The following is a 144179-nucleotide window of genomic DNA, read 5'->3' as shown; positions in this document are numbered from 1 at the left end:
AAAATGGAACAATGAAAAATGGGAGCTAATCATGAGCCGCTGGTGAGAGAGAATGCAGGGCAACTCAAGGAGGAAAGCCAATTAATACACATGAGCAGGGAGTCCAGGGAGGTGACAAACATCTAAACACAAGAATAAATCATGAATCTAAACTACATTGAATTAACTAAAGTAGCAGCAACTGTTAACAGGGAAGCAGAGAGAAAACAAAGAACTCAAAACCTACTACATAAAAATAAGCAAACAGATTATGACATGGCAGCCCCACTGGGCTTTCGGTTGCTACCGCTGTCCATTTTCTGCCAACACTATCAAGATACAGTTTTTTTTTTTAGAAACCTACTATTATTCTGACTGTACAATTATGACAATTCAGGGCAAAGCCTTGTGTGAAATATTTTTAAGTAGTCGTGAAAAAAATCTCTGCCAGAGGGCTTTAGGGCATTTGCCCCGATCACCCATATGTTAGATACAGTCCAGGTGAGCAGTTTGGTGTACTGTCGCCTATTGGACCGGTATCTCCTCTACCTGACATGGAGAGACTAACTGCTCCCTCCAGGAGAAGGAGGGAAGCAAACAAACATCAAGGGAACATGGCAAGGACAAAACGCTACTGTTCCAAAATGTCAATTACACTTTAGCAGGACGGATTGGTAGTCTAGAAACACTCCAGAGTGTCCACATCCTGGAGTTTCGCATCTGTGCATGGCTTGGACTGAATTGGTTAGTAGGAACTGTTACTCGTTCTTGCCAATTTAGAGCAGGATCTGCGGCAGCAGCACCTTGTTGAGCAAAAATCTCTGCCATGGCTGTGAGTGGCTGTGTTTGCCTCTGAGGACATCCTTGGACAAATAATTGATATGGTGTGCGGTGCCCAACAGTGGGCAAGCCATGGTTGTTCCATTGTTCCCTGAACATTTCCAGGGTTAGGGTTAATTCAGAGTAAAATGGGGGGATGGTGACGTCATCGGCCGAAATTAAACCTTATAATATCTCAGAAACCAAAACAGCACAAACGAAAATTTTAACGGCACAGACTTGCACAAACGAAGCACTAAAAAATGAGCCCACTCCGGTTCAATTTGGAGTAAAATGGGGGGATGGTGACGTCATCGGCCGAAATTAAACCTTATAATATCTCAGAAACCAAAACAGCACAATCGAAATTTTTAACGGCACAAACCTGCACAAACAAAGCACTAAAAAATGAGCCCACTCCGGTTCAATTCGGAGTAAAATAGGGGGATGGTGACCTCAGGATGACCTAAAAAATTATCTTTAATATCTCAGAAACCAAAACAGCACAAACGAAAATTTCAATGGCACAAACCTGCACAAATGAAGCACTAACCATTCTGTCTATTTGCCGGAATTTTTCAAGTGGGTGGGGTGTCAGCTTCACGCAGCTGGAAAAGCAGTGGTCCTGTACTGTAGGTAAGCCATGCATCTGTATATACTTGTTTGGTAAGATTAAGCATACGTATGATTTAATTGTGACACTTCTTGATTAGTAGCAAGATCAAAATGACTTCCCACTAACTTCGATAACCACACAGCAGAGATCAGGTGGTGGAGACGGAGATGTACACTAACGTGGTCTGTTTAAAATCCAAGGTGCAGAAACCTTCAGGCCCAGCAGAAACTGGAGGAGGAGGTGAGGAGCACCTGAGATCTTGTGAGAGTTGTGTGTAAGCAATATGGCAGTATACTGGTAAACTAACACGACAGAGCTCAGGTAAAACAAGCCAATAAATTCAAGCGGAACATAGAAACGTGCAAAATAATAACCACTCTCTCATATTTTCCCAATAAAACAAACAGGACGAGGAAACCTTGGACAACCCAGAGAGCTACGTGGACGAATGTTTTCACAACTTTGTAAGGGACAAGCCACCAAAATCTCCACCCATGGCCACACCAACATCAAAACGCACCCGTTCAAAGTGCTTGGCCAGCACCTCCACTATCTCTCCAGAGAAAAGCTATGTTGATGTCCTGGACTCTATCGACAAGAAGCTAACCAGCCTGGATGCTCTTCTCGTCCTGGTGGAAGTTCTCCACAGGGAATTTCGAGATCTGAGGGGGTCTCTGGAGTTTAGCCAGGAACAACTAGCTTCTCTCACACCTGAGAACCAAACGCAGAGGGATAGCGTGAAAACCCTAACCGATGGAACGACGCAGCTGTATGGAGAAAATAAAAAATGAAGGAGACCATCCTGTATATACAGGTCCTTCTCAAAAAATTAGCATATTGTGATAAAGTTCATTATTTTCTATAATGTAATGATGAAAATGTAATATTCATATATTTTAGATTCATTGAACACTAACTGAAATATTTCAGGTATTTTATTGTCTTAATACGGATGATTTTGGCATACAGCTCATGAAAACCCAAAATTCCTATCTCACAAAATTAGCATATTTCATCCGACCAATAAAAGAAAAGTGTTTTTAATACAAAAAACGTCAACCTTCAAATAATCATGTACAGCTATGCACTCAATACTTGGTCGGGAATCCTTTTGCAGAAATGACTGCTTCAATGCGGCGTGGCATGGAGGCAATCAGCCTGTGGCACTGCTGAGGTCTTATGGAGGCCCAGGATGCTTCGATAGCGGCCTTTAGCTCATCCAGAGTGTTGGGTCTTGAGTCTCTCAACGTTCTCTTCACAATATCCCACAGATTCTCTATGGGGTTCAGGTCAGGAGAGTTGGCAGGCCAATTGAGCACAGTGATACCATGGTCAGTAAACCATTTACCAGTGGTTTTGGCACTGTAAGCAGGTGCCAGGTCGTGCTGAAAAATGAAATATTCATCTCCATAAAGCTTTTCAGCAGATGGAAGCATGAAGTGCTCCAAAATCTCATGATAGCTAGCTGCATTGACCCTGCCCTTGATAAAACACTGTGGACCAACACCAGCAGCTGACACGGCACCCCAGACCATCACTGACTGTGGGTACTTGACACTGGACTTCTGGCATTTTGGCATTTCCTTCTCCCCAGTCTTCCTCCAGACTCTGGCACCTTGATTTCCGAATGACATGCAGAATTTGCTTTCATCCAAAAAAAGTACTTTGGACCACTGAGCAACAGTCCAGTGCTGCTTCTCTGTAGCCCAGGTCTGGGGAATGCGGCACCTGTAGCCCATTTCCTGCACACACCTGTGCACGGTGGCTCTGGATGTTTCTACTCCAGACTCAGTCCACTGCTTCTGCAGGTCCCCCAAGGTCTGGAATCGGCCCTTCTCCACAATCTTCCTCAGGGTCCGGTCACCTCTTCTCGTTGTGCAGCGTTTTCTGACACACTTTTTCCTTCCCACAGACTTCCCACTGAGGTGCCTTGATACAGCACTCTGGGAACAGCCTATTCGTTCAGAAATTTCTTTCTGTGTCTTACCCTCTTGCTTGAGGGTGTCAATAGTGGCCTTCTGGACAGCAGTCAGGTCGGGAGTCTTACCCATGATTGGGGTTTTGAGTGATGAACCAGGCTGGGAGTTTTAAAGGCCTCAGGAATCTTTTGCAGGTGTTTAGAGTTAACTCGTTGATTCAGATGATTAGGTTCATAGCTCATTTAGAGACCCTTTTAATGATATGCTAATTTTGTGAGATAGGAATTTTGGGTTTTCATGAGCTGTATGCCAAAATCATCCGTATTAAGACAATAAAAGACCTGAAATATTTCAGTTAGTGTGCAATGAATCTAAAATATATGAATGTTAAATTTTCATCATGACATTATGGAAAATAATGAACTTTATCACAATATGCTAATTTTTTGAGAAGGACCTGTACAGGCTCGGGGCATCCAAGATAACCTTGTCTTCTCAGCATGATGTTTACATTGTTTGATATGGGCAGGGCCAAGGCTGGGCTTTTGGGTGTGTGCTCCTTTTTGTCTCCTCTCATCTACCTGTCATTTACTCTCCTTATTGCACCTCTGTCACTTTTTTTTTTCGTTTTGTCACACACAAACATGCACACTCACACACACAAAATATTTCTTGAAATAACCTTAAATCTCTCACCCCCTCTTACCCCCAGCACCTTCTTCATTGTCTGTCTTTTTCGCAGCTATATCTCTGCTTCTGGACTTTTTATGAGGCAACCCCAAGCACTAACTATGATTTCACTTGGGTCTATCTCTTTCTGTGGTGACATGCACTGTCCAACTTTAGCGACATACACACAACTATGGGCACACTAAGGTTTGTCACATAGAATGTGCATGGAGCCAGCACCAGAGAGAAAAAGTAAAAAGAAAATTAATCAGATTAACCATTACACTGTTACATGATTCCCAGGAAGAGGAAATGCTAGGCAAACTATGTAAAGCCAAACTAGAATGAAATGAAATTATTGACAAAACCCCCCAATTCTTAGTACAAAGATTTCGAATAGAAAACTTTGAACATGACAATAAATCAGGTAGCTTTTCAGCTAACCAGCTAAAAATAAATTAAAAAAACACAACGATATTTGCTGTTAAAGACTCGACAGGAAATACAGTTTATGATCCTGAAAGAATAAACAACACTTTCAGAGATTTCTACAAAGCCCTATACTCACCACAGATAGACTCTTCAGATAACGACATTGATCAATTTCTGGATAAAGTAACACTTCCTAAATTATCAGATAATCAGGCGATGGCCCTGGATGTACCACTGACTTCAGCCGAAATCCAAGAAGCTCTCGCAAGGATGGCCAATAAAAAGGTTCCAGAACCAGATGGATTCCCAACAGAGTTCTACAAAGAATTCTGGAATATTTTGGCTCCCATATTCCACAGAATGATGCAGGAAACCAAAGAAAATGGCATACCTCCGCCAAATATAAACTCTGGTAACATTACTCCCCAGCGGCATGTATCAGGACAAATAACAAAACATCTTCCAGCTTTTATCTTCAGAGGGCCACCAGGCAGGGATGCCCACTTTCCCCTCATTATTTGATATTGTTATTGTGCCACTAGTGGCAGCAACCAGGCAAACTAAAGATATTAAAGGCAAAAAATGCATGAATATTGAACATAAAATCAGTCTTTATGCAGATGATGTATTACTCTTTCTCCAGCATTCGCAAATCCCTGACTCTCAGGTAATTAGATTGCTAAATTCTTTCTCAAGAATTTCAGATTATTCTATAAATTGGTTAAAATTGACAGTTCTTCCAATTAATTGGTCTTTCCACAATTCCCCTAATACATAACTACAGTCAGAGAATATTATGTATTTGGGTATTAATCAGACTCTAACCTTGAAAACTGGCTCAGAGTTTATCTGTTCTTTCTTTCTAGGTGAAACAACTAAAGGAGCTACATCCATTGGCATTTACTTTTCCTTTCCATAGAAAGGACTCCTGGATCAGTGCTTCTTCGTGTCTCTGCTCTGTTCTCTGTTCTCTGTTCTCTCAGTGACTGTCCACTGTCTCTACATGCTCATCCAGGAGGAGGGATTGCTGCAAGTCACTGATTTTTTCAATCTGCTGGGTTTCCTTAGACAGAAAAACTTTTTATCCAATTTGAATAAATAACTAAATCTGACTGCACTGTTCAATGATTAGGATTAATTGGAATGTATGTACCTGACTTTTGTGAAGTGCTTTGAGATGACAGGTGTTGTGAATTGGCGTTATATAAATAAACTGAATTGAATTGAATTGATGGGCAGGGTTGCTTCAATGAAAATGATGGTCTTTCCAAAAATCAATTACTTATTCTCAATGATCCCAAATGAATCATGATCTGACTAGATCTAGATCTCTGGACTCCTCCATCACTAAATGTCTTTGTAAAGATATACCCCCGTGTATTAGCTTAAAAACACTACAAAATAACAAAGATAAAGAGGACTAGATCTGCCTAACTTTCATAATTACTTCTTAGCCAACAGGCTACAATACATCTCAAAATGCTTTAAACACAGTCCTCTAGATGAACTCTGGCTGCAATAATATTAAGATTTCAGATCTACCATTTATTAGCTCAAATCTAAAACGGCATGTATGCTTTAAAAGCCTAAATATCAGCACTGGTGGGAATATTAAAAATGACAGGGTCTTCACTAATCCCATGGAGACGTACACCCATCTGGAACAACCCTGACATCCTACAAAAAAAATAATATGATAAACTTTCCAGATTAGAGGAGTAAAGGAATTGAATACCTGGAACATATATTTGAAGGAATTTCAATTCATCCCATTTAACAGATAATTATACAATACCGGATAGACATGAATACATAACAAAAAGTTAATTTAAACTTAGACACATTTGATTACAAATGTCATTTGTTGGACCACTTGTTGCTGAATATTGGACTACTTGCACAGACACCAGGCCTCCTGATGCTTTCGGCCATTTTGTATCCAGGACAGTCCGCTCCTCCATATCCCGTCAAGCATCACAACTGATATGACGGGGCGTCCCAAGTCTGACGTCACAAGACGCTATATAGGAAGGCGGACATTTTCGAAAACTCGCTTTCAGCTGGAAATCTTGACACGGTTACCACGCAACTGGAGCATCCTCTGGAGAAGAAGAGATCCCACATGGAGTCTTCATTTATTTCTCTCTCTCTCGTTGGCCAACGAACAATTCATAACTGAGGTTTCTGGAATGAGAAGGCCAGGAATTTCACTTTGCCGATCGAAGACGTGAGCTTAACACGTAACTAAGAACACGGAGTTTCGAGGAGTCGTACCGCCACCGTGTTTCATCTCAAGTCGACTTTTGATGGTCAGATCATATTCTTCCTTTCCGCCACAGAAGCCGGAGGACAACGTCTGACTGTTTTCCCTGAAGTTAACTGTGGACGCGCAGTTAACCAACTCCCCCTTGTTCGCTCGACCCCGCTCAGAGGTCAACGAGTAAAAACTATCCTTATTTTTATTTCTTTATTAGAAAGCCTGGGCAGGGTCAGAGGTTGTAGAGCGATCAGAATCGCTAGTTAGGATCTCATGTGCTCTGAATGATATGTGCATGTAACTTTGTTATTGAAACTTTGATGTGTTGATGTCTGGAGCCGCTGTGTTCCTAGCTTTGTGCGTGTTTCAGCATCTGAGAGTCAACCTCATGGTGAATTTTACCATTTTCCTTTGTCTTCAACCTCACTGTGCTAGCTTGCTGCCAAAAGTTAGAATCCTTTGTGCTCAGGAGTTGGGGGGAAGTTTTATGATCGGACATCACTGAGTACAGTCGGAGCTGCGCTAATGGAGGCTGTGCAGCGGTGCTTCGCTCGACGTCAGGCTTCCACCACGGATCCCAGAGTCACTGTTAAAGCAAAGAGAAATGAGGTTATTGAATTAATCCGGCTACGAAGGACCAATAAATGTTAGGTATTATTTAGTCAACTCAGAGGTAAGAACGATACAGTCAGAGTTACTTGCAGCAAGGGTAGCCCACTTTGCAGTGAAACTACAAAGTTTTTGACACCCTATCTCTTTATTTATATGCACAGTTCAACAGACAGTTCAGACAGGGTGTGTGTGTGTGAGAAAGAAAGGAGGCTGGTTCTCACGAAGATAACAATGATCTCACACACACAGGGAGGAATGCATAGTGCAGGTGCCTTGCAACACAAAGTTTTTACATGAGTGATTACAAGTTTTTGCACCCATCCAACAGTCCCTCCTTTTATCACAAGTAAAAACATTTAATATAAAAACGAGCAAGAAAAATACTCTGTATGAGCAAAAACCCACGGATGGTAAACAGATTATATTTTGTGGGAAATACTCATACGGCCCCGCCGCCCTCGGCGACCATTAAAAGTTAAATGTTGATTAATACTTGAAATCATAAAAATAAAAGAATAATACTTGAAATCATAAAAATAAAAGAATTAAAAAATCTGCCCTGTTTATGTCATCATTGTACTTTTTCTCATTTCACTTAAGCAACAACTTCTTTCGATTTTCTGCTGTAAGGTCATTTTATGAAATACAATGTATGAGTACACTCAGGCTTTTGATGTGATTTATTTACAACATGTCATCATAATCGTTCCCTTTATTTTCGTGCATTTCTACCTAGTTCAGTGTTGCATATGCCACCGTGAACGATACCAGAAATTCTGTAGGAATGGATGTGCGTCATGTTCTTCCGTCAATGGTCTGAGATGGGTCCCATTAGATGTCCATCTCTTCTGGTGCGGTATCACCTCCTGTGGATCCTGCTTTAGATAGAGAAAGAGTCCTGCTACCAGAATTAAGCTCAGGCTTATCAGTCCTGTCCACATGTTACAGAGAGCCATTTTATAATTGGGCGCAGATCAGCTGTTTTCTTCACCGGTTTGAGACGCTGGGCCATATGGGTCCTCCAACTCCTTTGAACCCGGACTTCCTCTGCTACCCCGTCGGTTGGTTTGGCTCCTGTAACGGCAAAACTGGCTTACAGTGGCTTTTATGGATCCAGGTAGGCCTCTCTGCTATTTTCAGAGCTGTGGGCGTTGTCAGGAGCACTTGAAACGGCCCTTTCCACCAAGGAGTGCTCCAATCCTTCCGGTGGAGTGTCTTAATCAGGGCCAGGTCTCCAGGCCTCAGGTCATTATGTGGGATAGGAGCAGCGATTATTGGCAGACCACTGGACATTTGTTTTTCTTTTGTCTGCAACATTTTATTCATCCACTCAGCTAATTAAGTTTCCTGTTGTGCTATCTCTATTTCATTCATGTCAGAGGGCAGAGAAAACGGTCCGCCATGTACTATTTCTTTGAGAATACAAATTCACATCAGCAACTTGGTGCCACGTGATCTCAGGCTCAGAACACAGTGGGTGGAGCCATACAATGATGTACAGTAGGTGGCAAATGGAGTAAGACCAGTTTGATTTGGAGTTATTCTCATCCATAATTTAACCAGGGATAGGCATTCGGGCCATGGCCTCCCTGTTTCTTCCATTGTTTTCCTTAATCTTTAACTGAAACCCTAATGCATTAGAACTTAGTTCTATTAATTTATTTACAAAATGAGTTCCATTATCTGACCTTATAATCTGTGGGATACCATATGTTGGGGAAAAAATGTGTCACTAGGTTCATCTATTACAACTAGGCAATATTTCTTCCCCCGTGTTTGCAACAAATTATGCATGATCTGCAAAAATTATTTGCATAGTCAGAAAAATTTATAGTGTAGCATTAATGCTTTACCAGATGTGACATATTCCCTCCTTGACACGTGGGTCTTCCCAATGTGTCACTGTAGCCGCTGTGTTGTATACATTTTTGGGAGGATTGGTTTATCTTCTATCTGATAGATGTCATCGTTTCTCTGTGCTCCTCTCTTTAGCCAGGCCTTTATTTCTGTCTTGGGTGCTGACTGTTGGGCGTCTTTCAGCACGTCTGTGTCTATAAATAGCAGATCTGACATTTTCTCTTTAATAGGTTGAAATGAGTTAGTTCTGTCCCTGATGATGTTTTAAAACCTCTATTTTGCCAAATCTTAGCATGGTGATGTACTGATCCGAAAACGTATTGGCTGTCTGTGTATATAGTAAGTATTTGTCCCTCATGTAATTCACATGCTCTTACTACAGCATATAATTCTGCTGTTTGGGCTGAGCATGTATTGGGTAGAGATTTAGCTTCTATTATCCTATCGATGGTTGTTACTGCATAACCAACTCTATTCTTTCCATATTCATCTTTAGATGCTGAGCCATCTACAAACACAACACATGAATCTGGTATAAGGGTTTGAGAAATGTCTTGTCTGGGTTTTGTGTCTTCTTCAACTTTTGCTTTATAAGAATGTGGTTTTCCATCTTCTGCAGTAGGTATTAGAGTACTTGGATTTAAAGGGCACATCTTTTTAGAGTTATGTTTGGCTGTGATAATAATAGCGATGTCAGTGTGATATGCCTTGCATGTAGCGTCAGGTGCTTCTCTTAATATTCCTGATTTCAACATATCTTGTATTACTGACTTAGTACCTTCTTCAGCTTCTGGCTTGAAGGGGTATTGGCGGACTGATAGCCTTTTTTCAGATATTAGTTTTAACCTTGTATGGTGGGAACCCCTTTATAAGCCCTACATCAGTTGATGATTGGGACCACAGTTCAGGTGGGACAGCAGCTAAGGCAGGATGCATGTTGCTCTCTTTGCTCTCAGCTAAGCCCTGTATTTGTCCCTCTGCCTCATCTGAATGTGTCCTTGGATGGACTTTGAATGTCCACCCTAGAGTGAGCTTCCAGATTCCTGTATTAGGATCCACTTTCGACAGTGTCTGCTGTTCCTGCAGAGGTTTAAAACCTCTGTTTTTCCAAATTCGTATTATTCTTTTTTATCATATTTTATAAAGTAAGTCCTTATTACATTTAAAAATGAGATCAATATTTTTGGTAGTTGCTATTATTATAAATAATGCTTGGTTTAGTTCTTATTAAAAATAAAAACTCACTCACTGATGAACACAAAAAATGAAGGGCATATTATATCTTATAATCTTAGTTTGTCTTACCCAGTTTTATAGGTACAACATACAGTTTCAGTCAGCTTTGTATTTAGTTCAAGTAACTAAAGTTTGTTTCAATTAACTCAAGTTTTCTCTATTTCAGTACAGTCCAGTAATTCTGTTAAGTTTCATTTAATCTTATGTTAAGTTTGAGTCTAATTCAATAATTTTGAACCTGACTGGAAAAAGTCTAAACATCTGTTAAAATCGTTTTGTTTTACCATAGAGAACTGACCTAATATTATTATGGTACTGTTGAGGACTCTATTTTTTTACATAACATGAAACAGACATTTATTTCACAAAAACAGAAAGTCAAACACAGACATTTGGCCACATGAAAGTTTAAATAACCTGTTTGTAAAAGAATTGTGAAAAATTGAAGACGGATCTATGAACTTTCTTATGGTTATCAGTATTTTCAATACAGGTAGAACCTTTGCCATCTTTATATGATTTTTTGTAAAAGATTCTGGAAACCTTATTAAGATATAAATTTGGCAAAGATCATCAGAACATCAGACCTTTATTAGCGCTTTTAAGGTCCCTCAAAGATGCATTACAATGAAATCAGTCATTCCCATTCACACACATTCACACACTACTTACTTATTTCTCTGTCAGAGTCATTTTATTTGCAAAAATTTGAACATAATTTGACTTCTATTATTCTTAAAATGCACATTGTTTCCTCATAACCCCTTTTGTTTCCACTAGGTCTGTTTTGAACGCTTCAATTCTTTTTTTTTATTCACCAAGAATCAATAAGGTGGTCTTAGTGGGTCCACCTTAAAGGTGTTGTCTGTTGGGTGTCATGTTATCATTGTCAGGTCAGTGAGGTTCATAAGTCAGTCTGAACCTTGGTCATTTGGTCTGTGCACATAATGTTTCATAGATCCAGCCTATGATTAGTCAGCAAAACTTCCACCTATAGGAGACAAATTGATTGTTAATGAATGAGCTGCATTTCCTAGGAACACTGTCTTCCTTCTGGATGAGCATCACCTGTTGAAAAACTTTCATCATTGTTTGTTTCACATATTCAATCAGATCTTTATATTATACCAGTAGGTGAAGTTGTTAGTATCTCATGTAGACTGACATATACTGTTGCATTTGGAGAGGATCTCAGATTAAATAAACATAGTTAGAGTTTCAATCCAGGTTCATTTTGTGTCTGCAGACTTTAGCCAATTTTTCTTTTCTTTTCTTTTTTTTTTTTTTACATAAAGAGCAAGATTCAAAACATTTTCAAAAGGCAGATTGTGGCAGAATGTAGACAAAACTGCGTATTGATTGACAAAATAACATTCAAGCACACAGTCACCATATTAAAAGGCTCTACTTCTAGAGAATTACTAAACTTCTGGGGTCCGGTTTTGGCCCGCGGACCTTGAGTTTGACACATGCAGGGTAGAGTTACAATTTTTTTTTCAGACCTTTCAGCAGAGACATGCTTCTGCTGTTTGCAGAAGTTTTATCTTTGTTTTGAAGCAGCTGCATCTCTTTGTCAAGGTCGTTTCACAGAGCTGAAATTTAACTTCTCTCAAAGAGAAAAAATCAAGAATGCACACAATCTGAGCCAAATATGGAATTATTTCCCTGTAAAATGAATCTTTTGCATTTTATCATGATATTGTTGGTAGTATAACACCATAGAATGATTTTTAAAGCCCCTGTTTCTCACTAATGCTTGCCTACAAAATCCTTTACTCTGTTTTCAGTTAAGCTGAAAGTTTTTTCCTGTGCTTTTCTTAAGGCATCAGTATTATGGCTATGTCAGTTAAAGGCTGCTCTTATTGGTTTTTTTTTTTAATTCATCTTTTTGTTTTAATCTGTTTATCAACTATGCACTCAGGGACTGAAAAGTCCCCTTTGAAATTATAATCTGGCAAGGTTTTTTATTGTCTCTTGAATCTTTTGAATGCATAATCTCCAGTTTAAGATCCGCGTGTAGTTTTAGGATTTCAGTGATAATTAAGTTACCTGACAATCCGTATTTTTATGCCATCGTGTACATATTTCTGTTAAATCAGAGCTTTTTCTCTGTCCCTTCCCCATTGTTCTTTGTTATTTTTCTCTTTTTAGTTTTCATTATTTCTAATTTTAGATCCCCTTGTAATTTTAAGACATCCTTTGTATCTAATTTGCCCAAAAACCCATGTTTTTTATTTTGTATCTATGACAGATCATACCTGCTCCTTTTACATAGTTCTCCATAAACTTTACCTCCCCTTCTAAGTCAATTAGTTTACTTTGTTTCTTCCCCATTATGTTTTATGTTAGTTTAATTGTAGTATGAATGTCCCAGATAAAAGGTCACTGGCATGAGACTTTAAGGAGAGGACATTAACACGGCCTTCTACTGCGACTAATTCGCAGCGGTGTTAATTTTCTGGAATGAAATCCGACCTGAATCTCCAAAGTCACCAGTACGTAGTTTTAATCTGGGCAAAAGAAAACACAGGACTTGCAGAATCCTGCTATGATTCTATTAAAATGCTTAGTCCTCCATACACACACAACACAGTCACACAGTTAGTTTCAGGTACCTTGTAATTTTTCTAAGTTAACTTGGTGTTATTTTATGAGCTCAATTTACTCCGTTCTTTTTACTTTTATAGCGCTTATTCTATTCCCTCGCAGGGGAATAACCCTTAGTCGTTTTATTTGGCCCCCTTCTTGGCGGGGCCCTACCTTAATTTGTCACTATTCCTTTCACGGTGGAATAAAACCATACCAATGCAGCATCCTTATCGGCGACGCACTACCAACGACTTTTAAGTACTTTTCTTCTTTTATTTATATAGCGCTTACTCTATTCCCTCGCAGGGGAATAATCCTCAGTCGTTTTCTTTAATCCCCTTCACGGCGGGATTGTACCAAATTTGTCACTATTCCTTTCACGGTGGAATAAAACCATCCGAATGCAGCGTCCTTACCAGCGACGCACTACCAACGACTGTTAAGTACTTTTCCTATGAACTGTATTTTAAAACTGTCTCACCTCGGAGTTGACTTCTTGGTGACTCTCTGGACCCTGTGAGAGTCACCCCGCGCCGAGGAAGGCGATAACCCACTGGCCAGGTGTGAATTCACACACACCGGGACTTTCAGCCACTCCGGCTAATGGAGGCTGTGCAGCGGTGCTTCGCTCGACGTCAGGCTTCCCCCACGGATCCCAGAGTCACTGTTAAAGCAAAGAGAAATAAGGTTATTGAATTAATCCGGCTACGAAGGACCAATAAATGTTAGGTATTATTTAGTCAACTCAGAGGTAAGAACGATACAGTCAGAGTTACTTGCAGCAAGGGTAGCCCACTTTGCAGTGAAACTACAAAGTTTTTGACACCCTATCTCTTTATTTATATGCACAGTTCAACAGACAGTTCAGACAGGGTGTATGTGTGTGAGAAAGAAAGGAGGCTGGTTCTCACGAAGATAACAATGATCTCACACACACAGGGAGGAAGGCATAGTGCAGGTGCCTTGCAACACAAAGTTTTTACATGAGTGATAACAAGTTTTTGCACCCATCCAACAGGTCTGTTCCTAGATAAGCTTGTCACTGTTGAACTCAAGAAGGGTTGGGGTCATAGAACATGGACTCTTTGAAGTTGAGATAACACTGTCTTGTTCTGGTATAAATACTGTGTGTAAATGTTGATCGGGGCTCTGTTCAACTGACTTGCTTGGTGACAGAGTCATTCAAATGCTGAATGCCTTTGAATAAAACTTATAAAGACAAAGTCCGGATTTTCTCTTGTTATGAGTCAACTTCTACCCACTTTGATAAGAAAATTCCACAACAATTTTAGCGTCACGAGCAGGATCTAACGTGCCAGAGGAGACCGCAGGAGGGGGACACGGACGCCTGGCCAGCCTGAGAGTTGTTCTCAGTCCACTTCCATTTTATGGAGGGGAGTTCTGGTGCCCGCCTGCGGCTTCTGGACGATTGGATCCGAACAATTTGTCGTCAAATATATCTGGGTGAGAAGTTGCTCTGTATGATATAATGTATATTATTATTTTTTTTTACACATTAACCATCATCTCCTAACTAATTAATTAGGTTCCAGAGTTGCGAGAGGGAGGACATCAGCTGAGGGCCCGGTTACCCTGCAAAAGGAATGGCAGGGAGGTTCTCATTGGTAACAATGGGATAAAGCAAAACACAGGGTTTTGCGGGTGGTTTTTAGCAATTTTCTACACCTCATAAAGGAGAAAAGCCAGTGGGCAGACGTGCCGCTGAACAGGTAAAAAAATGGTTCCGGAACCTTGAGGCATCAGGGGTGTCTCCTTCTTCATACTCTGATTTATAAAATAATGAAAAGAAAAAGTGGGGATGATTGTGTTAAATGTGCTTTAATTTGGAAGATAAGTTTGGTTTTTCACAGCGTGGACGTTTGAGTGTAAATAAGTTAAATAGTTTAAAAAGTTTCAAGTAAAACAGTTGATGGAAAAATAAAAAAACATAAGAAAAAGATTAAAATGCACAGAGTGCATCAATTAAGGGGTTAAAGAGTTAAAACTTTCCTGAAGGAAGTTTTGTTTGTCTTAAATATTGCGATCAGTCGGAAAAGAAGGTAAAAGTGAAAAGGGACATTAGAGATGCGAAAAGAAAGTTGTTTTAGAAAGGAGTATAGTGCATGTTGTGGAAGGAAGTGACAGGCAGGGGGACAACTGACTGACTGACTGATAATATTTATTTGTGCAAAATCTGAACCTATACTAAACTTTTCTTTTGCCTCTCTCACACACAAATACACACATATATGGGATTTGAGTTCAACATCTGCATTTTTGAGTCTGGATTTTAGAAACCTGCCCTTCTCCATGGCTACTACACCAGAGACGCTTCTCCAGCACGGCCTGAAAGAGAGAGATCTGCCTTCCTGCATGTTGAAAATCGCAGTGTGACTTTCTACAAGAAAAAAAAAAACATAGCTCAGAAGAAGTCTGGACCCACTGAGATGGACAACGATCCATGCTGTTTGCAAGAGCCAGAAGAGTGATACACTGGATTTATATTGAAAGCATCTTATGCGGGCAGAAGAGAAACCGGAGCAAAGTTTCTTCTTTCTCCCTCCTGGAGAAGTTAAAGTGGACAAAGAATGATTGAATGTCCCACCAACAGACCGGGGAAGGGCCTAGTTGTTTTTTTGGACTGATAGAGAACTGTGTGACAGTCTGACTCTGGAGCGATTTAGAAACTGATGGGGTAATGTACAAACACACACACATTTGCATAAATCTTTTCCTATTTTCTGCAATGAAGAACGCTTATTAACCGCTGCTCATGTGACATGCTTGCTTGACGTTGACAGATATAGCGGCTTAAAATATTATTTTAGGGTTAGAAAAGTATCTTTAAAAGGGTGATAACTTAGCTCATTTGATACTTTCCAGTTAATTCTTTTAGAGAAACAAGTTCTCTTTCATCGTGGAATATTCAGGGTCAATTATTCTAGTTATTAAAAGTTATTAAAAGCAGAGGAAGTTACAACATCTCCAAAACTCAGCAGTAATCATGTGTTTCTATGTTATTATCAGGACAGATCTCATGAAGGAGTATTTTTAAAACCCAGCGCATGCGTAAAACCTGATGGGTTTCTCCTTCAGGTATAATTTTCTGTTGTCAGATTTTGTATTCCATAAATCTAATGGGTAGAGACCTCATTAAAACAGGCTTAGTTCTACTGCAGATGGTCTTCATACAGTCTCTGACACAGTACTTAAAGTTTGGTGCAGTTTTTGTCCGCAAGTGCTAACTGACACTTATGGAAAGTACAAATTCATTGTTTTTCACAGCAGCTGCTGGGAAGAGGTTATATTAGGTTTTTTCTTCCCTCTTCTGATTCATGCAGCGTGTTGATTTACACTGTACCTTATATCAGATCCTGACAAAAACTATGAAAGGTTTGGTTCTGCAGTTTCCTTTTTTCTTCCTTTGGAGAAGGAAAGGACACCTAATCAGTTCTGTGCTGCACAGAAATATTAAAACACTTGTTGTTTTCTAAGATATCACCAGCTAAAAACTTTTAAAACTTTTGAGAGTAATTGGTTTTGTTAAACACATTTTCCGTGGTAAAACAAACCTTTAAAATGAGTATGAAAAATGGGGTTATTTAGAAAGAATCTGATTGGACAGTGGTACCACACAAAAATTAAACTAATCTCATGTTTCCTAAAAGACTCTGCATGAAAAGGCCTTCAGAACCGTGGAGTTATTTTCCACCACAGTACCAAGTTTTTTAAGCATGCTTTGTCTTTATTTTAAAACAAATCTGGTTTTTGTTTATTATGTTTTTGGTTTTTTAGCATAATGATGTCTGAAGCTTCTTATGAACTGGGATAGAAGCAAATATGATCTGAGGTAAATTAGGAGCTGTGAACTAATAATTTTAAATCTGATTATTGTCCAAGCAGAAATAATATATTTAGCCAATCCTTCAATCTCTGCAGAAAGTTAACACCATTGTTCAATGCAGTAGTACTCAACTTGTGGTTCCTGGACTCCTGAAGCCCGTAAGCCATAGATTTTGGGTCCATAAAATTATAATATTTAATTAAAGGTAGACCGATTACTTATTAAAACAGATCTAAGCCAATGATGAGTTCCAGTCATTTGGTGGCTTTGAAATGCAAGAATACTCAAAATTTCTACTTTGGGGAACATAGATTGGGGTTGAAGAGTTTAGTTTTGGAACCAAGGTTAGGATTTTTATAACAGAATCAAGACAAGCAAAATCCTTTATTTTAGGAAAAGAAAAGAAATAAAGGCCCTCTTAACAGTAAGAGGATGGTCGGCTCAAACTCAAGTCTCCTTGTTTGATTTCTTAGGGTTTAAAGATTAAAAGAATACATATGAGTACAAAGGTACACAAGGTGATTTCAGATTACTAAGAGATAAAATATTGGAACATTTATCAGCATTTGGATTGTAAAAGAGAGGTTCTAGTAATAAGTTCTCCCCAACTCTCAAAATTTAAATAGCCAAATTAAAGAAAATTATGTTTGTTCTTTTTTAAACACTATGTGGGAAAAAGTCCAGTTTGGAATCAAGCTTCTTATCTTAATTTCTGATTAAGTCAAACACTGCAGTTTTTGTTTTGTTTGGGTATAACATGAAAATGTCAACGCCAACTTTTCTAATTTCCCCTCGGGGATCAATAAAGTATCTTTGAATTTGAATTGAATTGAATTAAAATACTTCTTTGCATTTAACCTGAAATTCTGCAATACAGCTGTGATCAAATTGAGTCAAACAAAAAGAGAATTATAACAATAACTCTCGGGATTGTAGTTATTATTACAGAGTTACAGTACAAAGAATTAGCAAAAGGTTTCAGCATCAGTAAATTTGGATTAATTTAAGAGAAAACTGTTGCTGTGCTTCTAAATACTTTGAGATTTTTTGGACTATGTGCACTCATTTTAAAAAAAAAAAGGATCCTGATGATTGTCATAACAAAATTGATCAATTATAGCATTAAAAGATATGGTTGAGAAAACATATTCTGAAAAGAGATTGTTAAAAATTTCTTTGAATTCTTGAAGCTTCAAATTTGGCCATTTGTCTGTCTTTGATGTTTTGTCTTTGTTTTGTTGGACTGAATGTTTGATTATATGTTGCATGAAACAATAATCCATGTTTAGAATAATGTTTCTAAATTCCAGATTGATTAAAACTTTGAGTTTTCAGGAGAGTTAAGAAGCAGCTTGTTTCTGAGGCTGCCAATCAGAGGTTAGTTCTGCCTGACTCCGCCCACCTACCAGGTTGGTTCGTGCCTTTGTTGTCATGGTAACGCTCAGCACTTCCCTTTCTGAGTTTTAACACTGTTTAAGAGACAATAGAATCAAAATGCTTGTAGTGATTGTTGCCTTAAAAACATGTTTTTTTTTTGTATAATGATTAAGGATGTAGCATGACTTTTAGATTTATGTGTTTTATTATTAAAAGGTTAATGAAATAGTTTAAACTAGTTTTAAGAATTAGTTTTGCATGCAGAATCATTGGTGATTTATTAGATTGAAAGTTTCCCTGGTGCCATTAAGCTAGCTGACAGTTCAAGATATGCAAAAGTAAGGAATATATTTTTGATAAAGAATCAGAGTCATGACTTTATACTTGGTGGGAATTATTTATTAAATTCAAATTTGTAGGGTTTATGCATCTAAATTACATTAGATGTCCATTAATCTAATACTCATCTTTGTACAAGACAAATCAGGATGATATGTGACTAATTTCTAAGTGAGACATTGATGAACTGAATAACTAAAGTTTGTGTTTTGTTGTTAATGGAACTGAATTGCAGTTAAAAACATCTGGATTTTCTTTATGTTGCTTTCGTTAAATTCATAGTGACACATAGTTATGTCAGAATTCATTTCTTTGGTTCTAGGTAATGTGATCTTGGTCACTAGAACATTTTTGTACAAACTTTTTGCTGGATTGTTGCATGGGTTGGACCCTGCGCCAGAAGAGGGGAATGTCAGAATAAAGTAACTTGGGGTTCCAAAAGTTTTAGCACCCATGGGAAAAAGGGTAGCTCAGACCTCCAGTGAGGACTTAGTGACAATGCGAGAGAGACGTTGTACTTTGTTTATATAAATGGTGCATAGCTCCCTGAGACCACATTCTGAAAACCTCTCTGAAATTATGGTGTTGATTATTTTGTGAAATTTTACATCTCCACAGATTAGACCATTTTTGAAATTCTTTTTGGGTATTCTGAAACTATGAAATATTGACCTGTAATCAGACCTTCCTCAAACATCATGTCACCCTTTTGATATTCAGAATATTTAGCTGATGGTCACTGCTAGTATATAAGGTGAAGTCAGAAGTTCAATTATTTTGGTTTTGTTGGATGTTTTGATGAAGTTCATGTAGTTAAGCACTTAGGTTTGAGAATGGGACTTTGAATTGAAAATTAGCCAAGTGTTGTGAAGGCCCTGTTCTCACTTCTATAAGATTGAGACAAAGGATACAGGCAAATCTCAGTCCTTTTGAAGTGCTGTGTGGCAGGTCTCCTAATTTGGACATGGGGATATTGCCAAGATAATTTTCTTCCACATCTTTGTGTGAAGATAGGATGTTGTTTTACTGTCAAAACCTGTCCACTGTGTTTTCTCAAGTTTCACAGATGGTGAAGGCTGCATTACCAGAAACAGCCACTTCCACCCTCCAGTCCTTTATTCCTGGCGACTGGATTCTGCTCAGAGAATTTGTGGATAAGTAATTTTTAATGGTGTTTAATTAGCTATCACAATTAGTAAAATAAATAAAGGAAATATTATTTTCTAGATTTGAAAGTAGTAACCTTTCTGCCTTAACTTTAAAACACAACACAGAACAAATAATTAGCCTCAATGCTGAGAGGCTTGTTCACATTACCTGAGCAGACAGTCTGCTAGCACTTAGGTGAGTTTCCTCAACACAAATAAAAAGAAAACGTCATGAAATAAATAGTATTTAGATTATTTCTTCCTAAACAAATTTTCTCTGCCCAAACTCCACCTCCTACGTGAATTATGCTGTAGAAAAGAGGTGTGAAAAAAAAGAAGAGACGGGACGTCCAATGGGTGCTGTTCTTGGTAGCAAAGATGGCCCTGTCCAGCCACGAGTGGGCACGAAAAAATACAAATGCTGCTAGCCTCTCCTGTTAATACGTGGCATGTTCAGCAATGTTGGGCAATAATATATTTAAGTTTGGTTATTTAATATCAAGACAACTTGATCATACAATCGAGGCACGTGACAACGCCCGATATGGCGGAGCCGGGGTCCCACCCCGCAGCCGGGTCTGGGGTCGGGACTCGTCAAAGCCTGGTAGCTGGGTTGCTCCTTGCGGGACCAAGCTGGGCCAAGCCTGAATGCAAGATGTGAGGCCATCCCACAGTGGGCCCACCACCTACAGGGGGAACCATGAGGGACCAGTGCAAAGAGGATTTGGCAGCGGACAAAAGTGGAGACTTTGGCAGCCCAATCTCTGGAGGCTTAGGCTGGCTCTAGGGATGTGGAATGTCATCTCGCTGGGGAGGAAGGAGCCTGAGCTTGTGCAGGAGGTCGAGGGTGAGGGTGAGGAGTTCAGCCATCCAGGAGGAGCTCGGAGTAGAGCTGCTGCTCCTCCACATCGAGAGGAGCCAGTTGAGGTGGCTCGTGCATCTATACCGGATGCATCCTGGATGCCTTCCTCGGGAGGTGTTCCAGGCACGTTCCACCAGGAGGAGGCCCAGGACACAGCCCAGGACACGCTAGAGGGACTATGTCTCGGCTGGCCTGGGATCACCTTGGACTACCCCCGTAGGAGCTGGAGGAGGTGACTGGGGAGAAGTACGTCTGGGTGTCTCTACTGAGTCTGCTACCCCCGCAACCCGGTCCCGGATGAAGGGGAAGATGATGAGTACAAGTACGAGTATTTGATATTTAACCAAACAACTTTCAGTCCGTCAAGTACTGTCCTGGGAATACCATCCCAATATGGTGGTAGTATTAAAACAATTGATGCAATAGTGTTTGGAGCACTGGCATTCTCAAAACAGAAAATTCTGCACACATATGGAATACATTCATATCTTTCTTCAAAATATAAAAACTTATTAACAAAAACAATTCAACTCCAAGTTAAAATATTTCAGTCAATACTCTTTAACCAGAATAGTAAATTTTACATAAAACTACCAAGCAAGCCTGAAAGAATAAAGGAACTAATGAAGTATGTATAAATAAAGGAAAAAGGTGGATATGTTTAGGAACCAACGTTTATTTGAGGAATATGGAAATGTGGTCACATTAGCTTTAAAACATATCAAGGACAACTATTGGTTTGTGTTCAAACACGTCACAATGCAAAATCAGAATGGTGAGAAAAGCATTATTTTAATAAAATAATATTCAATGAATATTGTGAGTAGTGTATATCAAAAATAGCTGAACATGTCCAACTTCTTCTGGAGTATCTTAATCATGGTGCAGTTGGGATTATGAATCTGAGAATATTATTTAATATTGATATTTTAATATTTTATCAAATAATATTTCGGTCTGTTAAGGGTGGTCCTGTGAATACCAGCCCAGTAAGGCGATGGTATTAAGACAAAATACAAAGGTGTGAGACATATTTCAATCAACAAACTCTTTACTATGCTAAAACAATCCAACTAAACTACCAAGCAGAATTAAAGAATAACGAAGACTAAAGGGCTATGTACAATATAAACAAGTTGATTAAAGATGGTTGAAACCATGACCAAAAGGGTGATGCAACATTACCATGCAATGTTTATGTTTGAGAACCAAGGATTATCTTGAAGAATCTGGAAATGAAGTGAAGTTAGTCTTGGAACCAACTTAGGCAATAATCAGCAACCATTTAGACAACCATTCACAATGCAAGATCAGATAAAATATTATTTTAATAAAATAATGTTTTAAATAATGATCTGCTGAATAAAACCAACCTTCTGGATGACCATTTCTCAACTGTGTCTAATTAGCTGCCTTTATTTATTAAAATAATATTTAAAGAAATATTATTGAGGAAATGGTAAAACATTTAAGGACGTATTTTGGAAAAGAGCCAAATCTTTCTGGAGAAATGGGCTTAATGGCGTTTACTTAGTTATCAAATTTAGTAAAATGATGTTAGGGACACATTATTTACTGGATTGAAAACTAAACCTTTCTGGTTAACCTCATGAACTGTGGTGAGGAACGTTGTCCAAGGCGGAGAAGTTTGAAGAAACGTCCACAGTCTTTAAACAGTTAGCTACAGCTAACCTCCTTAGCTGTGGGGAGTGGTGGCTGTTCTGTCGGCTGGTCTGTGAAAAAAACTGTTAGCTTCTAGCTAACCTCCGTGGCTGTGGATGAAAGATGAAAGTTCTGTCCACCAACCACACTGCACGTTACCGTAACCACGGTGATGGGGTCTCTGCTGTCTTCCTTCCAGACTGGGAGGCCACTCCACTTGGCTTCATAGACACCGGGTCTCTGTAGGGAACTTCTTTGGGACAGTTTGCTTCTGCAGACCTCAGAGAGAAAATAAGCAATTCTTACACCTTAATTTTCCCATTCATGAATGAAAATACTGGATACACAGACAGTATTTCATTCGTACTTAACTTTGCATATGATCGATGATCATATGACATCCTTGGATCCAGTTGAAGAGTTTATGTCTGTTTGCCAGCAAAGCGACATCAGCGCACTTGTCGCCCCTATCCGGTCCCTCTCGAAGGCCGTGTGGAAGAGGGCAGATGTAGCAACAGCTGTGCTTTTATTTGGGCAGTGGCATCACAAGAAGTCCACAGTTATCCCGTTTCCTGGCTGTGCCGGAAGAAGGTCAATGCACTTTATTTTGAAAGGTTCCAGAAGAGTTTGTACCGAAGTTTTAATGTTGAAATCCATGGCTGGGTCCCAGCAGTGCTGATCTTCATTCCTTTCCAGCTTGGTTTTCGCCCTAATCATTCAACAGTCAGCTCTGTGTTTTATTATCAGAAAATTCAAAGCAATGCTGGATACGAAAAGTTATGTTGGGGCTATACTATGAGAATTAAAGAAAGCCTTCAACTCTGTAAATCATCAGGTTCTTTCGTCTAAGTTTATTCACTTTAATTTTTCTAGAAATTCTCTTTTTGACTTGTATCCATCATAAGAGGTAACAGTATGTAATAATAGATAGAGTGAAGTTTTCCTGCCTTCAATGTTCAGTAGCTCTCGCTCAAGGATCGGTCCTTGGACCAGGTTTATACTACCAAATTCTTGTGAGACTTTTTATATTCACTCATACTCATGTGTGGGGATGATGCTGCTATTTTTACATCAGTTGTGGAAGCATCATATATCATGTATCCTTACTTTAACTTTAGCAGAGGTTTAGTCCATGTCCGTCTGCATGATGTTTATGAAAATTGGTCAACACATAAGATGTTCCTAAATTTTTCTTACTGGAAAAGAGCTATCATTAGTCTCCAAATTTAAGAATCTTTGGCTAGTTATTGAAACACAAAAGTCATGTGAAAAAAAAGCAGCTAATGCAGTTAAATTTAACCTTCAGAATTTTTGTTATATCAAAAACAATTTGTCAGAAAAAGCTCAATAATTGTTGTCCCATATAGATTATTGTTGGTTAATTAAATGTGCATGTACAGTCCAACCCATGAAATTACAATATAAGAGAGCACTGAAGATCTTTGATAAAAAACCTCAATTGTGTCACCTTTGCAATACTCTTGATAAGCTTAACTTCTTAATTTTTAAAAATCTTATAGCCTTTTAAAAGTGTAAACACATTAAAAGGTTTTTGTGTCTTTCTTTAACCAGAATCACATATAGTATAGATATAGATAGTTTAATCAAAACAGAAAGGGTTCACCAGACCAACAACGTCTCCAGACATTTTTCATAGTGGTGGCCATTTGGGGGCGCTGAAAGTATTTGGGCCAAGACCAAATTTTTTGTGTAACAAATGGAAACAAACCTTCTTGTCAGGGTTTGTGAGTTCGCTGTGTATTTGTGTTTGCCTGCTATTTAGTCTGCTTGATCACTAGATGGTGTTGGAGTTCACAGGTGCAGAGGGGACAGGTGCTTCGCATTGACTAATTACCTGGAGGTGTATTAAGGCTGGAAGTTGCCAGCATTTCGATGCCCGAGTATTAGCTACCAGTGGTAACAAACTCTCTCCAAACTCTTGGTCTAGTTTTTTCTTTACTGCTTCTTCCAGTGCTCCGAGTAATTCAAGTGTGTTCTCCTCCTCAGGTTTTTTCCAGATCTGGCTGAGTTCAAGCTGGTTTTCAGACTCTTCTTAAAGAGCGTTCTCTGACTTCTGGATAAAGGATTCAAGTCTCCAGTTATCTCCTCCAGATCAAGTTCAAGCTGGCAGTTTCCTGGCTCTTCGACCATCCGGATCAAGTCATAAGCAACCCCTGTCCACCCTCCAACCAGCTTTCACGCAAGTACCTCCAACCTGTGTTCCACACCATCCAACCCACAGTCCTGGATCAAAGCTCCTAAGGATCTACTTTTGTGTGACTAACCCCTGGAAAGATCTACATCCACAGAACTGCTCCTGCGCTGCGCTCTCAGACCCCGCATCTCTCATCCCTCTGGCGGTTCACCTTCCTCCCCCAGTAAGTATAGTGACAAATTGGCTTTACAATAACCGTTTATTTCCTCTGGTCTTACCCTCTCTCCCATCATCTGTACTGTTGGTGATTTACCGGTCCAGGATCTCAGACCTACAGTACAGACCAAAAGTTTGGACAAACCTTCTCCTTCAAACAGTTTTCTTTATTTTCATGACTATGAATATTGTAGTTTCACACTGAATGCATCAAAACTATGAATTAACACATATGGAATTACAGGGGTTGGACAATGAAACTGAAACACCTGTCATTTTAGTGTGGGAGGTTTCATGGCTAAATTGGACCAGCCTGGTAGCCAGTCTTCATTGATTGCACATTGCACCAGTAAGAGTAGAGTGTGAAGGTTCAATTAGCAGAGTAAGAGCACAATTTTGCTCAAAATATTGAAATGCACACAACATTATGGGTGACATACCAGAGTTCAAAAGAGGACAAATTGTTTGTGCACGTCTTGCTGGCGCATCTGTGATGGTTTGGGCTGCCATATCATGGCATTCCCTTGGCCCAATACTTGTGCTAAATGGGCGCGTCACTGCCAAGGACTACCGAACCATTCTTGAGGACCATGTGCATCCAATGGTTCAAACATTGTATCCTGAAGGCGGTGCCGTGTATCCGGATGACAATGCACCAATACACACAGCAAGACTGGTGAAAGATTGGTTTGATGAACATGAAAGTGTTGTTGAACATCTCCCATGGCCTGCACAGTCACCAGATCTAAATATTATTGAGCCACTTTGGGGTGTTTTGGAGGAGCGAGTCAGGAAATGTTTTCCTCCACCAGTATCACGTAGTGACCTGGCCACTATCCTGCAAGAAGAATGGCTTAAAATCCCTCTGACCACTGTGCAGGACTTGTATATGTCATTCCCAAGACGAATTGATGCTGTATTGGCCACAAAAGGAGGCCCTACACCATACTAATAAATTATTGTGGTCTAAAACCAGGTGTTTCAGTTTCATTGTCCAACCCCTGTATATACTGAACAAAAAAGTGTGAAACAGCTGAAAATATGTCTTAAACTCTAGGTTCTTCAAAGTAGCCACCTTTTGCTTTGATTACTGCTCCGCACACTCTTGGCATTCTGTTGATGACTCTATTATATTTCTCGACCTGATAGTATGACTATGGAGAAGTACATTAATGAGTCCTTGGCATGAGGTATAATTCGCCACTCCATGTCCCTCTTTGTGGGTAAAAAAAAAAAAAATGGGTCGAGAAATGTGAGTTTCATCAATAATCTGTTACATTCCTGGGTTTCATTTCAGAGGGTGGACAGGTCTGCTCGGACCCTGAAAAGATTAAGGCTGTGCTCGACTGGCCAGTTCCAGATTCCCGTAAACAGTTACAGCGTTTATTGGGATTTGCCCATTTTTATCGGGGGTTTATCAGAGACTAGTCAGACAGCTGCCTTGACCTCCACCAACTCTTTTTTCCTGGACACCGTAAGTGAACAATGCATTTCAGACTTTGAAAAATACATTTTCTAGAACCCCCATCCTTACTCATCCAGATCCCTCCAAACAATTTGTATTGGAGGTCAATGTTTCTGACAACGGAGTGGGGGCAGTGTTGTCACAACAATCACAAACTGATTAGAAACTGCACCCCTGTGCTTTTTTTTCTCGCTGACTCAGTGATGCTGAAACTAACTATGTATGATATAGGTGACAAGGAACTCTTAGCCATCAAATTGGCTCTGGAGGAGTTGTCACTGGCTAGAGGGGGCTGAACACCCAGTCTTAATGTGGACGGACCACAAGAATTTAGCTACCTACAGTTAGCCAAACGGTTAAATCCTCGCCAGTCACGTTTTTCCTTGTTTTTCTCCCGTTTTAACCTGTCTATCTCTTACAGACCAGGCTCCTACAATGCTAAACCTGACGCCCTATCCAGAAAATTCTCCTCTGATGATTCTGAGAAAAAACCTGTACCCATTTTGCCTCCTAATTGGACTATTGGTTCACTTACAAGGGAAAAAGAGGATCTTGTCACCCAAGCTCAACGCGACGAGCCCAAACCTGGAACTCGGCCCCAGAACTGAACTTTGGTGCCTTCGACTGTCCGTTCATGCCTGATCCACTGGTTTCAGACAGCCAAGTTTTCGGCCCATTCCCGTTAGGAGAACTTTAACTTTGATCTCCAGACGATTTTGTTGGCCGTCTCTCCACCATGATGTAAGGAAGTATGTTCAAGCCTGCACTGTCTGCACTAAAAACAAGACCACTAATTAACCACCCCTAGATTGCTTCAATCCCTCAGCATCCCTAAATGGCCCTGGTCCCACATTGCTTTGGACTTTGTAACTGGGCTCCCAGCTTCGAAGGGCATGATCACCATCTTAACCATAGTTGACCGTTTTTCTAAAGCCTGCCATCTTGTTCCTCTGAAAAATCTACCATCCTCCCTCCAAACAGCACAACTACTCATTAAACACATTTTCAGACTACATGGTATTCCCCAGGATATACGCTCTGAACGCGGACCTCAGTTTATTTCTCAGGCGTGGAAACAGTTCTGTTTTGCTTTGGGGGCTAAGGTGTCACTAACTTCTGGTTACCAACCCTACAGACTGGTGTACGTATCTTTCCTGGATTGAATATTCTCACAATTCTCATGTCTCCTCAGCTACTGGTCTTTCTCCATTCGAAACCTCGATCGGCTACCAGTCACCTCTGTTCTCAGCTGACGAGAAAGACATTGCAGTAACCTCTGTCCATCATCACATCCATCACTGCAAGGGCATTTGGGAATCCACCATTCACGCCCTCCAACGCACAGCATCACAGAATAAGAGATTCGCAGATAAACGACACAGACCCGCACCTGAGTATCATCCCGGTCAGAGAGTTTGGCTTTCATCGAGACATTGCCCTCAAATCCATGTCCAAGAAGCTTTCTCCTCGCTTCATCAGGCCCTACGGAATTGAGTCTGTGATCAGCCCCATTGCTGTACGTCTGCGTCTGCCCTCAAGTCTCCGAGTTCATCCCACGTTTCACGTCTCAGATTAAGTCAGTCATCACCAGTTATTCTTCTCAATTCAAATTCAAAAATACTTTATTAATCTCAGCATTCTACGGACGTAAGGAAGGATGTGTGGTGTTGCTGTTGCTTGCCTTGGCTCTATCGTTTGTTGCTTGATTGGCCTGGATGGTGGTTGTTCCGTGTCTTGGAGGAGGTGAGGCCTCTTTGTGGTGTGGGCTGTGGCCTTTTTATGGCACCTTTTATGGCACTGTGGTAGGCAGGGTGGCACCAAAGGGTTGCCGGGTCTGTTTGGCTGCCTGGTGGCGGTTTCGGTGCGTTTGTCTATGGAGGGATGCAGGTGCCTCTATTACACTGGCTAAGGATTTGCATTCAGGTGGGGCTGCCTATTTGAGTCAGGTGTGGTTGTTGGCCACCTCGGTGTTGATGTGGGGCTTGTTTTGTTGTACTGCTGGCCTGGTTCTGGCTGGGATCTGGTGTTGGGCTGGGGGACACCGGGGATTGATCACTCAGTTGGTTCTGTGCCGTGGCTCCAGGGGTGTTTGGGCTTGTTGGTTGTGTGCCCTCTTTTTCCTGCTGTATTCTTGTTGTGCTGGGCCAGCGGGTTGACTCTTTTTGTTGGAGTGGGGCCACGCCCTTGGTCGCAGCTACTTCCTTTCAGCTGGTTCCTCTTCATTGGGGATCAGTAGCTTCTTTGGTCGGCGGACTGGGTGTCTGATCTTTGGCTTGTTGGATGTGCTGGTGCCTCGGCAAATTTTGGGGTGCCTATTTTAATCCCCGGGAGAGCATTTTGCACCCTAGTCCTTCCCTGTCCATCCCCGACACCTCCTTCCACACTCCACCACACTACCACCCATGTAAGGCCTTGGGTGCGGGTGCATCATTGGAATGCGGGGAAGGTTCTCTGCAGTCCCATGGCTGCTTGCCCCTGTTTCTGTGGATGATTGAAATATGTCTCACACCTTTGTATTTTGTCTTAATACCATCGCCTTACTGGGCTGGTATTCACAGGACAACCCTTAACAGACCAAAATATTATTTGATAAAATATTAAAATATTAATATTAAATAATATTCTCAGATTCATAATCCCAACAGCACCATGATTAAGATACTCGACTGCAGAATCATCCAAGTATGTCTGCAGATGACAAATAAGATAACACTTTTTAAGCATATATTAAAATTAAACATACTTTTCATTAAGGACACGTTTCTGTATAAAAATGATTTGCAAATCAAATTGCCTGTGTAAACTCAGCGAAACAGCGGGCACAAACTTTTTGTGTGTTTGCCTTCATAAATACACCATGAAAATGGATTGCAGGTGCTGTTTCTTGCATCTATATTTAGCACATTTGAAAGGCAGGTGCAAGCTGGCACACAAAAATGTTGTGCCATATGTTTTAACAAACAAAACCTCCAGGGACTAGAAAACCATCACGGAGCCAAATGGACATTGAAGAAAAAACAGATAAGAAAACTGTCCTGTGCGCTTCTTAGGCGCAAGATAGATCATTTAATTTCCTTTTCTCCCTCAAAGTTCCGTTACAGCTCTGTAAGAAACACATTAATGTTGAATTTTATTATTGGTCTACCGTGGTTTGCAGTCTTTGGATCAAACATATCATATCCCTCAATTCAAATAACTTGTTACAGAAGAAGTTTTTGCAGCTGTTATCCACTCCACAAGAAATGCTTTTAGATCGCGCGCAACATGCCCACTTATTGCACGTGCATTTTGTTTTTTTTGCACAAGCATTTAATGCTCCTTATTTGGAATCTATGAGGCCCTAAATATGTTTAAAGTTGTTTACACATCCAAGAATCCCAAGTAATGTCTCAGGATGCATTGTGGGTAGTGAGTGACATCAGTATGTACAATAAATAAATAACATTTTGTCAACATTTTGTTCCTTTTTAGAATTGTCAAGAGAGGATGTTCCACTCTCTTACACTTGCCCAGTTCATCTTATAGAAGTTCTAAATCTGATCTCTAACCAGTTAACTTTAGTGCAATAAATGAGAGAGTACAATGAAAACTAAATGTTGTCTCTGTTTTTCAGAATACTAATATTAACTTACATTGATGACATCTCAAATTGAATTTAGGAGTTTAACTTTCAAGAAACAATTTGAGGATATCAGCACCCGGGACAGAAGCAGCTTGAACCTTTGATGTAGTAAGTGATGTGGATCCACCAGGATCACTCTGGCTTTTTTTGATTGATCTCACCTAGTACAGTTTAGCCAAGTTACAGGGGTTGGACAATGAAACTGAAACACCTGTCATTTTAGTGTGGGAGGTTTCATGGCTAAATTGGACCAGCCTGGTAGCCAGTCTTCATTGATTGCACATTGCACCAGTAACAGCAGAGTGTGAAGGTTCAATTAGCAGGGTAAGAGCACAGTTTTGCTCAAAATATTGAAATGCACACAACATTATGGGTGACATACCAGAGTTCAAAAGAGGACAAATTGTTGGTGCACGTCTTGCTGGCGCATCTGTGACCAAGACAGCAAGTCTTTGTGATGTATCAAGAGCCACAGTATCCAGGGTAATGTCAGCATACCACCAAGAAGGACGAACCACATCCAACAGGATTAACTGTGGACGCAAGAGGAAGCTGTCTGCAAGGGATGTTCGGGTGCTAACCCGGATTGTATCCAAAAAACATAAAACCACGGCTGCCCAAATCACGGCAGAATTAAATGTGCACCTCAACTCTCCTGTTTCCACCAGAACTGTCCGTCGGGAGCTCCACAGTGTCAATACAGGTCCTTCTCAAACAATTAGCATATTGTGATAAAGTTCATTATTTTCCATAATGTCATGATGAAAATTTAACATTCATATATTTTAGATTCATTGCACACTAACTGAAATATTTCAGGTCTTTTATTGTCTTAATATTGATGATTTTGGCATACAGCTCATGAAAACCCAAAATTCCTATCTCACAAAATTAGCATATCATTAAAAGGGTCTCTAAACGAGCTATGAACCTAATCATCTGAATCAACGAGTTAACTCTAAACACCTGCAAAAGATTCCTGAGGCCTTTAAAACTCCCAGCCTGGTTCATCACTCAAAACCCCAATCATGGGTAAGACTGCCGACCTGACTGCTGTCCAGAAGGCCACTATTGACACCCTCAAGCAAGAGGGTAAGACACAGAAAGAAATTTCTGAACGAATAGGCTGTTCCCAGAGTGCTGTATCGAGGCACCTCAGTGGGAAGTCTGTGGGAAGGAAAAAGTGTGTCAGAAAACGCTGCACAACGAGAAGAGGTGACCGGACCCTGAGGAAGATTGTGGAGAAGGGCCGATTCCAGACCTTGGGGGACCTGCAGAAGCAGTGGACTGAGTCTGGAGTAGAAACATCCAGAGCCACCGTGCACAGGCGTGTGCAGGAAATGGGCTACAGGTGCCGCAATCCCCAGACCTGGGCTACAGAGAAGCAGCACTGGACTGTTGCTCAGTGGTCCAAAGTACTTTTTTCGGATGAAAGCAAATTCTGCATGTCATTCGAAAATCAAGGTGCCAGAGTCTGGAGGAAGACTGGGGAGAAGGAAATGCCAAAATGCCAGAAGTCCAGTGTCACGTACCCACAGTCAGTGATGGTCTGGGGTGCCGTGTCAGCTGCTGGTGTTGGTCCACTGTGTTTTATCAAGGGCAGGGTCAATGCAGCTAGCTATCAGGAGATTTTGGAGCACTTCATGCTTCCATCTGCTGAAAAGCTTTATGGAGATGAAGATTTCATTTTTCAGCATGACCTGGCACCTGCTCACAGTGCCAAAACCACTGGTAAATGGTTTACTGACCATGGTATCACTGTGCTCAATTGGCCTGCCAACTCTCCTGACCTGAACCCCATAGAGAATCTGTGGGATATTGTGAAGAGAACGTTGAGAGACTCAAGACCCAACACTCTGGATGAGCTAAAGGCCGCTATCGAAGCATCCTGGGCCTCCATAAGACCTCAGCAATGCCACAGGCTGATTGCCTCCATGCCACGCCGCATTGAAGCAGTCATTTCTGCCAAAGGATTCCCGACCAAGTATTGAGTGCATAACTGTACATGATTATTTGAAGGTTGACGTTTTTTGTATTAAAAACACTTTTCTTTTATTGGTCGGATGAAATATGCTAATTTTGTGAGATAGGAATTTTGGGTTTTCATGAGCTGTATGCCAAAATCATCCGTATTAAGACAATAAAAGACCTGAAATATTTCAGTTAGTGTGCAATGAATCTAAAATATATGAATATTAAATTTTCATCATTACATTATAGAAAATAATGAACTTTATCACAATATGCTAATTTTTTGAGAAGGACCTGTATACACGGCCGGGCTGCTATAGCCAAACCGTTGGTCACTCATGCCAATGCCAAACGTCGGTTTCAATGGTGCAAGGAGCGCAAATCTTGGGCTGTGGACAATGTGAAACATGTATTGTTCTCTGATGAGTCCACCTTTACTGTTTTCCCCACATCCGGGAGAGTTACGGTGTGGAGAAGCCCCAAAGAAGCGTACCACCCAGACTGTTGCATGCCCAGAGTGAAGCATGGGGGTGGATCAGTGATGGTTTGGGCTGCCATATCATGGCATTCCCTTGGCCCAATACTTGTGCTAGATGGGCGCGTCACTGCCAAGGACTACCGAACCCTTCTTGAGGACCATGTGCATCCAATGGTTCAAACATTGTATCCTGAAGGCGGTGCCGTGTATCAGGATGACAATGCACCAATACACACAGCAAGACTGGTGAAAGATTGGTTTGATGAACATGAAAGTGAAGTTGAACATCTCCCATGGCCTGCACAGTCACCAGATCTAAATATTATTGAGCCACTTTGGGGTGTTTTGGAGGAGCAAGTCAGGAAACGTTTTCCTCCACCAGTATCACGTAGTGACCTGGCCACTATCCTGCAAGAAGAATGGCTTAAAATCCCTCTGACCACTGTGCAGGACTTGTATATGTCATTCCCAAGACGAATTGACGCTGTATTGGCCACAAAAGGAGGCCCTACACCATACTAATAAATTATTGTGGTCTAAAACCAGGTGTTTCAGTTTCATTGTCCAACCCCTGTATTTTTAAATGCATAAAACATTTGGCCCACACTTTAGCTATTCCTATTTGTTTTGTTCTTGCAGGCTAAACAGCCAAACCAGCAGATGAAGTCAAAAGTTAATACAAGCTCAATAAACCAAGAATAAAACATTTTCATGAAAACAGAATTCACATTAAAACTACAAAGCTTCTGATTCAGCCAGTGTGGAAAAGTTAAATTATTTAGAAATGATTACGATTGTTATTCAGTAATTGCTGAATGAGACTGTGGTTACATGTGATAATACATAATATTAATTTGATCATTTTGGAGTGCACAACACTCTATTTTAAATATGTTCTCCAGACTTTGATACAAACAGTCAAACATGCATGTGGTCATGAGATGATGTGGGATTGCTTTGCTGCTTTAGGATCTAGACAACTTGCCATAATTTAGTGGAGCCATGAATTCTGTTCCTTGGCAGAAAATCCTGAAGGAGATTGTCTGTTCTTCAGTTTGTGATTGTAAGCTTGAGCCAACTTGGATTATGAACTGAACTCCCAGTTCCAGAGTCAGATGGCTATTTATTATTAACCAGGAATGAAAAGAAATGTCTATACTTGATTTTGAAAGTACTGACCTGACTAAAGTTCTGTATATGAACTGGATTTTTCTTTCTTTTTTTTTTTTCGTAAATTGCTTAATTGTGAATTGGCACTATATGAATTAACTGAACTGATTTAAATTAAATAATATTTAATGAAATTCATTTGATTGTATTTATTTTGGTTATCTTTAAGTGAGTTGGTCTCTCCGTGGTGTAGCGGAGTAAGTCCACATCTGTGAAACAAGGGACCTCTGTTTGATTCCTGATTGCATCATGAAAGGCATCCAGCTTAAACAACTCTGCCAAGTCTGAGCTCAAATTATAAGAATAAGAGAGTAGACGAAAAGACTTCATCTCCTCTATCTTTATCTGATTTGTTTGATTGTCTGAAACATTTCAGTGTAACCAAAATTAAAAACCCAAACAAATCTGTGTACTACAAAGCCTGTATACCACAACACTAAACATGTGTTTGTGTGTTTTATCATTAGGGTGAAAACGTTTATGTCATAAAGTGTTGTTACCTTAGAAATGTCCCCGAATACTGTTTGAAATATATCCTGAAAATATGTAATGTCTGTGTCTTTTCTCCATCGTTTGATTAATGCTTCAACATAAGCCTGGTAAGGGAAGCCACAGATATCCAAAGGCTGAGGGACATGTTGCTGGGGTTGGGTATTCTGCATCTCTCCTGGTGCCTCTCTAGCCTGGGGGCTGCAGCTCCTGTGCTTCACTGCTCTCTGGGGGTGCCTAGTGTCTGTCTGACTGGGGCTGCTGCTGCCTGTGGGAGCCAGGACAACTAAAGGCAGACCTTTGCTGCTTTTAGTTGCAGACTACTGTGAAAATACTATTTTTCTCATCAAGGTGACATGGCAATGTCTTATGAGCAACCTGTCGATAATGCCAGATGCAACCCTGATGTAAAAAAGCCATTCAAGCAATTAGGATACTATCTCCAGATATCCTTTTGTAGAACAACCAGAGGCACCCAGCATCTCTATATGTTTTGGATAAAGTGCGAAGACAGGAGACGTAAAAAACATTATATGAGTAATGCTATTATTGGTCTCCTTCCTGTTAAGACACACCTGCTTGTAAGAGAGCTCAAAGTCCACAAAGACAATGGCGTCATCTTTGCTTCCATGCAAATATCCAGCAGGCAATTGTTTGCCAACCTCAAGTAAACCATGGAAATATAAACCTAGAAGCCGATAAATAATTTGTTTCCAGATGGCTCAGGAGGGTGAGCAATTTTCAAAACTGAATGCTATCTCCACTGCCAACTAGACTTCATTGTGTGCATGTGATGTAAAGTTGCAATGTCCAGAACCATCGTTCTACAGTACCACTGGCATGCCGTGCCTTAAGTTGGAACATTGAAATGAGGAGGTAAATCATGAGAAAATGCAAATACGTGATTTGCACAAGATTCTCTGTTTGTGTTTGTTCTTGTAAGGTTTTTCTCCAAGACAAATGGGATCACCAGGGATTCATTTAAACACTGTCCATGGCATACTGTTACCGTGTTTCTCTGATTTTACACTTACATTAATCAGTTTTTGAGATTTGTGTGAAATATTATTATTATTATATAAAACTATTAGAAAAAAAAGATGTAGCCTTATTAGTGAGGAGAGAAATAAACATTCACTGTTCAGTTCATCTCCAAAAATGTTTTGTTTTCTTTTTTTACACATATTTTTGTTGTCCTTGCATGTTACATATGTTTATTTAGAAACATTTTCTTCAAACAGGCATTTACTGTGAGATTTACATATTTCTATTAAAGAAAATAAAATTTACTAACAAGTAACAGAGATAAACACAGAGACAAGAAAAGGTACATGGAACCATCCAATCCCAACCTCAAATAAACACGACTACCCCTCCCTCCCCAGACTGCATTGCTGATCATTTTAGTTGTTTTATTTATCACGGTAAGAAACTAAAGGCTGCCAGATATTCTCAAAGTAACCCAACCAATGTTTGAGAGAAGGCACCTTGTTTTCCAGTAGGGAAGGACATGTTTTTTTCACAGTTATAACACCATATGCTAGAAGGCACCATTGTGCTAAATTGAGTTTAAAAGCTCTTCAGATACTTCCAGAATGATCAGAACTGGGTCCGTTACCACCTGAACTTTCAGTATCACGAAAAGGAAACAGAATATGTCACACCAGTACACTTGTCGTTCAAGACAACAGGTCTAACTGCGTGAAAGGGTAGCTTCAGTGAATTCACATTTATCACACAGGGGTGAGGTATGTGCAACCTAATCTTGCAGTAATGTAACCTTTGTAACCTTTGATTTTAAAATGCATAATGCGATGCCGTATTAATATAGCACTCATGAGTATATTCTCAGCACTTTTTCCACACAGTCAGAGGTACCAAGGTCCCAAGTTGTCTTTACCATTTTTGTTTATACTACCCACTTTGAGAAGCCACATAAATTGTAGTGTCTCGTAGAGCTGGGAGATTATGAAACGTGAATTATCAAAAGTTTTAATACGGCTCTCTAGCATCTCCAGGTCAGCCCTCTCAAAGTTAAGAAAGTTTTTTGACATAGTCCATAACCTGCTGTTATGCAATCAGAATTCTTATATTATTTAATATTTAATTTAAAAATCATTCGGTCTGTCAAGTATTGTCCTGGGAATACCAGCCAAATATGGCGGTGGCATTAGGACAATAGATGAAAGAGTGATTGGACAACTGGCATCACTTAAAAGCAAACTCTGCACACACAAAGAATAAATTCACAAATAAGTTTAAAATATAAGAATTTATTAAGAAAAACAATTCAACTCTAAGTTAAACATATTTTAGTCAACTCTTTACTAGACTTGAACAATTTCAGTAAAACTACCAAGCAAAATGTAGGAATAAAGAACTATTTAAGAACAATAATTGGCATGCCTTCAAACAACCAATCACAATGCAAAACCAGAACAGTAGATAAAACATTATTTAATCAAATAATATTTTAAAGAAAGTTTGGCTGAATAAAGAAAACAACCTTCCGGAATTAATTCTCAGTGTTGTTTAATCAGCTGTCCTTTTTTAGTAAAATAATATTTAGGGAAATATTATTTGGATTGGGAATCAAAACCTTTCTGGATGAGTGATTCTTAATGGTGCTTAATTTGCCATCAGATGAGGTAATTGACTCTCATAAGATGGCTACGAGTTGGATATAAATAATTGACCTGCCTGATGCTAGCATTAGCCATTAGCGATTGTAGCTAACAAAGAAAAGCTTTCAACTTGTTCACCACTTCTTTAATGTCAAACAGGTACAGTGAAATTGAGTTTTGACGAAAATTCAGAATGAAAGACTCACCTTCACCGCCTCCACCTTCCAATGACTCTCTGTGCATCTCCCGGCCTTCCAATCAGCATCCTGTCCATCTGATTCAACCATCCAATCACCTTCCAACGCCTTGCTTTTAAAGGAGCTTCTACCGTGTTCATCTTCGCTTGTCAGCTGAGCTCATCCCTCCTCCACCCCACCTCCATCATCTTCCTTCACATCTACTCCTGGCTTCCTCGCTCCCTGGCCGCCAATCCACCACCAGTGTCGGATCAGGGGGCAGACATATTTAAATCTAAGCCTTACAAATGATCATCTTAGCTCATGTCATTCTCAGCATTCATGTCTTCCTCCCAGGTCCGAGCGCCAAAGAAATAACCATGTAATTTCTCATCATTAAAACTTTTCTAATTGCCATCCCTCTCTTTGTGAGTCTTTTCAGATTGAAATACCATTAATACAAAGATTAAGATGCACATGAGTGCTAGCGGCAAGTTATGGATGATCTGTGTTTAAAACCACCCATCGAATAAAGTTTGTATCAACTTCAAAACACAACACAGAACAAATATCTAGCCTCATTAGCTGAGCAAAAGCCTGCTATCACTTAGCAAGCTATTGCTTAGCTTTCGTACCAAAAACAAAACAAAAAAATCATGAAAGAAACAATATTTTGTCCACCTCTTACATGAACCATTCTGAAGAAGGCAGAAGGAAGGTCCAATGGGCGTTGGTTTTGTGGTGGACTTTCCCCAATTCAGCCACATGGTGATAGTGGCATCCATTAGGGTCTGCAAAGACGTGCCATCATGACTAGATGTATAATTTACATAGGCAGAAAGCCAGCAGCTGACCAAACCTTTTATATATCTCACTGCTAAATCCATCAGGGCTTGGGTTTCTACCATTATGTAGTGACTTAAAAGTTATGAATTTGTCACATGTAATGTTAGCATGTAAGGCCTTGCCTTCCTCTTCACTTAATGAGGGGAGTTCACATCCATCTAGAAATTGACAGAAATACTTTAATAACCTCAAAGAGACATTAAATATTGTCGTAACTCAAACTATCCAGAGAGTTGTAGTTCTGGGAGCAGGTTTTTAGGGGTATGCATTACAGCAGATCTGTCTGGTCTTTATGTTTTAATAATAAATTTGGTTTTGAATTTTGATTAATTTGGGTTGATGTTATTTTTGGTTTTGTGTCTTACTGTGTACTGTATATAGTTTACTCTTTTGCTTTGTGATTGTTATTAGTTTAGGTTCTTATTTCAGTGTTGGTCTTTAGCTTTTTGGTGTAGTAACATCACTTTTTGTCCTGTTTAGAACTCTGCATGTGCATTCCTGTGTTTAGTCATTTTCCCGCAGTTCAGCTCCTCACTCAGCTGTTGTTTCTGTTAATTGTACTCACCTGGTTCCCATGTCACTGACCTCCCCAGTGGTGAATAGGCAGTCAGTTTCCTTCATTCCTCGTCAGATTCTTGTCATATGCCATGCCTTTTTTTTCTTGTACTCGTGTTGCCTTGACTGTTTACGGTCAATCTTAGTTCCCCTTGTGTGTCATCTGTATTTATTTGTTCTTTTCCAATAAATGAAATCATGAACTTCATTAGATTTTAATCAGTTGTTGCATCACATTCTTATAAAGAGGGTGTCCAAGGTTCTCTATTATGTTCTTAATTTTATAACGTATCCTTCTTTGCTCAGTCATGAGTCTAGAGGCCCCAGAGCAGTCCCCATACGAGAGCCAGCAGTGCTTACCTAACTCTTTTAAATCATTGGGTCTGATGCTTAATGAGACAGCCCTCTCCAAAACAAACATATAGAAAATATGCTGCTTCTTGCTGCAGACACAATGAATGCTGTAAACAGATATCTGAGATCATAACATGCTGAACACTTATGTTTTGTGTCTCTTTTTTAAAAATGTTTTCACAATTTCAGTACATGGGTTATTTTTCTGTAAATAATACATGTACTGAGTTACTGTGCTAGTGTAATGAAAATATTATATATCAAATACTGAAACAGAGGACACCTACAATGATAAATAGAATCTTCTTTTTTCAGTATGCTATCAAATCCAGTCCAGATATATTCTTTATGCTGAAAAAAAAAAAAAAACTTACAAATAGAGCTGTGTAGAGTATTCAAGAATTGTTCTCAATTACCAGTAGAATTACTTCTTAATATTTTTACACCAGTAGAAGTAAAAATGTCTGTAATAGGCGCAAAGACAAAAATGTAGAAATGTTACCATGTCAGTTTGCATAGTGGCGCAGTTCGTAGCACCGTTGTCTTGCAGGAAGAAGGTTTTGGATTCGACTCCCAGCAAGGGGTTTTTCTGCATTAGGTTTGCATGTTCTCATGCGTGGGTTCTCACCAGGTACTCTGGCTTCCTTCCACAATTGGTTTCTCTAAATTGCCCTTCGGCGCAAATTAATGTGTGTGTGGTTGTTTGTCCTGTGTTGCCCTGCGATGGACTGGCAACCTGTGCAGGGTGTACCCCGTCTCCTGCCCACAGACTGCTGGAGATACGCCCCATTTTTCTTGTGACCTATTATGGAAGAAGTGGTATGACAGACTGTAACCATGTCTGATTTATGATTTTTTAAATGATGTAATCACACAGAAACATATAATATCTGGTATTTTCAAACTATTAAAAAAAAATGATGGAAACTCAATAACATCTCTACAAAATAACAAGTTAAAGCATAATAAACACTAATTTCCAAATCTCACTGCATCACAACATAGAGATTTTGAAATCAATACCTGCAGCAGGTAACGTATGTTAGAAGTGTACAAACTACATCCAGTTCCCACTTGTCTTCTAACTGAGAAAGCAGATTAACAGCAATAATAGGACAAGGGAGTTTGTGTACATGCAAGAGGTCTCACTTTACCATAAATTATGTGGCTGGGTGTCTATGTACGGTGGCCGGGGGGTGCAAAACACTTTTACAAGTACCGAAACAAATTTACATTTCAGAAAACACTTTTACATTTCAGAAAACACTTTTACATTTCAGAAAATCAACCGGAAAGGGAATGTACCAACGCCGAGGCTGACCCGGAAGTCAGCCTCAGGGGCTGCATCTTTCGAAGGCCGTATTTGTAGGCCGATTACGTTACAGCGCGGCAACGAAGGCTGTCCCAATTCATGAATCATTCCGAGCAAATGCTGCCGACAAATGTGTCCTTATTTTGCCCGATTTGAAGGATGGGTCGTGAGTATCCTTCGCGGCCCATCATTTCCCATCATTCATTGCGGGTCGAAGCGGATTGGTCAAGCAGGGGAAGCCATGGCGGACCATAGCAACAAAGCTGTGAGTAAATTGTGGAAAATTACACTTTCTGTGACACAAATTAACTTCTACAATGTTTTTAGTGCGGGAATATAACTATGTAGACGTGAAATATCTGCTTGATTTATCTAGACATCGCTTAATTTCAAATGTGCTCCGACGTGTTCGGAGTTTTCCGTTCCCACCGTAGTAACCGGCTCGCCTCGCCAGCCCTACCGGCGGTGAGGTGAGCTAGCCCGGTAGAGATCTGACCGGACTATCGGCACTAAGCTCCCGCTGGCAGTCATCACAGTGAACGTTTAACACAAGTGATTTCTAACAGTTTATGTTATTATTTTAATTGTTACTGAAAATCAATTTAACATTTCAGGTGATATTAAGGTTAACCAGAATAAATGGACAGTTTTATGTAATCCAACTGTATCGCTGGAGAGTGTGATTGAGAATAAATAAGCTTTTCAATATTAATTTTTAATGAAGAAATGTGCTATATGTTTTAAAAGTTTATTTATAATTCAGTTAGCATTATAATTTCTGATTCCAGGTAAACCCGACGAGGAATACACCTCCAAATGTAAGTGAATCTCAGTAAAGAAGTGAAAAGTTTGAAAGAGCTTGTTTTAGACATTTGCATAGAAATATTTTTAATATTTTCTTCAAATTAAGACAAATGTAAAATTAAAAAAGGCTTTATTTTTGCTCTGATATTAAGCAAGATGTTTTTTTTTTGGTATTTTCATATTTTTTTTAGGTACAAAGAAGCAGACGGGCCAGTTTATGAAGCTCAGGGGTGAGAACCACCACCTTTTTACTGGAGCTAAAAACTCAGCCACCGTGGCTTGGAGGTACAATAACAACATTATTTGCAGTCAGTTTCTGTCCAGTTTCAATAACTCCTATCTTTCTAACTTTCATAAATATCCATCCAGGGATTAACATACTTCTTTCAGTTTAGGACAATTCTGGAGAAGATAGACCAACAGGGGAAGGTCACCCCCTTTGCAGGACAAAACAAAGTGGGACAATTAAAAAAAAAAAAGAATATAAAGTATGTTCAGAAGTTCTCATGTCACACACAAATAAAAAAAATATTTCTAAAAGTCTTGTTGGTTTCTCTGTTTAGTCAACTCTTTTTTTTATTCCATCCAACTTTAGGATTGTAAGTATCCAGGGTCAGGAGGGGGAGTCAGTGAAAAGCCCACTGCTGCTACTTGGCCCTGGTTTGTCCTTATGGATGAGGTGTTGGGACAGAGGTCTTCCACAACACCTCCTGTCCTAATTGCCTCCATCCCTGAGGACACTCCGGGCCAAGCGGAGCGGTGGGCAACCAGATGGAGAAGGAAGACAGTGAGCCAGCAGGAAGGGGTCAGAAAAGAAAGAGGGACAGAGATGATGGAGTCGATCAGGGAGGACATGAGGCTACAGAGAATGGACAGACTGTTTTCCAAAGAATGGCACCAAAATAAGGTGCTATAAAAGAAATAAATAAATGTGTTTTGTTCAGATTGTTTCTTAAAGTTTTACGGTGTTCTAATAAATTTCAAAATTGTTTTTGTCACTAGTTATTTCCATTTGATCTAACAATACATCAACTTCATTTAGAGTTATAAACAGAATTTATTATGAAAAATACAAACAGCATTTTAAACAGAATGGGGGAAGAAAACATTCAAACAGATCAAGATTACAAGACAAAAGGCATAAAATAAAACTATGTACAAGTATTTACAATGGAGACAGCAGGATCAACCTCGGTGACCGGTTCCTGGAAAAACCTCTTCAACAGAACAAAGAGGCAGATGTCTTTCTGAACAGAAAGTCTCTGGCGGTGTGGCTAAATCTTTCACAAGGTCAGAGACTTGGATGGGATGCTGCAACTGAGACCTGTGGTTTGTCTTTCTGGATGGTGAGCGAAGCATCACACAGGCAGTCTGCAGATGTTTGTGATACCTCTTTCCGCTGTCCACGTCATCGTCCATCAAGTGGGTTTAAAGGGCTGGCTGAATTGACGGCTGCCACATCACTAAGAGGTAATCGGAAAAATGCAGAATTAGAAGACAGTGCTCACAAAATATTACATTTAGTTATACCCCTCAAACATTAATCACATCTATAATATTATACTTGGCTGACACAGTAGTCATGTTCTGGTGGTACCTCCTCCAGGGCAGACACCTCAGCTGAAAGCTGGTCCTGCCAGAGAGCAACGCTGACTGTCTCAGTCCAAACCTCACCCTCATCCTCTTCTACAGCCTCCTCTGGGTCATCCTCTGGGGCCATGACATCCCCAGCACCAAGGCTGATGTTGTGGAGGATGGCGCATGCTGTTATGACCTGAAAACAATTTAAAAGAGGGTGCATATATGTGTATATGTATATATTATGTATAATGTATATATAAAATGGATCTAGGTCAAAACTTACGTAAGGTACAAAGGTGTCATGCACCTCCAGCGCTTGCAGGAAGATGGCCCTGAATCTGGTTTTCATCATTCCAAAAACAGGCTCTATTATAGAGCCTGTTTTTGGAATGATGGCTGTTAAAGCGCTGGGCTCCCACACCTTGTCTTGTCCTCTTGTAGGGAGTGATGAGGGGGAGTGGATATTGGAGGCATGGGTACCCTCCATCAGCAAGGATAAAATGCCCTGGAGGAGGATAAACTGTACAGTGGGCTGTGGCGGAGCACCCTAGAGTCATGCACTGACCCAGGCTAGCCCACATACGTGTCAATAAAATGGCTCTCAGAAACTGCTTGCAGGATTATGGAAGGGAAGAGTTTCCTGTTCCTGTAGCACTGACCATCAGGGCTGCTTGGACACCTGAAGTGGATATGGCAGCCGTCAATTGCACCCACAGCTTTAAGAAAAACTCTGGCGTGCTAGCCCTGCAAACTCACGGGACACTGCCTTAAGTCCTCAGGGGTCTTTAGAAGGTAGATGACCTGGTGACGAATAGCCACGATCTCCTCTGTAACTCTGTGGACGATGCGATGGACAGTAGAGCGAGGCATCCCAAACACTCTGCAGACCACTCTGTAGGATGTGCCACTTGCCACCAAGAAAAGAAAAACCAAGGTCTCAATAGTAGCACCCATCCATGTCGTCTATCCTGGTGCAAAAGATTAAGTAGCACTGCCAGAGACTCCCTGCTCAGCTGAAAATCAGGCCTGGTGTCCTCCTGGTTGAAGAAGCGTTTCAGGACTGGGACACTCAGGTTGATCCTGCAGTAAAGAGGTCTGGTCTAGAAAAGGGAAGAATGGAGATGGAAAAACACATTATTTTTAAGGCATGCTTCTGGATATTTTAAGTGATCAAAGCAAGTAGATACTAATACACCAAAAACACTGCATTATTATATAATTATCTAAGAACAGCCAGAGGGGATCAAATACTTTATAATTCCCATCTATCTTAAAATTTAAAGTTGTTGTTTATAATATATATATATATATATATATATATATAAAATATGTCGACATACATTAGCCATAAAGTTTCTATCTCTTTGTTTATTGGCTAATTAAATCAAACATCTTTTTTACCTGAACATGATTGTCTCTGGATTGTACCTGGAATCAGAAATTATAATGCTAACAGAATTATAAATAAACTTTTAAAACATATAGCACATTTCTTCATTAAAAATTAATATTGAAAAGCTTATTCATTCTCAATCACACTGTCCAGCGATACAGTTGGATTACATAAAACTGTCCATTTATTCTGGTTAACCTTAATATCACCTGAAATGTTAAATCGATTTTCAGTAACAATTAAAATAATAACATAAACTGTTAGAAATCACTTGTGTTAAACGTTCACTGTGATGACTGCCAGCGGGAGCTTAGTGCCGATAGTCCGGTCAGATCTCTACCGGGCTAGCTCGCCTCACCGTCGGTAGGGCTGGCGAGGCGAGCCGGTTACTATGGTGGGAACGGAAAACTCCGAACACGTCGGAGCACATTTGAAATTAAGCGATGCCTAGATAAATCAAGCAGATATTTCACGTCTACATAGTTATATTCCCGCACTAAAAACATTGTAGAAGTTAATTTGTGTCACAGAAAGTGTAATTTTCCACAATTTACTCACAGCTTTGTTGCTATGGTCCGCCATGGCTTCCCCTGCTTGACCAATCCGCTTCGACCCGCAATGAATGATGGGAAATGATGGGCCGCGAAGGATACTCACAACGCATCCTTCAAATCGGGCAAAATAAGGACATATTTGTCGGCAGCATTTGCTCGGAATGATTCATGAATTGGGACAGCCTTTGTCGCCGCGCTGTAACGTAATCGGCCTACAAATACGGCCTTCGAAGCAGCGCCGTAGAAAGAGAGAGTTACGACACTCCCATTGACTTCTATAGAAAGAATGGAATGCGGAAGTCACGTGGTTCATGGAGCTGCTAATAGTTCCAAACACCAGCAGCTCCAGCATTGAACGTAGTTCATTCTCGGTGCTTCGTAAGGATTTTTTACGGTAAGTTGATGAAAATACAACATTATATTGATATTGTGAGGCTTTAGTTGACTGTTCTGTATCGCAGTTTAGCAATAATATTTTATATCGCCAGGTTTAGTTAATTAAGCATGTTAACTCGCTTGCTGTATTTTAACTGCAGCTAGCTCATTGTAAGCATGGCGGGTTTTAGACGGGTTTATCTCATTGTGTCTGATTCAGCATTTTAAAATGTCCATTACAGCTTACATTCTTAACGTTGATAATTTTCTAATTTTTATTGTAATTCCAACTACTGAACTAGCACATCTTGAAAAATACTGTGATATTGACATGGTTAATTTAGTTAAAGTTATAGATTGTTTGTCAACGACGGCCACATAAATAGGGACATTATCATTAAACGTGATTGTGAAGATGAGTCATTTTTTATTATTCTTTTCCAGGTAAACCACACGAAAATGGCTTAAGTGAACTGCTGAACCTTTTTGCATACAAAGCACCACAAAGGTAACAAAATTTCTGTCCTTAAAAATAATAAGAGCTGAATCAAGATGTCTGAACAAAATGATTTTAACATTTTAAGACCTTCACAAAGTTGGTATTTACAGTCATGGATGAAGTTGAAGTAGATATTAGAATCTATCTCAAGACAGAAAAATAAATTAAGAATTATTACTGGAACATATCAGCATCAATACACAGTAGAACGGTAACAAAAAATACCTTTAACAATCAAAGGTCCGTGGTAACAGTCAACGTGTTTGCTTAGGGCTTGTTTGTTGGGGTGCAAGATGAGGTTTGACATTTTTTTTTCTTTGTGTTTTTCGCCTGGCTTTTACTTCCAAGATGTCCAGCATTGGCCAGAATTTTTTTTCTTTCATTAAAGATATGTCTTGCTGCTATTCTTAGTCTCAGCCTGATGAATCTGGTGGTTATTTTTCTTTGCACTTCGTGACATGAAGGAAGCATGCTTTCTAATAGATTTGCTTCTCTCTCTAGAGTATCCATGGCATTTGGGAGCTCCATGACAGATTTATTGGACCTTGTTCTGAAAAGCTTTTCAACTTTCTGGACCAGACTGAAGGCTTCATGTGATGGCCGACACAGCACCCCTGGTTTGAATTCCTTCAGTATCCATAGGGTACTGTGCTCTCCTTCCAAAGTGTCATCATTTTGCTTAATTGAACTTGAGCATCCATCACAGATGTTGGAATGTTTGATGACTTTATTCACAATGTATCCTGTAAGATGGTACAGAATACATGTTTCGCTGTTGGTGAGGTCAGGAGTATCTGTGTCTCCAATCAGCTGCTCCACACGAAGGCCAGGACTGGGAAATGTCTCCTTAATGTCCAGGAACTCTGCCAGAAGACTGCCGCCATCCTCCTGATAGCTTTCTGATTTTACAGTTGTAAGAAACTGCCCAACTGAGATTGATCTCAGTGCCTGGTGAAACTTGACTGGTGTTGGGACTGGATTCCTTTACCTTATGCAGCTGAACGAGCTTTCAAGGCAGTCCTGAGTAAACCTGCTTGTCAACACAAACGTGTCCATGGTCAAGCATGTCTTTCTGAATACCTAAAATTGTAGATGTTGCCATCACAATTCCTTTTTGCACTGGTTTCCAGCTTCCTGTAGGACCTATTCTAAGTCCACTGAAGAGTGCTAACATGTCTTGGAGGAATTTAATAGCTTTGTTGTACTCTTCCATCTTGTGCCTGCTGAGTCCCATCACAGGGTGACGAGAGGACATTAGACCAGGCTCTTGTCAGATTATAGGTGGGTCGCTGCTCCTGCTCCACCATGTATTTCAGACCTGCACTTGCTGACTTCCTAAACACATTCAATGCAGGCCCCAACTTCATTTTGTCAAAATGACTGGGCTGAACGGTTTTTTGTGAAAGATTTGGAGCATTTGTTCCTGAAAATCTACCAAATCTTTCAAAGGACCCAGTGAAACCTCATTGTGTGGCAGACTCTCTTTTTGTACAATTTCTGGTGGAATTGTGAAGGTCTGACCACTAACCAGGGCACTCTTCAAATTCTTCACCAGATGAGGGACATCTGGCATGAAGTACAGCCTTTTGTCTGGTCTTACTGGGTGTTGGACAAATGTTTTCTTGTGGCCCACTCCAAAAGCCCGCCACATCGCTCGGTTAGCACTGCCCATGTCAGTGGTGATATTTACCACAACAAGACCTATGGAAGCTGCTCTCTCAATGATGTCTAGGATGACTGGCTTGTAATTAGCTCCATTAGTGGAATTGCCACTAAAATGGTACCCCACAACTTGCTTCCATCTTGTTGTACTTCCGCCAACATAAAAACACATGCATGTGTTGCAGCTCCTGTGTGACCAGGCAGCGTCAGATCCCCAAACAGCTTCCCTGTTCCTAGGTGCAGCTCCACACTAGGGGTGATTGCCATTTCATCTAGAGTAAGTATACATTCTCTTTCCATCTCTGTTAAACTGTCAACCTTTAGTTGGAGCATGTTGAAAACGTCTCCTAGCACACCTGGTTCCAGCTTAATGTGTTGCAATCTTCTTTGCTGGGTTCTGATGTCAGGGAGAGGGAGACTCATGTCCTGAAGAAGCCTGTAGCATGTTGAGCCCACAGAAAAGCGAAGTTGTATGGCTTTTTTTAATGTGTTTTTGCTCCATCTAATGCCTCTCTTACTCTTCATACCAATAGCTTTCATTTGATCTTTTGTGAAAATGCTGCCAAAGTTCTTTTCCATTGTTAATTTTTTCTTTCGTAAGACTGCATAAATTTTCTTCTGTCTGTGAAGTTCTCTTTCTATTGTTCTTATGTGAATTTTTTGGTTTTCTAATTCCTCCCTCAGCTTTTTCACCTCGGTTTCCTGATTGTATTCCCTGTTGATGCATACGTCTTGCCCTGTTGACCCTGGCGCATCAGTTCCTGGCATGTCCCTGTTCTCTGAGGCTACAATTTCATCTTCTTTTTCCTCTTCACTTTCCCTCATCTCACTTGCCTCATTTCTGTTTCTTCCTTCCTTCATCTCTGAAATTATAATGGCACTGTTAGCATAAAGATTAGGTAAAAAATTTGAATCGTATTTAACACGGTTCGTACCAAAGTTTACTTTAGAACTATATGTGTGATCACTAGTCAGTGGATCAACATGCAGTGGAAGTTCTGCTGGACTTCTCATTGCAGGATCCTTCCTCCTCTTTGGTTCTGGGCGATGAAGAAAAAGGGTTTGAACGGCATCAGCCCTCAGTCTCACTTGGCCTGACTGTGCCCTCAAAAACTGTCCTTTTTCAAAGTGTGCCTGTAAAGTGATTTATTTATTTATTTTCTTGCACATTTCATTAGGCCCTTGTGCATTTTCCAGTGCAGTGTGCAGATCGAACTTACAGCACATAGTTTCCTGTTGTTGTGACCTCTGGTGATGGTGAGGTTGCTTCTACTGACTTGAACCAACCATTTTTTCCTTCTTTCGGGATCTTTTGGGAAGCCATACATATGGATTCCTTTCTCTGACCGATTGGTGCATCCAAATGCAGCACACCCAACCATGGTAGCCTGCTGAACCTACAGAGGAACACATTTACTTTTTTTTGCCTTCTAGCTATGATATTGATTGTTTCTGTATTGTTTTCAGGGAGGTCAGCAGATGTGGTGACTGACTTCAAAAGGAGCTGGTGCCAATGATGCCATGGAGGATGAACCCTCATTCGGACTTGGGCACATTTCTGCCTTGTCCAGATTTGATCAGATACAGTTTATTGGTGCAGATGTAATTAATAAACTGTTTAAATGGTAGTGCAAGTACTTATTTATTAAAGCTAGTTTTGCATTTTACATATCTTACAATAAATTGTTTGGTCATTTATTTTTGCACAATTCAGTTGTTTTGTCATCTAATACAATTTTAACTACATTTTGAATTAAATGAACATTTTAGTCAATGAATTACAATTTTACAACAGTTGTCAGACTACAGTCACAATCAACTCTGTTATAGATACAAGTACTCAGTTCACATGACAGCAAAAAAATAGTATAATTATGTCTTCTACAAAAATTAAGAATTCATCCCAGGTCTTCAGTCATATTTTCATACAGTTACATATTTTCCTCATTCATTTAAAAAATTTTAAATAAAATTTTAATTCTGCTCATTTTCCACTGGTAATATTTTAAAAATTTTTTTTAATACATAGGCAATAGATCTTTCCACATAGTATAGGATGTAGATCCGAAGGTAAGTTTGATCAGAGCTCTTAACTGCTGGCACAGAATACAGTTATAGCATCCTTGCTAGCATGTGCTAGCATGCGGAGGAGATCAGAAAGAGCATTTATATTAGGTATTGTTACTTCGGTTTGGATTTTCAAATTATGATTTAGTAGCCAGTAATCAGTTCATTATTATTTAATTACCGAAAGTGAAAAAATTCGCTTTTTGCGTTATGTCGCGCCTGAAGCCGTTCAACCTGACTGACACCGCTGAGATGTTTGGAACTATTGAGTGCTACATGAACCACGTGACCGCCTATCGGCGAGTTCAGAGTGTCGTAACTCTTTTTCTATGACGCTGCTTCGAAGGATGCTGCCCCTGAGGCTGACTTCCGGGTCAGCCTCGGCGTTGGTACATTCCCTTTCCAGTTGATTTTCTGAAACGTAAAAGTGTTTTCTGAAATGTAAATTTGTTTTCTGAAATGTAAAAGTGTTTTCTGAAATGTACATTTGTTTTCTGAAATGTACATTTGTTTTGCATCTTGTTAAATTGTTTTCTGAAATGTAAATTTGTTTCGGTACTTGTAAAAGTGTTTTGCACCCCCGGCCACCGTATCTATGCATTAAAATCTTTGTTCTTTACTTAATGAAGTAACAAGACATAGGTAGAGTAGCTTCATAGTGTATTCAAGTGAGAGTAGCATCACTTCAAAAAAATATTTCTGAAGTAAAATGGTAAATGGCCCGTACTTGTATAGCGCTTTATCTAGTCAGAGGGCTCCTAAGCACTTTACACTACAATCATACATCCACCCAGTCATCCACACATTCACGCACTGACAGTGGTGAGCTACATTGTAGCCACAGCTGCCCTGCGGCAGATTGAAAGAAATGAGGCTGTTATACACCCACCTTGCCTCCATCAGTAGGCAAGGTGGGTGAAGTGTCCTGCCCAAGAACACGACTGAGATGATGGAGTGAGGGATTGGACCAAGGAGCACAGGTCAGGTAGAACGTTAAGTTAAGTAAAACAGGGTTAGGTTATAAAACAATATCCCAAGCTTTGAACATCTTTTAGAGACATGGCCAGCCATCTAAACTGACAGGCCTTGCAAAGAGAGAATTAAACAAAAAACAATCAAGAGGCCCATGGTAACTGGAAGAGCTACAGAGATCCACAGGGCAGATCGAAAAATCTGCTCTTCACTGAGAGCTAAGTGTACTGTCAAATTCCTTGTTTGTGTGCACAAACTTGGCAATATAGCTGATTCTGTTTCTGATTCAGATTCCTAACTTTTAGTTAAGCATGTCACAGATCTGCCCTTCAACAAGTGGCAGGAAAAAAGCCATTGTTCAAAGAAAACCATAAGAAGTCCTGTTCCAGTTCGCCACAAGCCATGTACAGGACACAAAAAACCTGGGAAGAAGGTGTTCTGGTTAAAAAAAAGGGCACATTTTTATTTTATGGCCTTGTGCAAATCAAAATGTGTGGAGAAAAGCTAGCATTGCTTATAACAGTGAAAACTCCATTCCCATGGTGAAACGTGGTGGAGGCAATACCATGATGTGGGGATAGTTTTCCTTGAGGAGATGGATGGAGTTAAATGCAGTACTGGAAGAAAACCTGCTAGAGGCTGCAAAAGACTTAAGACCGGGTTTATCCCCAGCAGAACAGCAACCCTAAACTTCCAACCAGAGCTGCAATTGTTTAGATCATAGCATGTTATTGTAATAGCCCAGTTAAAGTTTTGACCTGTATCAAATCGAGAATCTGTGGGAAAGCTTGAAAATGACTGTTCATGGATGCTCTCCACCTAATCTGGCTGAGCTTCAGCTATTTTGCAAATAAAGACAGGCAGAAATGTCAAACGACCTGCAACTACAGGTCCTTCTCAAAATATTAGCATATTGTGATAAAGTTCATTATTTTCCATAATGTCATGATGAAAATTTAACATTCATATATTTTAGATTCATTGCACACTAACTGAAATATTTCAGGTCTTTTATTGTCTTAATACGGATGATTTTGGCATACAGCTCATGAAAACCCAAAATTCCTATCTCACAAAATTAGCATATCATTAAAAGGGTCTCTAAACGAGCTATGAACCTAATCATCTGAATCAACGAGTTAACTCTAAACACCTGCAAAAGATTCCTGAGGCCTTTAAAACTCCCAGCCTGGTTCATCACTCAAAACCCCAATCATGGGTAAGACTGCCGACCTGACTGCTGTCCAGAAGGCCACTATTGACACCCTCAAGCAAGAGGGTAAGACACAGAAAGACATTTCTGAACGAATAGGCTGTTCCCAGAGTGCTGTATCAAGGCACCTCAGTGGGAAGTCTGTGGGAAGGAAAAAGTGTGTCAGAAAACGCTGCACAACGAGAAGAGGTGACCGGACCCTGAGGAAGATTGTGGAGAAGGGCCGATTCCAGACCTTGGGGGACCTGCGGAAGCAGTGGACTGAGTCTGGAGTAGAAAAATCCAGAGCCACCGTGCACAGGCGTGTGCAGGAAATGGGCTACAGGTGCCGCATTCCCCAGGTCAAGCCACTTTTGAACCAGAAACAGCAGCAGAAGCGCCTGACCTGGTCTACAGAGAAGCAGCACTGGACTGTTGCTCAGTGGTCCAAAGTACTTTTTTTGAATGAAAGCAAATTTTGCATGTCATTCGGAAATCAAGGTGCCAGAGTCTGGAGGAAGACTGGGGAGAAGGAAATGCCAAAATGCCAGAAGTCCAGTGTCAAGTACCCACAGTCAGTGATGGTCTGGGGTGCCGTGTCAGCTGCTGGTGTTGGTCCACTGTGTTTTATCAAGAGCAGGGTCAATGCAGCTAGCTATCAGGAGATTTTGGAGCACTTCATGCTTCCATCTGCTGAAAAGCTTTATGGAGATGAAGATTTCATTTTTCAGCACGACCTGGCACCTGCTCACAGTGCCAAAACCACTGGTAAATGGTTTACTGACCATGGTATCACTGTGCTCAATTGGCCTGCCAACTCTCCTGACCTGAACCCCATAGAGAATCTGTGGGATATTGTGAAGAGAACGTTGAGAGACTCAAGACCCAACACTCTGGATGAGCTAAAGGCCGCTATCGAAGCATCCTGGGCCTCCATAAGACCTCAGCAGTGCCACAGGCTGATTGCCTCCATGCCACGCCGCATTGAAGCAGTCATTTCTGCAAAAGGATTCCCGACCAAGTATTGAGTGCATAACTGTACATGATTATTTGAAGGTTGACGTTTTTTGTATTAAAAACATTTTTCTTTTATTGGTCGGATGAAATATGCTAATTTTGTGAGATAGGAATTTTGGGTTTTCATGAGCTGTATGCCAAAATCATCCGTATTAAGACAATAAAAGACCTGAGATATTTCAGTTAGTGTGCAATGAATCTAAAATATATGAATGTTAAATTTTCATCATGACATTATGGAAAATAATAAACTTTATCACAATATGCTAATATTTTGAGAATGACTTGTATAATTACAGCAAATGTGGTTTTACAGTATTACAACAGAGGGGCAGAAAACAAATGGATGACACACTATTCAGTTATTGTTTTTCAATGGCAAAAGAAATTCACAATTATTCTCCCATTTGAACCTTTTTACGAAGTACTTTTGAAAAGTGCTAAAACCTAGTTTTTTAGTAATAAGGTATCATGAGGTTATCTTATGATACACCCTCTAACTCTAAGATGCCTTCAGGAGACGAGTACCTGCTCCATGACTACCCGAAGGAGACAGCTTGATTTGGTAGACAAATATTCATGGAAAACCTGAAGGCCCTGGTCCTACACTGACCAGTCCAGCAGGCATGGAGACGGGCAATCAATGCAAATGAGCTTCCAACAGAACTGGAGCATCCTTCAACTCCCTAACCCTCCCACAAAAATAAAGATTACCACCGCCCTGCTCAGCATAAGCCAGTGTTGGAGACAAATGTGCACACTCAGTTGGATTCTGATTGCTGATCAGTTGTTGGTAGATATGGGGCTACATCCTTACTTGGTTAGCTAGTTGCAGCAAAGCAAAGCAAGAACATTACGCACCTTCTTTTTTAGTGTGACAGTTGGAGCAAACAAAGGTAAGAGTGTTTTTTTCTGGATTTTAATGATTTTATGTCATTTTACTGCAAACATCAATTTATCTACACACATTTTTTAAGAAATTGGAGTATATATTTTAATCTTTTGAAATTAACAATGTAATGATATTAATTTTTATTTATTTATTTATGTATATTAAAGCTCATTCTTATAATGTCTTGATTTATATTGATGTCTTGTGCTGCAACGATGAAAAGCAGCCTGGTTATGTTTTTTTAATAACATGTAATTGTGTGTAATGCATTTTTATGTCTAATAACACCTTCCAGCTATTTCCTTCTTTCAAACATCGAAGATATAGCCAACTATTTCAAGATATCATGGGGGTGCTCTGCACAATTTATTCTGAGGTTAAAGTGGCTCTGAGAGCAGAGATGTGAAGATCATGTGAAGATCCTCTCTCTCGGGGGGGGGGGACTATTTACTGTGTTTTGAACCTATGTTGCTAATTAAAGCACTGGTGTTACACAAAACTTGCAACCAAAGCCATTGGAGAGGTTTCATAAACCACTGTGCAACAATGGCAAATAGAAGGATGTGCCATGACTCGACAGAAAAATGTTGTGGGCAGAGGATGTGGTGTATTTACAGCAATTTGAATGTACTGGTTATTTTTAAAGCTGCTTCTTTGGGTAGGAGTTAGCAGTTTCCTGTACTAGAAGGAGCAAAAAAAACCCAACCTGTTTACATTCATAGCCCAGATGCAAAGTAATGCAAAAAAAACAGTTTGCCTAGGAAAATACAAACCACTCAATCTTCAGCAGAAAAATGAAAGACATGGCTGCCTGTTAATGGGCTACAAAAACAACAGTATGTAGAGAAGTTAAATATGAACCAACAGATGTTGAGACATTTTAAAGAAGTTAAAAGCCAACACATGGATTTCACTGTTTTAAAAAAAACGTTTGTCTAGTTTGACTTCTTAAGCTATAACTGACAACTATGATTGAGACTTATTAGTTTTATGTTAAATGTTTCAGTCAAGAATTATGCAACAAAAAAGTCATAAAAAGTCTGTTTTCTTTTTAAACTTAAAGTAAATACAAATGTAAGCTTCATAGTAATATAACAGCAGCAAGCCTTGAAATCACCTTTAAAAAACAATTGTATATGTCTAATAGCTTCTATAAGATTGTGTCTTAAAACTGACTACTCTATAGACTGAGCAGTAGCAATATATGTTTTCACCGAAATGTAATGTACAATTTGATATGGCATCAGAGGAAGAATTTGTCATATGTTGGGGTTTAGCAGGACCAAAGTGCAATCAGGAGAGTCGGATATATATGGTGAGTAGAAAGATGTTTAATAACTCAGCTGATAACTTGCATGGGTTGAACAACTGGCATGAAACAGGCAAACAGAGTCATGCAGGCAACGGGGCAGAGACACAGACCTTGAGGCAGAGTAAAGGAAGAATGTCGTAATGAACAATAGCAATCAAACCGTATATCTGGAAGCGTGGAGAAAGGTACAGCAAAACAAGTGGGAGTAATCAGTAGACATGGCTGAGACCATTGAAAGGAGAAAGAGCTGAGGTGGGAGAGAGCATAGGCAGGGGCAGAGAGAGGAACACAGAACACTGGAAGGAATTTTACATAAATCTAAATGTAACAAAACACAAAAATGAACCAAGAGCCTAATCTGCAATAAATGAACTAGAATAACAGCTAATAAAGGTCTAGCATTGTCCTGCATTAGGAGGAACCCAGCGCCAACTGGACCAGCATATGGTCTCACAAGGGGTCTGAGGATCTCATCTCGGTACCTAATGGCAGTCAAGCTACCTCTGGCGAGCACAGGGGGGGCCATGCGGCCCTCCAAAGAAATGCCATCCCACACCATTACTGACCCACTGCCAAAGCGGTCATGCTGAAGGACGTTGCAGTCAGCAGATCGCTCTCCACGGTGTCTCCAGATTCTGTCATGTCTGTCACATGTGCTCAGTGTGAACCTGCTTTCGTCTGTGAAGAGCACAGGGTGCCAGTGGTGAATTTGCCAAACCAGGCGTTCTCTGGCAAATGCCAAGCATCCTGCATGGTGTTGGGCTGTGAGCACAACCCCCATTTGAGGACGTCGGGCCCTCATACCATCCTCATGGAGTCGGTTTCTAACCGTTTGTGCAGACACATGCACATTAGTGGCCTGCTGGAGGTCATTTTGCAGGGCTCTATATATATATTATAAAGTGTTGTCCTGTGATGGACTGGCGACCTTTCCAGGGTGTGCCCTCCCTCTTGCCTAATTACTGCTGGAGAAAGGCACCATCTCCCCCACAAGGACAAGTGTGTATAGACAATAGATGGACAGTAGAATGTCTTGTTTTTAAAAAGCGGATTTTGAAACTGAGTCAATGTGACTATAAAATACGGAAGGAACACAGGTTGCCGGATTTAATTTAAAAGATTTGGGAGTTCTCCCAAAATAGGAATCAAAAACACAAAAACTGAAGAATGACCCAGCCGGATTAAGCAGACGTAGAGACACAGATGTAATTTATTCACATTCAACATGAATATTTTCAAGTTTTGACTTTAAATGCAGAATCAATCTCTTTATTTCACATTTGACTATGAGTGTGGTTTTACTGGTTCCTCTGGCTATATTTGTAAACATGAGTTCTGCTCAGTTCTTTTTTTTTTAAGGTTGGAAAGCACCTGCATACATTCCTCCAAAGCATTGATACTTGTCACAGTAACTTCATTCTAAAACTAGGGTTATTCTTGAAAATTATTAAAAACTCTCATTATTGTTAAATGTAGGAAAATTTAGTTGTTTTCTAGTTATACTCACTATTCATCTTAGAGAGCACTTAAGAGGACTTAGTAACGTTTTCAATGCAGTTGTTTAGATATGACGTTTTTGGAGAAACTGCAAGGTTTGACAGAACGGGAAAAATCCTAATTTAAAACAATTTTGAGTTTTTCTGTTTTTTTTCTCCCATCAGAGGAACAATGTGGACCAAACAGATTTTTTTCGTGGTTGGAATTCTGTCCATGTACCAGGTAGAGAAATCCTTCTTTCTCTAATATTTGTACAGCCTGCATTGTGTACTTATAAAAAAAATTAAAAGGACACATTCAAAGTGGGACTAATGACGATACTTTGACATAGAGACTTATTCTGGTATTTTTTTATTTTTTCCTTTGTAGGTTATTTCACAAGGTGAGAGGCTTGACAGCACAGAGAAGACATGAAAAAAAAACTTAAATACTGTAACTCAAGACTAGATTCCTTTTATTCACTCAATAATTGAGTGTATTCATTATTCCAAATAAATTGACACAATCTCTTATTTTATTCAGGTTGACATGCTTGTCAACTAATTTTTTTCTTTTATCTACTGAAGAAATTTATGTTTCTGAGGTGATGGTGGAGAGCAACGTCACACTGACCTCTGCGAGCATCCTGGCAAGTTGGAACTCATCAACAACCCTCACGGTGACGGACGGCAGTACAACCCACACGGTGTCGATAAGTAGCAGTGAGCTGGTTGCAGGTATTCTTTCCGAACAATGCTTTCCCTTTTGAGTTTCTCTAGCATGAAAAAGATTTTGTATTATTATTAAAAACCTAAACATGATTAAACTTTTTTAAATACATTTTTACTTGTTGGACAGTACAGTAAACATGCAAAGGTTTAATGCAGAGATGGCCAATACCAGTCCTCAAGAGCTAGTGTTCTATAGAGTAGTCTGATTTTTGAAGAAAAAGGATCTGTAAATCCCTTAGAGATAGGGTGAGGAGCTCGGCCATTCGGGAGGGGCTCAGAGTAGAGCTGCTGCTCCTCCACATCGAGAGGAGCCAGTTGAGGTGGCTCGGGCATCTATACCGGATGCCTCCTGGACGCCTTCCTCGGGAGGTGTTCCAGGCACATCCCACCGGGAGGAGGCCCAGGGGACGGCCCAGGACACGCTGGAGGGACTATGTCTCTCGGCTGGCCTGGGAACGCCTTGGGCTCCCCCTGGAGGAACTGGAGGAGGTGTCTGGAGAGAGGGACATCTGGGCATCTCTGCTGAGTCTGCTGCCCCCGCGACCCGGTCCCGGATAAGCGGAAGACGACGAGTACGAGTACGAGGATCTGTAAATCATTTTAAATCTGAAATATACAAACATTTTGTATTAATGAGGGGTCGGTGCTTTCTGTTTTCTCGATCTAGAATGTTTTTGAGTGTTTTTAGCAAAGAATAGGACATGAGTCACTCTTTCTTTGAAAACTCTTGATGTATTTAGCCAAAGCTAAGAACAGGTGCACCCACGTCTGCTTTACAGTGAAATCTGCTGGATGTTTGTGATCCTGTTCTCTAACAAATTAAAAAGTAAGCAAAAAAAACTGTTACCATTCACATCAATGAATGTGGGCTGGATTTGTACTTTTCTTGAATTGCAGTCGCTGGCTGCATAAGATCATTTTGAGGGCCGCAAATATCCCCACATTGGACACCCCTGATTTTGCATTTATATACTACGATGAGCAGAAGCGTGCGCTATTGAAAATATACATATGCTATTTGGGAATATTCTGCCTTAATAGTAACAAAATACCATATAGCAGAAAATAAGCAGGTAATTACCACAGTATTTACTGCCCTAAACATTTTGTAAGAAACCAAGCTACCCCACAGGATCATGCTGCCAATATTATGTTTCACAATGGGGATGGTGTTTTCAGGGTGATGTGCAGCATTAAGTTTTCCACGACTCACTGTGTTTTTGTATGTAGACCAAAAAGTCCAGTTTTGGCGCATCTGGCCAGAGCAAATTCTACCATGTATAAGTTTCATAGTTCTTACTATTATGCACTACTTTCTGTTGGTTTATCACCTAAAAAACCCAATAAAATACACTGATGTTTGTGGTTGTAGCATGACAAAATGTGAAAACCCTAGAATTATGCATACCCTTTGCAGATTCAGGTTTACAGCTTTAAATCCTTTTATTTTATCAACATTTGTTTCAGACTGGGAGTACTATTCCAGTTTGGAGTGTCCCAGTGAGTCCCAATCATGCAAAATCCATTTTTTTACCCCTTAAATACATTTTGTTGTGTACCTGTAGTCTGTAGGAATGCAGAAAAGTTTAATTTACTATCCCCAGGTGCTGCGTAGATATGTTATATTCTGTTTGGGTCATATTTTTCCGTCCGTTCAGTTTTCTTTATCCTCTAATACGTTTTTTAAACTGTTACATCACAGTATTTACTGAGGAACTGCTGAACAAGGTCATGGACCAGCTGACCAATTTGCATATCTGCCATTTTTATTTCTCTCTGCGATTTTGTAGTCCAAGCTCAAGTATGCCTATGCTGCAAGTTCATAAGTCTAAAGGTTCGGTTGTTGGGTGTATTAACCCACACAATTCATTAAACCATCCCCCAGCATCAGAACCTCTTTGAAGTGCCTGGTTACATTTTATTTTTCGAGTAAATGTTCTTACATCAGTGGGGAAATTCAAATTTCCTCCACTTCAAGGACGAGTTCTTCAGCAACCTCCTCCAGTATCAAGAAGCATTTGCTGAAAGACTTCATCTGAATGAGGGATCAGTTCCTTCTGTCTATGGAAACAATGGACACAGCAAAGCAGTGAGCTGCTAATAATGCCTAACTGACAACAAACTTTATTTTAGACATGAATTTATTGTGTGTTTATGTGACGTCCTGGATATTGTTTTGATAGCAGTAGCATGGTGCCTTATGTTAATGCTGTGTGCTGCTTTTAGCTCCTTGACGACAGAACCTTACTGCTTGTTTTGAATAGTATTATTACATAAACAGTTTTGCATTGTTTTTGCCGTTTTTGTCTTGTTTCTGTGGCGCTAGATAATTGTTATCAAACTACAAAAATGGCTGAACGGGGTGGAGCGGAACACTCTTTGACATAGAATGTGTGAAGGTACTCAACAGCATTTAAAGAGACGGCACCAAAACGAGTTGCTCTCATACGCACCTCAGAACAGGAGTAAAAGAGGAGCATGTGCAGCTACAATAACAAGAAACTCAGACCAAATTGCCGTTCCACTTTATATTGACCACAACACAGTGTTTTTAGTGTGAAAATAAATGATTTAAAAGCACATGTCCCCTTTAAAACCTCAAAGACTCGAGGCTCATCACCAAAGATAAATCGTTAATATACCAGCCTGAAATGTTCAAAAAGCTGGTCAGCAATTAGAAGAAGGGTGTGATTGCTATAATGCCAAAAACATTTTTGCCATTGAATGTTAAGAAAATTTAAAATAATTTTCAACATGCTATTTTTTATTTTTGTAAAAGCATGAGCAATGCAGGATTTGATTATATTAAACAAAAATGTTCAAAATGATTTTATGATGTCCTGTAAGCTGACGTAGTACCTTTAACCCCAGTAAGAAGTCTGTTTTCATGAGTTGTGTTCTGTGTTACTCACTAGAATGCCTAGTTGTTGGTGAGGATTACAGCTGCAACTGCTCTAAAGGCTATGCTTGGAGTAATGAGGTCTGCTACTACTATGGCTGCTGTACTGAAGCTACATGTACAAAAAATGTCTCCCAGGCCACATCCATCTGTGTTCCCAAAACCCAGGGTAACAGCCCGTCTTTCTGACAATGTTTTGGAAATTTGTGTCTTAACATCTACAAAGACGTCTCAGACGTTCAGATCAAGCTGTATTTAGTTTGTTTTGATTTAATTTTGGGTCAAACATTTTTTCTTATTCCAATATTAGTTAGGATCAATGGATCTGTGCAGCTGAATTCAGGGCCCTGGGATTCTGTGAAAACAATAGTGGTATGTGCCACTCTTGTCTCAGAATAAATCTATACTACATCCAGTTAAGTGTTAGATCTAAACTCTTCTTTCTTTTTCAAGCTTCAAGATGGATTAAAACTGCTGAATGGCTTGGTATCCACTATCACCACTGTACCAAGGTATTGTACTCTACAAATATACTCCTTTATGACCTGGATGTTGCTCTTTGTTGACAAATATAATGAAACAGCTATTTTTTGATATCTCTAAAAGAAGGACTGCATACAAGTTCTCTACACACTTTCGCATAAAAATTCCATAATTTTGAGATTTACAAAGTTTTCTGTCCCACCATGATTAAATGTAAAATTTAAATGTATTATAACCTAATTGCAGATATTTTAATAGGGTTTAATTAGAATTTTAAAAAATCCACAAACAAACAGAAAATAAGCAAAGAAGAATTCAATTAAATTCAATTCAGTTTTATTTATATAGCACCAATTCACAACACGTCGTCTCAAGGCACTTCACAAAGGGTTTGGTCAGAAAAGGTCAGAAAGGAAGTGTGCTAGGAAGGAAAAGGCTGAGAAAGAGAGAGAGGAAGGGCAAAAGGAAAGACCAAACAGACTTAATGAAATGGACTTCAGTCAGTCAGTCATTTTCTACCACTTATTCCATAGTGGGTCGCAGGGGAGCTGGTGCCTATCTCCAGCAGTCTATGGGCGAGAGGCGGGGTACACCCTGGACAGGTCGCCAGTCCATCACAGATGGAAATGGACTTAATGAAACAAAAACAGAAGGACAGAAGAAAGGAACCAACTAAAAAGAGGAGAAAAGAAGAAAGGATAAAATGAAGAAAGGTTACAGTTAAGGAAGGAATAGACTAAACAAGAAAGGGAGGAAGGACACATGGAAAGACGAAAGAGCTTAAAGAAACATAGAAAGAAGGGTAACATTCAGACAAGAGATTCTGAATGCATTTTTTTTCGCCGACAATCGGTGTGAAGTTGTGACGGAAACAAATATGGGGGACCGCTGTAACACAAGCCTCTTTCAGATCATTCTTTCATTCCATGATCTATACATTCCAATAAAGTTCATTGTATCTGTGTACAGTATAGTCTTTAGGTTTTTTTTGTTATTAGACACGTCACGTACCATCTAGTGACACCTCTGATGAAGACAGAAGTCTCTGTTGAAACATGTCAGGTATGTCCTCAGAAATAAAATTGTGTGTCTAAAAACAAAAGAACCTAAAGACTATGATTTATACATGTTCTTAATGCCATGCATTTAACTGTAAGATCCCAACACAATATGGGGTGTTGAAGTCGCTTCACAATTATTACGCCCGTGATCTGCCTTGGGAGGTAGTCACCAAACTGTAACCACTATGAACTGTAAAGGGTTATATGAGACTGGAGAATGACTGTGATGCTGTGATCAGATACGAAGTGAAGTCAGCTTCATAAACAGCAGAAGTGTGCTGACCCATGTATGGTGGGCTTGGTCCTCGCTGTCACGTGTTCGAGTCCCGGCCCATTGACTTTTGCTGCATGTCTTCCTCCTCGGTCCACCCCATTTCCTCCTTTTTATATGTTTTTTTGCAGCACTAGTAGCCTTTTTTTCTCATCTGAGGTGGGAAGACATGCAACAATGGTCGCCAGGGCTGGCAGCCGGACGAGTGACAGGCTGCATTGAGGCCTGAAGCCTCTGAATATGGGCTGCATGTTTTACCTCTGTTCCATCACCGTGCCCTCAACCTCATTTCCTGTCAGCTCACTTTGAAAAAAAAGAGAAACAAAATGAAGCCCACTAGTGCCTAAAAAAAATTAATATGTTTTTTCATGAAAGATTTTTCACATAAGGACATTGAAAGTTAAATATTTAATTTGTTCCTTTTTGAAGTCCTTGAGGATATATTCCCTTTTAAGAGCAGTAGCGGCACAGTAATTTATTAAGCAACTTTTTATACATTTGTTAGTACATTTGTCATCACAAAAGACAGGGGGACCTTGGAGTACTTTAAATCCTGACTAACCATGGATTGAAGCTGGTGAGGAAAAGCTTTGATGATTTGTTCACACTTTGCTTGGATGCCGAAGAAGGAGCACGACAGAGCAGGTGGAGATAGCTGAGGGGTGAGGACACGACTTGAGTGAACGGGATGGACTTGGTTTTGGCTTTCTGGACAACCGCCTGCTCTGTTCTGCTCCTTCTTCTGTATATTGCAGCTAGTTCCTGTTTTATTCCGCTGAAGTTCGCTGTCTTGAACCTGCCCCACAGAGAAAACTCTGTCCCCTCATTTGAATATCAGAACATGAAATAAAAACAGCCAGAAATAAAAACGAAGTTAAAAAGAGTCAATAAATACACATTTTAACAGAAAGCACATTTGAAAGTAAATAAATAAATAACAAAATAAGATTTTATTATTTATTTTGTTTTATGTCATGGAGACATTTTTGATGGAATATTTTTAAATAATTAATTAATAACAGTATTTATTTATTAATGTATTTAATTTGGAATGAAACAGCTCTCTATTCTTCATCCTCCATTTATTTCTATAGATAAAATTTAAGCTTAAGCTATTTATAGTCTTGATTATTTGGTTTGATGAAGGTAAGGAGTAGGCTGGATAAATCAATCTAGAACAACTGTCCATTTTGGTTAGTAATATTGCACCAAAAACTGAGAGGTCTCTTTGTAACCATCAATTTAAAATACATTTTCACTTGTAAACTGGATCTCCTATATTAAGCTTATCAGTGTTGTATTTATAGTTGCAACAATGCCTAAATAGTTTACATTTTTACTCATATTAAGATTGCATATTGATTGAGAAGATTGATCTTTAAGAGCAAATAATTCCCATTTATTGACATTTATTGATTTAGTTGTAACCCAGAGGCATCAGAGAAGCCATTAATAGTATGTAATGCCAAGAGAATTTGGGCTTCGCTTTCAGAAACTAAGTCATGTAATTAGTCAATTGATTAATTATTATCTACTTGGCCAACATGTCAAGATCAACTAAGCCACTATTCTTTATTAGGATGGCTAACTCCAGCGCAGCCATTATAAACAACAATGGTGAGCTACCACACCCCTGTTGAATTCCTCTTTCAACATTAAATTTCCTACAAGTACCATGTACTAAAGTGATACAACTGTTTATTATAATAGAGCATCTTTATAATATTGTAAAATTTTTCCAAAACATCGCAGTATTTTCAGAATAACTGGGGGTTTAACCGAGTTGAAGACCTTATATTGTCAAAAATGAGTATTAAGCGAGATTCAGTTCCCCAGAAGTAATCTGTTCCCCTTCTGTGACCACCATGTGTTTACCTCACACAAGCTGATTCTTCTCACCTGTATGGTATCTACTAACCCTAACCTCACATCACTTATACCTAATCCTAAAAAATTCTGTGGAAAGACTACAAGGTTAGCGCCCCCATGGTGTAACAGCAGTGCGGTGTGACCAGGGATACAGACTACTTCAAGGCAACTGAATTAAGTAAAACAATTAAGTATGTTTTTTTTTTACCAACATTAAGTAAGTTAACAAGTTATACTTGACCTAAAACGCCGGATCAACTCAAATTCAAATAACCAGTTAATGTTAGTCCATGTATTTTTTTCACAGACATCCCTTTTCAGATGTAGAATCACCAACATTTAGGTTAATTAAGCAATAATTATGATTGAGCTAAGTTAATTAATAGTCCCCCCTGAGCTAACATTACAGTTACAGTTCAGAGTATTTCACCCAGAAACTAGTTAATTTAAAACATGTAATTTGTTTTTGAGCCCGTCTCTTAAAAGAATTGGAATTGCTTGGAACCGTAATCAAAAACAGGAATAGGAACCGTAATCGTTCAAATTCAGATGATCTCCAAACCTAGTCAAGATCTGTCCATTATTAAAAAGAGACTGTGGTAAACCGTCATGTCAGAAAAAAATGGTTAAGGTATTAGCGATTGCTTAACCCTTTGGTGAAATCAAGTTGTAGGAAAACAACAGCAGAACTCATGGCGTTGTTTAATAGTGAAGGTTTTCCAACACACAATGCATAAAGCCACCACAAGAAAACAAGAAAGCGCTAGATATTTATGCCAAACCTCGAAAGAAAGAACAACTTCTGCTGTTCTTGTAAGTTATGTACAGGCCTCTAACAATAGCTCTGTGAGTTTGTTTTCATAATAAGGACTTTGAACTTCTGATTCAAAGCAAAGCATGAAGTCCAAGAAGCAGTAAAAAAACAAACTGCAGGAAAGTTTGTTAAAAGAAGAATTAGAAGCAGGCAAGTTGTTGCCCTCCAAAACAAAATCTTTTTTTTTCAGCAGTATTAGAAGAAGTAACTTAAAACATGACATGTATGAAATGAAAAAAATTCTACAGCTGGAGTATATAATTAATACAGACCATTAGACATTTCAACTGACTACATACACAACCAATGAAATAAGTTAATGAAATGGAATAAAGAGAAAGAGAGACAAGGTGGGGGACTTCTACTTTGTATGGTTTTTGTGTTGTTAATAATTGAGAAAATGTAATGTTTATAAATTAGATTATATTCATCGAGGTTTGGCTCAAACCTTGAGAATTTAGATTTATCAGTAAAGGCTTTTGCATAAATACTAAACAGATTAATGACATTTAATGACTTGTTTTTTTTTTTGGCTAACACTCACCAAATGTGATTCTTTAAAATCAGCAAAAGTAGATTAATGTATTTTATTTTACATTGCTGATGGATTGCTCTTTATAACTAATACCGTGAACTGCATCACAGTAATCAACGATTAACCAGTTTGGTCTTATATCAGAGTAAAACAATTGACTATAGCAAGTCTGAGGTGTTTCCTAGGGCAACCCAGTTGATTCCTGGTAATTCCTGACATTTTTCTATCTACTTATTTTACATACTTTGGCATCAGGGCTTCAGGCATTATTAAAAGTCTCTTCATCCTCCATGTATTCAGAGTTGTAAAGATCTGAAGAAAAATCAGTTCCACTCCGGCTCATGTCACAATCTTCAGTTAAAAGATCACAGATGATTTCAAACCATGTATGAATTTGCTCTGTCCTTTCTTTTTTTCTGTGAAAAGAGAAACTTTGTAGAATTGTCCATTAGAGCAAAGGTTCTGAAATATTCACCGAATCAGTGCCCTGTAGCAGTGGTCAAGCAGTATGGGTATTTTATTGCAGATACCAATTCCAATATTTAGGATGGCTGATCGCCGATATTTTAGTCTGACAACCTAGAAGGGCGACTGTTGCCAAGCAGGAAGTGTAGTTGTCTTGCAATCTGAAAATTGTGGGTTCGATTCCAGCTTCCTCCATCTACATGTCAATAGGTCCTTGGGCAAGGCACTAAATCTCAAGTTGCCCACTACCACTCTTATGCTGCATTCCATTGAACTTGGGAGTCGGAACTGGAACGTCGGAGTTTACGCCATCTCCGAGTTGTAGTATTCCAGTCTCCTGCTTGTTCTGGTTCATATTGCGAGCAACTGTAACAGCAGTCTTACAAACAAAAACAATGACAATTAAAGCTGCAAGCAGCATTGCATGGCCCTCGCAGCTCAGCGTCACTCGGCCTGTGTTGCGACCGTGGGAGCCTGGCATTGCTGCGTCTATGACATTGATGAACCCGCTGCTTGATTCTACATGTGGCCACTATGCAGTACTGTGAGCAAGCTTTCATGCAATCTTCGTTCATGCGGAGTCCAGCTCCGGCGAGAAGCATTCAAAGTTTGGACGGAATTTAACCTTCCTGATGGAAGCTGCACTCACGTTCTGTTTGGTGGCGAGGGATTAATGACAACTTCCTGTTATGCTTTGAAAATGTCATCAAAATTATTTGTGTCATTACACAAAGTTTTTAACTATTGGAGACTGTCAAGGAAGGTCAATCAGCTAATAAACCTGTTATTGGTTGTTAGTGGGCTGGGCTAAAGTGATATCATCAGTTGACTGTGCTAACGTGTTCTGCCTTCGTCCATGGTGATGCACACAAAATGTGTTGTGAATCCAATGATGTATGAGGGAGATAAAGTGGTTAAAGTTTCCTAGGGGGTGCTATTGATCGAAATTCTAATGTAATTCATCAGAGCTGTTTGGGGAATGACGAAGAAAAACTGCTGGAAGCTTGCATGAGTGAGAGTTTAAAAGGAGGACATACAACAGTAAAACATGTGACCTCCTGTTCTAAGTGGGCTGGGCTAAAGTGATGTAATCAATTGACTGTGTTAACATATTCAGCATTTGTCCATGATGATGCATACCAAATTTGAAATGGATCCAATAATGTATGAAGGGGATAAAGCTGTTAAAGTTTCCTAGGGGACGCCGTTGATTCAAATTCCAATGTAATCCAATAGAGCTGTTTGGGGGATGACAAAGATCAACCATATTCAGTTTGGAGAACATTGGACCATGCATGTGTAATTTAGAGCCAAACTTAAGGCTATGGCGTGACATCAGACTTCGACACGCCACCAGGTCCACACCCTCCACCCAAAGCTCTCAGTACTAGAGGCCGACTTAAACCATCATTTAATCTGTCAGTGGGGACAGTTTCATACTGATTAGGAGACAATTTTGTCTTTTATGGCGAAAGATCAGATTTTTAGGTTTGGCCACGCCCACACGCTGTCATGTAGCAAAAAGCTTTCAATAACTTTTGATCTCCAATGCCTTAAGAGTATACTGAGTGATTTTGAAGTCTCTAAGTCAAAAGCTGTAAGAGGATTTTGCTCAGGCGGAGACTAGAAACTGCCAAAATGAGGTCAAAATTGCAGCTTCAAACCAAAATAGCCAATTTCCGGTGGCGTTTGGACCAAGGCTCCAAGAGAGTCTCACTTCGCCAGGCCGCCTAATTCAGCCTACCAATATGAAAGTCATAGCTGTTCAAAAGTTTTGGCGAGAAGGCAAACTTTGAGGTCTGGGCCCGCCCCTTCAACATGTGTGATGCCGATAGCTCAAAATCCATAGATTTGACATGTATGAAAAGTCAAAAACGGGCAAAAATGACCCTTTGACCCAAAATGGCCAACTTCCTGTTGCTTTTAGGGCACACATCCAAAAGATTTTTTTTTCATGATTTGAAGGATTTTACCTATATACCAAATTTCAAATCTGTATGACTTACCAGTTGGCCTATCTCAGTTTAGTGGACGCTGCTTTGGCCACGCCCATTTTCAATTCCATTGAAATACTAAAATTTAATGTGGGGGACAATTTAGGGTAAAGTTTGGTGAGTTTTTGATTATGTTAAAGCCGCCAAAAAGGCAATTAATTTCCCAGTTCAATAATAATAAGAAACATTCAAATTACAATAGGCCTTCGCAGCGTTTTGCTGCTCAGGCCTAATTTGTACCTCTTTGCAACATTAGCATGGAGTAATTAATTGATAAATTAAAATAGAATAAACTATGAGCCCAAATCAACTCATCCTAAAACAAACGTCTGGATACAACCAGTAAATTAAATCATGTCTTGATAAAAGTTCCATTTTAAGATTTTTTTTAATAGAGTTTTCTTGGAATATATTTTATAATAAAAACAAATTGGAAACGGTCATACATTTATTTATTTTTGTTCCTGGCTGTAAGTCATAGACTGTAAGTTGGGCAGCCTTCTCAAAATATTTTGACATAAAAACACTTAAAACACGTAAATTTAATGTAATGTCGGACACAAGTTTGACTTTTTAAGCTTTGGTTCCACAACAACATTTTTAAAGAAGCTAGGAAACACCCCAGTCAGAAGTCAAAATAATTTACAACCCAATAGCATCAAATACTTTGGTAAAAAGCGTTATGGAAAGAACATCAAATGGCTTGAAGAAGAATTAATTTCAACAACAAGAGCAAATACATCATCATGTCACATTTGTCATGTTATGTTTGCTTGATTTTAGATGTTATTTACAAGACAAAGTATGTACCTTTGGAAGTAGGTCAAGTTGTGCCAGAACTTTTTGGTTCTCTCTTGACCAAAAAAGCAAGCCGTTTCCATTGAATGACGTATTTATTTATCAATTATCTTCTTGACATTCTCTGCAGATCTTTAACATCACCCATTGCTGACTTTGTGGTGAACGTTTCTGTCAGATTAGACACGCCTAAGCTTCAAGACATTCTGACTAGTCTGCAAAGCAATCTATCATCAGGGCCAATTTATGTTGACACTAAAGGTCAGTAATTATCACTGTTTCATTTTTAACTTTATTGCACAACCTATGTGATGACTTATTAAGCCTTGACAATATAAATGTGGTCATATTGGCACAGTGTATTGCATAAGTTTCTCATTTGTTTAAAGTAGTTAACCAACATGTTGTGTCTGCAATCATTTAGAGATTTGCAGACACAGAGTCGTTTTTCTATGAAAGTATCTTTAGCAATGCTATTTTTATGATACCATCATTACTAAATTACTTGTCAGAAGTAGAGCAGTAAAAGAAATTGTAAAAAAATAAACCACATCAGACTATGGTTGATATTAAATGTGACATCCAACATAGTTGATGTAATTTAGACAATTGCTATGTTTTTCCTTAAGAAAGGATTAAATAACATGAAAGGATTAAACAAAATTAATCTAAAAGCCAATTATAGCCAATGATAAAAAAATGTTAAGGAGGGGAAAGCATTAGCATTAGTTAGAATAATTAGAAACATTGGCTAGATTTAATTTAGACTTTAAACCTTTTTCATTTTCCTGCCTATTTCTATAACCTTTTTTGTTTTTGTTTTTTACCCAGGGATGACCAATATTTACGCTCCCAGTGGTACAGTGGGGTATCTGGAAAACATATCTCTTGTTTGCACACTAGAGGAGCCCACAGGCACTGCAGGCTGGAACCTAAGTAGACAGTTTGAGCGCTTTTCAATCAACAATGGGCTTCAGGCCAGAATTTATACTGACTGTGCCAAAGAAGAATACAAATCTTGTGTAGCAGTTAATCTCACAAAAGTAACAGGTGCATGGTCAGGCAAGTATACCCGTTTAATCTTGATTATATTGGATCATCTTCATGTTTAACTGAAATTAACAGTGTTCTCCACTCAGAAATAAGACTATGCTCAATGTTTAAGTAACTGCCAAGCTTTCCAAAGGGAAATTAAATTATGTGGCACAAATGATCTAAGTTTTTACAACAAATGACCACAGAAAAATAAAACAATGTTGATGTATACATTCCTTACATTTGCATAAAACATTCCAAACATTTCATTTTCTCTAGTAGAGTAGCTGGCAAACCATTAAAATGTTGGAAGGGCAGCACAGAGAAAGAGATGTTTGAAATTTCTAGATATTGCCACAAAAGCATTGAGGTTTTTTGTCTGTACAATAGGAACAACTGAGCTGATGACATCAAATGTCATTAAAAGCAAAGAGCTGATGGCTGAATTTATACTGTTGCTAAGATAACACTGCTCTATTTCCTAAATAATACAGGTCCTTCTCAAAAAATTTGCATATTGTGATAAAGTTCATTATTTTCTATAATGTAATGATGAAAATTTAATATTCATATATTTTAGATTCATTGCACACTAACTGAAATATTTCAGGTCTTTTATTGTCTAAATACGGATGATTGTGGCATACAGCTCATGAAAACCCAAAATTCCTATCTCACAAAATTAGCATAGTTCATCCGACCAATAAAAGAAAAGTGTTTTTAATACAAAAAACGTCAACCTTCAAATAATCATGTACAGTTATGCACTCAATACTTGGTCGGGAATCCTTTTGCAGAAATGACTGCTTCAATGCGGCGTGGCATGGAGGCAATCAGCCTGTGGCACTGCTGAGGTCTTATGGAGGGCCAGGATGCTTCGATAGCGGCCTTTAGCTCATCCAGAGTGTTGGGTCTTGAGTCTCTCAACGTTCTCTTCACAATATCCCACAGATTCTCTATGGGGTTCAGGTCAGGAGAGTTGGCAGGCCAATTGAGCACAGTGATACCATGGTCAGTAAACCATTTACCAGTGGTTTTGGCACTGTGAGCAGGTGCCAGGTCATGCTGAAAAATGAAATCTTCATTTCCATAAAGCTTTTCAGCAGATGGAAGCATGAAGTGGTCCAAAATCTCCTGATAGCTAGCTGCATTGACCCTGCCCTTGATAAAACACAGTGGACCAACACCAGCAGCTGACACGGCACCCCAGACCATCACTGACTGTGTGTACTTGACACTGGACTTCTGGTATTTTGGCATTTCCTTTTCCCCAGTCTTCCTCCAGACTCTGGCACCTTGATTTCCGAATGACATGCAGAATTTGCTTTCATCCGAAAAAAGTACTTTGGACCACTGAGCAACAGTCCAGTGCTGCTTCTCTGTAGCCCAGGTCTGGGGAATGCGGCACCTGTAGCCCATTTCCTGCACACGCCTGTGCACGGTGGCTCTGGATGTTTCTACTCCAGACTCAGTCCACTGCTTCCGCAGGTCCCCCAAGGTCTGGAATCGGCCCTTCTCCACAATCTTCCTCGGGGTCCGGTCACCTCTTCTCGTTGTGCAGCGTTTTCTGACACACTTTTTCCTTCCCACAGACTTCCCACTGAGGTGCCTTGATACAGCACTCTGGGAACAGCCTATTCGTTCAGAAATTTCTTTCTGTGTCTTACCCTCTTGCTTGAGGGTGCCAATAGTGGCCTTCTGGACAGCAGTCAGGTCGGCAGTCTTACCCATGATTGGGGTTTTGAGTGATGAACCAGGCTGGGAGTTTTAAAGGCCTCAGGAATCTTTTGCAGGTGTTTAGAGTTAACTCGTTGATTCAGATGATTAGGTTCATAGCTCGTTTAGAGACCCTTTTAATGATATGCTAATTTTGTGAGATAGGAATTTTGGGTTTTCATGAGCTGAATGCCAAAATCATCCGTATTAAGACAATAAAAGACCTGAAATATTTCAGTTAGTGTGCAATGAATCTAAAATATATGAATGTTAAATTTTCATCATGACATTATGGAAAATAATGAACTTTATCACAATATGCTAATTTTTTGAGAAGGACCTGTATACATAAACTGCTAACCGTTCAGTTTCTGAGCAGTTTGGATGAGATTTCTAAGTAGAATGTCCTGGAGGACAATCGGTTGTTGACAAGCACTGCTGATCCATCTCTTTGGCTTATGCCTCTTCTATTTAATTTTAGGTCTGCTCCCATAGTCAGAAAGCCAGCTAAAAAGACATTTATGTATGAACATGATCCTGGAACATTGTCTCAGTGTGCCATATATTGCTTCATCCCCCATATTCTACCTGGGTCCTCATCCGAGCTTGAGGTTAATCCATTTTGTTTGCCAGAGATCTCAGGTTGCCCATAATGTCAATGAAAGAGATGCTTTCAGTTCAGTTAAAAATACTTTATTAATCCCAAAGGGAAGTTAAATATTGTTGTAACTCATACCATCCAAGTTTTGTCAGAGTTGTTGAAGATGATGGCTGTGGGTAGGAAAGATCTACTGTAGAGGTTTGTCATTCAGTGGACCTAAAAAAGACTGACTCTTTTGAACTTATCTGTAAATCAATCAGGGCATGGGTTCATAGTTTAGCTATTATTTGAGCACTTAGGATTAAGATGTCAATCAGATTCTCCCTGTTGTAGGAAGCTGCCTGGTTGCTGTAATCATCATAACAACAATCCAAAGTAAAAAAAAAAAAAAGTAAGAGCAACAGCAAAAAGTCTTTCAACTGCACAGTATTCAAAGCTGGAAGTAAAAATCTTTTATAAATCCAATCTTTCAACCGGAAAAAATGGAAACGTTTTTGAAAGAATAAATTGAAAAACATTTAACAGAGCGACTCCAGCAAGCTGCCACCTTGTGATGTGCTATTCGGGAGCATCATGAAAACTAATTATTGGCTGCCCTCTCTGCATTATCCACAAATCAGCACATGCACTCAAAATTCTGATATTTTAGGTATCAGTCTTTCTGGTCTGGTGGTTTTGTGGTCACTTAAAACGTATTTAAGTAATAATACTATAACTGGTAGCTATTGAGCCTAGTAAGGGAGTTTTCGGACACATGATTGGTGCGAGAATAATGAATATTTTATTCAACAACTCAAGCACATTGCATCAGTTCTATGCTTAGCAAAATTGGTAAATAACGCAGGGATGTTTGTTTTTAAAGGTTTGCAGAAGTATAATGTTTTAATTCCTGTCATTTCATGTCTAAATTATTTACTTTTAAATTAGGTTAACCAGAGTGTTTTTTTTCTGCACGCAAAATGTTTTTACAAAGGATTTTTTTGTTTTGTTTTTACTTCACAGTCTCTAATTAGCTTACACACCAGTGCCTGATTGTTTTAACATTACAAGTGAAAGAATTAGGTACCAGTTTATCCTTAAATGTGTTGAACCAACTTTTCTTAAGTAATTTATGAACAGTCATTTGAAGGAAAATTATAAAACCATGGAATTTACCTGTGTGATCCTAATAGGCACATATGAGTGTGGATTTACAACGGGGACAGTCAGACACACTGCCAGTGCTGAACTAAACGTAGCTCTCCTGCCGGATGTAATTTCCATGAACTTTAACCCTCTGATTGTGGACTGTTCTGAGGTCAAGTCTCCTAATGTAAGAGTCAAGGCAACTATCCCGAACACCCCAGCGATTTACACATATTTTTGGAGCTACAACGGAGATCATCCATCTCAAAATATGAGTAAGACAGTTCTGCAGTATTTAGTACATTTATTAATCCTAAATCTAACTTACTGACATAAACATTCATCTTTGTGTTACAGCAAAGGACACTTTTTCCTTTGAACGCAATTTTACCCTTAAGTGCAATCCCAGCGAGCTTGTGAACATCTCTTTTAAGAATAGCATTGGACAAATAAAAAACGAATATGTGGATATCCCTATGATACGTGGTACTGAATTCTTTCAACTGGATATAATTGACATAATACCTCCGACTTGTCAAAACTTGTAGTTAAAAATAATAATTTCAACATTTTTGTATCTTTACATTGACTTTTCCAGACAATAACTGACATTTTCCATTTTAATTTTTGTTTTTTGTTTGAAGAAAATGTGAAAGCCTGCCCTATGGAGGTTCTTAACAACGAGATTTGGCCAAAAACTCCAACTAGATTGACTGTGGTTAATCGGACGTGTCCAGTAGGCAGAATTGGGTTCAAGTCACGTACTTGTGATAATGACTCAAAATGGCAAGAAGTTTTCTCCAAATGCATCAGTGAGGAGCTGGGCAAAGTTACAAATGCAGCTAATGTGAGTTTTGACATAACTGCAAAGAATGTAACACAACGTAACGTAACACACCTTACATGCTATGAATCATGGTTCCTAGTCGGTAAGAAGACATGATTTTAAGCAAGAGCGCTTTATTAAACTTTAAAAATATCTACCCACAATGTAATTCGTGTACTTAATTAATGTACTGAAAAGAGATACTATGCCAGTTTGGCAGGTGTTGAGATGTAAAGATGTGAGATGTGATTCTACTTTCCTCTGTCTTATTACCACAAATACAGATGGACAAATTTTATTTCATTGTCATCACATATACTCATCATCTTTTTGCAAGATTTTTATTTGTGCTAGCATATGCTAATATTTGTTGCCTGTCAATTGCTGTTGGTGTGTTTTCTAGAACTTTCTGAATGGACTTGGAGCTACCCAGGAAGTGGCTAAGGACATATTTCAAGGGATCAAGAACAGCTCTACTTCAAATTCTGGCTCTGGTGATGATGTGGCTGATATTAGTGCTTCCATTGGGATTATAGGAGTGATGGCCAAGGCTTCAGTAAACATTGTCTTAGAAGAGGATGTGTTTCCTGTAAGCTCATTTACTGTTAATATAATTCAGTCTCAATTTGGAACAACACTAATGTACTCCTTAATCTCTCACAAGGGGCAAACAGTCATTTTGAGAGATGGTATATATATATATATATATATATATATATGTTTCTTAGATTAAGAGCCTGTAGCATAAATACCACACTGATTGCCTGAGAATCAATGTATTTTCAAAATATTCAAAAAAAGCATTAATAAAAAAGTAGATGATATGTGAAACTAAATTTTATTTAGACAATATTCACTTTACAGGTATCATCAGCAGGTCTGAATTCCCACTAGATTGCAACTAAGTTATTTTATCAGGAATATAAAAGTTTGTTCATACACAGACATTGTTTTGTTATCATTCATGTGTGTTTTGCTATGATGTTACAGGACTTAATTGACGCAGCCAGCAATATGGTCAACTCAAGTTGGAGTGGGGTAAATGAGTCAATTCGTCATAGCATGTCTTCAAACTACCTGTCCAATGTGGAAGTTTTGGTGAAGAACATCAAGATTAACACCAGTGAGGGATTCAACACTTCAAACCTGGAGCTCAGATTCTGCTCAAGTTATGACTGTAGCATGTCTGTTTTTGGCATTGATGTGAATATGAACAAGACCAATGGAACAATGAAAACCATGGCGGTGAAGAATCTGATGGAAAAGTTAAAAAACAAAAACTTCCCAGGCAGAAATCACAGCAGTGTCTTGCTGTCAGCCACCCTTGAAGACAACAGGGATTCAAATGTTACAATCAAAATGCTCTTTCCTGATGAGCAACCAAATGCCACGGAATATTTATGTGTCTTCTGGGACACAAAGATAAATGATTGGTCAAACGAAGGCTGTGTTGCCAATGTCACTGACAACAACCAAACACTTTGCGAATGCAACCACCTCACTTCTTTCTCTGTCCTTATGGCCAAGAGTGCCAACATATCTTCTCCAGATCTTGACATTATCACATATATTGGCCTAGGTGTATCAGTTTTTTCCTTGTTGATCTTTCTCTTTATTGAATCCCTGGTGTGGTCAGCTGTGACGAAGACAAATCTGTCACATTTCCGTCACACAGCGGTAGTGAACATTGCTGTGTTCCGCTTGCTTGCAGATTGCAGCTTCTTGGCATCAGCTTTTCCAGATAAAATCTCTGACACCTGGTGCTTCACCTTCACCGTTTGCAAACATCTGTTTTATCTGGCCATGTTCACCTGGATGCTGTGTCTGAGTGTGATGCTCGTCCACCAGCTCATCTTTGTTTTTAGTCCAGTCAGGAAAAGAGTCTTCATGTACCTCTCAAGCATTGTAGGCTATCTTTTACCGATTGCACTAGTAGGAACCAGCTATGTGTATTACAAATACACACAACAGGATTACTATGATAAAAAGACCTGTTGGTTAAGGTATGAGCGGCTGTTGGAAGGTTCTATTCACGCATTTCTTCTTCCTGTGGGCACCATTATTTTATCAAATCTCTTCTCCATGGTGGTTGTCATTGTCACTTTGGTGAAGACATCAGTACCAGACAGCAGCAAAGCGGATGACAAGGAGACAGCCAAAAGCATTCTTAAAGTGGTGGTCTTTCTAACTCCTGTCTTTGGAGTAACGTGGATTATTGGCTTTGTTATACTCATTCTGGATGATGACGACCCCATGCATAAGGTTGCTAACTACAGTTTCACCATCCTCAATTCTTTCCAGGTAATTTAACTGCAATTCTCACATCTAGCTGAAAGTTACTACTGTAGATATGTGGATGCAACTCTCAAGCCCCTTTCATGATCATTGTTTCGTTCCATGATCTCTTCGTGTTTATTACACCTCGCGATCAACCGAAAGGTACCAACACAGAATGCAGGTGGTTGAAATTGACCCACCTACATCCACTCCCATAACTATGGTCTCTGAGAAATATGTTAATCAGCAGAATCTAATGCAGATAAGCACATGCTGGTTTAGTTTGCCTGTCCAGGGTGTACCCCGCCTCTCGCCCATAGACTGCTGGAGATAGGCACCGGCTCCCCCGTGACCCACTATGGAATAAGCGGTAGAAAATGACTGACTGACTGGTTTAGTTTGTATTTAAAGCCCTAAATGCTTTTGGTCACCATGCCTGCATTACAATAACAAACCTCAGTGGTAATCCCCCACAGATGAATGCTGTGAGTTGTAATCAGTTATATGAGTTGAAAGCTCACAAGGCCAGAGATTACAGCAGATTGAATTGTATGATATGAAAGTTTTATGCTTGTGTATTAATTGCGCAACAATTATTTGAAAGCGGCTTCAGTTTCAGTTGTTATTAACCCAAACCTTTAATCAGTTTTTTCCTAAAGACTGTAAAGAAGCCAATTCAGACATACATTTGCAGTCAGTAGTATACATACAGTATTCCTGACTATAAATATCATTAACATCTAAAGAGACATTTCAACTGTTCTTTTTCCAGGATGAAATGATTATAAAACATAAAACTTAAATTATATTCTTAAAACAAGAACTAAAGCAAGAACTGGGTGCACTAGGTTCATTCTAATCCATAGTGGACCTAAATTAAATATACAGGCTCACATATATTCATACAGCCAAGGTTTAAGCTGATCATAAACTGGAAGATGCTGGAACAGTGAAGTGAGTTTTAGATCCCATGGACTGAGAAAGAAGAGCCTGCTATAAAATATGCAGCGTTAGCACCTCTGAAATGTGCAGCTGCCCACACAGACAAATATTTTCAAGAGGAACATTCAAGGGTCAGACGAGACAAAGATTTAAGTATTTGTCAACGCTTGGAGGAGTCAGTGTTAGGCTTTTAAACCTATGAATACTTTAACAGCTGTTAAGCATGGAGGGAACAGGATCATGGTGAGGGTCTGTTTGGCTGCAGCCAAAGTCGATAGAATAATAATAAAAGAAAACTACTACTACTACAACTTGTGCTTTCTCAACTTCACCTCAAAGCAACAGATGGTAAAAACCTGCTAACAATTTGATATTCCAACTGAACAATGATCCCGAACATGTCAAAACTGGTCTCGCAATGAGAAAATGATGCCAACAATAAGCTCTAGGGATGGTCTCAACCCTATTTAAAATGTTTACTTTGTACAAAGGTCAGTGAAAGGTAACCAGCCAGTGTAAATGAACTCTGCAAATTTGGTCATGAAGAGTAAATGGTAAATGACTGAACTTATATATCGCTGTATCGACCACTCAAAGCGCCTTACACTAGAGCCACATTAAGCCAATCACACTCACTAACGCGTACACATCCACCGATATGCAGATCATAAGACAACATGAGGTTAAGTGCCTTTCCCAAGCGCAAATACATATGTCACAGGAGAAAGCTGCAATCAAACCCACAACTTGCAAGACTACTACTCTTTCCACTGATCCACAGTCGCAGACTTCAGAGTAGTCAAATATGTAGCCAGATTTGTACCAGAAACTTGCTGCCGGCAACAGAAATGAAGTAGTTTCTGTGCAGATTGTGCAGGGGCATGTATTTGAATATTAGTGAGGGTGAACGTATTTAACTTTTGCAGAAAATTCTTGTTTTCAAAAACCATTAAAGATGTACTGTATGTTTTATTATTAGCCCATCCCAAAAAAAGAACGAATCCAGTAAATCATTAAATCCCCAAATAAATATGACAAATATGATGATCATACTAGAACTGTTTATATCTTCCCCAGTAATCTGATGGCAAATAAGCAAATCAGCAAACACTGAGCCACTGTATTGACAAGGAACAGCTTTTGCATTGAATATAAACAAAAGTGAAAACAGTGCAATACTTTGTTGAAACACTGTTGGATTTAATTTCAGCATTTAGTTTTCTTGAATTCCCACCTGTGATCATTTCTGGTGAATCTGATAACCTTAAATATACTTCAGCTATCCTAGTTGGATTTTCCTGAGGTGTCCATCCTGTAGTTAAAGATATGTCATCCAAAATCACATATTCCTCATCATACAACATATCATTCAGGAGAAGAGTACAAAAAGGCTGCCAAGAAACTGATTGCAACACGGAAGGAGCTGCAGGAAATTCTGCTTGTGTTCTGCATTTAACAATGATCTGCTGTATTTTCCATACGTCTGGATACTAAGAAGTACGGTTGCAAAACAGATTTTCTTCCAAAGAAGCCAGGCCTGTCTACATTTTTCTAAAAAATCATTAAAGAATGTGTTGTGGTCTGAAGAAACCAAAGTGGAACTTTAGGACCACAAATTCAGAATGGGTATTTTGGCACGAAAACAACACTGCACACCTCCAAATTTAACACAATGAACAACGTATTGAAAAATGGTGGTGGTTACTTTTCTTCAGCAATAACTGGAGTTTTTGTCAAGGTGGATGAGATTATAAACAGTTCCAAACACCAGTCAGCTTATGCCCATATTCGTTGGGTGTCTTCTAGAAAGCTGCAGGCTGAAGAAAGATTTCCCTTTTCAGCACCACAGTGAGTCCAAGCTTACATCCAAAGTAACAGAGGAATTTGCTGACCTGGTATTTTTGAATCCCCTAACAAAACATGATAGAAACTCTTTGAGCTCACCTGAAGAGGGCTGAGGATCAGAGATCACACAATCTAGAGGATATTTGGAGAACATTTGTAAGGTAGACAGGCAATATTACAAGGTCAAGATGATGCTGATAGCCCCCTGAAATTAAAAGGAAAGGCTGTAATTAAATAGGTTTTAGCCTTAGGACGCTGAAATGGAAGCAAGCAGACTGCTGACTGATTTGTTTGAGTTTCAGTTTAATTGTACAGGATATAAACAACATCATAGGCGGAAGGGTGGAAAAACTGTTTTACGCTTTTACATTTAGTGACAAATGGTGAGCAGATTTTGAAAACCCAGTTATTGGATCTGTCAGAATATGATCAGGTAATCAAATATCATCCATAAATGATATCTAAATGGCATGGACAATGCACAAAAAGCAACGAAAGCAAGGGACAGCAAATTTTGCGAATAAGTATTTTAGGTGGAATTTGATGACGGGTTTCCTAAACCTTTACTTAAATTCGGCACTAACACTGGTCAAACCAGTTGGAATCTATAGATGATTAAGAGAAGCAAAGATACAATATTAGTTAGAAGATGTCTGGATTTAAATAGAAATCTTTTGAACTAAGGTTTTTTTCTTTTACAGGGCCTTTTCATTCTGCTAACAGGTTGTCTGGGAGAGCAGAAGGTAGGTTTATCTTTGTAACATTTACTGCCACACCTAACAGAGCTGCATTGGAGACAACAAATAAAATCAGCAACTGTAATATGACCATATTTTAAGTTTTATCACGTCCCCAATGTGGAAAGATTTTTTTAATGTCCCTGTGTTTATGTTATCTCCAGGTCCGGGAGGAAGTGATTAGGATCCTAATGGTAAGTCTGTTAGCTAGAACACTTCAAAGCATAAGATGATTGAAACACCCAAATAATTAATTCTGTTTCTGGGTCTTTCCTCAGGTAAAAACTGGACGAGACACTGATAGCATGAAGAAACTGACTAATAGTTCAAATACAACATACACAAAAGACAAATGATGAAGGTAAGATCTCTAAGGGTATTGATAGTCTGTCTCTGTTTTGAAAATGAAAAGTTCTGTTACTGAGGGCAAAGTTTTGGAAAACTGTTTAATTGTAACAGTTAGACTATTATATCCAATTAGAACTCAATTTGCGAAAAGGATGGTGTTGCTTTAAGAAAACCTCTTTTTAGCAAGGATAATACCAAGGAACTGAAATTACTGAATGACCAGATTTTTCAAGAACAGCAGTTCTAGGGACTCTGGCTCAGTTTATTTGTAACCAATTTGTAACCACATTCGTACCTTTGCATTACTTCATAAACAAAATATTTATCATGTACCCATTGTGCATGAGTTTGTCTTTTCTTGTACTTAAGTCATGTAAGTATGGTAATGAAATTTGAAGACCAATGCTCATTGAAATGCAACTTTACAGTTGTATATATTTTTGTCATAAAACATGGTGAAACACACACACAATGTTAGATGTCCCTTTTTTTTTATGTGATCCTCACTTGTGCCAGGTGCACCTTATAAAAAATGACTTATGACTTCTAATCAAACCAAAATAACTCTAAATGACCTCCTGCTGGTAGATATTACTTATTGATATCACATAACCACATTATATTCTAGTATAGGTAATTCAGCCAGGTACGAAACAGCTCTCTGATGGGTCTGTATTGATGCACGCTTGGTATGAAACATCCTGGGGTGGACAGCTCCATTCTCTACCTGAAACTGTGAAGACCCAACATGACCGGCATCCACTTTTAGGCCTCTGATTTTATTTTTGGATTTGCCACCATGGTCTAAAACTCATTAATAACTCATTAATAACATTAATAACTCATTAATGGAATGAGCTAGAAAATACTCAAGGAACACATCATTTAAGGAAATGCAGATAATGGTAGATACAGCTAATTACCTACTTAACAACTACTTGTAAGGCTAATAATACAAAGATCAGAATGAATAAGTAATATTTTATCAATGTAACTAAAATAGTTCATTTTTTTCTTTATTTTCACACAGGTTCTCCACCACTGTGTACACCATTTTATAATATCTTGTTTTTACACAGCCTTGGCTCATTAGTTTTAGCTGACACTCATTTTAAATTGAACCTCAATACTTAACATTGCATTTAAAAGTTCCATCTAACCTTCAAAATATTGATACTTCACAACTAAATTTAATTAACATGAATACATTGAAAAAGCAAGACTGCATTGTGACATATGAGCCAAGGTAAACTGTTGGGAAAGCAAATTAAACTTCAATTCAAACATCTCAAACTCTGACATTTTGAAACTTTACACACAAATTCTAGAAGACACATTGGTATGTTTTTATTCCTACGTCACAAACTCAGTTTTTACCTGATAATTTGATTTGCATCACCCAGCCTGTTCTAAAAAAAACTCTTTCAACAGGTACAATGTTATATCCTCTGTGGATCATGGGGATGCTCTCTTTGCTTAAGAAAATAAAGTGGCACCATAAATACCAGGGTGATGCAAACTACATTACTGCTAACTTGCATGCATGGAGAACGAGGGACAGTACTGGAGTTCCATCTACTGGTTGCTAACTCAACTTTAGAGCTAAAGTCCATAACATTTAATTAGGTTACTTTAATAATTGAACTCAAGGAGTCAGACCCAGGTACCTTTACTTCTGTAGATGGTTATGAATAACCTAATAACTTCCATTGATATGCAGTGTGTTGACTTCATTCTTTTGCTAATTCTCCAGTCTGATTATGAGACAATAGCACAATCCACACAAAGCTTGACATGTTCAGTTCAAAAGCATTTCCTCTGAGTAAAATATCAACAGAATGTTAAAATAAAATATACTGGAGTTAATCTTTTGAGCTGCTATTTATTACTTGGTTCAACCATGTCTCATAGAAACCTAAAACCCTTTAGAACCACATTCTCATCCATTTTCTTCTCAAAGACTGAAACAAAATCAGTTTAGTCTTAAGCACCCATCCTCTGGTTAAAAAAGTCAGTTAGCGACTCTCATTGCAGTTGTGATGCACCTAACATTTTGAGCTTCTGAAGTTTATTGTCCAGTCTTCATATGTGTTAAATGTTGTAATTTTTGCATTTCAGACTGCGAAGACAAGAAGATCAGAGACAGCAGCTCTGATGTCAGATTGATGTTAGACTGTCATGAATGTGTAGCTGGTTTCTCTAAAACATGATTATATATAATTTAAAGCTTATCAAGTAGAAGACTGTTTATGGTTATCAGTGAATTCATGATATTTACAGAATTATACATATACACTGTAGAAGAACATTCCATGTTTGTCATTATCCCATGAGGCAAGCAACGCATATAAATAACCAATTTATTTTTAGGGTTACCGCCAAAATGTAGCTTTTATTTATTATAGTTCTAAATAAATACTGCATATAGTGCAGCGTGATTGTTTAGCTGTAAGGAGATTCTTCTGACTTTGTTCCGAACCACTGTATATAAAACAAAGTACAATTTTATCAAGTCTGATTGTGATCGTTTTATTTGAAAAATGCTAATTTACTAAGTTTGAGATTAATTATAAGCTGTATACGTTTGTATATTCTTGTATGTATTAGATATTGTGGTGAAATAAAGATATGTTTAGAAATTCAAGCTCAGTCGTACATTTTTATTGGCTGAATCTGTTTATTTGCAGTTACTGTCATAATGTTAAGTAAGCTAATTAATTCATAAAAACCAAAGTTGCAACAGGATGTTTTAACTTTTTTAACTGCTGCACACCAAATGAGTTTTTTTAAACTAATTCCACTAAATCATCAAATTTAAATAAATGCACCCAATGTTATCATGACTTTAAGGGTTTATAGTCAGAATGGAACAGTTCATTTGTAGAACATAAAACACATTTCTTTACAGTATATTCCAGTACTGGCCTTTTTTATCTGCTAAACGAAAACCTGTAAATCTTCTAAAAGGGGTTGGTGTGAGCTTTCCTGATGACAGTGAAGATGGCCAGTGTTAGAACCACAGTTCCTGCTGCACCACCGACAAGAGCTCCCAGGATGCCTCTGTCTATTCTCACTTCCTCACATCTCAGACCAGTGTAAAAGGTGGTCTGGGTTGTTGCACACCTGAAAAAGGAGACATTTGTGTTCATATATTACTCTTCGTATGTCCCTGCTTGAACTGCAGTAACTCAATTGGTGTGCACTGTTGACATTAGAGACGCTTTGCATACAGTTTCTTGTAACCTGGTTGGCAAGAGCAACAAACAAATAGTTGTGGCAACAGAGAAACAAAAAAAAAAAAACACTTTCAATTTGCACTACTGCAACTTAAATTGTATAAAATGGCCATGTAGAAAAAGATCATTTCTTAATTATTTGAGATTTTCTTTCATCCCATAGGCAAGGTTTCTTAAACTCCAGTCCTCAAAAGCCACTGTCCTGTAACTTGTAGATCCAATCCTGCTTTGACACATCTGGATCAAATGGCTGAAATACCTCCTCTGCGTGACAACAGGTTCTGAAGAGGCTTTGCCATGAGTTATTGATACGATTCAGGAGTGTTGGAGCAGGGATGCATCTACAAATTGCAGGAGAGTGGCTTTCAAGAACTCAAGCTGGAGACACCTGCCATAAATTCGACCACTGGCTCAGCACTTACTGTATGTTTTTAGCTGTGTTTCTCATACCACTGAAAGAGTTACCACTTTCCTAATCCCTGTGTAGTCAGTTTCCTCTTTAACATAGGAAATACTCCTAGCCCAGTGCTTTTGGTATTTTTATGTCTCATACTGCACTAGAGATTTTTCCCTGCTCCCCAGTGTTGCCACATTCTTGCTCGGTTAATGACTTTGCTTGCAACTTTACTGACTAAGAGGGACTTCATCAGTTAGAGAACTTTTTGCAAACTGGTGTTATAAACTTAATTTCACTGCATGTCGTGATCACTGGTATTGGTCTACCCTTGTGCGCTGCCGGCTATTTACTTCCTGAAATCCTTGATAAATCTGTTCCTGACATTTTTGCCATTTATGATACTGTTTCCAAACTTAAGCTTATGTTTAGTCATTATCTGTATAGTTGTGGTTTCCCTCTTGTGTTTATCAATTATTGCATCTAATACTTTATTCTCCATTCCCTTCAGATCCCTGCTTTTACTTTATCTTTAATTTGTTCTTATCAAATTTATTTTAACTATGATCGCTGGTCCTACTCCATGATAGAAGAAACCAACCATCAGGACCCAAAGAGCCTTTGTCATTTGAGAAATTTCTAAACCATAATTCAGGAACATGCTGTTCAAGTCCAGTATGCTTCACAACACTGGAATCATCTCCAGGGTCATTCTAATGTTGAAGAGGTAAATAAGAATCCTATAGAGCTTCTTTGCACCGGTCTGTGGGACTCTGGGGCTGAAACGATCTGAACCTGCAGCCTCATTCCAGTACAGTCTCTCCAGCTGCTTCACCTGACTTCAAGAGGCACACAGTTGCAAAGAGGGGGGGAGAACCAGCATCTTCTGATTTGGTTGAAGACAAACATGTAGAAGCAGAAGGGTCCATGGCTGAGGTGGAAGATAAAACATTTGACAGGGAAGTGTGACAGGGTCAGAGGAGCGTCAGATGTCTGTTTGGCTGTGTGCAGGAGAGAAGGATACAGAACGTATTCCTGAATAGAACCTATGTATGAATGTGTTCAGTGCATTGGCTCTGTCCAGACATCTATCTGTCCGATGCTCCTTCTGCTTGAAGCCTGTGATCTTCGTGTTATTGGGAGAGCCTCTGTTGGGGACAGTGTTATTCACACAAAAGTCGGTCACACACTCAGTCATGGCATTGATGTCCTCTCCCTGTGGCTGGCACAGTGCATCCCAGTCTGTAGTCAAAGCAACCTTGCAGGGCTTCTTCAGCTTCCTGTGACCAATTAATTTTTACAGTTCTCTTCATTACAGGTTGCCTCTAAACAAGGGGTTAATATTTGGAGCAGAGAAAAACAAGATTGTGATCTGATTTGCTTAGTGGAGGGTTTGTTTAAGAGATGTATGAGTCCTTGACATTTGCATAAAAGAAATACACCATTTTATTTTCTCTGGTAGAGCAGCAGACAAACTGTTGAAATTTTGGAAATGTAGCCGAGAATGAAGTGTGATTAAAATCACCAGATATTGCAACAAACGCATTGGGATGTTTTGTCTGTAGCTTAGCAACAACTGAGCTGATTACATCACATGCAGTGTCAGCAACAGCTGATGGTGGAATCTAAGCCGTTGCTAAAATACCACTGGTGAACTCTATGGGTAAATAACATGGATGAAAACTTCTAACAGTTCATTATCTGGGCTGTAGAGACAACACTTCACAGTAAAATGTCCTGGATGACACCATCTGTTGTTCACAAGTACTGCCAGTCTGCTTCCTTTGTGCATGCCTGCTCCTCTTTAAATCTCTGTCTGCTCGTATGGTGAGAAACCCTGGTAGAGAGATGGTAGAGTCTGGGATTTGATACTGCAGCCATGTCTCAGTGAAACGCATAATACTGCATTCATGGGGCTTAGAGTTCATTCAGTGATCTCACATTGACCATCATAATGAAAGGAAGAGATGGTTTGACGTTCCTCCTTTTCTCCCGTTTCTTTGCTCCTGCTCTGCATCCACGAGCCCCCCACCCACACCCTTTTTAACTCTTTGGGGACTTGGGGTTGTAGCTGAAGTATTTTTTGAGCTTGTTGAGAAGTTTATCAGCTGCTCCCAGTTATTGCTGTGGTTATGCATCATAACAAATGTCCAAAAGTAAAACTGCATCAGCGAAAATCTTTCCAGCTGCACAAAAACACTAGAGGGAACAATTGTCTAAAGAAAGCAATCTTCATCCACAAAAGGAGGAACTCAAGTTTTTAAAAATAAGATATCCCTCATTGGATCTGGCAACCCTCGAGTTGTCCAACTAAATGCTCCATGTTGTATCTGTTGATCTCCGGGTCACTTGCCTGACATTTGTTTTGGGCTAGTTTCTAGGAATTTCTAAGCATACTTAAAGTTTCACACAAAAATTATAGATAGATGCTTTGTTCATGTTACATTTGGAAAAGTCAAATTGGAATTTGAGATGCACCCATATTAAAGGATCAGTATACAATCATTAAACACAACATAGGGAATAATTCTCAATTTTAAAACACCAATGAAGATAATTATTAGCACTGTATTTTATTTAGGGGTATCAGACTTTAAGGAGACTAGATACACATCACATCTTTGTCTTTCTATTTTTTAAAGTTCTTCTTCAGAATGATGTCCTACTTTGTGTTGGTTCTATCAGATACATTTCCCATGATAATATATTGACTAGAGATGTGTCACAATAAAAAAGCTCATGAACAGTTTTGCAAGGATTTGTGAGTTTTTGTGTTGTTATCTTTTTCAGAGACACCCACAAGCTGCAGAAAGAGGTTACTGAGTGGGACTGAGTGGGTATAGAATATGGCTTAATGAACTAGGATGTCATACCTATCTCCAACATGAAAACACAAACCTGCACAAGGTTTCACCAGCAGCGTCCACACAGGCGCCTCCATTCAAACAGGGGTTAGGGTGACAGGGGTTAGCAGCACGTGCCTCCCTGTGCTTTGGGGCTTCCTGTCTCATTTTTACCTCGTGGTCTTCCTTTTTTTCTGTGAGGTCTCTGCCTTGTATGGAGTAATCGACTGGTACTTCGGTCTTGATCAGGTGGGTCAGGTCTGATGAAATACGTTTAATAAACATTAGATGACATGTTAGAAATATACACTTCAAAAGAAATGTGTGGTTTTAATCCTAACCATTAAAGTCAGCAGTTATGATGAGGTCATCATTCTTGAGGAGGTTCCTCCACTGTAAATGGTTCCGAGAAATGAATGCGCTCCAACCATAGTCTTGATTAAGGTAGCACTGGCAGCTTTCATCCCAGACAGCGCCTGACGTTGCAGTCGGCTTGTCCCAGCGAGTATTATTGTCTAAGTGGCAAATTGGTAAGGAAAAGAAGTTCAGGTTGGACTGCTCAAAAAATCTCAGTTAGAAAGTGAATGGTCAATTATTGCCATAACCGAATGATCAAATTTATGAACTACAGTTTTCAACAAGCTCAGTTCATCAGATAAACAAGAAGAAGGTGGAGGACAAGAAGAAAATGAAAAATCTATTAAAAACATGGAATGTCACCTCGCTGGGGCGGGAAGGAGCCTGAGCTTGTGCGGGAGGTCGAGATATATCGACTAGAAATAGTCGGGCTCGCCTCCATGCACAGCGTGGGCTCTGAAACCCATCTCCTGGAAAGGGGCTAGACTCTCGTCTACTCTGAAGTGGCCCACGGGGACAGGTGGCGGGCTGGGGTGGGTTTGCTTGTTGTCCCCCACCTCAGCCGTCTCGTGTTTGGGTTTACCCCGGTGGATGAGAGGGTCGCATCCCTGTGCCTTCGGGTTGGAGACAGGTCTCTGACTATCGTTTCGGCCTACGGGCCGAGCAGTAGTGCGGAGTACCCAGCCTTCTTGGCGTCCCTGTTGGGGGTGCTGGATAGTGCCCCTCCTGGGGACTCCATTATTCTGCTGGGGGACTTCAACGGAAATGACAGTGACACCTAGATCGGGAGGAATGGCCTCCCCGATCTGTATCCGACTGGTGTTTCGTTATTGGACTTCTGTGCTAGTCACGGATTGTCCATAATGAACACCATGTTCAAGCATAAGGGTGTCCATCAGTGCACTTGGCACCAGGACACTCTATGCAGGAGGTCGATGATCGACTTTTCGTATAATCAGGCCGCATGTTTTGGACACTCGGGTGAAGAGAGGGGCTGAGCTGTGCACTGATCACCACCTGGTGGTAGGTTGGATCCACTGGAAGAGGAGAAAGCCGGACAGACTTGGCAGGCCCAAGCGCATAGTGAGGGTCTGCTGGGAACGTCTGGCAAAGTCCTCGGCCAGGGCTGTATTCAACTCCCACCTCCGGGAGAGCTTTGAATGGATTCCGGGGGATGTTGGAGACATAGAGTCCGAGTGGACCATGTTCTCTGCATCTAGTGTCGATGCTGCAGTCCGTAACTGCGGCCGTAAGGTCTGCGGTGCCTGTTGCGGGGCCAATCCCCGAATCCGGTGGTGGACACCGGCAGTAAGGGATGCTGTCAAGCTGAAGAAGGAGTCCTATCGGCTGTGGTTGGCTTGTGGGACTCCTGAGGCACCACGGCCCGGGCAGTGGCAGAGGCAAAAACTCGGGCCTGGGGGGAGTTCGGTGAGGCCATGGTGAAGGACTACCAGTTGGCCTAGAAGCGATTCTGTCAAACCATCCAGTGCATCAGGAGGGGGAAGCAGTGTTCGCCAACACTGTTAACATTTGCGGTGGGATGCTGCTGACCTCGACTGGGGACATTATCGGATGGTGGAAGGAGTACTTCAAGGATCTCCTCAATCCTGCCATCACGCTTTTCCTGGTGGAAACAGAGCCTGGAGACTCGGGGTTGGACTCTTTCATCAGCCAGGCTGAAGTCACCGAGGTGGTTAAAAAGCACTGCGGTGGCAGGGCTGCAGGGGTGGATGAGAGGCGTCCTGAATACCTCAAGTCTCTGGATGTTGTGGGGCTGTCATGGTTGACACGCCTCTTCAACATTGCATGGCAGTCAGGGACAGTGCCTCTGGACTGGCAGACTGGGGTGGTAGTCCCTCTTCATAAGAAGGGTGACCAGAGGGTGTGTTCCAAGTACAGGGGATCACACTCCTCAGCCTTCCTGGTATGGAGCAGTGTGGTTTTCATCCTGGCCGTGGAACACTGGACCAGCTCTATACTCTCTACAGGGTAATGGAGGGTTTATGGGAGTTTGCCCAACTGGTCCTCATGTGTTTTGTGGTCCGGGAGAAGGCATTCGACTGTGTCCCTCGTGATGCTCTGTATGGGGTGCTCCAGGAGTATGGAATCGGGGGCCCTTCATTAGGGGCCATCCGGTCTCTGTACAAGCGGAGCAGGAGTTTGGTCTGCATTGCCGGCACTAAGTTGGATCTGTTCCCGGTGCATGTTGGTCTCCGGCAGGGCTGCCCTTTGTCACCGGTCCTGTTCATAACTTTTATGGACAGGATTTCTAGGCGCAGCCAAGAGCCGGAGGGGGTGTGGTGACCAGTGGATTTTGTCTCTTTTTTTCGCGGATGACGTGGTCCTGCTGGCCCCCTCTAGCCAAGACCTACAGCATGCGCTGAGGCGATTCGCAGCCAAGTGTGAAGCGGCTGGGATGAAGATCAGCTCCTCCAAGTCCGAGGCCATGGTTCTCGACCGGAAAAGGGTGGCTTGTCTCTGCTGAGTCTGCTGCCCCCGCGACCCGGTCCCAGATAAAGCGGAAGATGACGAGTACGACGAGTACGAGTATTTAAAACAAATGGGCTTTTCTTGGCTTGCTTGGAGATTCATAAACAAGCATTTGACTGTTTAATTTAAAGATTAGATTAAAAACACATCAAATCTATTAAATTTAACAATTTTTTTTTCTGAATTATCTAATTTCAGCAATGATTGAAACCAAGCAAAAAAACCTTGCAGTGATATAAATATTTGTGTAAACTCAAATGACAATGTTTGGTCCTCATTTTACTTGACATATGAGATGTTTTCTGCTTAGATTATGTAATTTGGAGTCCACTTAATGTTAGAGAGAAAGGAAGAAAAAGATGGATCACTTAATTTTAAAAACATGTCATAATGAATAATTAGAGGGGCACCTCAGACCTGGATGTCCTTCAGCATAAAGACGAAATAATTTTAATCTTGTTTTGTTCAATTTCACAATGATTGTTTGTTAGCTCCTGATTGTTAAATTTCCATCTCAAAAATGTCTTAGCAGTTCTTGCGCACAATTTAACAAACTTTCACTATCCCATGAGTTATTAAAGTAGAGGCATGTAGTTTATATATAGATTAGCAGGAAACTCACTATAAAAATCTATTATGGAAATTAATAAATCTTAGCCATAAATATTCATATTTTAATCAAGCATATTAGTCTGTGAATATAATGTTCATTAATGGTTAAATTCAAACTACATTAGATTTATTTTGGTGACAAATCCTACATAAACATTTTGATTAGAATTTAACAGTTGTTAAAGGGGACATATCATACTTTTAAATCCTTCCTTTTCACATTTAAATCATTCAGTTGTGGTCTATATAAATTGAAACTGCAATGCTTTGGTCTGAACTTGTTATTGTAGCTCCACAGGCTCCTCTTTTACTTCTGTTCTGGAGTGTGTCTGAGAGCGACTTGTTCTGGTGCGGTCTCTTTAAATGCTACTGAGGCATTTCACACCCCTCCCCCCTAGAGGTCAAAGAGCATGCAACTTTAACCCGTCCGGCCATTTTTGTAGTTTGATAACAGAGATACAATTAACTAGTGGCGCAGAAACAAGCTAAAAACGGCAAAAACAATGCAAAACTCTTTATATAATAATAATATTCAAAACGCGCAGTACGGTTCTGTCCTCGAGGAGCTAAAAGCAGCATGTAGCACTAACATTAGCAAAAGGCACAATGCTACTGTTGTCAGAACAATAGCCAGGACATCATATGAACATATAATGAATTCATTTCGAAAATAAAGTTGTCAGTTTAGCGTTATTAACAGCTTACTGCTTTGCTGTGTCCGTCGTTTCCATAGACAGAATGAACTGACCATTTCATCACATGAAGTCTTTGAGCAAATCCTTGATCTTGGCGAAAGTTGATGAAGTACACATCAACACACACATCACATCACAAGTGCTTCCTGCAGACAAAGAGGAATTTCCCCACTGATTTGGGAACATTTCCATGAAAAAAACGACTTACCCAGGCACTTTGAAGAGTTTATGATGGTGGAGGCCAGTGAAATGAATTGTGTGGTTTAATACATCCAACAACCGAACCGAACTTCAGTGTAGGCAAACTTTCAGTGTAGGCAAACTTGAGCTTGGACTACAAAATTGCAGCGAGAAATAAAAATGGTGGATACGTGAAACTGATCAGCCGGAAGGCCATAATCTTATTTAGCTGTTCTGCAGCAAATATTGTGACGTAACATTTGGAAAATCATTGCAGATGATAGAGAAAACTGAACGGACTGAAAAATATGACCCAAACAGACTATAAAGATACCTCCACAACACCTGGAGAGACTAAATTCAACTTTCTGCATTCCTACAGATTCCAAGTAAACAACACTATGTATTTAAGGGCTAAAAAGTGGATTTTCCATGATATGTCCTTTTTAAGTCAACCATTAGCCATTCTCATTTGTCATTTGGGGTGTCCTGCAGAGAACGGTAAGGCTATGTTTATAAGGGTTGTTTCATGGATGAAGCATATCAACTTAGTGAAACTTTCAAAGTTTGATAAGACTTGTTGAGAAGGTTTTTCTGTTGGGGCGAAAATTGAAGTTTGTATCCAGCTTTAGCTAGTTTAGCAGCAACGCTAATGCTAAATTCAAACATGCTAGCAAGTTGAGCTTTTTAGTTTGAGGCAATCTCAGCTGTGGGTGTCAGGGAAATGTTCGCATGTTGGAATAAATTTAGGTAAAATGTTTATCCTTAATCATAAACCAGTTATTTTCTCTGTCTTTTTAAAATGGAGGGCAGATCTCTTCATAATTGTAATTTCAATTGATTTCATTAACTTTCTTTTAGCTGTTAAAATTCCAAAATCTCTACTTAAATAATATCTACCTAAATAACATGCGTGTACATTTTTACATCATTTTAATATTTATATTCAAACTCTGTGCCGTCCAACACTAATTCTAGTGCAGCAAAGTTATTAAATTAAAAGTGGGTCTAACAGCTAAATTTGTCTGGTAAACATTTTGCCTATTGTCTACCTGTGGTGAAGCTTCTTGTGGAAGACATCCTGAGAGTAACATCTGGGTCCTGATCCAGCGCTACAATGGTGGCCTGTCTGTTTTTGGCTGGCCACTGCATCACTCCATCATTTTCCCCACTGCAGAGATGCAAGGCAATGCCAACATAGTCTGGGTAATCACTATGTCTTCCTGTAGGGTAAACACTGACTCCAAATGAGTAGCCCTCTGAGTTATAAGCGCATTTGCTTTTAACAGGCCTGCCAAGGGGAGTTGTGGTAAGAAGGCCAGTGAAGTTGTGGATCTGCCAGACAAGACTGGGACATACAGTCTCAGTGAGAGTAATGTCATCGATTAAGATGGCACCTGAGGAGCTCGCTGATCCTCTGATTCCTTGGAAGATGTAACGGAACTTTTTGGACGTTTTAAGAGTCACATGAGCTATTTTCCAGGCATCATCACCGTCACCTAAGAAACAAATCAACCAGTAGTTTACTTTTATCAGTTATGTTTTAAATCCAATCGCTAATAAAACACAGAAAAAGTTATATATAATTGACCTTCCTAATTTAACACAAATTCATTGTCAGGATTTATGTGAATATACCTATAATGGTGTGGATCTTTTTGAAAGTGTTCACAGCTCCTGTCCCATCATCACTTCTGATCCATATCACCAGTTTGTCCCCAGCTGCTCCAGTCATCCTATAGAAGAACTGGAGGCACTGTTCACCTCTCTTTGGATAGAGGATCCGTGACTCCAGCAAGCCACTGTTGCCTGCTGCACCAGAAGATGTATCAAACATCATGAAGTAGCCAGAATCTGAAAAAGATCTAGTTTCAGTAAATGACAAATGTTCACTCGTGTGCTGTTTTTTACCTCCCAGTTTTTTCCTGACTTTTGCAATTTATTTAAGATTTTCTTGATGACAATAAAGGCTTTTCAGTACCTCTGCAATGTCCTCCCAGGGTATGATCTTCATCACTTGGACTGCTCCGCATCTGGACCCAGTCTGCATTGTCCATCTCATTCTGTATCATTCCACAGATGTTTATGAGCTCAAAAGTACACTGATCCAAGAGAGTGTGTGTTTCAGCTGAAACATGATTGATATCAAACAAAATACAGTTTTAATAAAGCTGGAAATTCTCAACCTCCCCTTTAAACAAAATGATTGATTTTCAACTAGGCCTGGCTGCGATGGATTTTTCCAACATGTTGAAAAATTGTGTTTCATGACAAACAATGTATACTGCCGATAGACACCAACTTCACCAAGGGGATGACTGTGTCTCAGTGGGTAAAGTAGTCATCTTGCAATCCAGCATGTCAGGGTGCCCCTGGGCATAGCACTTAACCCCAGGTTGCCTATCAGTGTATGGATGTTAGCGTGTTAGTGAGTGGTTGATTGGCTGAATGTGGCTGTAATGATGTGGTATGACTAGAAAAGCGCTATTTCAATTCAGTCCGTTTAACATTTACAAACATCACCAAATAAAATACGTAAATGCCATGGAACTGACCCAATAATAAACCAATAACTACAAAACATGCAGGCTCTTTGTCTGCACTGGTTCGCTCACATCAGCAACCTGAATGTCTGGAGTGGCTCCAACAGCATATTTTAATTCAGCTAAGTTTTTTTATTTTTTATTTATTTATTTTTTTCACTGCTTGGTGGTACTCGAAGACTGTGAAAAAAGCATGTACGCATGCAATATACTAAAGGGGGCATATCATATATAACTTTTTTTAATGTAGCAGGTCTGGGTGTTACACAAGATTTTTTTTTGTAAGCCAACATTTTAAATACATCAACTTCAATAGCCACATAGAAAGCAGTATGACAGCAGCAACTTTACACTATTGCCATTTTGCTAGCATCTTGCTGATAGCTAAATTAGGCTGCCATTTTGGTGCTACTGCCGTGATGTATGGTACTAGTACTGGGATAGATGAACTCTTATAGCAGTTTCATATCAAATTTTACTTCTGTTCTAGATTCAATCAAATCATAGTCAAAATCACTCATTAGTGCAGCTTTAAAATATACAGTTATAAGAACCATTGTTGACCACAGTCGACCATGAAGATTGTAGAACTGGTGTTTCCTTTTAAAAGATTGGGTCAGATCCTAAAAGATATTACTTACCCAAATAATGAACATCAAAAAATCTGTAATGTGTCATGAAGTAGGAATACCCACCACAGGCATACATGCGGTTTAGTCTAGTGATGTCTACTTCGCTGAAGTCCAGCCGCTGACCAATGACATCGTTAAAGTATGGTATGGTGGTTGTAATTGTGGGGATGCTTTCATTCTTGTTAAAGGACAATGGTCTGTAGTGCATAATGGACTCATAATCGTATGGCGTGTTCAGATCAGTGATGAAGTCATCCTCGTATTTGTTGAAATTGTGCTGCTTCCCTATAGAAACAGAGTTACACTATCACCAACATCCAAGTATGATCACCAATGATCACTACAAAAAATTCCAATTAAAAGTCATACCACATTGCACATGTAGAGGTCATTTTTAATACACTTTTGAAAGCGATTAAATATGCATTACAAAAGAAATGGCTAATTCTTAAATATATTATTACTAAGAATAATTACTATTACTATGTATTTGAGATTAGTACATATTATTTTCTTATTGATTGCTGAAAACACTGTTTTATACCCATGCTTAAAGTAATAGAGCTGTGTAAATGAAGTGTCCTCTCATTAGCATTTTAGCTAACAAATTATGCTAGCTTTATATAGGCAAGAATATGTTGCAGTTGTGATCACTTTACCAAAGCTTTTGCTATTGCTCCATTCCAATGGTGATAAAGATGTGAATACAAGAACAGGATCAGTCAGGTGCAGTTCAAGCTACAGGGGTTGGACAATGAAATTGAAACACCTGGTTTTAGACCACAATAATTTATTAGTATGGTGTAGAGCCTCCTTTTGCGGCCAATACAGCGTCAATTCGTCTTGGGAATGACGAAAACAAGTCCTGCACAGTGGTCAGAGGGATTTTAAGCCATTCTTCTTGCAGGATAGTGGCCAGGTCACTACGTGATACTGGTGGAGGAAAACGTTTCCTGACTCGCTCCTCCAAAACACCCCAAAGTGGCTCAATAATATTTAGATCTGGTAACTGTGCAGGCCATGGGAGATGTTCAACTTCACTTTCATGTTCATCAAACCAATCTTTCACCAGTCTTTCTGTGTGTATTGGTGCATTGTCATCCTGATACACGGCACCACCTTCGGGATACAATGTTTGAACCATTGGATGCACATGGTCCTCAAGAATGGTTCGGTAATCCTTGGCAGTGACACGGCCATCTAGTACAAGTATTGGGAAGGGAATGCCATTATATGGCAGCCCAAACCATCACTGATCCACCCCCATGCTTCACTCTGGGCATGCAACAGTCTGGGTGGTACGCTTCTTTGGGGCTTCTCCACACCGTAACTCTGGGGAAAACAGTAAAGGTGGACTCATCAGAGAACAATACATGTTTCACATTGTCCACAGCTCAAGATTTGCGCTCCTTGCACCATTGAAACCGACGTTTGGCATTAGCATGAGTGACCAAAGGTTTGGCTATAGCAGCCCAGCTGTGTATATTGACCGTGTGGAGCTCCCGACGGACAGTTCTGGTGGAAACAGGAGAGTTGAGGTGCACATTTAATTCTGCCGTGATTTGGGCAGCCGTGGTTTTATATTTTTTGGATATAATCCGGGTTAGCACCCGAACATCCCTTTCAGACAGCTTCCTCTTGCGTCCACAGTTAATTCTGTTGGATGTGGTTCGTCCTTCTTGGTGGTATGCTGACATTACCCTGGATATTGTGGCTCTTGATACATCACAAAGACTTGCTGTCTTGGTCACAGATGCGCCAGCAAGACGTGCACCAACAATTTGTCCACTTTTGAAATCTGGTATGTCACCCATAATGTTATGTGCATTTCAATATTTTGAGCAACCCTGCTAATTGAACCTTCACACTCTGCTCTTATTGGTGCAATGTGCAATCAATGAAGACTGGCTACCAGGCTGGTCCAATTTAGCCATGAAACCTCCCACACTAAAATGACAGGTGTTTCAGTTTCATTGTCCAACCCCTGTATGTATGCACTGTATGTGTATATTTTTACTTGAGTTTATCTACAGGTCCTTCTCAAAATATTAGCATATTGTGATAAAGTTCATTATTTTCCATAATGTCATGATGAAAATTTAACATTCATATATTTTAGATTCATTGCACACTAACTGAAATATTTCAGGTCTTTTATTGTCTTAATACGGATGATTTTGGCATACAGATCATGAAAACCCAAAATTCCTATCTCACAAAATTAGCATATCATTAAAAGGGTCTCTAAACGAGCTATGAACCTAATCATCTGAATCAACGAGTTAACTCTAAACACCTGCAAAAGATTCCTGAGGCCTTTAAAACTCCCAGCCTGGTTCATCACTCAAAACCCCAATCATGGGTAAGACTGCCGACCTGACTGCTGTCCAGAAGGCCACTATTGACACCCTCAAGCAAGAGGGTAAGACACAGAAATAAATTTCTGAACGAATAGGCTGTTCCCAGAGTGCTGTATCAAGGCACCTCAGTGGGAAGTCTGTGGGAAGGAAAAAGTGTGTCAGAAAACGCTGCACAACGAGAAGAGGTGACCGGACCCTGAGGAAGATTGTGGAGAAGGGTCGATTCCAGACCTTGGGGGACCTGCGGAAGCAGTGGACTGAGTCTGGAGTAGAATCATCCAGAGCCACCGTACACAGGCGTGTGCAGGAAATGGGCTACAGGTGCCGCATTCCCCAGGTCAAGCCACTTTTGAACCAGAAACAGCAGCAGAAGCGCCTGACCTGGACTACAGAGAAGCAGCACTGGACTGTTGCTCAGTGGTCCAAAGTACTTTTTTCGGATGAAAGCAAATTCTGCATGTCATTCGGAAATCAAGGTGCCAGAGTCTGGAGGAAGACTGGGGAGAAGGAAATGCCAAAATGCCAGAAGTCCAGTGTCAAGTACCCACAGTCAGTGATGGTCTGGGGTGCCGTGTCAGCTGCTGGTGTTGGTCCACTGTGTTTTATCAAGGGCAGGGTCAATGCAGCTAGCTATCAGGATATTTTGGAGCACTTCATGCTTCCATCTGCTGAAAAGCTTTAAGGAGATGAAGATTTCATTTTTCAGCACAACCTGGCACCTGCTCACAGTGCCAAAACCACTGGTAAATGGTTTACTGACCATGGTATCACTGTGCACAATTGGCCTGCCAACTCTCCTGACCTGAACCCCATAGAGAATCTGTGGGATATTGTGAAGAGAACGTTGAGAGACTCAAGACCCAACACTCTGGATGAGCTAAAGGCCGCTATCAAAGCATCCTGGGCCTCCATAAGACCTCAGCAGTGCCACAGGCTGATTGCCTCCATGCCACGCCGCATTGAAGCAGTCATTTCTGCAAAAGGATTCCCGACCAAGTATTGAGTGCATAACTGTACATGATTATTTGAAGGTTGACGTTTTTTGTATTAAAAACCCTTTTCTTTTATTGGTCGGATGAAATATGCTAATTTTGTGAGATAGGAATTTTGGGTTTTCATGAGCTGTATGCCAAAATCATCCGTATTAAGACAATAAAAGACCTGAAATATTTCAGTTAGTGTGCAATGAATCTAAAATATATGAATGTTAAATTTTCATCATGACATTATGGAAAATAATGAACTTTATCACAATATGCTAATATTTTGAGAAGGACCTGTACTTCAGAGAATACTTTAAAGTTTATATTTGTAAAGAATGTACTTTTTTTATTGTTTGTTGAACAAAGAACTAAATAATTTAGTTTTGTTTCCAAACTGTAATGCAAATGACAATTCAAAATCTATTTACATATAGAACCATGTTTTTTTTTTTGTCTGTACCATTAGCTACCCTATTTTCCACTCAAATCATCAATGTTAACCCACCCACCACACGGACTCCGGTGCCCGTGTGTCTACTATCTAAACTGACTTTTAGAGAGTGGACCCTATAAGTACCTGGGTGTTCACCTGAACAATAAACTGGACTGAAGTCATAACACTGATGCTCTTTACAGGAAGGGTCAGAGCAGACATGCTAAGGAAACTGAGATCTTTGGTGTGCAGGGGGCACTCCTTAAGAACTTTTAAACTCTGGTGGGATCCGCCATCTTCTATGATGTAGTATATTGGAGCAGCAGCTTATCTACAGCTGAGAGGAAAAGCCAACTTTGTCCTAGGATGCCCCCTTGACCCAGTGTAGGTAGTGGGAGACAAAAGGACTCTAGCAAAAATAACATCACTGTTGGGCAATGTCTATCACCCCATGCATGAAGCTGTTGCAGAACTGGAGACCTTTTTCCGTGACAGATTGCTGCCTTCTAGGTACACAAAGCAGTATCATCGCAGACCCTTCCTCCCAGCAGATGTTAAGACTTTATAACAATCTCTGCTCCCAACAAACTCAATAAGTGCTTACATTCCTTCTTCCTGTTAAAAGGGAGTTTTCATCGCCACAGTCGCTACATGCATGATCAGTATAAGGGATTGCTACAAAGTCAATTCCAGCGACTGTCCAGTGTCTACATGCTCATCTAAGAGGAGTGAATGCTGCAAGTCTCTGACTCAATGTAATCTACTGGGTCTCCTTAGACAAAAAAAAACTTTTTACCAATTTGAACAATAAACAGAATCTGACTGCAATGTTTGATAGTTAGGATTATTTGGAATGTATGTACCTGACTTGAAATCTGTATGATTCAATTGAATTGACTTTGTAAAGTGCCTTGAGACAACATGTGGCGCTATATAAATAAAACAGAATCCAAAATTGAATTGAATCCTTGCTGTTTTTGCAATTTTTTGATTCTTGTAAGTAGTCTGTTGTGTTTATGGACAAATATACATGCACATATTGTAAATTTTTTAAATGATCCTGCTCAGTTGCACATGTCATTTAACATCAGTAAGCTATTTTAAAAAAGCATACTGTGTTTTTTCTGTACAGTCTCCTATTCTTATTTTTTTTTCTTTGTGTGTATCTGCATGCTTACATTTTTCTTTCACAATGTTGCTGGTACACCTAAATTTCCCCATTGTGGGACAATAAAAGATATCTTTATTCCATTCTGCTCTTCTAATCAAGCTTGTTAGCTAAAATTAGCATGCTAGCAAAAAAGGACAAATTTACTTGAGCTGTAATCTAATTTGCTATTGCTATTATAATTATTTCAATCGGCTAAAATGAAATTTAATGAAATGGACACTCAACTGAGTGAAATTGAAGAAGCAACCGACACCAACCTTCTTCAATCTCATCCCACCAGATTTTGACATAGTCATCTCGGTCTGAACGAGACTGCTCATGATAAAAGCCCAAAGCATGGAGAAGTTCATGTTCCACTATAGCCTTGGTGTCACACCTGGCTCCAATGGACACATTCTGGCCTGTTCTATCATCTCCAACGTATGACCAGCAACTGCATGTTTAACATTGAAAGCATTAAATCAACTTAAATTATTCTGTTTTTATTGAGTTGTAACTTAGTTCTTACTAGCAATTGGGCAAATCAGCATCTTTGTATCTTTGTCATGTATCTTAGCCATAAAGTCCATAAAGTTAAGCAACAACCTAGCTCCATTCAAAGCCAGTCTTACCCAGAGAGCTTGACAAAGGATATGTAGGTGGACTCCCCATTGTAAGGTTTAAAGTCCACGCAAGATCTCAAGCGGTATTCCTCAAATACTTGAAGGATTACACCCTTAGCGTTCAGATCTAAAAAAAAGGAAAACATTTCAAAATCAGTACCGTTTTATGAAAGTATATGCTGGCAGTGCATTATATGCTGCACTGTGTGTGCACAGTGTACCTAACGAATCAGTTAAGATGTAAGGTATGGGAAACTTCCATCTTCTTGTTTCATCAAGGATGGCATTTCTTTGTGGCTGCAGAACGTATAGCATGCACGAAAAATCAACATTTGAGTTTTCGACAAACAGTTTCAACGTAACACTTCCGTGCTCTTACTTTGACAGCAATGTCCCCCTCAAACAGATGTTTCAATTCTGAAATGTCAGCAATTAAATGTAAAAAGCCAGTTAATAAGTAATTAAAGTCATTAGACTGCATCAGTGTGGGTAAAATAAAAAAAGAATACCTCTGTTAATTTCAAGAAAATCATCTCTCAGGTCACCAGCATCTGCTTCATCATCTAAATGATAAAGTCAGTGTTAGAGCAAAAAAGTAGCAGTCAAAAAGCCTGGTAATGTGGAAAAAAAAGGTTTATAGAGACCAACCAGTTAATGTTGGAGCAGCCTGCACCTAACACACAACAAGAAGGTCTTCTTAATTTGAATGCTCAGCCAAAACAATACGTTTAACTTCATATAGAGAACTGAGATTATTTAACATTCCTTACCTTTAAAATGAAGAAAACTCCAATCAGAAAAGCTATTTTTTTTAAACTGGCTTCAGATCCCATGTTTAACATAAACGTGATTCTCTGACAGCAGTGTGTAAACATACCAGTCAAGAAAGTGGCCAAGAAGGAACTTTGATCAGTGTCATTATTTTTAATGAGTAACAGATTCTACTTGTGTCCTCGCTGTAGCTATTGAGGCTTGCATGGCATGTGATGTTATGGCATGTGGAGGTGATAACAGCCATAAACTGTAAGAAATATGGAAAAAAAAAATCTGACAGAGCAATATGAAGCCATTTTGACATCTACAAATTTAAATTTAGATGTTTGGGTTTTTTAGTATTAGAATACACAAAAGACATGCATTAAAAGCTTCAACCTATGTCAGATTCAGTGAACCAGCTGACAATGCGACTGTTACATATACCTCAGACTAACATGTTAGGCTTGCATCAACTACAAGGAAGTACTAAACCTTCTACTACCTGTATTGCATCAATAATTAATTCACAGAACCTTACTTCTAAACTTTAAATTAAGCCTTTAAATAGTAATATCAAAAGTAATCATGAGTAATAGTGTCCTCCAGCTTGTAGGGTGTACAGAACTTTCAGTGTCCTGATTCAGTTGCCCAGGAGAGACCCCAATACTGACACGTCTGCCTGCCATAATAACACCACAAGTTTGTTATGGTTTGCCAGATACAGGACCCCAGAAGGCAGACCAGAAGGCAGCATGACGGTAAGTGTAAAAGATTTTAATGACAAAAAACAAAAACTCACTCACAGCAGGAGGCAGGAACAAAACAACGGACGGGCAGGCGAAACAGGCATGGCATGATCCGAAAATAAGACTTGAGCATCAAAACTTGACATGAGCATGAAAGTGAAAAATGTTTCCGCAAAGACTAAACAGAACAGGTGTGTATAAATGGAGCATGGTACAAGTGGAGCAACAAAACTGATTAACAAGGTGCAGGTGAACCGAATAAACTTAATTGACAGAACAAAACGTGACTGGAGCAAAACAGAGACTCTTGAACACAAACTAGAAAAACATGAAGCAAAAGCATAACCAGATCCGAAAACCAAACTTGACTAAATATGAACAAGATGACAAAACAAAAGCATGAGTCAAAACCTCAACTGTGAAAAACATAAGAAACCCAAAACCAAACGCCAAACAACATCATGACAAAGTCATCCTGCATCGCGTCTCGACAGCTGGTATCACCTGAACTGCTGGTCTACTGTCCCTTGCATTGTCTATTATTGCCACTGGAGTAAATAAGGGTTTATTTGAAATAAACCTGGGAGGTATGGACTGATGCTGATTTTGTGTTCTTTATTTATCTGTTCTTTATTCTCGAAGACACAGTTTTGAAGGATATACTGGCATTCCTCATGGCATCAGGTGTATTGGAGCTAGGGAACATGGAGAACACAGCTCCTGAGGATTGGTGTTGCCCATATCTGGTCTTATCCCTGAGACAGCATTCTGATTCAATCTTTTAATAAGGCAATGCTCATCCACATACAGCTCATTTATTTATTGACTTCCTGAGCTGCATCATGTTGATATCCTCCCCTGGCCAGCCAGGTCCCCTGATATTAGCCCAATCGAACATATGGGATATCAGCTTAGACGTCAACCCATCTAGTGGCGATCTGATGGACCTCAATAGTGAGATGCAACACCCCTCAAGAGAGGTGAGGATGGCTGAATGACTTCATATATCCTGTCTCCAGAGTATACTACTCCCTACTGGCATGGTATTATCAGTCAATATACTGTCAATATCATTATGTATTTGATTTGATTTATTAATCATTGGAATACAGTCGTCAAAGTTTTTTTTTTAAATCCAGTTTTATTTTAAATTCCTTACTTCAATCTTTATGCTTAACTTTCTAGTCAGTGGCTGTATATAGCTCACTTAAAGTGAGAAAACCGTAGAGGAAGCACACCTTGCATAATGGATTTAAGTATTGCATTTATTCAGGCCCCAAGAGTCAATACTTTGTAGAACCTCCTTTTGCTGCGTCTCTTGGGGGTATATTTCTTCAAGCTGTCCACATCTGGAGGCGGAAATCTTTGCAAAGTATGTAAAGAAGGTCAGATTTGTTGGAGAGCATCTGTGAATTGCTACTATGAAGTCTCGGCACAGATTCTTAACCGCATTTAGGACTCGACTTTGACTAAACCATGCCAACATCTGAATATGCCTTGATTTGAACAATTCCATTGTAGTCATGTATGTTAAGGGCCATTGTCCTTAACCTCCACCCCAGTAACCAGCCTTTTGCAGTCTATAGTTTTCTTTTAGGAGTGGCCTGTATTTACTTCCATCAGTCATACCGTCAACTGATCCATCTTCTCTGTCTCTCCTGAAGTAAAACATCCCAACAACATAATGCAGCCACCACCATGTTTCACCATGATGATATGTTTATAGTAATGGACAGTTTGTTTACCTCAACACATAATATTTTGCATGTAGGCTCAAAATGTTGTTTGGTCACATCTGTCCATGGAACCTCCTTCCAGATGTTTGCTGTCTCTCCTACATGTTTTTTTTTTTCTTTCATTTTACAGTTTTGAACTACTTTTTAGGTCTATAACATAAAATCCCAATACAATATATGGGAGTTTATAACAAATCTGACAACATTTTCCTTTCACTCAAAAAAATTGCAAGGCACTATAATGCCCTACCACAGCTTTATTTAAATTCTTAAAATGTATACTCCATGTATTCGATTTAATTATTATTTCTGCTGTTCAAAATGTGAAGACTCAAGCATTTGCAAAAATGAACTTCAAATACACAGCCAGGCATAGGCAGCTATATTGCTTCCATTCTTTCTTTGAGCGGTTTTACCAAGCTCTGATTGGTCATTTATTTTAAAATTCCCTTAAAACAGCTGTGAAAGCATCAGATGTCTTGAACAGGACTTGTTTTCCTGACCATATCAAAACAAATTCATGGTAGCTATTTATGCAACCACAAACCACAATTTTGTTTAAGCCTTTTATTGACATTTTATAATGCATTTTAATAACATATCATCTAACACTTCCTGTTCCGTTATCGTCATAGATGTTTGTCCTCATTCCAGCTGCATGTACTCCGTCCAATTGCTTCAAAAGAAAACACACATTTCACAATGATATATGTGTTGGTCTTATTAAATACAATAATCTAGTTTGTAATTACTTACCAATGTTGCATTATAATAGCCTTTATGGCCTTACTCAAGTGACACAATAGGAACCTCTGTTTTGATGAGTGATGTTAAGTCTAAACAGAAGAAACAAATGCAAGTGTTGTTTGATTTGTAGCAGCATTACCCTTTAAACAAGAGTAAAAAACCCTCAACCTTCAAAATCAGTGAAGATGATGAGGTCATCATCCTTCAGATAATTGCGTCGCCTGAGGTCAAAATACTTGATGAAGTTCCTCCAGCCCCATGATTCACCTCTGTAGCAATCACAGTAGGGGTCGTACTTGCCCACCTTGGAGGGATTGTCCCAAAGGAACTGTCCATCTGACGCTAGAAGCAACAAGAACAGAAACACAGTGTGGAGAGTGATTCCACTGCTTGAATGATGCGGTAGAATAACCTGTGTTGACAGGTAATCAAAATTACAGCTGCAAACAGGAATAAAGGTCTTGTAATAATCAAACGCTACTTTGTCGTCAAAGTGAAGTCTGTCCTCCGAAGTACTATCTAGTTACTGCCAGCACATTCAGTGTGTATCCAAGCTGTTCTTGGCCTATCTCCATCGTACCTCACCACTACTCCCCCTGGAATCCCATGGCATTCCTACTCCTATGTAAAAGTACATTTGAAATACTGTATACTTTTACATGTACATAAACTTTGACATCCTATTTTTAATCTATAGGGTCCAATTTGTTGATAGACCCACCATTGCCAGCAATAGGAACTTTCATAGTTAGATGAGAAAACCAGAATTGCAGCATCTGCTCTAATTTATCCTAAAGGTGCATAAGATGGTTGAGGTCAGGACTCTGTGTATGCCAGTCACGTTTCTCCACCCCAAATTTTATACACTGGCAGCCATAGAAGTGATTGGAACACCAGAATTTATTGATTTGGTGGTTTGACCCAATAACTTTGGCATCATAGTGTATAATCTTTTGAGGATTAGAATTGACATCTTCTATAGGGTACAATTGTACAGCTGGGTGATACCAGTATTATCATTTTATGCATCCATGGGTGTTCCACAGGGTTCTATATTAGATTTAGTTCTTTTGAAAATATATATAAATAACCTTCTCTATGCAGCTGAAAGCTCTTACTTAAAGCTCTTATTTATATGTTGATGACGTTATTTTGTATATATCTAGTGCTGAACGTTGCTCAGATTTCAATGCCATGCAGCTTCAACTGTTTCCAAAACAGCCCCTTTTATCTGTAGGCTAATATGTAGCCTCTTTATTATTGCATGTGGTAAGTACAGTACAAAGTTCTATATGAAATAAGTTTGGTGTTGTTTCTGTCATATGATTCTTTCGATGAAGCAAAACAGCTGTGTGAATATACTCCATAAGTTGCCTTTTGTCTCTTTTCCTGCAGGGCAACGAGACATACTTACTTGTCCTCATATCAGTGGTGAGACTGCGGGCAGAAGACATCCTTTGCAAAATATCTGGGTCTTGGTCCATCACTACCAAGGTGGCTTGTCGGTTTACAGCCGGCCACTTCATCACAGCATCATTCTCCCCACTGGCCAGGTGGAAGTAGAGTCCAACGTAGTTCCCAGTGTAATCACTGTAACTGGACAAAGGTATGACACGTATGCCATAACCATAGCCTTCTCGGCTGTAGAAACGAGGGCTATTAATAACAGTGTTGACATCAGCAGTTTCTATGATCTTGGAGAAGTTATGGATTGTCCAAACAGCATTTGGACAGCGTGTCTCAGTCAGGCTGATGTCGTCAATGTAGATGCCTCCAATGGAAGCAGTGGGGTCTCCATGTACGGCTTGGAAAGCATAGCGGAATTTAACCCCTACTTCCAATGGAACATGGCCGATCTTCCATGAGTGCTCAGAATCCGCTGGGTAGAAAGCAAAGGTTAATGTTTGAGAGATAGCATAATGCATATTTACTTAAACAATTTTTCAATATAGTGTCTTTATCAGCTTTACAAAGTAAGTCTGGATTTGGAGCTAAACAATGCCATCACACCTCAGGCTGTTTAGGATTGTTGTTCTGCTATAAGGCGTACTTTTGGCCTATTCTCAAGTCTTTTCTGCCTCTAGACATTTTCTTTCAGCCCTGCATTTAGTTCCATCCATCTTCCCATCAACTCTGATCAGTTTCCCTATCTCTACTGATATGAAACATTCCCACAGCATAATGTTGCCATTACCATGTTTGACCATAGGGATGGTGTGTTCATGGTGATAAGCAATAGTAGTTTTCCTCAACACAGCACTTTGCATAGAGAACAAAATGTTCAATTCTGCTCACATCTGACCAGAGAACCATCTTCCACATGTTTACTACTTCTTATATAGGCAACATTTTGGGAAGGACACCAAAAAATGATTGGACATTGTTTGATATTTCTGTAAAATAGTATTGTGTTTCTATACTTTATTCTGTCTATTGGTTCTCACCCTTGAACCAGAAAATTATTATGGCTTCGTATGCCATAATAAAAAATAAAATTATTATGGCTTTGTATGCCATAATAAAAAAGGGAACATAACTTGTTTTACTTATCCTGTTGGCTCGGTAAGCCTAACTGGCAACTACAAGAAGTTGCTACAGTTATCAACCCACAATCCCATTAACTATATGTTCTCAGCTTTACAATTTATTTTAGAATGCAACCCAATGCTAACAGTTTGTCTAAATCGGCTGGGAAAAAAACAATCTATCAAACAAGAATCTGAAAGTTTACTATTTAACCCCCTTTTATGTCATTTATTAAAAATAGAAACATGAGATAAAAGTATAACATATTAAACTTATTTAACGGCCTGTAATCTGTATATCTGGCAGGTGATTTAAATGTTTCATGGCATGAAAATAGTGTAGCAAACCAGCAAAATAGCAAACTCGTCGTACTTGTACTTGTTGTCTTCCACTTTATCCAAGACCGGGTTGCGGGGGAAGCAGACTCAGCAGAGACGCCCAGACGTCCCTCTCCCCAGACATATCCTCCAGCCCCTCCGGGGGGAGCCCAAGGCGTTCCCAGGCCGGCCGATAGACATAGTCCCTCCAGCGTGTCCTGAGCAGTCCCCTGGGCCTCCTCCCGGTGGGAAGTGCCTGGAACACCTCCCGAGGAAGGCGTCCAGGAGGCATCCGATATAGATGCCTGAGCCACCTCAACTGGCTCCTCTCGATGTGGAGGAGCAGCGGCTCTACTCCGAGACCCTCCCGGATGGCCGAGCTCCTCACCCTATCTCTAAGGCGGTGCCCCGCAACCTTATGGAGGAAGCTCATTTCAGCCGCTTGTATCCGGGATCTCGTTCTTTCGGTCATGACCCAACGTTCATGCCCATAGGTGAGGGTAGGAAAGTAGACCGACTGGTAAATCAAGAGCTTCGCTTTTCGGCTCAGCTCTCTCTTCAACACAACGAACCAGCACAGTTTTCCGGTCGAGAACCATGGCCTCGGACATGGAGGAGCTGATCTTCATCCCAGCCGCTTCACACTCGGCTACAAACCACCCCAGCGCATTCTGTAGGTCTTGGCTAGAGTGGGCAAGCAGGACCACGTCATCTGCAAAATGAAGAGATGAAATCCACTGGTCCCCAAACCAGACCCCCTCTGGCCCTTGGCTGCGCCTAGAAATCCTGTCCATAAAAGTTATGAACAGGACCGGTGACAAAGGGCAGCCCTGCCGGAGTCCAACATGCAACAGGTCCGACTTAGTGCCGGCAATGCGGACCAAACTCCTCCTCCGCTTGTACAGAGACCGGAGGGCCCCTAATGAAGGGCCCCCGATTCCATACTCCTGGAGCACCCCCCACAGAGCACCACGAGGGACACAGTCGTCCACAAAACACATGTGGACCGGTTGGGCAAACTCCCATGAACCCTCGAGTATCCTGTAGAGGGTATAGAGCTGGTCCAGTGTTCCACGGCCAGGACGAAAACCACAATGCTCCTCTTTGAAGCTGAAGTTCGACTATCGGCCGGACTCTCCTCTCCAATACCCTGGTGTAGGCCTTACCAGGGAGGCTGAGGAGTGTAATCCCCCTATTTAAGTTTTTAAAAATACCATAATTTGAATGCTGTTCAGCCCTGCGATGGACCGGCAACCTGTCCAGGGTGTACCCTGCCTCTCGCCCATAGACTGCTGGAGATAGGTACCAGCTCCCCCGTGACCCACTATGGAATAAGCGGTAGAAAATGACTGACTGAATGCTGTTCATCCAACTGTGCAGCAATGCAGCTGTGCACCTGTGTGAAAGTTAAGAACTAAACTGTCATGAAGCAAATCGGACAGGATTAGGAGTTTCAGTGAGTTTCAAAGTAAAACTCTAGTTAGCTACTGTAAAGCATGTCAACCGTTTACCATAAAAGGTATGTATTTTCTTCATTCTCCGGACAGTGCCTGTGCCATCATCCGTCTTGGTCCATATGACCAGCCTGTCTTGAGAGCTTCCAGTCATCTTGTAGAAGAACTGCAGACACTGGAGCTTTCTTTTAGGGTAAAGGGTTCGGGATTCCAGCAAAGCAGACTGCAGAGGCTCTCCAGTCCTGGTGTTGAAGTACATGAAGTACCCAGCATCTAAAAATAAGAGAAAGAGGAGCTTTAATAAAAATAAAGATCCTAGACCTTTCCTTTTTAAGACTGTCTGAACTTCAGTTTGTTGGATTTTAGAAGTGACCTAATTCAACTCTGACCTCTGCACCTTCCTAGAAGCGTATGATCCTCATCACCAATGCTACTCTTCATATGGACCCAGTCAGCATCATCAGTAGAAGACTGGATCATCCCACAGATGCTTGCATACTCAAAGGAACACTGATCCAGAAGGGTCAGAGGGCCAGCTAGGGTAAACGAAAGGGACAAATAGGACATTTATTTCTGGAGCTTTGTATTTGTTATCAGCAGGTCCATTAGAAGCTGACACTGGAAAATATACATACAACAATTATACATTCGGTTGAGCCTGAGGGTGTCCATCTTGCTAAAGTCAAGGTACTGGCCAATGATGTTGTAGAACTCCGGGATTTTTGTGGTGACGGTGGGAATGGATTCATTCTTGTTAAAGGAGAAGGGTCTGTAATGCATGACAGACTCGTAGTCGTACGCTGTGTTTTGATCGGTGATGAAGTCATCATTGTATTTGTTGAAGTTGTGCTCAAGCCCTGCAGAAGATATTATGTTAAAGCCAGACAACCACAAGATTTTAAGAGCATTTTAAAAAACTCAACATAAACATATCATCAACATAACATATCATTTCATTCTTTACATATTAAGGTGCTAGAGGTACCTGGTGTCACTTGGTCCAACCAAATGTCCACATAGTCATCTCTGTCTGTACGAGACTGTTCATGGTAAAATCCGAGAGCATGCAGAAGCTCATGTTCAACCACAGCCTTATGGTCACAGCCACTTCCTAAAGACAAGATCTGACCATTCTGCTGGTCACCAACGCTGGAGAAGCACCTGACAGAAGAGGGAGTGGGTAAAAATTATAACTAAAACAGACAGAAAAGTCCAATCTATACCAATCTATTATTTACTGTTGTATTTGTGTCACAGTGTGTTGAAAAGGTATTTGCCTCCTTACAGATTTCTTCAGTTTTTTTTAGCTTATTAGTCACATTTAATGTTTCATGTCCTGAAAAGAAATCTTTTATATCACATAAAGATAAAGTGAATAATTACTTAAATAGAGCAAAAAGATGACAAAGACCCATCTCCCATTTACCAAGAAACATCTTAATGATGCCCAGGACTTCTGGGAAACTGTACTGTATACTGATGAGACAAAATCAGGAATCTTTGAAATGTATGCGTCCCATTATGTCTGCATTAAAACAAAAGCAACTTTTCAAAACAAGAACGTAATGCAGACAATGAACAATGAACAATAGTGTGATGGTTTGGGGCTGCTTTGCTGCTTAAAGAGCCTATTTAAAGTTTGTTTCCTGATCAGATTAAATATGCTTTTTCACTGCTTAGTTCATATTGCTCAGAGTTATACAGTTTAGACAGATTTGACAATAGGTTATACAAACAGTTGAGTCAGGATGGTTTCAGCTATTGCTCAATGTTTTGCACATGGAGTAAACAGAAAAGCCATACCCTCCCCTTTTTTCAAACTTGATGTAAGTCTTTTCTCCCTCATATGGCTTAAAGTCGACACAAGACTTGAGACGATACATCTCGAACGCCTGGTGGACACAGCCTTTGGCGTTCAGATCTGAACAGAGGAATCATAAACAAAGAATACAAGAGGTCTTTCATACATGACCAGGTATTGATACAGTTCTGATTAGTATTAGTGACACACTTGAATTTCAAGAAGATTATTTATATCCTTAGAAATATACAATATGTTCGGTAAAATGAGCATACCTCCTCAAAACAGCATGAAAGGCATGCAGATAAAAGGAAATGACAGAATTATCAATTACAATACAAACACCAAATGTACCCTAGAAGCAATGATGGAACCCACAGTCTCTAAAGTCATTTATAGATGTTTAAAAGGATGACATTTACTGATAATTTGTTGATTCAGATTCTCAGCCAATCGAGAAAAGGCCATCCTAAGTGCTTGAATAGAAGGCGACAGGTTGTAAAGAAATGCAAAAATAAGACCAGTTGCCTTCTATTGAGGCACCTGCCCTGCAGCTCTTTGACAGGGATCCACAAGATCAATTAAAAGAGCTGTAAATCCCATCTCTAGCAGATTTAAGCTTAAAATGTAGGACATTTTCATTTCTGTTTTTCTTAAAATAAACTTGTAATACAGTTAAAATAATTCTGTTGTTATAAAATCATTTTATGATTTTCACACTAGTATTTAACATCTTTATTTCATGAGGGAACTAAACAACCCCACTGCATGACAGAACTCTCACTGTGCCGTACTATAGGTTGCATGAAACTTTTTTATGGTTTTAAACTTAGTTTTCCAGCACTGTGTTTCACAGAAGCAGTGGAAGTTAAACACAAGAGTCTTTGTTTTCATTTTGATGAACTAATTTAAATGTATTTAAATGATGCCTGAAATTGCATCAAACGGAAATTAGATGTAAATTTCTCTACATTGTAAGCTACTATTCAAAGTTTAGGGGCTTTTAATAGTTTATTCTAAATCATTTGATGTTACTCTGCTTTATTGCAGTTATTTCTCTGGAATTTCTTCATTTCGGTCTTTTAACTCAATAAGCCAGTGGCTTTTGATAAAGAGTAATAGAGAGAGAAAGTCCTAACTGACCTTTCCATATATTTCAATGCAATCACTCGGTGTGAGTATCTTCCACATTAATTAGCTCACCTAAATCATCCCCAAGAATGTAAGGAATTGGAAATTTCCACCTATATTTTTGGTCAGTCAGGGCATTCCATCCTTTCTGCAACATAAAAGTTGAGTTTAAAAGTCACTTAATTAAAGTAAGATTATAACTATTATTGTTAGAAACACACATTCAAACCCCATACGTTTAACTCAAAGACAAATTGCACTTTAGTCACCAAAACGTAGGAGGACCAAAAGGTCATAATGACATAATTACTGACTGGGCTGCTATTTACACTGTTCATTTACATCTGTTTACAACTTACAGGAATCAAAATGTCTCCCTCAAAGAGGTTTTCATCAGAATCTGCAGCAAAAATGTACAAGATTCAACATTATGTCAGTCAATCAAGCATGTTTTAAAGTTAATGTTAAAAAGTCATTGAACATCATTTCTTACTTATGTTTAGGAGAGGGTTCTCATCCTCGCCATTCTCATACACCTCTGCAACACATACACAAGTGTTAGAATCTTTGAATCTACCCTACAAATTGTATCCTATTATTTCTATTAAAAATAATAGTAATTATTCACCCATTTTACGTACCGTGTACATCACTGGAATGTGGAATCTGTACAAAGCAAAGTCAGTATAAGTCATTGAAATCAAAGTGAGTAATACACAGCTTCAATTTAGAATATATTAAGTACTCACAGTGAATGATGTGGTCAAAGCCACAAGTCCAAGCAGAAAGAGCACTTTCTCCATTATAATAGAAAGTGTGAGTGACTGAATGCTTCTGCTTTGTTTGGGATGTGGACTCTGAAGGGGATCAGGTTTATGGTGGCAATAAAGACTAACCAAAGGACTTTGACTCATGCTGTTACTAATTGTTGAGTGCTTCTCACATGTGCACTTACTTGCTTGTTTGTTATTAAGCTATGTCTGATAGCATAATATGTAATCTAACTGTTAACATCCACTAGGAACATAATATGGTCAGTCTTAAATCCAGACTATTAAAAGATTATGAGATATTCAGAAACATATTCAAATTGTCCATTTCAAAAAGGAACAGCAGCTGAGCTCGCAAATCCTGCAACGTCTTCCTGAGACTGATTAAGTTCAGTTAGATTTAGGAGATTTATATTTGCAGTTTGCAAGAAACTCATTGGTGACTATATAGAAAAGTAAAAATGGCTTGATGTTTGATCAGGGACCCATTGGAGATTACAATACATGACTGAGACAGTTCCCACATTTACTTTTTGAAGGTGAGAGAAGAAATAAGAAATCACATTAATTATGCATGCTAGGAATTACAGAGAGCGAAGGGGGGATTTGAAGCGTCTAAAGGTAAGGTAAGGTAACTTTATTTACAGGTCCTTCTCAAAATATTAGCATATTGTGATAAAGTTCATTATTTTCTATAATGTAATGATGAAAATTTAACATTCAGATATTTTAGATTCATTGCACACTAACTGAAATATTTCAGGTCTTTTATTGTCTTAATACGGATGATTTTGGCATACAGCTCATGAAAACCCAAAATTCCTATCTCACAAAATTAGCATATTTCATCCGACAAATAAAAGAAAAGTGTTTTTAATACAAAAAACGTCAACCTTCAAATAATCATGTACAGTTATGCACTCAATACTTGGTCGGGATCCTTTTGCAGAAATGACTGCTTCAATGCGGCGTGGCATGGAGGCAATCAGCCTGTGGCACTGCTGAGGTCTTATGGAGGCCCAGGATGCTTCGATAGCGGCCTTTAGCTCATCCAGAGTGTTGGGTCTTGAGTCTCTCAACGTTCTCTTCACAATATCCCACAGATTCTCTATGGGGTTCAGGTCAGGAGAGTTGGCAGGCCAATTGAGCACAGTGATACCATGGTCAGTAAACCATTTACCAGTGGTTTTGGCACTGTGAGCAGGTGCCAGGTCGTGCTGAAAAATGAAATCTTCATCTCCATAAAGCTTTTGAGCAGATGGAAGCATGAACTGCTCCAAAATCTCCTGATAGCTAGCTGCATTGACCCTGCCCTTAATAAAACACAGTGGACCAACACCAGCAGCTGACACGGCACCCCAGACCATCACTGACTGTGGGTACTTGACACTGGACTTCTGGCATTTTGGCATTTCCTTCTCCCCAGTCTTCCTCCAGACTCTGGCACCTTGATTTCCGAATGACGTGCAGAATTTGCTTTCATCCGAAAAAAGTACTTTGGACCACTGAGCAACAGTCCAGTGCTGCTTCTCTGTAGCCCAGGTCAGGCGCTTCTGCTGCTGTTTCTGGTTCAAAAGTGGCTTGACCTGGGGAATGCGGCACCTGTAGCCCATTTCCTGCACACGCCTGTGCACGGTGGCTCTGGATGTTTCTACTCCAGACTCAGTCCACTGCTTCCGCAGGTCCCCCAAGGTCTGGAATCGGCCCTTCTCCACAATCTTCCTCAGGGTCCGGTCACCTCTTCTCGTTGTGCAGCGTTTTCTGACACACTTTTTCCTTCCCACAGACTTCCCACTGAGGTGCCTTGATACAGCACTCTGGGAACAGCCTATTCGTTCAGAAATTTCTTTCTGTGTCTTACCCTCTTGCTTGAGGGTGTCAATAGTGGCCTTCTGGACAGCAGTCAGGTCGGCAGTCTTACCCATGATTGGGGTTTTGAGTGATGAACCAGGCTGGGAGTTTTAAAGGCCCCAGGAATCTTTTGCAGGTGTTTAGAGTTAACTCGTTGATTCAGATGATTAGGTTCATAGCTCGTTTAGAGACCCTTTTAATGATATGCTAATTTTGTGAGATAGGAATTTTGGGTTTTCATGAGCTGTATGCCAAAATCATCCGTATTAAGACAATAAAAGACCTGAAATATTTCAGTTAGTGTGCAATGAATCTAAAATATATGAATGTTAAATTTTCATCATGACATTATGGAAAATAATGAACTTTATCACAATATGCTAATATTTTGAGAAGGACCTGTATATAGCGCTTTTCAGTAACGAGACACTCAAAGCGCTGTACATACAATTACAATACATTCACAAAGAGCACAGAAAAACAAATCAAATGCTAAGAAATCTAAAAATCTATGAATCCTTCTGAGAAATCTAAAAATCTCTGGTCAATATTACAATGATACAGATAACATTAATAATCCTTTGGGTTTTACTGGTAAGAGCTGGTTCTAAACCAATCTTTCTAAAGAGGTAATTATATCATTAAGTCCTCTATGTAGGGGAAAGCATCTTGTGCTAAGAAGTCTCATCATTCCACTGAATTCTAACTAGGGAAGCTGAGTCACTGGTACAAAACAGCTTTAATCCACATTTTCAGGTGCTAATAATATATTGCTTTTACTGGTGCTGAAGTTGAACTAAGTAATCTAATTAAGAAAGCTGGGTCATTGGTGTAAGAGCAGCTAAAGTCCAAGTTACTAATAATGTTTGGTTTTCGCTGGTAAAATCTATGAAAAGTAATGAAATCACACATTTAGGTAAAGTAAGATAGGGGGGGGGGGGGGGGGGGGGGAATCATATTTCAGACTCTATTCTTAGCAGAATAGAGTCTGAAACAGTACAAATAAACCTCAGCAGGGGTAAACAACACACGCATAAATAAAGATTCAGCAAGGGTACAGTGGAATCTTGAGGGTGTGAAGTTTGAGTGTGTTTGCAAGAATTAGACTGTCAACACTGATAGAAGCACCGTTGTCCTTGAGAAGAGAGGTGGAAGTTTTATCCATCGGCCGCATCAGCACACAGCTGGTAGGGAAGTGCTGGTGAAGAGAGTCGTGTTTATATAACATCCAGGAGATATTTTGTCGATAGCCAGTTAGCAGAAGTTGCCAAGGCCACGTTGGGGCGCCAGATTTAGAAAAACAATAAATGTTGTGGTTCAGGCAGTTGTTAATTTCCAACTACCTTAAGAGCTTTACTGGTATGTCTCAATTGCGAATCCAAATAGCCAAATTTCTGGTATTTTCCGCAGATCTGGAGCATATAACTTCTCCAAAATTATATCCTTTAACCTCTGAGTTCAACCGCTGCCAGGCTGTGATTCTGTTCAAGAATTATGTCCAGCTTGCAATTCTGCTCTCTTAACATTTCAGTCTGAGTGTTGATCGTTCTACAGACTCCATCCAACATCGCAGGCAGCTTTGGAAAGCTTTGAACAGCTGCCCACGTTTTCATCACGCGATAAGCCAAGTAACCACCAACTCCAAAATGCAGAAATCCTGTTATCAAAAGTCCAAATATGTACACATTTTCTATGTCCTCGACCGACATCGTAGTCAGGCACACAATCTTTCACTGCTTCCAAGAATCCATTGTGTATCGATAGATAGATAGATAGATAGATAGATAGATAGATAGATAGATAGATAGATAGATAGATAGATAGATAGATAGATAGATAGATAGATAGATAGATAGATAGATAGATAGATAGATAGATAGATAGATAGATACTTTTTTGAAACTGGCAAACCAGACTTTACACAGAAACTGAAATAATTAAGTGCTGTACACTCTAATAATAATTAAAAATACAAAAATCTAGTATAGTTTAGCAGGCTTCTGTAGCCTGTTAAAGAGCGACATCGTCATTCAGGTTTTAACAGTGTTGCCATAGACATACTTTTTAACTACAAATGCAACAATGGTTGTCAAAATAATATAAGCAGAGGGTGATGTGCAACATTTCAACGAGTAAGCTAACACCGCCACGTGCAAACCTGAGTCCGGCCTGGTCTTGTATTTGCACAATATACTAGCATGTCTGCGAGTGTACTGTGCTGTCTCCAAAAAGGGAGCTGCTAACCATCAGTAGCTAGGACGAGGTGGCCGAGTGGTTAAGGCGATGGACTGCTAATCCATTGTGCTCTGCACGCGTGGGTTCGAATCCCATCCTCGTCGTATCAATTTAAGTTTTTCGCCATTTAGCTCACATTGACATTACTTTTTATTTTTTATTATTTGTACCGTGTCCTTTGAATGTAGATATGACTATTGCTAACCAGAGATTCGACAACAGCTATAAGATGTGTTCACCTGTATTTAGTCCTGCTTTTCAGATAAGTGCTAAAAACATTTTCTTAATTTATTGCGGGATAAAGAAAGACACATAAAAAAATTATATTTCAGTGTAAATACTTAAAAAATATTTTTAGGTTATGGTGCGGTCACATTTTTCAATAACAGGTATTAAAATATGTGACCAGCTGTATTTTAGTCCGGCTTGTTAACAGCGCCCTCTGGAGTCCCAAAATCGGACGGAGATAGCATCGTCCAAACAATTCCTAACTAAAGTCCTAACCAAAGTCCTAACCAAAGTCCTAACCTGGCTTGAAAATACCAAACGATGTGCGAATATTTTCAAACAGGTCATTACAGATTACGTCATTTATCTCACCACGTAATTTACGTACACCTTACCAGGGAATGCATGGACAGAGATGGTCACCTCAGCGCTTTATTGAGTTCTGCAACAAACTGAAGGTTTAATTTGTGCCCATAAATTATTTACTTTTCATTAATAAACACTAGGTTTGCTTATCAGTTTGTCCTGAAATTAATTATGCATCGGTATAGTTGCATGAGACGCGACACGTCTCACCTTTCATCACTGTGTTGTGCGTGTTGAGGTTACTGAGGAATATCGAAATTTCTGTAATATAAATATGTAATTATCAGTTTTATTAGAATCTATCAAACTTGAGGTTTGGCAGCTTTATTTTTCTGAACAACTAAACCAAACTTTATTTTCCATTTTCCAGTATGAGACTCATGGCTTCCAGGAATTAAGCTTTGCTACAAGGCCTCTGACTATGGACAACATACGACGTTTTATAAAGTGTTTACATCCCCTTTTCACGTTTTGTCATGTTAGAAGCAGAACATTCATAGTTTTTTATTGGAATTGTATGGGACCAACACAAAGTAGCACTTAATTGTGAAGTGGAAGGAGAGCTATAGATGATCTTTAAACATTTTTACAATTGGCCATCTGAAAAGTGCGGCGTGCCTATGTGTCCATGCCTCTTTATACTTAGAATAAGTTATGCACATATGGTCTGTGGTGACGTCTGAAGGTAGTTGGTTGCAATGGATTTAGGGGTATCAGAGTAAAAAGGCCTGGACACAAATGCACGGATGTTTGAGAACATCAGTGAATGAACAGCATCATAAGACCAGAGAACGCAGCAAACAGAAGATGTAGTTTGGAACAACAATGTTGGATTAAACCTCAGCACCCATTTTGATTGCATGCAGGAAGCTGTGGAATCACCTATTTGGGAACATTGTTTCCATATGGCGTCTCAGGGTTTTTGCCTCATTGTTTTGTCAACGCCAAGTGCATAAAAATAAACAAAATAGAAATTAAAGCTACTGATTTTTGTTCAGGCTAAATAAATAAAATTTGAGAATTCAAAACCTTATCTCAGCTTGAGATTTATAGAAAGTGAAACGGACACTGCAGAAATGTTAACGTTTTGGGTTTTTTTTACTTGCAATTGTCATTCTGTTAATATTTTTCTGTCAATATTTATTCTGTTTGAGTGTTTCAAACACATGTCCCTTTTGGATAGGCACATGGGTGGTACTAAACAGTCAACCACAAGCAACATTTTATTCAACAACATTACTTCACGCAGTTTTTCCTGGTACTGTTCATCTTAAGAGAAAACCTGTGAACGTTTCCTGTGGGCACCACAAGAGGGAGCTCACGTACCACAGATGGCTGCAGACCAGCAACTGCAGGGACAGTTCTTTTCACAGCACCCCCACCTGGGAGGTTCCAGCTGTTATTACTGCTGGAAAACTGACCCAAAATAAGTTTGTTACTGCTGTGAGATTCTCGTGCATTTCATAATCTAATTATTTTTACTTAAACAAACAAAAACAAAAAAATGTTTCTACTGCTGCTAAAAAAAGCATAACATATTCTTACAGTAAAATGTGTTTATTGTATATTTGTTATTTTGATTTTAATACACAGGCTTAAGCAAAAATGTAGAATGAATATCTGCTAAATTGGCAGAATATTGTACCTTTACACTGATGTTAGATGGTAGATTTGTCAGGCCATCTACTCAGGTAGCCACTCTGTAGTCGGCTGCTTAACATTCCTTTTACTCATTGCTTCCAATTGTAATTTTACTTTAAAATGAGTGTTAGATGGTATTGCTTTAGTTTTCACCAGGGCTGTCCATGTTTTTAGTGACTTAATCCTGTTATAAATCAGCTGAATTTGTCTTTGGAAAAGTTCAAATCGCTCACTTTTTCCCAGCTAACCGGCTGCACCCACCAATAGGTTAGGGAGAGGTAGATCTGAGCTACTTTTGGCTCCTCATAACCGAAGAAAACATTGAGCATTCTTTTCTCTGATATCTCATTAGAAGGATGTTAAACTGTAGGGATGATATGGTGCAGTTTAGGGTTCTGACATCACTTACCTCAGTGTGTTTTGTATCTTTGTTCTGCTTCAACAAAAAGAGTTGCTATTATTAAAGCATCAAACATAAATTCACATTGCACATCAGGTTTTCATTCTTCTCTCTTTTACTTTCTTCAGTTTTATGTCTAGTCATCCTTATCGTCTTGATAGGCTCTGTTCTGACATCCTTTGTCTCTATGTTTGTCATCGCAGCTCTCTTGGGGGTCAGAGGGACTGCGTACGTCTCCCGTAGCTCCATAATGACTCCCACCCAGCCCAGGGGAAGAGTGGATGTTCTCTGCCTGGTCTTCGTGGTCATTCTCTGTTATCTGGTAGAACATTAGGAGGACATACAGGCATTAAAATACAAGGAAGAATCTCCTACATATGCTGTAAAATTACTGAGCAGGAACTTTGAAATGGTTTAGATTTTACAGCACCTACACAACTACTAACCTACCTAAAACTGAAAGGCCGGGCAAAGAGAGCTTTAACCAGAGAGGCAGTCAAGAGGTTGGTTGACAAGACAACTCTTAGTCATTCGCTCTACAAAGCTAGCCTTCAGGGAAAGGTGGCAAGAAAAAAACTAATGTTATAAGAAAGTTTTAACAAGTCCTGTTTACATTCGTCCACAGGCTATGTAGGGAACAAAGCAAACGTGGAAGGAGGTGCTCTGGTCAGATGAGGCTAAACCTGAGTTTGTTGGCCACCATGCAAAATGCTATATGGAGCAGAAAACCGATGCTGGACATCACCCTGAAAAACACCATTCCGCCAAGGTGAATCATGTGGGGGTGCTTTTGGGCTAAGTCTGATAGAGAGGTCATAACATTGGCCACCTCAGTGCCCCCATCCTGCAGATGTGGTACAATGACTGAAGCTAAGTTGTCCATTCGTCATCTGCCTCTTCCTTTAACCACCTGTTATTGCGATATATACTTTTAAATTGATTTTAACAGTGTGGTTGAAATTTCTCATTGTTATCCATTGTTAGGTAAATAGTTTACATAAAGATTATTATTCTTAGTTCATACATTTTGATTCATTTTGTAAAAAGAAAAAATATCCTGTTATTTGAAAGAATAAAACTATTGAAAATACTTTTTTTCATTTCTAGTCAGTCTGTTTAAAAAATTTGTAAAACCGAAACAAAAGACATTTGGTCTATAATGGGTCTGTAGTTCTTATTATACATAAATAGTGCAACATCACAGCATTTTTCAAAGTAAGTCACTGGTTTTGATTTTGGTGTGCCAACCTGAGATTTGTAATGGCCCCATGTGGCCCCCCGTGTAAAACATGTCTGGAGGTGCCGCTGGCTGTCACTGTAGAAAAATTTAGCTCTACAAAGTACTGAATTGGGGGGGCTGAAAACAAATGCACACATTTACAACTATCCTTTATTTTGTGTTGGTCTATTACACAAAATCCCAATTGCAGATCATGTTCTACTAAAGTAACAACCACTATGAATACTTAAAAGTGAGGTAATGTTCTGAATGTATTTAAAATCATCCTGAAATGCAGGTTACCTTGTGTTCACGGTGATACTGATCTATTGCATATTGATATTTGGCTGCATTCAGTCCGAGAGCACCAGCCAGTCTCTGACCAAGGAAATCACAAGCTAGTTTTAGAAACAAAAGACAACAACAGTCCCATTAGTCTTCCTGTCAATGGTCGGTTGCCTTTCGTGAAGCTACATACCCAGCAGTGACATCCTCCCAACTACAATGGCTACATTCTTGAACGACATCCTGGGCTGAGGAAAGAAAGAGACATGCATCACATAATCTAACGTCCAAACAGGGATTTTCTCTACCAAATAGATTCCCACCCTGCCTCCTGGTTCTTTGAAGGGGGTTCCTCTTGACGGCTGCTCTTCTGCCTCGTCTTCTTCAGGGTCCTCCAGCTCCAGAGTTTCACCGCTGGAAAAGTAGATGATCCTCTTCTGCTTTTGCAAAGGTGGACCCCCAAACTCTGTGTCATGAATTTGTGCAGAAACCTAACGGATCAGATAGATTTTTGCATAAACTTGCATTTTGAACCGAAGAGCTCTGTTTGTTCTGCTTACTTATTACATGACTTACTTCCTGGTGGCTGCTGGTGTTCATTCTTCAGGCGATAGAGATCTGTCTTTTTGGAGTAGTCTGGATCCTGGGTGAGAGAGATGTCACAGCTGCACTGAGAGCGTCCATCAACGCTGAGTGTATGTAAAGGAAAAACAACTTGAGGATACCGGATAAGTGCTGAAACCTGAGAGGACAAACACAGCAGTGCAAACCTTACCTCATAAAGAGGGCAGTCGCGGTTCTGTTTCAGTTTCCTCCATGTCCTGAGGAGGCTGGGCTTGGCTTGCTGAGGAATGTCCGTGTTTGCTGTCACATCTACTCGCTAATCCTCAGCGTTAATGAGACTCTAGTTTATCTGAAACCCCTTACTGTCTGACACAGTATGTTTGATCTAGAGTCACTCTAAAAAAGAGTACACACTCCTGTTAAAATTCTAGGTTTGGTCATTAACACAAATGATCAATCATTTCCAAGACTTTTCCAGATATAATAAGAAAGAAATCCTGCACAAAGCAAACAAATCTGTTAAAAAATAAATACAAATTAGACAGTGCACATTAGCGTGTGTGTTTTAAAGTTACTATGATCTATCAGGCAGTGAGGAGATAGCAGCCTCACAGCCCTCTCCAGGTGACTTCAGATCCAGTTCTGTGCTCTGGCCTGGCCATTCCAAAACCTTAATGTTTCCCTCAGGAGGTTTAGTGTTGACCCAAAACCTCCAGGTTTAACACTGCTAATGATGTCATCCGCCTCGACTGCAGCCTCTAGTAGCCCCAAATAATGATGTTTCCTACTCCATGTTTTATCAGGTAGGTATGATGTTCTTTTGATGATGTGCTCTGTTGTCTTTGTGGGAAATTTATCTTTCAGGATTGAGGGCAGAAGTTCATGCTTGGTTTAATCAGACCGTGGCACATCTTTATTTGAAACGACAGGCTTCTGTGTATGATGCCTTCTCGTTAGTTCCAAAAAGTTGTGCAGAACACTGGACGTTGTTTTTAGATGTTAAACATTACCAGTGGTTGGCAAACATTCCTGCAGTTGCTTCAGTGCCACTGTCATGGTCAAGGCAGCCTCCTTAACCTCTTTATTATAAGGAGTGTCCAGTCATAGTGATGTCACTGTTCTACTATATTTTCTCGAGTTATTAATGACTGCTTTCACTGTGTCATATCTACAGGCACTGCTCCTGACTGATACATTTGTACAGTGAGATCCATTTGATCACTTGGAACCTAAAGGCAGACTTTAGCTAAATGACCAAAGGTCAGAAAAATGATAACTATGTTTCAGGTTAGTTAGATTTACCATAATACTGTAGATGTTTGAAGGCTAAATGCTAAAATCGAAACCAGAGGTGATTTAACAAAGGACTACTGTAAGGGTGTGAATACCTCTACAACGAGGGTTTTACAACTTTTTTCTGTTTGCCATCTTCTGTCAGATTTGTTTGATTTTCAGTAGAACCTCATATGCTGTTTAGTTTGTGCTAAATCTGCATGGAAACCAAACATCCCCACTTTGATTACTGCTACTCACTGTTCAGATGCTACATTACAAAACTGTTGTGTTACCATGTTCTTTCAGAGAGCGTTTCTGCTAGAAACCAGTGCAAACAAACACTTGTTAAGCCTCTTTACAATCGTACAGTCGGGAACTTGGACTTTGTTACACATCAAATGGACCTTGATGGATGTGGTGTACCTGTTTGATTTTGGTCAGTTTATGAACACTGTTTAATCCGACCTACAGTAAGGGTGAAATCATTGGGACATCTACTGTTGACAAGACTCACGTCTTGCTGGAATGTTTCTTACTTTACATCAGTTGAGTCCAAGTAGTTTGGAAATAGATTTTTACACAGCCTTGCAAAAATATTCAAACTTGAGTGGTTTAGATCAAAGCATTTTCAGTGTTAGAATGGCCCAGTTAAAGTCCGGATCTAATTGAGAATCAGTTTTGTAAGGTTGCTTTTGCAAGGCACTGTAGAGGTTAGAGACTGGCAGGAACACTTGCTTCTCTAACGTCATTATTTTTTTCCACCAAATTCAGCATATCTGTGCCAGGTACCTTAAACTTTATGACAGCATTAAGATGTGCAAAGACAACTGTTGACAGACGGGAGTTTTTAGACTTATTTAATACCATATGAGTTACATGTTACATGAAGGACACCACATCAGAGAACGAAGAAGGAGTCGACACTGCAGCGATGGCGTAGCACCCCCATGAAGAACGGCTGCGCACGGTTAGCACTGGGCCCGCTCCTGCAGTGCCTCAAAAAACAAATCAAGTGCTCCAAGCGCAATGAACTTCACATCTGTCTAAACCAGCTCCACTTTAAAAAGAAAGAGATGTTAATTTAGGCAAGCAAATATATACAAGTGGGTTAAATTAGTGCATGTAAGCAAAATGATACAGTCTATACAGGTTTCCAGCAGTTCAGAATTAATTTCATCAGATTTAATTGTCAAAGTGGCAGATATCAAACAGCTGGAGCGAGTCCTATCAAGTGGCCCTTCAGGATGATCTAAAACTACTAGAGAGGCAGATAGAAGTTGAATCTTAAAGCATCTTTCGCTCTGTCTTTAAGGGCCCTTCAATACTAGGCATGGGCTGGAATAAAAGAACCTCACTGCATGACCAGCGTGACTAAAATATACCGTTTTCATGCTTACTCATACTTACATTTACAAACGTACAATTTCAAACAAAAATGACATGATCACTGATTTGATATAAAGCAAAACATTTTCTCCTGCTTCTAAATAATTTCTGCATTCAGTTTTATTAATGTTACCTGCAACATTTAATAGTATTTTAATACATGAGACATAAGGAAAAATATAGAATATTGAATAGACACCCAAATAATTTAGTAGTAGTTTGCTTATTGCAGGAAACAGACCTGGTTGCTGATCTGGTCTGTCAAACAGGACACGCTGGTGGTAGCTTGCTAGCTGTAGCTTTACAGAATAGTGGTGCTCCTTTAGTTCGTCTGTCCATGCTTTTCACGAGCAGAAAAAAAAAAAAAAAAGCAGCAGCCAGATTTGTTGTTTTTCTCAGCGTGGTTAAATTCTACCAGCATCCTTTTAGCCAGCTGACCAGCAGTGCATATCAACAGGTGGGGTAGGGAGAATGCTGGATCACTCTATGCACCGAACAGCTGTAGAAATCTCCGGATATTCTTTTGCATCTCATCACAAGGACTAAACCGTAGGAACCTTGTTGTGCCTTGACATCAGTAATCGGCCAATACAAGCTCAGTACGCACAGCACAGGGTGTCAACTATCGACACCTACTGAGCTTCCAGGGTTAGCATTGTATGCAGTAATTACAGACTGATTCCTAATCATTACAATCAACACCACCAGAACCATTGGACTTGAGCCGACCGGCACCTTATGCTGTCTGAGTGCTTCAGGTTGTCTCTTAAAATGTTACAGAACCAACACCAATCAATAATCTTAAATAGCCATTTGTGTCAGAGTCGTGTGGCCACAATGTAAAGTTTAGCTATATCTAGCAATAATAATCTGTTCTTAAAGGAAAGGTACATGTAGAGAAAAGCCACTTTGTGTCACATACAAAAGGAACTATGACACATATGTGATCTAAATCAAATAGATTGTAAATTACTACAGCTAAAACAAAGACAGTTCATCATCCCCACACCTAGTCCAGTGTCTGTTGGATCTCCTATGATTAGATATGATCGTATGATGTTATAGCTCTGATAATCTGACTGTATTCAGGTAGTACTTTGAAGGATTGTACGAATGCATTTACTCATTCAGGATAAGCTACATTTGTGGTGCTAAATGTTCCAAACACATATTTTATAGCTGTTTGGACTGCGACAAGTGCTTCTCTTAAGATTGAAATTCTGGATTCTTTCAGCATGTCGCATTGTTACTGAACAGAACCCATGAGCCTTGTTTCTCTTAATTCAACGCAGCTCACAGGTCTTTGCTAGCTAGGACCATGTGACTGTTTTAACTCATCGGTCTGGTATTTATGTGGTTTACAGAATTTACTGTTGTGGACACTGTGAAGCCCAGGGAGTGTCGCTGCAGTTTGGGGAAAAACTGCGTCTGGTAACAGTTGTTTTAATCCGAAAATACGCCATTAGAAAGCAACAAACTCACTGCACATCTCCAATTCAACTCCAGATAAAAATCTAATGACATGGCCCTTTTTTGCACCTAATCTTCAACTTGCCATCTTTTGCAGGTTGAAGAACGGAGGCGGGAGTAGCTTCTGGGCCTGCCTAGTATACCATCGGTCGCAGATTTTCCATGAGGCAGACCTCTAGATTGTTATGGTAGTGGATCATATCCAAACATAATGTACATGTTTCAGCATAAATGTAAAACACCATGGATTAATAGTGGAAAAAATACGTTTCCTATGGAGGAAGATAAACGGATGCTGTCTTTATGAACAACGATACTTCAGCATGAGGCTTTCTGGATGGAGTCTTTAGGAGATGACACAGCCTGTGTCCTTCTGGGGCTTCAAATCAGGCTCCTTCACCGGCTTCACCTCCTCATCCTTGGGTTTGGCCTGGAGGTACAGTAGAACATGCAAATTGTAATTAAAGAGCCTATCAAGTGTCCACTTTAAATCAAAGCTATAATTAGCATGTCTGAATAAAGTCATATTAGCATAATGTGACTTAAAGGCAAAGTCCTAGAGATCTTGAAATTATGTCAAACAGACACTAGAGAGGCTGACAAGCCTTTAGTAGATTATTGCATCGATACTAAAACTGGATTCCTAAACGAACAGAGAACCTTGTCATTTTTGGCTCCCTTGGTCAGGTCGAAGGTGGCGTACACCTCAGGAGTGCACTGCTCACTGAGAGGAGGCAGCTCGAAGGGGACCGGCTCAGCCAGACCATAGCTGGCCTTCAGCTCCAGCTGGGGAGGCTCTGCAGGGACCTTATGGAAGTATCTGTGCAACAACATCCAGAGGAGCATTAAGTAAACGGGAAAAAAAGCGTGAAAACCTTGGATTGTTGAGTTTCTGGACTTTCAGTTTTACAGTGGAGAGCTGCTAACGCTCAGTCAGCTGCTGTTAGGGTACAGTTCTGGCCAATGGTTTGCGACTTCAACATTAACACTTCTTAGTGTTTTTTCATTCTGAAGAACCACTGCAAAAAACATCAATACCACAGAAAATAATCAGCAAGTATAATTCCTAGTGCTTAGTTTAGAAAGGTTATCCTCACACATCTATAAGAGTCTGTTCTAACACTTAACACTGTTCTCTAGTTATCTAAGATAGAGGCATTTCTGTGAGAGATCACCAGAGTACACTGCATTAATGTGTGTGTCTGTGCCGAGTGACTCACATGAAGCCGTTCTCCCTCTGGCACTTCTCCAGCGTGGTTTTAATGAGCGCGCCCAGCTTGAGGAAGAACAGCTGCTCTGACGGCTTGGCTGTGGAGCCCGGGCCTTTGGTCTGACGATACTCTTTACACAGCGCCTCTGCACGGGAGTAACCTAAACACAGACGGCTTTCTGTTAACACCGACCAAATGCAGGGACAGCAGCAGGGGAAGTGAGGAAAAGACGCTGCAGCTCATGATGGGATGTGTCCTTAAATACACAGCAGGGGGAAACAGGAAGCACCTGCAGGTCGGACTTACAGTCGTTGGTTCTGCCTCAGACGTGACAAGTGAAGTAGAAACTGCTGCAACATGAGGCCGACTGACACATAATAGTGTGTATACGTTTATAGTCTAAAGTTACAAACTCATGTAAGCAGTGCAGGTACTCATAATAACACACCGTTTTCATGGTATTAAAAAGAAAATATAGCGCCTTCTTGAAATTCCTCAAAGAAATACTTGGATAAACAGATATTTGAACGAATGAAACAAATATCACTCCCATTGTATGCAGGTACGTACATTTTTCTGCCTCCTGCAGCGATCTGATAGCCTCTCCACATTTATCACTGGCCAGCAGTGTCTGGCCATGGTAGCAGAACGCCTGCAATGCAGAAACGGACAGACATTTGATGTTTCAATACGAGTGTTTGTTGTTTTATCCAGAGCGAAGCTACGGCTGTGTGTCACCTCACATAAGCCATGTAGAAGTGCTGCTTCAGCTGCAGATACTTCCTCCACTTGCTGCTGTACTCTGGATCCAAAGTGTTGAGCGTGTGGTCTGCAGACACACAGATAAAAACAAAGTCTTTTATAAACCTATTTAAACCTGTGTACACTAGAAAACTGTAAAGGTTTATATATATGTAGACGACAAAACCATTCCATGCTGTTCTCTTCTGAGGATACTGTACAAAAGTATGTATACCCCTTAAACTTTGAACCACCAACTTTAGTGTTTTTAATTAAGACTTTATGCAACAGATCAACACAAAGTTTTTGCTGTTTCTTTGCATAATAGCTAATCTATCTTAGTTGAATCACACTGGATGGGGAACATCTGTGAACAACTTACTACAGATTCTGAATCCGATTTAGGGCTGGACTTTGACTGGACCATTCTAACTCATGAACACGCTTTGATCTATCTCTTGCTCTTGTAGTACTTGCTGTATGTTTAGGATAGTTGCCCCACTGGGAGGAGAACAAAAGCTTCAGTGTCAAGCCTTTATCTGGTTTTCTTCCAGGATTGCTCCATCGACCTTCCCATCAAATCTGACCAGCTTCGCTGTCCCTGCTGAAGAGAAAGCGGCCCCGCAACATGGTGCTGCCACGACCATGGGGGGTGGTGTTTTAGGGAGCTGTGGACTGTCAGAGCACCTTCTTCCACGTTTACTGTGTCTCCTACATGACTTGTGGCAGATTGCAAACAGGACTTATTTTGGCTTTATTTAACAATTGCCACTCATAAATAAAGGTCAGATTTGTGGAATGCATGGTCTGTAGATCTCTGCAGCTCCTCCAGAGATACCAGAGGGCTCTTGGCTGCTTCTCTGACTAATGCTCTCCTTGCCCAACCGGTCAGTTTAGGTGAAGGTCCGTGTCCTGGTAGATCTGCAGTTGGTCCATCCTCTTTTCATGTTCAGATGATGGATTGAACAGAACTCTGTGAGATGCTCAAAGCTTAGGATGTTGTTTGATAACCTTACTCTACTTTAACATTTACACATGTAGACTCTATTTACTATTTAGAAACTTCTGAAGGCAACTGGTTGGACAAGATTTGATCTAGTAGTAGGGCCACATTGTAAACAAATTTGAAAATCATGTATGAACTTTTTCCCCCAGCCACATTTGTTGCTGATCCCAAAAAATTACAATAAAATACCATGAGGTTTGGGGTGATACAGTCACAAAATATGAAAAAAGTTTAGGATAGGAATACTTTTGCAAGGCACTGTACACTAGCTGAACTTAAGTACCTGACTTAAAAACCGGTAGTTTTGTCTTTGTTACCTGCTGGTATAAAAAACACTGACCAGCTTTTTGATAGAAGTTCGCCGTCTCATAGGCCAAAGCTGCAATCAGTGAGGCATTGTGCTTCAGTTCGATGGCTCTGGCAATCGTCACTGGAAAAATGACAAAGAATATTCGGCTCTGTTTCAAATGAGCAGCACGACAAAAATAAATAAATATTCAAAATCACTGAGACAAATGATGAAATGAATTAGAATGATTAGAACAGAGTGAATAAAATAGTAGAACTCGTAATGATAGTTTAAACTGCTCATTATTATAGAAATATGACATACAAACATCTAGAAATAAGTCCAACATGTAATCCTTTATCCTGTCACATCTGTAATCACAAACATATAGACAAAAACTAACCACAGTCATATTCCCCACCATCTCAAGTGCACACACACACACACACGCTTAAATAAAAGGGTTATTTATTCAGTTTATGGTCAGGTAGATATGATCAACCTTTACTGATTCTTAAAGCTTATAAAGCTTGATTTGCTGCACAGGTAATTAAACTTCTGGCTCATATTACATGCTTATGTCATGCATGTATCCCGGCTCCTGTTATTTAGTCTAACACTACCTTCTTGTGCTTCGGCTTGGCACTGGATGATATACGCATCCATCACTCTGGGCTCCAGATCTCTGCCCTTTTCAGCCGGGGTGATGAGGCGAGGAATGTGGACCTCCTATAGAAACGGTACCAAAAGATAAAAAGCGTATAGATCCTTCACTGCTATTAGAAATCTGCATGTAGAAAAATGGCAGAAGATGTCTCTATCATCCAGATGTTAAAGCTTAATGGTCTGTGCATCTGCTTCACCTTGAGAGTTTTGAATATTCCAGCAGCAACCTTCAGGCTCTTGTGAACATCCTTGGCTTCAGGCTCCGTTATGCTGTTAGAGAGGCAAACTGTCAGAATGCTACAAGAATGTCATTATGATGTTCTGTGTTGTCTGATAGCACTTTTGTGGGTGAGGCAACCAACTGCAATTTCAGAAAGTGAGCAAAAACACAACGCTGGCAGTTTATTAGAAATCTGCCAGCTTAGAAATAAAAACAACAAAAAGCTTCCATAAATGATGCGGGGTGATGTTACATGACTTTTCCAGCTCAGAGAAGGATGATTCTCGTTCCTCCAACATTTATGTTCACCTAACCTCTAATATCAGACATTCCAGCCTCAGATGTGGGAAATTAAAATTCTTTTGGTGATGATTTAACATTTTATTTATCAAAATAAAATAAATAAACGAATGACTCTTCAGCAGGACATTGTTAGCAGCAGTATATGTCTATTTCTCCTAAGTATGTCATTCTGTTTTCATAATCAGTGATACCAGCGTTGCTCTGCTGCACACAATGGTCACTTTATTAGGTACACCTGTTTAATTGTTTAATAAATCAGCCAATAACATGTCACCAACTCAGCGCATTTAGGCATCTAGATGGGATAAAGACAACTTGCTACAGTTGAGTGGTCTGAATAAGGAGGAAAGCAATAAAAAATTTAAAAATAAAAATAAAAATTTATAAAATTAAAACTTAAATGTAACAAAAAAAGGACGAAGGGGCATTAAAGTTACTGAATGTAGCATTGTTGGTGTGAGGATTCCAGGAACTCCTGATCTACTGGGATTTTTACCCACTTTTTGCTGACTGAGGTTTAAAGGAGAATTAGAAGACTGCATCAAACTGATTAAAAGGCAAGAGTAGCTCAAATAATCACTCGTTCCAACCAAGGTGTGGAGAATATGATCCCTGAAAGCACAGCACGTCTAACATTGAAGCAGATGGGCTACAGCAGCTGGAGACCACACCAGGTTCAGCTCCTGTCCTGGAAAAATATTGCCATGTCTGATGCTAGGGTCAGAATTTGGTGTAAACAACATGACAGAATGGATCCATCCTGCTGTGTATCAATAGTTCAGACTGGTGGTGGTTTTACAGTGTGGATGATATTTTCTTGGCACACTTTAGGCCCCTTATTACCAACTGATCATCTACCCAAGTGTTGCCTCCCATATCCACCCCTTTATGACTACAGAATCATCTTCTGATCCTGGCAGGATAATGATCAAACTGGTTTCTTGAACATGCTAATGAATTCACTCTACCTCAAAGGCCTCATTGAATCTATCTCATAAAGACTTGTTCTGAAGGTAAAAGGTGGTTTAATGCAGAGCTAGCAAGGTGTACGTAATAAAGTGGCACATTAGTGTATACATACAGGGGTTGGACAATGAAACTGAAACACCTGGTTTTAGACCACAATCATTTATTAGTATGGTGTAGGGCCTCCCTTTGCGGCCAATACAGCATCAATTCATCTTGGGAATGACATATACAAGTCCTGCACAGTGGTCAGAGGGATTTTAAGCCATTCTTCTTGCAGGATAGTGGCCAGGTCACTACGTGATACTGGTGGAGGAAAACGTTTCTTGACTCGCTCCTCCAAAACACCCCAAAGTGGATCAATAATATTTAGATCTGGTGACTGTGCAGGCCATGGGAGATGTTCAACTTCACTTTCATGTTCATCAAACCAATCTTTCACCATTCTTGCTGTGTGTATTGGTGCATTGTCATCCTGATACACGGCACCGCCTTCAGGATTCAATGTTTGAACCATTGGATGCACATGGTCCTCAAGAATGGTTCAGTAGTCCATGGCAGTGATGCACCTCCATGCTTCACTCTGGGCATGCAACAGTCTGGGTGGTACGCTTCTTTGGGGCTTCTCCACACCGTAACTCTCCCGGATGTGGGGAAAACAGTAAAGGTGGACTCATCAGAGAACAATACATGTTTCACATTGTCTACAGCCCAAGATTTGTCCTCCTTGCACCATTGAAACTGACGTTTGGCATTGGCATGAGTGACCAAAGGTTTGGTTATAGCAGCCCAGCCGTGTATATTGACCTTGTGGAGCTCCTGACGGACAGTTCTGGTGGAAACAGGAGAGTTGAGGTGCACATTTAATTCTGCTGTGATTTGGGCAGCCGTGGTTTTATGTTTTTTGGATACAATCCGGGTTAGCATCCAAACATCCCTTTCAGACAGCTTCCTCTTGCGTCCACAGTTAATCCTGTTGGATGTGGTTCGTCCTTCTTGGTGGTATGCTGACATTACCATGGATACCGTGGCTCTTGATACATCACAAAGACTTGCTGTCTTGGTCACAGATGCGCCAGCAAGACGTGCACCAACAATTTGTCCTCCTTTGAACTCTGGTATGTCACCCATAATGTTGTGTGCATTTCAATATTTTGAACAAAACTGTGCTCTTACCCTGCTAATTGAACCTTCACACTCTGCTCTTACTGGTGCAATGTGCAATCAATGAAGACTGGCTACCAGGCTGGTCCAGTTTAACCATTAAACCTCCCACACTAAAATGACAGGTGTTTCACTTTCATTGTTCAACCCCTGTAGGTTAGAAGCGGCTTGGTGTTTTTGGACGTAGACTTCATATGAAAAGTATAAAAACATGGATTTAACTCTCAGCTTTCAAGGCTATAACTTCAGCCAATCAAACATCTGAACAGGACCTCTGGAAAGTTGCATGGAATTGTGAAAAGGGGCATTTTTTTATTTTAAATGCAGGACTGAGTAAACTGATGCAGGAAGAAAGACACTTACTTTTCCTTCCCAGCTAGTTTCGAGGCAAACTTGGTGTACCAGATGGCTACATTGAAGGCCATAGAGACCAGTTCAAAGACAGCATCCTGTTGGGCACTAATGGTGGGCCAAAGAGAGACGAGGAGTTAGAATGTCTAAAGAAACAACTACAATCTGAACTTTATATCAATGTGGGAGAATCTGCCCACATTGGGTATCAAAACTGCTACAGCTGCCTCAAAGAGATTGTTTTGATACCTGGGGATGTTTCCTTGTAAGGTGTCAGTCCACTTAAAATTCTGGATGAATCTCATTTTGTTCTCCTGTGTAGTTCCATCCAGGGACATGATAAAGCCTGTCGGTCATGGCAAATAGAAAAAAATAAATAAAAACACTGAAGTAGTTTCTTAGGTGCAAGTTAATAAATGAATTTAGAGTGTTTACCCCTTGGTTATGTTGTACCTTTGACATTTTGGTTGCCTAGTACCTGACTTTACATACATGACAACGAACAATTTAAATTCAATTTCTTTATTTTACTGACAGTCTGATATAAGAAAATGTGGTTAAATGACTCAAATAAATATGAACATCAAGCAGTAGGTTGATTATACTGGTTTCTTCAAGGGTCATAACCCTGTGTCCTAAAAGTCAACTGGACCATACTAGGATAAGAACCACATAGATCAAAATAATATACTACCAAATTACAGTACGTCTGAATCGAAATGTTTAGTTTATAGCTATGATGTGGAAGTGGAAAGGGACGGATTGTAGTGCATATGCTCCTGGCAAAGGGCCAACAAAAACTCTAATAACTGAATTTAAAGAAAAATGTGCTGAGAATATAAGGTTGAGACAAGTGAGCTTGCCTTGCAGCAGGGAGAAGTATGCATCCGAGGCATTCTTCATGATCTCTGGGGTGCAGGTGGAGTCAGTGAACATCTCCAGCAGCCTCACTCTGGTTGTCCTCAGGTCACTAAACATGTCACACAGACAGCCATCAGCTGACACTTTTTATTCTGTTGCTAAGACAGTATGAGTGTCGACTCTCTGCTCATAAGATATCTGCACATAACCCTGTCACTTAATTGAGTTACTTTCCAAATGTAAAACCTGGGGGAGTTTGAATGAATAACCAAGACATATTTACTCACCTTCGCTCAACTGGTTTATTATGTATTGCTAAAATAATCTTCTGCTTCTGGAAAAGAGCAGTCGGAATACCAAGAATACCACAATATCTGTCAGTTTCCACAGCATTATGCAATACCTGCTGCACTGGGCATGGGCTGGTATGAGATTCATAATTGTAAGATAAAAACAGCACAGCTTGACTGCATTACAGTAACAATGTAAGAAAAATGTATCATATGATCTATTTATTTTATTTAAAACAGCTTGTCAGCTAGCATGTAGCATGCAAACTGTGGTTTTAAAACAGTGTTACCTTAATAGAAGTGATGGGTGGCTCTCCCTTAGTCTCCAACCCATGACTGTCTGTGTTTTTAGCAACCGGAAATATTTTTAAAAAGCCGAATTAATCTTTTCTTTATATAAGGGAAAACACATAGTGGTCTTCTTTCAGCCAGCTGAACTGGTAGTGCTCAGTAACAGGTGGCGCGGGGACCGCATAGCAATACTCTGTGCTGCCTATACTTACAGCAGGGGTCTCCAACTCTAGTCCTCAAGAGCTACTGTCCTGTAACTTTTAGATGCATCCCTGCTTCAATACACCTGAATCAAATGACTGAATTGTCCCCTCAGCATGTCATCTGCAGGGAGGGGCCTGCTAACAAGCCATGTATGGATTTAGGTGTATTGCAGCAGGGATGCATCTAAAACTGGAGTTGGAGACCCCTGCTCTAGAGGGAGAAAACTCCAGTAGCAGACACTTTCTTTGACATTGCATCAAAAGAAGCTTAAACTTTCAGCATGTCTTGGGTTGATAGGGTTGTTGTCTTTTAAAAAGATGGCATACACTGTACTGCTAATCAGCTCATAGCTAAGCTGAAACACTATTTTTTCATATTAGATTATTTGTCTTTTCAAGGATGTTGTGACTACCATTTTTACCAACATTTCCCCTTCTAAATAAATTAACAAAGAGGCTACATTGGCTTGTACTTGGCTTTTATTCAAATGACTTTTGGTCAAACGCAAACACAAAAAATGAACTTTACAGGCAGTAACAGAGTGCTTTAAGAGCCATTCAAAATGTCTTCCTTATGTTTTGGGATTTAGCTTATTATGATGATTGCTTGTGTGAAAACAGGATTTTCGTTACAGATGTGACTCTGACGAACAGCAGCAGATGAGCATCTGTGAAAGTCCATGCTGCAGCTACAGAAACAGGAAACCAGCTGTGCGTCATTTGACTTTCCAGCTTCACTGGTTTTAGATTCTGAGCTGCTTCTGGTACAGGGTATTGGTCAGTACTGAAATGAGTGGTGTTTGTTTACAGGATCAGGGCAGTTTAGGCCCCAGGGTATAAATCTGCCCCCTCCCACATGCTGAACTGCCCGGCATGTGTAGATCTACCCCATTGTGTCATGTGCATTGCCACAGTTTTCAGACTGATCACATGTAGATACACTGAGCAGCTGCTATGTGTAAAACTGCTCCACATTTTAGCCTCTTTTCTCCCGTCCCACAAATTGAGAGCATGTCTCGTATTTTTTCAAAATCAAAATAGAACAAAAGAGGAATGTTGAGAATGTGTCCGATGATGCCGAACAGAACAGTGATCTTTTTTTTTTTTTTTTTCTATTACCTGTTGTGTTGAGAATGTATGGCAAAGGTTTCACATTATGACAGCTGGCCAAATAGTGTTGGGGCATCAAATGAACCTTCTATGACCCTGTTGCCAGGTTACTGATGTTCTGACTAGGACAGCATCAATATTTTCGAATATGATGCTGTTGGGGATATTATTGGTAAAGACTTGCTACAATGATATCCGTTGCTATAAATCTGACTTTTCCTCACTGGTCTTGAAACCTTTAACATCTTGGGCACTGTAACCTGTGACAGATGCAGGCATCCACCGCAGTGAGACTCCTTCTGAAAGGCTTCGTATACTGTCGGCATTCAGGTGCAAACTCATGAAAGTTCGGAACACATTAGTACACAATTGTTGCCTTCTAGGCAGCCCTTTGCAATATAAATAGTGTTGTGGTGACATACCCGCAACATTTTGTGCAGCCATAATATGGGTCAATACAGAGGGGGAAAAACCCCACAAAAGATGCAGTCTTGGACAATTTGTCCCCTGTTGAATCCTTTTACCTGCCATTTTCCCTGCTTAAAACACATCATCTTTGAGGACTAAATTGCAGCCTAATATGTCCTACCCACTAAGAATTGCCACAATGAAGATATAAACACAGTTATAACACAGTTGTAACATTGTTCTGCATTAGCTGTAGATCATCAGACATACTTGCATATCTTGTTGGCAGCCGGGCTCCCTGCCACACCGTAGAAGTTAAAGGACACCGGCGCTGTTGCCTTCAGCGGGTTTCTGTGAAACCAATGGGCCATTATGTGGACAGGGTCACACCTACAGAGGGAAGGCTACAACACAGTGACAACAGGTTAATGATGCCAACACGTTTACCTTGTAGCTAACAAAGCCGACTAGCTCGTGAATAGCTCTTTGAACTGATTATTTATAAAACACGCGACGTTTGTAAGCGAATGTGAAGGGATTCTTACGTCACTTTTATGATGCCGTGGTTACATCTCACCGTGATAGCACCCCGATGAAACATTTTAGATGTCTGGCCAAACATACTTCAAATCACAAAAGACCTGTGTGATTGTCCCAGTCATGGATTGTGTCTAATTATGTTATTTTTCCAACGGACTAAAAGGCAAAAGTCCATGACGTCAGCTACAGAGAGCAACCACAGCTAACTGCTAACAATGGCTAAATGTACAACCGCAAACAGGAATATATCGACCGGGCAAATACGGACTAGTCACACGACTTTATAAATATATCCAAATTGGTTTAAATGTACATGAATTTTATTGGTTACCTGTCAATGCGCCACCGTAGATTAACGCTTTGGTTGTCTGAAAAGTCTGACACTGACAACTAACTAACTTCCGGAAATAAACACGAAGCAAAGGCTGGCCAATGAACATGGACGGTCTTATCACGTGACGTGCTGGAAAAAGAAATGTCTTGGACCTTAAATGTATTCAATTCAATTCAGTTTTATTTATATAACGCCAATTCACATCACATGTTGTCTCAAGGCACTTCACAAAGTCAGGTACATACATACCAATTAATCCTAATCATTGAACAGTGCAGTCAGATTCAATTATTTATTCAAATTGGATAAAAAGTTTTTCTATCTAAGGAAACCCAGCAGATTGCATCCAGTCAGTGACTTGCAGCATTCCCTCCTCCTGGATGAACATGTAGAGACAGTGGACAGTCACTGGCGTTGACTTTGCAGCAATCCCTCATACTGAGCATGCATGTAGCGACAGTGGAGAGGAAAAACTCCCTTTTAACAGGAAGAAACCTCCAGCAGAACCAGGCTCAGTTTATGTTTTTTTCTGTAGAACTTTAGAAACACAACACAGTGTAATTCTTCTTTAATTGGAGGTTTGGCTGCACCCGATTTTTAAGGGTTGCTGCCTTTTCTAATACTTAGAGAAAAAATGTGTCCTGTTTTGATGATGTAATAATTCTAATTACAGGTTACCTGAAGACACTTTGTTTCTAACTTTAGCATTCGATTATCTTTTACTGGAGTTGATAGATTAAAAACTGTTAAACTAATTGGAAAAAAAAACTGCTATCTACAAACATATACTATACAGTAAACAACTGTTAGTTCCTGAGCTGATCATCTTTGGATAATTCAACACGTTGCATGTAACTGCTTTAGCTAATCAGTTTTGGGGTTTTTTGTCTTGCTTTTTTTCCTATAATCCTGTCTTTTATATCAGTGTTTTTTTTATATATGTTTGGGGGAAATTGGTTTTCAGGTACATCTCAAAGTTTAAAAACTAACTTGTGTCTTGCATACGGTGCCTTGCGAAAGTATTTGGCCCCCTTGAACTTTTCAACCTCTTGCCACATTTCAGGCTTCAAACATAAAGATATAAATTTCTAATATTTTGTGAAGAATCAACAACAAGTGGGACACAATCATGAAGTGGAATGAAATTTATTGGATGTGTCTTTTTTAACAAATAAAAAACTGAAAAGTGGAGATTGCAATATTATTCGGCCCTCTTGCGTTAATACTTTGTAGCGCCACCCTTTGCTGCAATTACAGCTGCAAGTCGCTTGGGGTTTGTCTCTATCAGTTTTGCACATCGAGAGACTGAAATTCTTGTCCATTCTTCTTGCAAAACAGCTGGAGCTCAGTGAGGTTGGATGGAGAGCGTTCATGAACAGCAGTCTTCAGCTCTTTCCACAGATTCTCAATTGGATTGGTCTGGACTTTGACTTGGCCATTCCAACACCTGGATACATTTATCTGTGAACCATTCCATTGTAGATTTGGCTTTATGTTTTGGATCATTGTCTTGTTGGAAGATAAATCTCCGTCCCAGTCTCAGGTCTCTTGCAGACTCCCAACAGGTTTTCTTCCAGAATGGTCCTGTATTTGGCCCCATCCATCTTCCCATCAATTTTGACCATCTTCTCTGTCCCTGCTGACAAAAAGCAGGCCCAAACCATGATGCTGCCACCACCATGTTTGACAGTGGGGATGGTGTGTTCAGGGTGATGAGCTGTGTTGCTTTTACGTCAAACATATCGTTTTGCATTGTGGCCTAACAGTTGGATTTTGGTTTCATCTGACCAGAGCACCTTCTTCCACATGTTTGGTGTGTCTCCCAGGTGGCTTGTGGCAAACTTTAAACAAGACTTTTTATGGATATCTTTGAGAAATGGCTTTCTTCTTGCCACTCTTCCATAAGGCCAGATTTGTGCAGTGTATGACTGATTGTTGTCCTATGGACAGACTCTCCCACCTCAGCTCTAGATCTCTGCAGTTCATCCAGAGTGATCATGGGCCTCTTGGCTGCATCTCTGATCAGTCTTCTCCTTGTTCGAGATGAAAGTTTAGAGGGACGGCCGGGTCTTGGTAGATTTGCAGTGGTCTGATACTCCTTCCATTTCAATATGATTGCTTGCACAGTGCTCCTTGGGATGTTTAAAGCTTGGGAAATCTTTTTGTATCCAAATCCAGCTTTAAACGTCTCCACAACAGTATCTCGGACCTGCCTGGTGTGTTCCTTGGTCTTCATGATGCTCTCTGCGCTTTGAACAGAACCCTGAGACTATCACAGAGCAGGTGCATTTATATGGAGACTTGATTACACACAGGTGGATTCTATTTATCATCATCAGTCATTTTGGACAACATTGGATCATTCAGAGATCCTCACTGACCTTCTGGAGTGAGTTTGCTGCACTGAAAGTAAAGGGGCCGAATTATATTGCACGCCCCACTTTTCAGTTTTTTATTTGTTAAAAAAGTTTGACACATCCAATAAATTTCATTCCACTTCATTATTGTGTTCCACTTGTTGTTGATTCTTCACAAAATATTAGAATTTTATATCTTTATGTTTGAAGCCTGAAATGTGGCAAGAGGTTGACCAGTTCAAGGGGACCGAATACTTTCGCAAGGCACTGTAGATTTGTTACAGAGTGATATTAGATTATTTGAATCTGTTAAAATGGTTTTAAAAAGAGATATGCAATATCAGTTTTACAAACATTTTATTATAATTATTGATCAAACAATGATGGTTCAACCTTTTCACAAGTATGTTCCCTACAAGTATTTTGAAAACAGCAAATAATGAACAACTACTTCAAGTGATGATCAGAACAAATTAAGACAACAAAAACTAACCAAAGATAGGGTTGACTTCAACCTGAAAAATAAAGGAATCATCAATAAGTTCAAACACCGACATGTTCACCAGAGCAGACTTTACACAAATGATTTGTTCACTGTCATTCCTGTTCCCCCCAAAGATGTTAAGAGTTGTGCTTGTCAGCAAAAACATGAGCTGGAATTTATTTCACAATCCCATTTGGAACAATTGTTTAGGAATCTCTGCAAGTCACCTGAGGGGCACCAAAATCAGGTATAAGCAGGCATTAGGAAAGAAGCTCCAACTCAATAATATTAGCCATAATCAACATTCACATTTGAATTAATAAAGCCACCAGAACCATAAAATATCCCAAGGGAAAAAATATGTTCCAAAACTGGAATTATTGTGCAAGTACTTATTTATAATCAGTGCATTTTAAAGAGTTTCAGAATAAGGCACTTTTGGTCATACTGAAGGCATAAAATTATCTTGCAAATAATGAAACAAAAGGAACTGATTACATATTCTTTTTCTTCAATAAAATCCTCATAGTTCATTCGATTCTGAAATACATGTTGCATTAAAAAAAAATCAATTTGTGAACATGGAAGGTGCAAATATAGAAAAGCAGCATCACAGGGGATCCTGATATTTGCAGAACCACAGTCCTGGTTCCAAAAGGTCCATTTTTGACCTATCATAAAGTAAATAAGAGTTTTACAAAAGTTACTGTTTTTCTAACCCGAGATCAGTTAGTGAGCGAGGCAAGGGACAAAAAATACCCTAATGGGCCACAGGACAGAAAATCGTTCACATTACCTAAAACAGATTCCATTACTATAACAACGGATGTACAAATCCAAAAATATATCCCATCTGATGAAGGTGTGTAATTTTTTTTAATCTACCAGTCTCTACAATGGCCTTTTATTTTAATTTAAATCACACCTAAATCGTACCACCATTAACACATGGAAACATCTTTCAAAAGAATCTTCAAGCAACTTCCCCAAAACAAGTATAAATGCTCCTGAAATACATCCCTAGGAACCTAGAAATAACAGAATATGAAGGTTTCTCAGATTAGAGAAAGATAACTCTATAGAAATTGTACCCTCTTGCTACTGTTTACTCTCTTATTGAATCACTTCAATAAGACAGACATGCCGACAGAAGCAGAGGCTGAGCTTGCAGTCACAATGTAAAGACTTTGGCACTTGTGCTGCTTTGGTGAATGAAAAATTGAAGTTCACATATAATCAGCATGCAAATTTGCACTTTGTCCCATAATTATTAGGTTATGACCTTGTTGGCCAAAAGAAAAAGAACCTAAAATGTATTACAGCCCAGAAGGTTCTTTAAGATGGCACATTTGTAGACTATCAGTGAAAAGGTGGAGCTCATAGGCGTTTGGAATAGTTATTGCATAGAACATGGTCTCGAACATCTCCCCATCCTCCGTTCTTCATATGTGCCTTGTGCTCTACTGGCCCTACCCTACTGAGATCAAGGCGTGGAGGAAAGAGGCCGTCCTTGGCCTTTTGAAGGCTCTCCTTGACATTTTGTGAGACCAATTCTGGTCTGCAGTTCTCCTTCTGGTGCAGACCGCAGTCTCCCGTGTGCAGAACCCTGGAGGCCTGCGCTACCAGCACTTTAAGAGGCTTTGATATGCAGGTTCCAGAGAGGTGCTGCAGAGTCCAGTCCCAGTTGTAATCGTCATAGGTGCAGAAGTTATTGCTGCAGCCCATCAGCTTGTAGTAAACCTCCTTAGAGATCGCCATGCCCATGTTGTGTTTAGTGGACATCCATCCCGAGGTCAATACCTTATTGGACAGGCCGGTAAAATCTCTCACGCTGTCGTGGTTTCCCAAAGCCAGCATGTCGCAGTCTTGACAGCTTGTCTTCCTAAACTCAATCATTAATTTATAAAAGTGGAAAAAGTCTGGTAAGATGTAGTTGTCCTCCTCGAGGAAGACAGCAAAGCCACTGTAGCCCTGCAACACCTGCACTCGCTCCCAAACAAAGTGCAGCTTCCACCACCAGTGGTGTTTGGTTTGAGTGATGAAGGCCTCCCTGTAGTGTCCGTACGAGTCAGGGTGGTCCGCGTTGAGGCATCCTGTTTTGCGAGCCTCATCCTTGGATATGTCCCGTGGGCAGTCCCGTGGGTCCTGCCCAGGAAATTCTTTGGGATACAGCTGAGTGCTGAAGGGGAAATAAATCTGCAGTACCTTGCAGAAAGTTATCCCTTGAACAATTGTGTTGATTTCCTGTGAAATATAGTCGTGGCTGAAGATAAGAAGAAAACTGTGCACCTCAGCAGCTTTCTCCAGTGACCTGATGAGGAGGCGGAGGTATTCTGGCCTGTTGTGAACCTGCACAACCAGCACCAGCCGGGGCTCCCCTGGAAACCTATCTGCATTGTGGACACACTGCTTGTAATTGGCAGTGTAAACGGACTGAGTTAATTCAGACAGAGACGCAAAATGAAATATCTCGCAAGAATTTGTTCCCTGATTTCCATTACTGACGACATCCCTGGAGATATCTGCTCTTGTGTCGTTTTCTGAAACTACCAACACACGTGTTGTAAACAAGAGAGTCACAAGTACAAAAATAACTCCCAGCAGCAGGAGCACATTTCGTTTCAGCAGCCGAAGCCTCATCTTTTCCTTCCTGAAAGCAAACTTTAAACTTCTGCAGATATGGCTTTTATTCACCTCCTCGCGCGCGTCTGCATCGTTAAAAGCCGCCCGCGACCTCCGTTTCCTCGTGCGGCTCTTCTTCAAAGAAAGCACCAAAACGTCGTGTGACGTTTTTCTCTCTAATCAGAGTGGCAGCCGAGTTTTCATGGCTGATTTTCCTCCAACACGACCGTCTTTCCACTGTAAAACTGAGTCATTTTCCTAAACCGTCGCTTATTAAAAGCACCTGTGGAGAAAAGGAAAAGTTCAGTTCAACCAGACTTCACTCAAGATTTAAGTTTATTGAAAGTTCCTAAAAACAAACGAACCGACTTACCCGAGCGAAGAGTGAACTGTCAACACGTTAATACCAGGAAGAGAATGACAGAACGGCGATACAAGTTATTGACTGCTGACGTGTACAAACCAGCCAACGAGGAGAAAGCGCGAGCTGCTCCTCAGCGAATCGTTGTCCTACCTACGGCTACGTAACATGAGAAGGAAATGTAAACTGCGACCAGTGGGGCATCTTCTGAAAAGTCTCTTAGCTTCATAACAGTTACTAAGTTGTTCGTAAACCGGGTTTAAATGCAATCTGGAAAAACTTTGGCAATTGAAATGATTTTTTTCCAGGTCTGCATATGTATGAAAAAATAGAACATGGAAAAATATCTGTATTACCAGACTTTGTATGCCACTTATCCCATTTTTGGTGCCCTTCCCTACTCTTTTGGTTGATTTCGATCTTACTCTCTTGTGCCCGACTTCTACCATATGTCATTTGCTTTTCACTTTTTTCTTGTGTCGTTGCTTCTTTCACAGGTTCTTTATACTCTCCTGAAAAATCTGCTGGTGAGCCATGGAGATTTGAGTGTGGAAATGTGTGGATGTTTTTCATGTGAAATGTGTAGGAACAATTTAACTAAAACCTTGATGTGTACAGTTATAGAATTCCAGTGTAAAATTACTCATTTCCATAGAGTAATAAAGAAAGTTCACTGTTCACCACCCAACACCCCTGCCCCTGACTTTAGGTGTACAGGTCCAGCTGGTTTTGCAAATAACAAAAGCATGAATGTTGCCATGCCTGAAACCATTTAGCTGAAAAACATGATACCTGTATCAGGAGGAAACTACAACAGAAGATGGAACCAGAGAGGCTGGGACTCGTATCAGATACTGGGAAAGTATTATACTGCAAAAATATATTGAAGGATATCATCAAGTACTTGCTATAGCTGTTGTGTTTGGATAAGATTATCCAAAAATCCCCTGCAATGTAATATCAAATAACATTATCACACCACATTTGCATTATCTTTTTTGAAAAAAGGCCTTGAGCCCAGCCTTTTTAAGTCTATGGGAAGTACATTTAATGAAGCCCAGTGTGTAGTCAATTAAAGTTTTATTTTGATGCACTTTAGTTTGTATACAACTGACTTACAAGAGAAGGGTAATCTTAAGGTACGTTTGGGCAACATAGCACCATGCGTATAGTACCATTATCCACAACAATTCAAAGTGCTTGAGAGAAAAAAGAAAGCAATATGAAAGAGAAAAAAACAAATTAAATGAAGTAAAACATACAATAATTACAAAGCAAGTAAGGCATTACTTCCTTTGTTCACTTCTGGTCATCTGAACACTAAGTAAACTGGTTTCTGTGGCTCTGAGGGGGTCTAGATAGACGTATAGTTACTTGTGAGGTATGAACTAAGTATTTAGGGCTAAGACCATTCAGTGTTTTAATGACCATTACAGTAATTTAACAACTGGAGCAATGTGATCCATTTTCCTGGTGTTGGTCAGCATTTTTGATGAGCTGAAGTTACCTGTCCACATTATTTAAGACTACCAATTGTAAATACATCTTTATTTTTAGTCAGCCTTTTGTCATGACAAAAAAAAATCTTATTGTGATCTTGTTTCAGGGATTTGTAGTTATTCAGTGTGACAAATTCAGCAACTGTTGATTGAGCAATTTTCAGTTCAAAAGCAGCCTATTATAAATATCCAGCTGTGTTAGAAAATTCCTGGAAAAATCCTGTAGAATGACTGCTTCTGTGACTGACATCTGATGTTGGTCCTCTTTTGCCCAGCAATGATAATGTGTCTTTGGTCTAAATTAGCAAATTTGTTAATATACTCGAGAAAGAACTTTATTTGTGGTGCTACTAAATACTTCTATCAATGATTTAGGGCTGAAAACTCTCTGGATGCACTAGAGAGTTTGGAGAACAATTGAAACACCATCTTTGGAACCATGTACTGTTTGACCTATAACCTGAATTTTATTAGTGAAAATATCTAACAAGGCGGTGAAGGGTTTGTCAAACTGTCAGGAACAGCAAACAGGGTAGATGAACGTTTAGTGTTTTTATTGATTAATTCCTGACAAGAGTGTCAAATCTTTAACTATGTCAGCCCATTTCTGCTCCTCTTTTTTGTGCCAGTGGGCATGGGCACAGCTACTTTTGAGGATTTCTTTTAACCCACCGCTTTATCACATTTCAAAGGTTTATATGCAGTGATGCTGTAAAAGTGTTGAGCGTTATCTGACAACTTAGGTGTAAAACTCCTGCCTAAAAACATTTTATGTGTTTTATTTTTCAGTTTTAGCATGCAATGCTGCATGAAAAATATAAAAAACAAATTCTCAATATAACATTAGCCTTTTATCCATATATCCTCTTTATGACTACATTTGTATTTTATCATGACTATATTTGTATTTTATCTGTTAATGACAGCTGCAGGACATGTAAATATCCCTAAAAATAGTGTTTTGTCTTTTCTGTTCCTGATGGCTAATGAAGTGTCCCCTCTAGGGGCCTGTTGTTGCCATGGCAGATGAGATAAATGTAGATAGTAACAAGCCGCTGGGTGTGTGAAATAAACATTTACATTTATTGCGTTCATTTGGCAATAAAATCATATGGTCTCGATGGCCGTTCAAAGACATCTGTACATGATAAGGAAAGGAAAGGAAAGGAAAGGAAAGGAAAGGAAAGGAAAGGAAAGGAAAGGAAAGGAAAGGAAAGGAAAGGAAAGGAAAGGAAAGGAAAGGAAAGGAAAGGAAAGGAAAGGAAAGGAAAGGAAAGGAAAGGAAAGGAAGAGTTTGAATTCAGTGTTGCTAAACAAATAACTGCAAAATTCTCTATCTGGAAATAGTTTCTAAATTTTGTTCAAGTTTAACGACAGAGTTTGTGAAAGATTGTTAATTAGAAATCTTTGCGATACACAGGATGGTGAAAATAAACCCCACAAATGTGTCAGGAAGTTTATCTAAACCTTTATCTCTTCAGTCATGAGTTTAGTGATCAGCTGCAAAGAGGATAACACTAACCAAGTTTTGGAATGATTTCTGCAATAACAAACACAGGCCTGCTGACAGCTGTCATGGAAGTGGTGCAGATTTGGTACACTTAACACCAGATATGTAGTTACATACACTTCACAAAGGAGACATTTTGTTCTTTACAATAAATCAGACTAAACCATTTCTGTTTCAAGGTAATTAGAATTACCTAAATTATTTCTGTTTGCTAAATGCCAGAGGAATGAAAGTTTTTTTTTAACCTTATTCCAACATGGAGGGTTAATACAGCTCCTTGTTTTTTTGTAGAATTGCCTTTCAAACTGTATGGCCTGGGTCAAATGATTCGCATATCCGTCTTCAAGATTTACCAATAGTTGTTGAAATTTTGGCCCAATCTTCCTGATGGAATTTGTGTAACTGAGTAAGGTTTCTAGGTCACATTGCTCACACATACACACCTCACAAACACAAGTGTGAATACAATTATGGTGTTTAAAAGCAAGATATTAAAACTTCACTAGAACACAAAATGCCAGAATGTAAAGACTGTCTAAAAAAACTATAAATTTATATCCACTTTTAGATTTTATGACAGGAGCACAATAGGATACAACCATACCCCCAATAAAGGCAGTTTAAGCAAGATGGTAAGATAAGCAAGGCTATACCTATCCTAACCTCATTCTAAGCCCAGTTTTACAGCTTAAATGTCTAGTATAAATTTGAGAAACTTCCCAAACTGTATCAGAATATGCAAACCTAACCAGGCACAGTCCAAGGCCCCATGGAGCTGGTAAATTGCACCATATTTGGTAGAAATAATACTTTACTGTGCCTCCGTGTTGCTAGTATAAGATACCACATACTGCAAAACACTAATGGCCCTTTTCCATTAGAACCTACTCTACTCAACTCGTCTCGGGTCAGTTCTATTCTACGCAGTTTGGTTTATTTTCCATTACAATTGAGTACCATCTCAATGTGGGCTGTATAGTCAATAGCAAGGCGGCCCCACAGCCCGAAAAGTAACTAGATGTGATTTGTATTAGACACAAACACCACAACAGTCTGCTCATTCTATTGCCTTGGACTGAGCTGATCCTTACAGTGATGAAGGTTTGGTTGACGGTAGGAAAGTTAGTGTTGTTAGCATT

General features: G+C 39.8%; 6 protein-coding genes, 2 long non-coding RNA genes and 1 other non-coding gene across 15 annotated transcripts; 4 read left to right on the top strand and 5 right to left on the bottom strand.

Moving 5' to 3' along the window:
- The first annotated feature begins 24226 nt into the window (after positions 1 to 24226).
- LOC124882436 lies at positions 24227 to 28045 on the top strand. Its single transcript, XR_007041903.1, has 2 exons — positions 24227 to 24595; positions 26475 to 28045. It is a non-coding gene; the product is annotated as an uncharacterized LOC124882436 (long non-coding RNA).
- A 16100-nt stretch (positions 28046 to 44145) lies between these two features.
- On the top strand, positions 44146 to 45875 carry LOC124882315. The gene is made up of 3 exons (XR_007041860.1): positions 44146 to 44376; positions 44802 to 44865; positions 45358 to 45875. It is a non-coding gene; the product is annotated as an uncharacterized LOC124882315 (long non-coding RNA).
- Positions 45876 to 52526: 6651 nt separating this feature from the next.
- adgrf3b (adhesion G protein-coupled receptor F3b) lies at positions 52527 to 81462 on the top strand. The gene is made up of 18 exons (XM_047388325.1): positions 52527 to 52662; positions 55632 to 55689; positions 55837 to 55849; positions 56034 to 56183; positions 59093 to 59245; positions 59387 to 59448; positions 59530 to 59588; positions 67497 to 67627; positions 68198 to 68428; positions 71891 to 72118; positions 72201 to 72329; positions 72488 to 72690; positions 73073 to 73258; positions 73660 to 74970; positions 78435 to 78476; positions 78635 to 78664; positions 78749 to 78831; positions 80937 to 81462. The coding sequence occupies exons 2-17, from the start codon at positions 55639 to 55641 to the stop codon at positions 78824 to 78826; spliced, it is 3057 nt and encodes a 1018-aa protein (XP_047244281.1). The 5' UTR covers positions 52527 to 52662; positions 55632 to 55638; the 3' UTR covers positions 78827 to 78831; positions 80937 to 81462.
- mep1a.2 (meprin A, alpha (PABA peptide hydrolase), tandem duplicate 2) lies at positions 79810 to 99230 on the bottom strand. Of its 5 annotated transcripts, none has more exons than XM_047388327.1 (14): positions 99120 to 99230; positions 98998 to 99022; positions 98859 to 98912; positions 98729 to 98766; positions 98571 to 98646; positions 98359 to 98476; positions 98005 to 98180; positions 92864 to 93085; positions 91607 to 91753; positions 91264 to 91479; positions 91023 to 91124; positions 85633 to 85806; positions 85347 to 85551; positions 79810 to 81941 (listed from the first exon to the last, which is right to left on the bottom strand). In XM_047388327.1, exons 1-14 carry the CDS (start codon positions 99222 to 99224, stop codon positions 81779 to 81781), a joined length of 1821 nt encoding a protein of 606 aa, XP_047244283.1. In that variant the 5' UTR covers positions 99225 to 99230; the 3' UTR covers positions 79810 to 81778. The 5 variants fall into 5 exon arrangements, 4 of the variants coding, with proteins under 4 accessions (XP_047244283.1, XP_047244282.1, XP_047244285.1 ...); XM_047388326.1 differs by having other exon boundaries at positions 90678 to 91124; positions 91264 to 91437; XR_007041817.1 differs by lacking the exons at positions 79810 to 81941; positions 85347 to 85551 and adding an exon at positions 89456 to 89591 and having other exon boundaries at positions 85669 to 85806; positions 90678 to 91124.
- Positions 99231 to 102139: 2909 nt separating this feature from the next.
- mep1a.1 (meprin A, alpha (PABA peptide hydrolase), tandem duplicate 1) lies at positions 102140 to 110566 on the bottom strand. The gene is made up of 14 exons (XM_047387292.1): positions 110313 to 110566; positions 110205 to 110229; positions 110057 to 110101; positions 109923 to 109963; positions 109636 to 109711; positions 108435 to 108552; positions 107617 to 107792; positions 107267 to 107488; positions 107021 to 107167; positions 106689 to 106904; positions 103749 to 104213; positions 102503 to 102676; positions 102344 to 102423; positions 102140 to 102263 (listed from the first exon to the last, which is right to left on the bottom strand). Exons 1-13 carry the CDS (start codon positions 110475 to 110477, stop codon positions 102374 to 102376), a joined length of 1920 nt encoding a protein of 639 aa, XP_047243248.1. The 5' UTR covers positions 110478 to 110566; the 3' UTR covers positions 102140 to 102263; positions 102344 to 102373.
- A 3875-nt stretch (positions 110567 to 114441) lies between these two features.
- On the top strand, positions 114442 to 114523 carry trnas-gcu. The gene has a single exon. It is a non-coding gene; the product is annotated as a tRNA-Ser (tRNA).
- Positions 114524 to 116554: 2031 nt separating this feature from the next.
- On the bottom strand, positions 116555 to 119483 carry LOC124882128 (protein FAM177A1). Of its 2 annotated transcripts, none has more exons than XM_047388321.1 (6): positions 119334 to 119483; positions 119135 to 119247; positions 118882 to 119049; positions 118752 to 118806; positions 118577 to 118671; positions 116555 to 117373 (listed from the first exon to the last, which is right to left on the bottom strand). In XM_047388321.1, exons 2-6 carry the CDS (start codon positions 119156 to 119158, stop codon positions 117191 to 117193), a joined length of 525 nt encoding a protein of 174 aa, XP_047244277.1. In that variant the 5' UTR covers positions 119159 to 119247; positions 119334 to 119483; the 3' UTR covers positions 116555 to 117190. The 2 variants fall into 2 exon arrangements, with proteins under 2 accessions (XP_047244277.1, XP_047244278.1); XM_047388322.1 differs by having other exon boundaries at positions 119135 to 119201; positions 119334 to 119403.
- A 1754-nt stretch (positions 119484 to 121237) lies between these two features.
- brox (BRO1 domain and CAAX motif containing) lies at positions 121238 to 134318 on the bottom strand. 2 transcript variants are annotated; one of them, XM_047388727.1, is made up of 13 exons: positions 134205 to 134318; positions 133604 to 133737; positions 131034 to 131140; positions 130420 to 130516; positions 130183 to 130278; positions 127364 to 127436; positions 127124 to 127229; positions 126552 to 126641; positions 125208 to 125293; positions 125035 to 125116; positions 124474 to 124624; positions 123914 to 124073; positions 121238 to 123683 (listed from the first exon to the last, which is right to left on the bottom strand). In XM_047388727.1, the coding sequence occupies exons 2-13, from the start codon at positions 133702 to 133704 to the stop codon at positions 123600 to 123602; spliced, it is 1233 nt and encodes a 410-aa protein (XP_047244683.1). In that variant the 5' UTR covers positions 133705 to 133737; positions 134205 to 134318; the 3' UTR covers positions 121238 to 123599. The 2 variants fall into 2 exon arrangements, with proteins under 2 accessions (XP_047244683.1, XP_047244682.1); XM_047388726.1 differs by lacking the exon at positions 134205 to 134318 and adding an exon at positions 133879 to 134007.
- A 2586-nt stretch (positions 134319 to 136904) lies between these two features.
- On the bottom strand, positions 136905 to 140127 carry LOC124881532 (alpha-1,6-mannosyl-glycoprotein 2-beta-N-acetylglucosaminyltransferase). Its single transcript, XM_047387126.1, has 2 exons — positions 140044 to 140127; positions 136905 to 139953 (listed from the first exon to the last, which is right to left on the bottom strand). The coding sequence occupies exon 2, from the start codon at positions 139686 to 139688 to the stop codon at positions 138426 to 138428; it is 1263 nt and encodes a 420-aa protein (XP_047243082.1). The 5' UTR covers positions 139689 to 139953; positions 140044 to 140127; the 3' UTR covers positions 136905 to 138425.
- Positions 140128 to 144179: the final 4052 nt, after the last annotated feature.

This window comes from Girardinichthys multiradiatus, chromosome 15 (genome assembly GCF_021462225.1).
Source record: "Girardinichthys multiradiatus isolate DD_20200921_A chromosome 15, DD_fGirMul_XY1, whole genome shotgun sequence".
Lineage (NCBI taxonomy): Eukaryota > Metazoa > Chordata > Actinopteri > Cyprinodontiformes > Goodeidae > Girardinichthys > Girardinichthys multiradiatus.
The sequence above is the reverse complement of the archived record's forward strand: the minus strand, read 5'-3'. Positions and strand labels throughout refer to the sequence as shown.

Coding starts and splice junctions, on each gene's coding strand:
- LOC124881532 (XM_047387126.1), bottom strand. CDS start 139,688: ATGAGGCTTCGGCTGCTGAAACGAAATGTGCTCCTGCTGCTGGGAGTT.
- brox (XM_047388727.1), bottom strand. CDS start 133,704: ATGGCCCATTGGTTTCACAGAAACCCGCTGAAGGCAACAGCGCCGGTG. Junction 127,437..130,182: donor AAACTAGCTGGGAAGGAAAA/GTAAGTGTCTTT, acceptor CCTCTCTAACAG/CATAACGGAGCCTGAAGCCA. Junction 126,642..127,123: donor CCAAGCCGAAGCACAAGAAG/GTAGTGTTAGAC, acceptor TCATTTTTCCAG/TGACGATTGCCAGAGCCATC.
- mep1a.1 (XM_047387292.1), bottom strand. CDS start 110,477: ATGAGTCAAAGTCCTTTGGTTAGTCTTTATTGCCACCATAAACCTGAT. Junction 109,964..110,056: donor GAACCCTCTCCTAAACATAA/GTAAGAAATGAT, acceptor TTTTTGCTGCAG/ATTCTGATGAAAACCTCTTT. Junction 108,553..109,635: donor CATTCTTGGGGATGATTTAG/GTGAGCTAATTA, acceptor TCCTCTGTTCAG/ATCTGAACGCCAAAGGCTGT.
- mep1a.2 (XM_047388326.1), bottom strand. CDS start 99,224: ATGTTTACACACTGCTGTCAGAGAATCACGTTTATGTTAAACATGGGA. Junction 98,181..98,358: donor TCCTTTGTCAAGCTCTCTGG/GTAAGACTGGCT, acceptor TTAAACATGCAG/TTGCTGGTCATACGTTGGAG. Junction 91,438..91,606: donor CCTGGGAGGACATTGCAGAG/GTACTGAAAAGC, acceptor CTTCTGGTGCAG/CAGGCAACAGTGGCTTGCTG.
- LOC124882128 (XM_047388321.1), bottom strand. CDS start 119,158: ATGAACACCAGCAGCCACCAGGAA. Junction 118,807..118,881: donor TCAAAGAACCAGGAGGCAGG/GTGGGAATCTAT, acceptor TTCTTTCCTCAG/CCCAGGATGTCGTTCAAGAA. Junction 118,672..118,751: donor TGGGAGGATGTCACTGCTGG/GTATGTAGCTTC, acceptor TTCTAAAACTAG/CTTGTGATTTCCTTGGTCAG.
- adgrf3b (XM_047388325.1), top strand. CDS start 55,639: ATGTGGACCAAACAGATTTTTTTCGTGGTTGGAATTCTGTCCATGTAC. Junction 72,119..72,200: donor TCATCCATCTCAAAATATGA/GTAAGACAGTTC, acceptor TTTGTGTTACAG/CAAAGGACACTTTTTCCTTT. Junction 73,259..73,659: donor TAGAAGAGGATGTGTTTCCT/GTAAGCTCATTT, acceptor ATGATGTTACAG/GACTTAATTGACGCAGCCAG.